The sequence below is a fragment of the Cheilinus undulatus genome, linkage group 12 (assembly GCF_018320785.1).
Source record: "Cheilinus undulatus linkage group 12, ASM1832078v1, whole genome shotgun sequence".
Classification (NCBI taxonomy): domain Eukaryota; kingdom Metazoa; phylum Chordata; class Actinopteri; order Labriformes; family Labridae; genus Cheilinus; species Cheilinus undulatus.
The window spans coordinates 50,559,991-50,678,573 of NC_054876.1; the positions used below are offsets into that span (position 1 = coordinate 50,559,991).

A 118,583-nucleotide genomic window follows, 5' to 3' on the forward strand; every position below is an offset into this window, starting at 1 on the left:
TGTCACAAAATTGTATTAAAAAAAAAAAAAAAAAGACTGAAAAGAGTGAAAAATGGGTTGAAAAGAGGAAAAGTGGGCATAAAATGGCTGCAAAGTCAAAAAATTGGCTGCTGAACTCACAGACTCTGAGGTGAAAGGGTCATAAAGTGTCAAAAATGGGGTTAAATGTGGCAAAAATGGTTTAAGAGGCTCAAATGGGCAAAAAGACACAAAATTGGCTGAAAAAGTAAGTGGTTAAAAAAAAGAGTCAAAGTTCAAAAACGGGACAAACAAAGCAAAAACAACAAAAAGAGTAAAAAAAACAGGTGGTCAGAGGTAAAATGAGCAAAGAGTGGCCGAAAAGTCACAAAGCCGGCTGGAAAAAGTGATAAAAAGGAGATCAAACATGTAGAAGGCCAAACTTTACCACAGTAAATCAAAGATGGGCTAAAATTTTCATTTAATGCTAAAATGTCCCAGTTTAACTCCTGAGATGTTGTTTATGTTCTATTGTGAATAAAATAAGGGTTTATGACATTTGACAATCTTTTTTTATTTACATTTTTCACAGAAACCAAACTTTTTGGGAACTGAGGTCGTACATTCAGTTAGAAAAAGTCGAACTGTCGCGACGCAACTAAAATGTTGGTAACAAAATCAGTCAGAGCCGGATCAGAGAAGAGCTAACCCCCGAACAGCTGGGCATTACTAGACCTGTTCTGAGCATGCTCAGCAGAGCGACATAAGTGGCTGCTTAGGGCCCCGTAGCAACCAGGGGCCCCAAGAGCGAGGAAGTGAATGTTCACAAGCAGACTACAGCGAGATCAGCTGGGCTGTGAAGAGGAATGAGGTTCTGAGAGTAAAGGTCAGGAACAAACAGAGCCCCACCTCAGATTCAATAGTTTAAGTCGATGTTTTACATCGGGGGATTCAATAAACCCTGTCTTAGGCTTTTCCTAAAGTCTTCATTAAAACGTAATGTTCTTGAACGCACCACACAACAGTCAAACAGCGTCTCTGCACCCTAGCAGGGCAGACATGCTAATGATACTCTTGATTTTCTGAAGTTTCTGTTACCAAATGACTCTGAGGACCACATCACAGACTCTGAGGACCACATCACAGACTCTGAGGACCACATCACAGACTCTGAGGACCACATCACTTACTCTGAGGACCACATCACAGACTCTGAGGACCACATCACAGACTCTGAGGACCACATCACAGACTCTGAGGACCACATCACAGACTCTGAGGACCACATCACAGACTCTGAGGACCACATCACAGACTCTGAGGACCACATCACTTACTCTGAGGACCACATCACTGACTCTGAGGACCACATCACTGACTCTGAGGACCACATCACTGACTCTGAGGACCACATCACTGACTCTGAGGACCACATCACTGACTCTGAGGACCACATCACTGACTCTGAGGACCACATCACAGACTCTGAGGTCCACATCACAGACTCTGAGGACCACATCACTGACTCTGAGGACCACATCACTGACTCTGAGGACCACATCACAGACTCTGAGGACCACATCACTGACTCTGAGGACCACATCACAGACTCTGAGGACCACATCACTGACTCTGAGGACCACATCACAGACTCTGAGGACCACATCACAGACTCTGAGGACCACATCACAGACTCTGAGGACCACATCACAGACTCTGAGGACCACATCACTGACTCTGAGGACCACATCACTGACTCTGAGGACCACATCACAGACTCTGAGGACCACATCACAGACTCTGAGGACCACATCACAGACTCTGAGGACCACATCACTGACTCTGAAGGCCACATTCTCAGTCTCAGAGCATTAACAGGAACAGGAACTAATTCTTAAAGCTATCACCTTAATAGGCGCCATGTTATCACTGAGGTCAGTCTGATATACTTTTATTGAGATCGGGACCCTGAATGGTAGTTTGGACTTGACTAAAGTTCGTTTGTCAGCAGCTGTTCTTTTCTGTTTCTGATTTTTTTATGATGCCTCGTACAAAACCAAAGCCTGACCTTCCTCTTTAAACACATCGTATATCTCTGAAGTTTCCTGTCATTTTTAGTTTATTTCTGATACCAAAGACCGGATTCACACAGGAACTGATTTGAAACAAACACTCCTGGAGCAGAGAGGGAGGAAGTGAGAGAGGGTGAAGTAGAGGAGTGGCTTTTATTTCTTTACTCACAGTGGACTCTGACCGCTGTTAGGAGCATGACAGCTGAGAGCTTTACAGACAGCTGAGAGCTTTACAGACAGCTGAGAGCTTTACAGACAGCTGAGAGCTTTACAGACAGCTGAGAGCTTTACAGACAGCTGAGAGCTTTACAGACAGCTGAGAGCTCCCTCCAGTCAACAGGACATTTTTCACCCTCTCTTTAATTACATCAGCTGTCTGATCATGGAGACTCACTGGAATAGGAGACGATATAAATATCATGCTGTCAAAGGTCGCCATCTGAAGCTGAATGAGCTGAAGGAAGCAGCCAGAGCCAGTGGAGTTGATAATAACTACCTCTACAAAGAAAACATCCCGGACTACCCCCGTCCTGAGTTTCATGTGTGTCGTCTGAGACATGACACTCATGGAGATGGATTAGAGGGAATCAGGAAGAAGAAGGGCTTCATGAATTTCTGGGGAAAGGACTTCTGACCGCTGTTAGGAGCATGACAGCTGAGAGCTTTACAGACAGCTGAGAGCTTTACAGACAGCTGAGAGCTTTACAGACAGCTGAGAGCTTTACAGACAGCTGAGAGCTCCCTCCAGTCAACAGGACATTTTTCACCCTCTCTTTAATTACATCAGCTGTCTGATCATGGAGACTCACTGGAATAGGAGACGATATAAATATCGTGCTGTCAAAGGTCGCCATCTGAAGCTGAATGAGCTGAAGGAAGCAGCCAGAGCCAGTGGAGTTGATAATAACTACCTCTACAAAGAAAACATCCCGGACTACCCCCGTCCTGAGTTTCATGTGTGTCGTCTGAGACATGACACTCATGGAGATGGATTAGAGGGAATCAGGAAGAAGAAGGGCTTCATGAATTTCTGGGGAAAGGACTTTTTGTGGTGGAGTCTGGACGTGGGTCCAGAGGAGATAGTCTCAGCTGAGAGGAGACTCCTGGAGACCACCTACCCAGACCAGACTGAGGAGCAGATCCAGAATCAGCAGAGCTTCCTGTCTGAGTTCGCCTCCTCCCCGGCCTTCCTGAGCAGCTCCAGACTGGGATCATACCGCTTCACCCTAACCCTGGAGGAGCTGATGAGAGCCTACAAGGAGCAGGTAACCCCCCTCTCAATTAAACCTACAAGGTTGATTCTAGAAAAGTTGGGACACTCAGTAAAATGTAAACAAAGCAATAATATTTATAAACTGCAGTAGAGCCCAGCAGACAAACACATCAGGTAGAAATTAAGTTGTGCTGTAAAGGTAATGATCAGGTGTGCTGTTACCCCGAGGTAGCTGAAGTAGCTGACTGATGTCCAGCAGTCTTTCCTCAGTGTAATAAATGTAGCTCGGCCCAGCTGCTACAGTTTAGTTGTCTTTTTATCTGTCATACAATTAACAGATTCTTGTGACTGTAGTTCTCCTAGGTGTTCTGTGGTAGGGGTCATCAGAGGAGACCCGGATGATGTCTTGAAGCCCCTTGTTGTCAGCGATGGTCTACAGTCACATTAGTTAGCTGAGATGTTGTTATTTTAGGGAGACATCAGGTCAACTGGACTGCACTGGTGTAGTATGGCATTATGGCTTTATCCATGCTAACATGTTGTTGTTAGTGTCTTTGCTAGCATTAGCAACATTAGCTATCATGGCTTGATCCTGTGTTGTTGTTAGCATCTTTGCTAACATTAGCAACATCAGTTATCATGGCCTGATCCTGTGTTGTTGTTAGCATCTTTGCTAACATTAGCAACATCAGTTATCATGGCTTGATCCTGTGTTGTTGTTAGCATCTTTGCTAACATTAGCAACATTAGCTATCATGGCTTGATCCTGTGTTGTTGTTAGCATCTTTGCTAACATTAGCAACATCAGTTATCATGGCTTGATCCTGTGTTGTTGTTAGCATCTTTGCTAACATAGCAACATTAGTTATCATGGCTTGATCCCATGTTGTTATTGTTGTTATATATATATATATATATATATATATATATATATATATATATATAGGTCTGGCTGTTTGGTCCGGACAATGGTTTAGGGGAGGTTTCACACCTATCATTTTGGGTTGTGGCTATGTGCACCCATGAAAAATGTACCAAATCTTCTCTGCCAATGCCAAACAGCTGATTCTGCTGTTGACTCTTGTTTGGTGTTTGGTGATTGGATTATTGAAGTTTGAATAAGCAAGACAGATTGAAAATTTAACAATTTATTCATTTAACAAACAGAAGCCTCAGTAGAAGAGCCAATCACAGCCACAACAGCCTGGCTCCTCCTCCTCATGCTGGTCACCAGCCTGGCTCCTCCCCCTCATGCTGGTCACCAGCCTGGCTCCTCCCCCTCATGCTGGTCACCAGCCTGGTCACACACTGCTGTGGGATGGCATCCCATTCTTCCACCAGCATTAGTCTCCAGTCAGCCAACGTGGTTGTGTTGGTCACTCTGGCACCAACAGCACGCCCAAGCTGATCCCACAAGAGTTCAATGGGGTTAAAGGTCAGGACTGCTGGCAGGCCATTCCATCCTCTCCACTCCCAGATTCTGGAGGTAGTCTCTGATAAACCCCGCTCTGTGGGGGCGAGTGTTGTCATCTTGGAGGATAGAGTTCTTGCTGACAGGGAGAGAAAACAGTATTCTTGGGGTGTGGTCTTCTTGGGACGCCCACTTGGCGGCCTGTCTCTGACATTCTCCGTTAGATGGGACATGGTCTTCAGTCTGGAGATGGTACTAGGGTTCACTCCAAACAATGCTGCAGCTTGGTTTAGAGCAACACCAGACTGAAGTTGCCCAACTGACGGGCCCTATCCAGATCAGTCAAGCGTGGCATGGCGATTCTTGAAGCAGACATCTACTGACCACTGAAGCCCCGCCCACGCTCACAGGTGCTGCCAATCAGACACCTGATTGGAGCACCTGGAGGTACCAGAAGCTCAAAACAAGAGTCAATAGCAACAGCAGAATCAGCTGTTTGGCATTGGCAGAGAAGATTTGGCACATTTTTCATGGGCGCAACCCACATACTCAGCTCTGCTGCTCATCCCACAAATGCATGATCCTTACAAATGTGTCATCATTTGTAAGGATCATTGAACTACATGCATGAACGTCAGCACATATATGTATCATGTCATATGTATCAGACAAATTAAAAACTAATATACTGTCTTTTTAAAGAATGTACAGGAAGTGAAATAATAAAGGGTAAAGTTTGAATTTTGGCTTTTTTAGGCCGATTTACAATCATCACATCTGGATGATCTCCTCTGAGGGATTTCATCTGATTGACTCCAGAAATGTTAAACTCATTTTAGATAACTGGGAGATTGTTAGCTATTCAAAGTTTGAGTTTTCACCATAGGGCGGAGCAACAACATGGCGCCGAAGATGGATGGCGAATGTTGGCACTGTGCCAAACACATAATTCATTATAACTCCACAGCGCTGATGCCAGTCATCACCAAACTTCACAGTCATGATCAGACTCCCAGCCGGGACGCATTCAGATCATTTATGTTTCATTCTGTCACAGCGCCCCCTGCTGACGGCAGGCAGGGATTTATTTGGTTGTGATTTTGCCTACATGGTTGGTAAAATCTTCCTCAAAAAATTGAATGGAACATCCCAAGATCTATGCCATATCATGATCTCCTGCCTCTAATCCTGTCACCATGGCAATGAAGTGAACGCCATAAAACAGGAAGTAGGGTTTTTAGGGCTTAATAGCTCAGTGGTGCCACCTTCAATATTTCAAAAATTCAGGCCTTGCAGCAGGTCTGACTTAGGATTTTAAAAAATCATAAGAATCTCTTCAGGCCCTCCAGACCCATGTTGTCAAACCAACAGGAAGCCTGACATTTTTCCCCCGCAACTTCATCTCAGGCACGTAGTAAGAACACATGCCATTGGTGGAAATGGCCAAGACTTTTTTGTTCCTCAAAGGCCAGGGCCATAACCTGACCTGATGGACGTAAAGCTCTCATAGACAGCGTATGGGACAGGGCAGAGGCTCTGAAAAAAACTCGGAGGGTGATTGGATGAATGTTCTGTCTGTCACGTCTTTACGGGCCAATCAGAGCAACAAAACACGTGACATACAGTGTTGATCCGCAGATTTTAGAGCTTGTGAATTCTGCACATATCGAGAGTGTCTTAACCCTCGGATCCTACTATGTCCGTTTTGAGGACATTCATCATTTTTATCATCATTTTTTTTGAGTTGATAGTCACATATTTATAGATTAAAGCATCAAATTTGGCCAGAGTTATTATTTTTCTTCATTTAAAAAAAAAAGACGTGTTGTCCATAGAACTCGATTGATGTGAAATAGCTCCATCCATCCTTGTTTGTCTGAAATCAGACAATAGACTTCCATTACAAACAGTTTTTTTGACTGTGTGTCTATGGCACAAAACCAACATATAAAAACTGTTTAATTGCAGTCGATCTCCAGGGATCTAAATTTCACCATTCAACAGTGATCCAGCAGATTGTGCAAGCCCATTATTTTAATCCCTTTGGTAGCACAGACATGGTTTACCTTCAAAGGACCCAGACTGTTTGAAGCGCTATTTCACCCACTAAACACCATCAGACTTAAATGAAACGATTGGTGCCACTAGATATGGATGTCTGAGAGTGGGCTACATGTGTAAGGAAAAGTGTGTGTGCTCCTACGTGTGTGCTCGGGTGTGAATCTGCGTCTATGTTTACAGATGGACAGGCCGTAAGTGGAGTGTTTACAGTCAAAAATGTTACCTCTGAGTTCTGCAGTCTGAGACTAAGAAAGGGGGACATTTGGACAATTTCAACTTTACCCTCACTTCATAGCAAGTGGATGGACATGCATGAGGATGCACAGGTCCTTTCCATCAATAGGAGAGAATATGTCATATCTCAAATATGCAGTACATTTATATCTGCAGGTGAGTGGCATATTTGTGGTCACATTTTGGTTAGAGGTGGAAATGCTCGTGTTGGTGATTCATATCCTACATATTTCCTCTGATTCTTTATGTCTGTACATAAAATAAACCTAACATGAACAAATGCATTCACTCTCATATGATTTGGTAGAGGAGGAGGCTGAGAAAAGGAGGGTAACACTGGCGTGTTTTTGGCTCTGATAGACTCATCTGTTTAGCATGGACGCTATCTCACTGAATCACAGTCAGAGGCATAGTGGACAATAACTGGCATAAAAAGGGTGTAACTTTGAATTTTTAATTTTTTTTATTTTTTAGTGGTCAGGGTTGAAGTTGTTGAAGAGATCTGAAGCAGTGAAAGTTTAAAAATAAGAAAAATTAGTATTTTATTAACATCTTTCTGCATGTCCGTTTTCTGGACAAACAAGGACAGATGGAGCTAAAATATGAAATTTGGCACTACAGAAAAAATTTTGATGCATCAAAATCAATTTTACTACTCATCATTGGCATGGCCCAGACTCTATTTATTGAAAAAAGATTTTTTTTTCTAGATCATTTTATATGGGAATAATGGTGTTTTTGTGTTTTTACTATAAAAAGTAGCGGTGACATGGTGGACAATAACTGGCATAAAAAGCGTGTAACATTAAATTTTTTAATTTCTTTTTTTAGTGATCAGGGTTGAAGCTGTTGAAGAGATCTGAAGCAGTGAAAGTAAAAAAAAAAATGTTGAAAAATGAGTACTTTATGAACACCTTTCTGCACGTCCGTTTTATGGAAAAACAAGGACAGATGGAGATAAAGACTACACGGGAGCGAGGGCTAACATTTCATCTCTGTGCCTGGTTTGATCACTTGAGCTGCAAGTGTAAGGTCAAGCTAAGGTCAAGCTAAACAGAATTGTGAAAACAGCTGGTAAAATTGTGGGAAAACCCCAGAAGCCTCTGGCCCACATTTACACTGACAGGACGAGGAGGAAAGCTGGGAGAATCCTGGCAGACAGCTCTGTTCCTCTGTCCTGTCGGTTTGAGCTTCTGAAGTCTGGGAGGCGCTACAGAGCTCCTCTGGCCAAAGGTCCTTTCAAAAACCCTTTGTACCAAATGCCATCGCCATCTTGAATTCGACAAAGTCACCAATCCACACGTATGACCTGAACTGCTCGACCTCTATGTTTGAGTTATTTTACTCGATCCCATTTTACCTCTACTTGTGTTCCTATTTTGACTACATCTTACCTCTGTTTTTACTGTGTCTATTATGTTATATTATTGTGTATATTGTATCTTTATGAATGACAGTGTTTGTATTTTAGTGCTGTCAGTCTCCTGTGCTGGTGAGCCAAGGACAATTTTCCGCCTCGATGGACAATAAAGAATTATTCTATTCTATTCTATTCTTTTCTATTCTAATTTCATCGACTAAAACTATGACGAAAACGATTCATCGACAACCTTTTTTTCAAAAGGTACTTTTCCTTTTTCAAAACTAACAAAAATAGATCTGTGATGACTAAAACTAGACTAAGACTAACAAAAATAGATCTGTGATGACTAAAACTAGACTGAGACTAACAATCATAGATCTGTGATGACTAAAACTAGACTGGGACTAACAAAAATAGATCTGTGATGACTGAAACTAGACTGAGACTAACAAAAATAGATCTGTGATGACTAAAACTAGACTAAGACTAACAAAAATAGATCTGTGATGACTAAAACTAGACTAAGACTAACAAAAATAGATCTGTGATGACTAAAACTAGACTGAGACTAACAAAAATAGATCTGTGATGACTAAAACTAGACTAAGACTAACAAAAATAGATCTGTGATGACTAAAACTAGACTGAGACTAACAATCATAGATCTGTGATGACTAAAACTAGACTGAGACTAACAATCATAGATCTGTGATGACTAAAACTAGACTGAGACTAACAAAAATAGATCTGTGATGACTAAAACTAGACTGAGACTAACAAAAATAGATCTGTGATGACTAAAACTAGACTGAGACTAACAAAAATAGATCTGTGATGACTAAAACTAGACTGGGACTAACAATCATAGATCTGTGATGACTAAAACTAGACTGAGACTAACAAAAATAGATCTGTGATGACTAAAACTAGACTGGGACTAACAATCATAGATCTGTGATGACTGAAACTAGACTGAGACTAACAAAAATAGATCTGTGATGACTAAAACTAGACTGAGACTAACAAAAATAGATCTGTGATGACTAAAACTAGACTGAGACTAACAAAAATAGATCTGTGATGACTAAAACTAGACTGAGACTAACAAAAATAGATCTGTGATGACTAAAACTAGACTGGGACTAACAATCATAGATCTGTGATGACTAAAACTAGACTGAGACTAACAAAAATAGATCTGTGATGACTAAAACTAGACTGGGACTAACAATCATAGATCTGTGATGACTAAAACTAGACTGAGACTAACAAAAATAGATCTGTGATGACTAAAACTAGACTGAGACTAACAAAAATAGATCTGTGATGACTAAAACTAGACTGAGACTAACAAAAATAGATCTGTGATGACTGAAACTAGACTGAGACTAACAAAAATAGATCTGTGATGACTAAAACTAGACTGAGACTAACAAAAATAGATCTGTGATGACTAAAACTAGACTGAGACTAACAAAAATAGATCTGTGACGACTAAAACCAGACTAAAATGTTTTGAGTTTTCGTCGACTAAATCTAGACTAAAACTAAAATGCATTTCATTTAAAGACTAAAACTAAGACTAAAAATAATAATAGCTGGCAAAATTAACACTGGTGACGTAGCCGCCACTGAGGAATAACAGTAACCATGGCGACTGTAGACATGTCAGTACACGACTTTTGTCGTTTCTGAAAACAACTCACTGCTGTTCTTTGTTCTTCTTTTAACCAAGAAATGTCGTCAAGTTCTGATAAACTGGCGCTTTAGCAGCATCCATGCTGATCTCTTCTGCCATAATTGCACCGGTCTCTTGTTGCTGCTTGCAAACTTCACGACTCCGCTGCGCCCTCGACCCTGATTGGTCCTGTCACTTTCTAACCGGGCCCAAACGGTTCAGACGGGAGCTTTGAAGATGGATTCGCCACTGCTTTGCAAGGTTAGCAGGGCCATAATCAGGGGCCAAAGTTGGCTGCTTCTTCTTCCTTGCTTATGTTCCCGTGCGTGTTTAGGTTGTTGGGTTTTTCTTGTGTCTGCTGGTGGACCTTCAGCTCAAACTAAAACCAAAACTTGAGTCCCTTTTCAGTGGATCTTTTGTATGTGGAGCGTTCTTATCTTCTGTGTGGCGGCTCCAGCAGGCCTCAGCCAGCACTCAGTGTGCTGTTATCTATGAGTTCACTGATATACGGCCTTGAACTAAACAAACCTGCTCTTTAACACAGACGTTGGACATATCTGAAGAGTTCCATGTCATTTATATTTCACATAAAGACATGTCCAGGATCAACACACTTTAATAAGAAAAAAGGATAAAAACAAAACCAACAGATGCAGAGAGAGAGACAAGAAGAGGAGTAAAACTTTATGACGTCACTGCCTTGGAATGAGGAAGTAGGAGGGTCTTATCTTTCTATCGCAGTTTGATCTCAGAGAGCGGAAAGTTCTCTTCCTCTTTTAATCTTCAACACTTTAAATCATCGGCTGTCTGATCATGGAGACTCACTGGAATAGGAGAGGATTCAAATATCATGCTGTCAAAGGTCGCCATCTGAAGCTGGACCAGCTGAGAGATGCAGCCAGAGCCAGTAGAGTTTATAGTTAATATCTCTACAGAAAAAACATCCCGAACTACCCTCGGCCTGAGTTTTATGTGTGTGGTCTGGGACATGACACAGACCAGGATGGGTTATGGGGCATTTGGAACGAGAGAGGCTTCATGAATCCCTGGGGTGATGGCTTCCTGTGGTGGAGTCTGGATGTGGGTCCAGAGGAGATAGCCTCAGCTGAGAGGAGGCTCTTGGAGACCACCTACCCTTACTGGACCTGGAAGCAGAGACGAAGGCAGTGGCGCTTCCTGCACAGGTTCGCCACCCCCCCGGCCTTCCACAGCAGCTCCAGACTGGGCTCGTACCGCTTCACCTTCCCCCTGGAGAAGGTGCTGAACGCCTACAAGAAACAGGTAAAACCTTCCCCTTTAACACACTTTGGTTAAGGCACATCAGCGTCTCCCTGCAGCCACAGTGATGGAACATCAGCCCAACTCTGCTCCTTAATGTGTCCTTTACCCTGGCCTAGTGGTTTATGGTGCACCCCATTAACGGTGACCCGTGATCCAATCTGGCCTGTGGCCCTTCCCAGTTCAGAGGACAGGCCAGAAGACATCTGAACCTTTTTACGGTTCACTTATGTCCTTTACAATCCATCACAAACTCATTTTTCTGTGGTTAAGTTCCTGTTAAACCTTTGAACCTTATTTTCTTTCAAAATAAAAGCAGGTGTGCATCCAAATAGGAAGTCAATGACCCGCAGATTAAGACAGGAAAAGATCCAAAATGAAACCAAAAATTATTTTGAAAGCAAGAAAGGGAAAATTTCAAACTGTGATAACAAAGGGAGATCATTTTCAATTCAATCTATAAATTCAGTGATTAATGGTCATTAACAGCACTGATGCTTTGACACTGACAGTCATGCACTTTTTTCTGTCTCCAGTTTTGCGGAGGAGCTGAGCCCGTCATGCGGGTGATGGAGACCGTCCTCTACAAACAGGAAGTGATGTACGTCGTGCTGGTCCACAGCCCAGCCAATCAGGAGTGGTCCAAACGGTACCCATTACTGACAGACCACCCAGGCGCAGTCTGCTGTTACAGAGACGGCTACTTCCTGTGGAGGCCTGAGGCGATGTGTAAGATGCACTGGTAAGAACCGCTCACAGGAAGTGAACCGCTCACAGGAAGTGAACGCTGGAATCTTTGAATGTCGCAGGTTCCGTTTTTGTGAATTTAATAGAAACAAAGAAATCATCAGAAACCATGAAAAGAACAAACAAGTAACAGAAAAAGTTTTTAAAATTGACATTTTCTCCTGTTTTTTCCTCAGTGGTCTTGCTGAGTTGTGGCGTCCCTCTGGGCTCTGCTATTGTCCCCCTTTTGTTTATTGCAAAGTGTGTTTTCATATCAGTCGAGTGTGGTGGAAATGTTCTCAACAGAGTCTGTGATGTGGTCCTCAGAGTCTGTGATGTGGCCCTCAGAGTCTGTGATGTGGTCCTCAGACCAGGAATGTGGTCCTCAGAGTCTGTGATGTGGTCCTCAGAGTCTGTGATGTGGTCCTCAGAGTCTGTGATGTGGTCCTCAGAGTCTGTGATGTGGTCCTCAGAGTCTGTGATGTGGCCCTCAGAGTCTGTGATGTGGTCCTCAGAGTCTGTGATGTGGTCCTCAGAGTCTGTGATGTGGTCCTCAGAGTCAGTGATGTGGTCCTCAGAGTTTGTGATGTGGTCCTCAGAGTTTGTGATGTGGTCCTCAGAGTCTGTGATGTGGCCCTCAGACCACATTATGTGGCCTTTGTGTTTTTCTTATCCACCATCGCTGAATTCAGCTTCTATAAATGAACCACAGTACCAGGGTTGATCTGCTTTATTTTTCTGTACTTTTCAGGAATGAATTGATCTACAGAAATGATCTACAGCAGATGAGAGCGAGAACCCTCCCTTGGACCCCAGAGTGGTATGTCTGGGACAATGTCGCCATCGCCTTCCATGTGGGGAATCAGGAACCTTCACTGCATGTTTTAAGCTCCAGTACTGTTCTTTTTTTTTCTTCTGCTAATCCTGAGGGTAATAAACAATATATAAGACACAAAAAAAATATTTATTCCTTTATGTGCTTCCTGAGCTTCTTAGAAAGGTCATAGTTCACCTCCCACACTCTGACAGGACTGGGTCCAGATTTAAGGTAGTCCAGCCACAAGAATCTTAGTGATGGGGCCATTTTTTTTATATGAATTCACTTTCCTCATCGACCAGAATATTACTGTATGAATGGGGTGTCTAAAGTTTGTGTTATTTAATCACAGATAAAGATAGCAATCAACATTAGCATGTAGCTTAGTAGCTAACACTCAACTACACAAATACAACTAGACAAAATATACATTCATTTACAACAATAACGTTTAACAACTAATATAGGCTAATTTTAACAGCTAATATAGGCCAATATCTACAGCTGATATAGACTGATATTTACAGCTGATATAGACTGATATTAACAGCTGATATAGACTGATATTAACAGCTGATATAGACTGATATTAACAGCTGATATAGACTGATATTTACAGCTGATATAGACTGATATTAACAGCTGATATAGACTGATATTAACAGCTGATATAGACTGATATTAACAGCTGATATAGACTGATATTTACAGCTGATATAGACTGATATTTACAGCTGATATAGACTGATATTAACAGCTGATATAGACTGATATTTACAGCTGATATAGACTGATATTTACAGCTGATATAGACTGATATTTACAGCTGATATAGACTGATATTAACAGCTGATATAGACTGATTTTGTCGCCGATATAGACTGATATTAACAGCTGATATAGACTGATATTAACAGCTGATATAGACTGATATTAACAGCTGATATAGACTGATATTTACAGCTGATATAGACTGATATTTACAGCTGATATAGACTGATATTTACAGCTGATATAGACTGATATTAACAGCTGATATAGACTGATATTAACAGCTGATATAGACTGATATTTACAGCTGATATAGACTGATATTTACAGCTGATATAGACTGATATTAACAGCTGATATAGACTGATATTAACAGCTGATATAGACTGATATTAATAGCTGATATAGACTGATATTAACAGCTGATATAGACTGATTTTGTCGCCGATATAGACTGATATTTACAGCTGATATAGACTGATATTAACAGCTGATATAGACTGATATTAACAGCTGATATAGACTGATATTTACAGCTGATATAGACTGATATTTACAGCCGATATAGACTGATATTAACAGCTGATATAGACTGATATTTACAGCTGATATAGACTGATATTAACAGCTGATATAGACTGATATTAACAGCTGATATAGACTGATATTAACAGCTGATATAGACTGATTCTGTCGCCGATATAGACTGATATTTACAGCTGATATAGACTGATATTAACAGCTGATATAGACTGATATTTACAGCTGATATAGACTAATATTTACAGCTGATATAGACTGATATTTACAGCTGATATAGACTGATATTTACAGCTGATATAGACTGATATTAACAGCTGATATAGACTGATTTTGTCGCCGATATAGACTGATATTTACAGCTGACATAGACTGATATTTACAGCTGATATAGACTGATATTAATAGCTGATATAGACTGATATTAACAGCTGATATAGACTGATTTTGTCGCCGATATAGACTGATATTAACAGCTGATATAGACTGATATTTACAGCTGATATAGACTGATATTAACAGCTGATATAGACTGATATTAACAGCTGATATAGACTGATAATTACAGCTGAAATAGACTGATATTAACAGCTAATATAGACTGATATTTACAGCTGATATAGACTGATATAAACAGCTGAAATAGACTGATATTAATAGCTGATATAGACTGATATAAACAGCTGATATAGACTGATATTTACAGCTGATATAGACTGATATTTACAGCTGACATAGACTGATATTAACAGCTGATATAGACTGATAATTACAGCTGACATAGACTGATATTAACAGCTGATATAGACTGATAATTACAGCTGATATAGACTGATATTAACAGCTGATATAGACTGATATTAACAGCTGATATAGACTGATAATTACAGCTGAAATAGACTGATATTAACAGCTAATATAGACTGATATTTACAGCTGATATAGACTGATATAAACAGCTGATATAGACTGATATTAATAGCTGATATAGACTGATATAAACAGCTGATATAGACTGATATTTACAGCTGATATAGACTGATATTTACAGCTGATATAGACTGATATTAACAACTGATATAGACTGATATTTACAGCTGACATAGACTGATATTAACAGCTGATATAGACTGATATTAATAGCTGATATAGACTGATATAAACAGCTGATATAGACTGATATTTACAGCTGATATAGACTGATATTTACAGCTGATATAGACTGATATTTACAGCTGATATAGACTGATATTTACAGCTGATATAGACTGATATTAACAGCTGATATAGACTGATATTAATAGCTGATATAGACTGATATTAACAGCTGATATAGACTGATTTTGTCGCCGATATAGACTGATATTAACAGCTGATATAGACTGATATTTACAGCTGATATAGACTGATATTAACAGCTGATATAGACTGATATTAACAGCTGATATAGACTGATATTTACAGCTGATATAGACTGATATTAACAGCTGATATAGACTGATATTTACAGCTGATATAGACTGATATTAACAGCTGATATAGACTGATATTAACAGCTGATATAGACTGATATTTACAGCTGATATAGACTGATATTTACAGCTGATATAGACTGATATTTACAGCTGACATAGACTGATATTAACAGCTGATATAGACTGATATTAATAGCTGATATAGACTGATATAAACAGCTGATATAGACTGATATTAACAGCTGATATAGACTGATATTAATAGCTGATATAGACTGATATAAACAGCTGATATAGACTGATATTAACAGCTGATATAGACTGATATTAATAGCTGATATAGACTGATATTAACAGCTGATATAGACTGATATTAATAGCTGATATAGACTGATATAAACAGCTGATATAGACTGATATTAACAGCTGATATAGACTGATATTAATAGCTGATATAGACTGATATAAACAGCTGATATAGACTGATATTAACAGCTGATATAGACTGATATTAATAGCTGATATAGACTGATATTAACAGCTGATATAGACTGATATTTACAGCTGATATAGACTGATATTTACAGCTGACATAGACTGATATTAACAGCTGATATAGACTGATATTAATAGCTGATATAGACTGATATAAACAGCTGATATAGACTGATATTAACAGCTGATATAGACTGATATTAATAGCTGATATAGACTGATATAAACAGCTGATATAGACTGATATTAACAGCTGATATAGACTGATATTAATAGCTGATATAGACTGATATTAACAGCTGATATAGACTGATATTAATAGCTGATATAGACTGATATAAACAGCTGATATAGACTGATATTAACAGCTGATATAGACTGATATTAATAGCTGATATAGACTGATATAAACAGCTGATATAGACTGATATTAACAGCTGATATAGACTGATATTAATAGCTGATATAGACTGATATTAACAGCTGATATAGACTGATATTTACAGCTGATATAGACTGATTTTATAGCTGATATAGACTGATATTTACAGCTGATATAGACTGATTTTATAGCTGATATAGACTGATATATACAGTTCATATACTGGTACATCTAAAAAAAAAAAATAGAAAATGATGAAAAAGTTCAATATTTTGTGTCACTCATTTTAGAAAGTGAGACTCAACTTAAACTTTACAGTATCTTTTTCCAGGTACATAAAGGTCATTTTTGATTACTTTAACAAACATCAGTTAATTTGCTTTCATTGATTACATAAAACCAAATAACTGACCGATGGCGTCTCTGATGTCTCCTCTGATCTGCTCTGCCTCTGCTTCTGCTACACACCTCTCTGCAGCTCCTACCTGCTGATATCTTTGAGCAGCATGCTGTCCACCTGTGCATGTTTCACCTGCCATCTGTCTGACCTCTACTCTGCCATCCTGTGCAGCAGCACAAACAATGAACTTGTAGACCTACATAAACTACTATATTTGAAACAGAATAAACTAATATATGCATAACTAAATAACACTTATGTCCATTCTTTTTCGGCTAGATTAGTAGTTAATAGTCAGGGGTGTGAGACTCTACTCATCATCCTCGTCTCTTTTCTGTTTCAGGTGCTGAGTTTTGGTAGACGGCGGCTGAGAGAAAATCTGACCTTCTGTAGCAAAGTCAGACCTGTCCTCACAGACCACTCCTCTTTTGATTGTTATGACGAGGCTGAAGAGTTCGTGGAGGAACCTTGGCCCCACTATCCTTATGAGCTAGAGACAGCTTAAGATCAGAAAGAACACGTAGATAGATATGAGTCTGAACTCAGACTGCTACAATAAAAGGTTTTTACACTTGGATGTCACTCACATAAATCAGTGGGATTATACTGGTCACTGTTACAATACCAGTGCAGCAAAGGTACCAACCCTGTTTCAGGGGACAGTGTGTACCACGAATCACAATGTCCCAGGTTTTCTGAAAGAGAACACGGTGATCTTCAAATCATTTTCAATCTAAATTTGACTGAAGAAATAAGACAAGATATTTCATGTTCAAACTGAATCTTTTTTGTTTTTCTTTTATATATACACATTCTCAATTGGATGCCCAAAAGCACATCCCATAAAGTTGGTACAGGGAAAAGAAAGACTGTGAAAGGGTCTGAATGCTCAAAAACACCTGGAAAGTTCATCAGGTAAGTAGGTTCATTGGTAACAGGTGATAGTTCACTGACTGGCTGTAAAAGAAGCAAACCTTAATGGCCATAGAGGCGTTAGAGGCCTCTCTGTCAAAATCTGAGAATGATTGTTTTAACTACAGCAATGAAGAAATGCACCATTTGTGTCACTTCCTGATGCCAGTAGGGGGTGCTGTGATGAGATGTTTACATGTGGGCGCATTCAGTGTGATACTGCTGTTTTGCAAGAAAGAGCAGAAGATCACAGAATATTGTATACTAAAATTTTAATAGGTTTAAGTCATTTGGCACCTTATAAAATGCATTATTTTAGTAGAATTTATCCAAAGATAGCCCTCTGAGCTCATATTGAAGAGAGTCATTTTGAAATAGAAATGAAGCGGGTCAACTTCCTGTTTGGATTTGGGCATGGGTCCAAGAGGCTTTTTTGTAGGTCTGATGATGACCCATATGCAGACCAAAAATTGTCAGCCTAGGCTGGATGGTGTGCAGGGGCTGAATAATTAAAGGGAAAATGTAAAAACTCTGGAGGAAGAAATCTTCCATTGTCAGAAGGGGGCGCTGTGACAACGTAATGATATTGATACATAAATGTTCTCAGGATTGTGTGATCATCTCTGAAGTTTGGTGATGATGGACAGAAGCACTAAAAATTTATGAGGTATTACTGAAATATTTTCACTGAAAAAAAGTACAAAAAAGTTCTGAAAGATTGGGCTCCAGTGATGGCCCCATCCTATGATAAAAACAAACAGTTCCCTCAGCTTTATATCACTAGGTTGTCTAGTATGAGCAAAAAAAATCTAGAGTCAATCGGACAAAATCCCTCAGAGTAGATTGTGAAAATATGAAACTTGATAATCATCCAAAAACGCCAACATGTGACCTTTAGCCATTTGTAGTGCACTTCCTGTACATTTTAGAGGATGGCCCCAGGAGACGTTTTTTTTTTTCATCTAATCATGATACTTATGTGTACCAATTTTCATGCACACCGCCAAGTCCACTATCTCACCTCTGGGGCCCCTGTAGGGCCCCTGCTTGATGGACCTCCAAGATTCCACCCAAATACAAATGATGCATACAGATACAACAGAGTCCACACTGACCCTAGGTCGGTGCCTGGACCCTAGGTTGGTGCTTGGACCCTAGGTCGGTGCCTGGACCCTAGGTCGGTGCCTGGACCCTAGGTCGGTGCCTGGACCCTAGGTCGGTGCCTGGACCCTAGGTCGGTGCCTGGACTCTAGGCCGGTGCCTGGACTCTAGGTCGGTGCCTGGACCCTAGGTCGGTGCCTGGACTCTAGGTCGGTGCCTGGACCCTAGGTCGGTGCCTGGACCCTAGGTCGGTGCCTGGACCCTAGGTCGGTGCCTGGACCCTAGGTCGGTGCCTGGGCCCTAGGTCGGTGCCTGGACCCTAGGTCGGTGCCTGGACTCTAGGTCGGTGCCTGGACCCTAGGTCGGTGCCTGGACCCTAGGTCGGTGCCTGGACCCTAGGTCGGTGCCTGGACCCTAGGTCGGTGCCTGGATCCTAGGTCGGTGCCTGGGCCCTAGGTCGGTGCCTGGACTCTAGGTCGGTGCCTGGACCCTAGGTCGGTGCTTGGACTCTAGGTCGGTGCCTGGACCCTAGGTCGGTGCCTGGACTCTAGGTCGGTGCCTGGACCCTAGGTCGGTGCTTGGACTCTAGGTCGGTGCCTGGACCCTAGGTCGGTGCTTGGACTCTAGGTCGGTGCCTGGACCCTAGGTCGGTGCTTGGACTCTAGGTCGGTGCCTGGACCCTAGGTCAGTGTTTGGACCCTGAATATGCGAATATTTCCAAAGAGCAAAGAAGATGATCAGTTTGACCATTAAATATCTTTGTGCTGAGTCCAGCCTAATAAATGGTTGAAGGATCTAGAAATCACCATCTTCTTCCACATTTTAGACAGCATCACAACCTTTTTTGGACTCAGGGTTTTTGCAGTCCTGGGTGCCCGATACTGGGAGCTCTTTTTTATAATGATCCTATATAGTGGTTTTTACTGATCCATGTTTTGGTACTGGGGGGTCTGTGGCTCCACCGTGTCTAAATTTGATCACTGCTGTTATTTTTTACATTTGAAAACTAAACTGAGCCAAAATCACAGCCTGTGTTTTGTTCTTCTTCATGTCTTTTTGTCTGGTTTTGAGCAGCCATCTTTGTCAGCATGCTAGCATCACTAGTAACAGTCATGGATCAGCGTTCTCATATCAGAACTCTCCTGGAGCTGAACTTTGACCTTAGCTGTGTTAGATTAAGTTAAATGTGTGGGGTTTTAGTATTTCAGAGGCAGAAATGAGCTCATGCATAAAGAGAGAATATTTTCAGGCTTCAGAGCAGGAGTGTCAGACTCAGTCACAGCAGGGGCCGGATTCTGGATTCAGGTCTAACCTGAGGGTCTAACAGGGTCACGTTTTTAACCATAAACTGTCAACCTTGTTTCACCGGTAATAAAATATGAAACAAAAACCTAGCATTGATGAAAGTACATTTATTACTTCTAAAAGATCAAATTGAAATGGAAAAAAACTGTTTTTATAAAGGCAGATATATTAGAAAGAACGTCAAAATCACAAGTTTAAAAGGTCAAAATATGAAATTGAATTTGTAATCATGAAATTAAAAGTCAACATATGATTCAGAATTTTTAATTGTGAGTCTAAAAGGTCAAACTATGGGATTGGAGTTAAAAATATGAGGTAAAATACAAAATAATTGTTTTGAAAGTTCAAAATATGACTTAAAATTTAGAATTATGAATCTTAAAGGTCTAAATCTGATATGAGAAGTCAAAATTATGAGCTGAAATGCTCAAAGTATGAAATTAAAAGTCAAAATCCTAAGTTTGAGTCCTAATTGTGAGATGCTAAATTGAAAATGTGAAATTAAAACACACATTAATTTCTTTTCCCACATTCCTGACTTCTTATCTAAATATTTTTACTCCTTACTTTTTCAGATTTTATGACTTAGAGAGGAAATCTTGAATCATCAGGATAAGTTCACATTTTTATACTGGAGTAACTCTGCAGACCTCAGACTGATGGGACAGAACAGAAATATCAGATCATCTTGTGGGCCGGATTTAACTGTTTCATGGGCCGGATTTGGCCCCCAGGCCTTGAGTTTGACACCTGTGACCTAGATGGAGGAATGCCAGTCACGTGTTTCCTACCAATAATGTTTCCACGTTTCCTGCTGTACTAAGAAATGTTATGCACAAATTTATGGGTTGATTAATGGATTCAGAAAATGAAGTAATAATAATATCACTTACTCAGCTCACAAGAGCGACACGAGGTTCTGCTCTGGTTACTGGGAACACTGGTACAGATGTCTCTTTGTGTTTTAAAGACTGATCATCTGTGAACTGTGATTTCATCCATTGTTGTTTTTGTATTGTATGTTTTGTGTGTAAACTGACATGGACCTGTGGGTCTGGAATAAAGTATAAACTAAAAGTAAGGTTTATTTTTTGTCCCCATGCTCCATTTAGATTCTGATTTAATCTGGATTTTTAAAATGTATTTTATTATTATCTTTGAAATTTTAAAATGGAAATCACACGGGACAATTTAAAAAACATGACATGCAGTCTTTTTAATCATGGGGGAAAAATATCTGAATTAGTCTGATTTATTTAAAGCCACAGTAGGACTGAATGAAGAGCGGTTTGGGTGCATAAAGAGCCGGCTCTACCTGCTGAACTGAAATGATCCAGATCTGTGAAAAGACCCAGACTTCCCATCCCTGCAGCACTCTTTGGGACCAGAATGATTTCTCTTTTTTTTTTCTTTTTCACTGAGCACCACAGACCAGGGCAGCGGCCCATTGATTGTTTTCTTTATGATGACAGTTCTCAGGTCCAATCACGTCTCCTGAAGGTCTGCTAACGCCCCTCCCCTGAGGGTTAACGGACTTAAGTTTCATTTAATCTGAAACGAAACTAGAGTGCAAAAATGGTTGATGGGATATGGAAATAATCATGGAGTCATAAAAACAACTTTCAATCAGGATGCTGTGACAGTTACAGCAGATGGTCTGAGGATGTTAACAGACCACAGAGAGGACTGGACCCAGATAGACCAGAGACTGGACCCTGATAGACCAGAGACTGGCCCCTGATAGACCAGAGACTGGACCCTGAGAGACCAGAGACTGGACCCTGATAAACCTAGAGACTGGCCCCTGATAGACCAGAGACTGGACCCTGAGAGACCAGAGACTGGACCCTGATAAACCCAGAGACTGGCCCCTGATAGACCAGAGACTGGACCCTGAGAGACCAGAGACTGGACCCTGATAAACCAGAGAATGGACCCTGATAAACCCAGAGACTGGACCCTGATAAACCAGAGAATGGACCCTGATAAACCCAGAGACTGGACCCTGATAAACCAGAGACTGGACCCTGATAAACCCAGAGACTGGACCCTGATAAACCAGAGAATGGACCCTGATAAACCCAGAGACTGGACCCTGATAAACCAGAGACTGGACCCTGATAAACCCAGAGACTGGACCCTGATAAACCAGAGAATGGACCCTGATAAACCCAGAGACTGGACCCTGATAAACCCAGAGACTGGACCCTGATAAACCAGAGAATGGACCCTGATAAACCCAGAGACTGGACCCTGATAAACCAGAGACTGGACCCTGATAAACCAGAGACTGGACCCTGATAAACCCAGAGACTGGACCCTGATAAACCAGAGAATGGACCCTGATAAACCAGAGACTGGACCCTGATAAACCCAGAGACTGGACCCTGATAAACCAGAGACTGGACCCTGATAAACCAGAGACTGGACCCTGATAAACCCAGAGACTGGACCCTGATAAACCAGAGAATGGACCCTGATAAACCCAGAGACTGGACCCTGATAAAACAGAGACTGGACCCTGATAAACCCAGAGACTGGACCCTGATAAAACAGAGACTGGACCCTGATAAACCCAGAGACTGGACCCTGATAAACCAGAGACTGGACCCTGATAAACCCAGAGACTGGACCCTGATAAACCAGAGACTGGACCCTGATAAACCCAGAGACTGGACCCTGATAAACCAGAGAATGGACCCTGATAAACCCAGAGACTGGACCCTGATAAACCCAGAGACTGGACCCTGATAAACCAGAGAATGGACCCTGATAAACCCAGAGACTGGACCCTGATAAACCAGAGACTGGACCCTGATAAACCCAGAGACTGGACCCTGATAAACCAGAGAATGGACCCTGATAAACCAGAGACTGGACCCTGATAAACCCAGAGACTGGACCCTGATAAACCAGAGACTGGACCCTGATAAACCAGAGACTGGACCCTGATAAACCCAGAGACTGGACCCTGATAAACCAGAGAATGGACCCTGATAAACCCAAAGACTGGCCCCTGATAGACCAGAGACTGGACCCTGAGAGCCCAGAGACTGGACCCTGATAAACCAGAGAATGGACCCTGATAAACCCAGAGACTGGACCCTGATAAACCAGAGACTGGACCCTGATAAACCCAGAGACTGGACCCTGAAAAACCAGAGAATGGACCCTGATAAACCCAGAGACTGGACCCTGATAAACCCAGAGACTGGACCCTGATAAACCCAAGGACTGGACCCTGATAAACCCAGAGACTGGACCCTGATAAACCAGAGACTGGACCCTGATAAACCAGAGACTGGACCCTGATAGACACAGAGAATGAACCCTGATAGACCCAGAGACTGGATCCTGATAAATCAAGAGACTGGACCCTGATAAACCAGAGACTGGACCCTGATAAACCAGACACTGGACCCTGATAAACCAGAGAATGGACCCTGATAAACCACAGAATGGACCCTGATAAACCAGAGACTGGACCCTGATAAACCAGAGACTGGACCCTGATAAACCAGAGACTGGACCCTGATGAACCCAGAGACTGGACCCTGATAAACCCAGAGACTGGACCCTGAAAAGACAGAGACTGGATCCTGATAAACCCAGAGACTGGACCCTGATAAACCAGAGACTGGATCCTGATAAACCCAGAGACTGGACCCTGATAAACCCAGAGACTGGACCCTGATAAACCCAGAGACCGGGCCCTGATAAACCCAGAGACTGGACCCTGATAAACCCAGAGACTGGCCCCTGATAAACCCAGAGACTGGGCCCTGATAAACCAGAGACTGGCCCCTGATAAACCAGAGACTGGGCCCTGATAAACCAGAGACTGGACCCTGATAAACCAGAGACTGGGCCCTGATAAACCCAGAGACTGGCCCCTGATAAAACCAGAGACTGGATCCTGATAAACCCAGAGACTGGACCCTGATAAACCCAGAGACTGGATCCTGATTAACCCAGAGACTGGACCCTGATAAACCCAGAGACTGGACCCTGATAAACCCAGAGACTGGACCCTGAAAAGACAGAGACTGGATCCTGATAAACCCAGAGACTGGACCCTGATAAACCAGAGACTGGATCCTGATAAACCCAGAGACTGGACCCTGAAAAACCAGAGAGTGGACCCTTAAAAACCCAGAGACTGGACCCTGATAAACCAGAGACTGGATCCTGATAAACCCAGAGACCGGACCCTGATAAACCAGAGACTGGACCCTGATAAACCCAGAGACTGGACCCTGATAAACCAGAGACTGGCCCCTGATAAACCAGAGACTGGACCCTGATAAACCAAGAGAAAGGACCCTGATAAACCAGAGACTGGCCCCTGATAAACCAGAGACTGGACCCTGATAAACCCAGAGACTGGGCCCTGATAAACCCAGAGACTGGACCCTAATAAACTAGAGACTGGGCCCTGATAAACCAGAGACTGGACCCTGATAAACCCAGAGACTGGGCCCTGATAAACCAGAGACTGGCCCCTGATAAACCAGAGACTGGGCCCTGATAAACCAGAGACTGGACCCTGATAAACCCAGAGACTGGGCCCTGATAAACCCAGAGACCGGGCCCTGATAAACCAGAGACTGGACCCTGATAAACCCAGAGACTGGCCCCTAATAAACCAGAGACTGGGCCCTGATAAACCAGAGACTGGCCCCTGATAAACCAGAGACTGGGCCCTGATAAACCAGAGACTGGACCCTGATTAACCAAGAGAAAGGACCCTGATAAACCAGAGACTGGACCCTGATAAACCAGAGACTGGACCCTGATAAACCCAGAGACTGGCCCCTGATAAACCCAGAGACTGGATCCTGATAAACCCAGAGACTGGACCCTGATAAACCCAGAGACTGGATCCTGATTAACCCAGAGACTTGACCCTGATAAACCCAGAGACTGGACCCTGATAAACCAGAGACTGGATCCTGATAAACCCAGAGACTGGATCCTGATAAACCCAGAGACTGGACCCTGATAAACCAGAGACTGGGCCCTGATAAACCAGAGACTGGCCCCTGATAAACCAGAGACTGGACCCTGATAAACCCAGAGACTGGGCCCTGATAAACCCAGAGACCGGGCCCTGATAAACCAGAGACTGGACCCTGATAAACCCAGAGACTGGCCCCTTATAAACCAGAGACTGGGCCCTGATAAACCAGAGACTGGCCCCTGATAAACCAGAGACTGGGCCCTGATAAACCAGAGACTGGACCCTGATAAACCAGAGACTGGGCCCTGATAAACCCAGAGACTGGGCCCTGATAAACCAGAGACTGGACCCTGATAAACCCAGAGACTGGGCCCTGATAAACCCAGAGACTGAACCCTGATAAACCCAGAGACTGGACCCTGATAAACCAGAGACTGGATCCTGATAAATCCAGAGACTGGATCCTGATAAACCCAGAGACTGGACCCTGATAAACCCAGAGACTGGACCCTGATAAACCCAGAGACTGGATCCTGATAAACCCAGAGACTGGGCCCTGATAAACCCAGAGACTGGATCCTGATAAACCCAGAGACTGGGCCCTGATAAACCAGAGACTGGACCCTGATAAACCAGAGACTGGATCCTGATAAACCCAGAGACTGGACCCTGATAAACCAGAGACTGGATCCTGATAAACCCAGAGACTGGACCCTGAAAAACCAGAGAGTGGACCCTGATAAACCCAGAGACTGGACCCTGATAAACCAGAGACTGGACCCTGATAAACCAGAGACTGGACCCTGATAAACCCAGAGACTGGACCCTGATAAACCAGAGAATGGACCCTGATAAACCAGAGACTGGACCCTGAGAGACCAGAGACTGGACCCTGATAAACCCAGAGACTGAACCCTGATAAACCCAGAGACTGGACCCTGATAAACCAGAAACTGGATCCTGATAAATCCAGAGACTGGATCCTGATAAACCCAGAGACTGGACCCTGATAAACCAGAGACTGGATCCTGATAAATCCAGAGACTGGATCCTGATAAACCCAGAGACTGGACCCTGATAAACCCAGAGACTGAACCCTGATAAACCCAGAGACTGGACCCTGATAAACCAGAGACTGGATCCTGATAAATCCAGAGACTGGACCCTGATAAACCCAGAGACTGAACCCTGATAAACCCAGAGACTGGACCCTGATAAACCAGAGACTGGATCCTTATAAATCCAGAGACTGGATCCTGATAAACCCAGAGACTGGACCCTGATAAACCCAGAGACTGGACCCTGATAAACCCAGAGACTGGCCCCTGATAAACCCAGAGACTGGGCCCTGGTAAACCCAGAAAACTATCCTATCATTTTTGCAGCTGTCTGCCCCTCTTTTCCACTTCTTTACTCCGCTTTTACCCAGTGATGCCACTTTAAACCAGTTTTCAACCTTTTTGCCACTTTTGCATGTGCATTAGTGTTCACATCATGACGTTACTCTGTAGTCTGACATTTCTTTCATAGTTCATAGTGTTCTCTAACAGAGGGACTCTGTGGATAAAATAGAGTTGAGTATTTATTTCCATCATCAGTAGTGATGATGTGTCGGCCATTCTCACATCCGACTATGAGGTAGTCAGTCAGAGCAGAGTGAGTAGAAAGCATGTCAAAGCAATACTGTTGCCAGGCAACCAGAGCAGTTTTTTTCTTGTTTTCTTTTCCACTGAGCACCATCACGCAGGGCAGCAGCCCACTGGTTGTTTTCTTTACGATCACAGTTCTCAGGTCCAACCACGTCTCCTGAAGGTCTGTAAACCTCCCCTCCCCTGAGGGTTGACAGACTTAAATTTCGTTTCAGATGAAATGAAACTTAGGGGGCTTTCACACCTACGCTGTTTGGTCTGGACTTTCAGACTTTTCTGTTTGGTCCGGACCACAATGATAGGTGTGAAACCTCCCCTAAACCATGGTCCAGACCAAACAGCCGGACCTTGGTCCAACCAAAAGAGGTGGTCTCGGTCTGGACCAAATGGAACCACCAATTTTGCTTTCCAGTCAAGAGTCTCAAACTTTCACTCCTCTTCAGGGCCTTTCCACTGTGACATCACTGCTCTGAAAGGCGGAAGTGGGAGGGGCTTATCTCCGTTTTGCAGTTTGCTGCTCAGAGAGAGGGAAGTTCTCTTCCTCTTTTGAATGTTTAACATTTCAAATCATAGCCGGTCTGATCATGGAGACTCGGAGGAATAGGAGAGGAATCCTGGAGCACTATGTAAGAGGTCGCCATCTGAACCTGGATAAGCTGAAAAAAGCAGCCAGAGGCAGTGATGTTGCTGACTACCTCTTCAAAGAAAACATCCCAAAATACCCCCACCCTGAGTTTCATGTGCGTGGTCTGAAACATGAAACAGACCAGGATGGATTAGAGGGAATCAGGTGGAGCGAGGGTTTCACGAGCCTTGATGATCGTGGCATCCTGTGGTGGAGTCTGGATGTGAGTCCAGGGGAGATGGTCTCAGCTGAGAGGAGACTCTTGGAGAACATCTACCCAAACCCAAACCGGACCAGGGAGCAGGAACAGATGCCGTCAAGGTTTCTGCGTAAGTTCGCCTCCTCCCCAGCCTTCCTGAGGGGCTCCAGACTGGGCTCGTATCGCTTCACCTTCCCCCTGAAGGACGTGCTGGGAGCCTACCAGGATCAGGTAGAACCTTCTAATCAGTTTGGTCTCTGTTATGAAATGTTTATTTATTTAGGGCTGTCAGAATTAATGTGTTAATCACAGCTAAGGTCCATATGAATGCAGGCTTTATTGTCCCCTTGAACACACTTTGGTTAAGGCCTTTTCAGCCTGTGACCCCCAAAATAAACCAGAGACCAGGACCCCGACTGTACCTGAAGGTGGTTGAACACAGTCATGCACAATCCAGAAGAGTCATGTGGAGACAAGGTGGCCCATAAGGGGGAAAAAGGCCAAACTGGGGGCCAGCAAAACCATAGTCTACTGTAAAGTTAAGCAGTGGTCTTTTATATTTAATCTGAATAATAACCACTGCTTATCAAAGAAGCAAATATCTTTTTAATTCATTTATGCAGTAAGTAGCCCTCTTAAAAATGGTAATCCTTCTGTTTAAACAGAATTATAATACATTAATAGCTAAAAATGGGTTAATAATGGCAAAAAATGATGGGAAAGGTGATGAAATTGGAGTTTTAAAGTAGCAGAAATGGGTTAGAAGTGGCAAAACTTAGACAAAAGTGGCAATAAAATAACCTAAAATGGGTTTAAGTGGCAAAACAGGCATATTAAGTGGTAAAAGGGGATTAAAAAAGTGGCTGGATTGGCATTTAAGTAACAAAATTAGGTGGAAATTTCATGAAATGGAATGAAAAATTGATATAAACCAGTCCAAAGGGGTTAGCTGAGGCAGAAATAGGCAGAAATGGGCTAAACTGGATAAGTGGGCATATTAAATAGTGATATGTGGCGTAAAAAGTGGTAAAAGGGGTTAACAGTGGTAATAATGGGACTCAGAGCCAACAATAGGCAGAGAGTGGCAAGATTTGATTTAGAAGTGGCAAAAACAGGCAGAAAAAAGTCATGGAAAGGGTTAAACTGACAGAAAATGGCTTTTAAGAGGCAAAGATTTGTTAAAGTCGGTAAAATTGGTGGTAAAAATGGATGACAACGGGTTAAAATCAGGCAAGATTGGTGTAAAGTATTTAAATATTCCTAGTTTCTTTAAGGCATCTGGAGACCCCCTCTCAGTGTCTCGTGACCCCAGTTGGGGTTTCGACCCCAACATTGAGAACCGCTGGGTTCAGGTACATCAGCGTCTCCCTGCAGCCACAGTGATGTACCGTCATCCCACCTCTGCTCCTTAACGTCTCCTTTACCTTCAGACTCAGACAGCTCAGGGGACAGGCCAGAAGACATCTGAACCTTTTTACTGTCCACTAATGTCCTTTACAATCATCACAACAGGGGTGTCAAACTCCAGGCCCGGGGGCCAAATCCAGCCCGTGGTACAGTTATCCCCGGCCCACAGATCATATCATACTTTCATTATAACTGGCCCACCAGTATGAAGTCTGCAGATTTCCTACAGTATAAAAATTTAAACTTAACCTTGATGATTTATATCATATTATATCATAGAAATTTATATTTATAGTTAAGTCATAAAAACATGAAAAACTAAAGAGTAACAAAAGAGAAATTTATCGGATTAAAACATCAGGAATGTAGGGGGAAAAAATAATTTGTGTTTTCATTTCATATTTTCAATATTGCATCTCAAAATTACGACTCACACCTATGATTTTGACTTTTTATTTCATATCTCAACCTTTTCAATTCATAATTTTAACTTTTACCACACATTTTGACCTTTTGGGTTCACAATTTTAAATTTTGTGTCATATTTTGACCTTTTTAACTAAATATCTTCAATTTCATTGCATGTTTTGACCTTCCAATTCCTAACTTTGGCTTTTAATCTCATATTTTTACCTGTTAGACTCAAAATTTATGATTTGAACTCAAATTTTGACCTTTTAAACTCAAGATTTCATATATTTACATATAAAAACACTATTTTGACTTTTAATAATGTGTTTTTATCTATTGGACCCATTCATTTAAATTTTCAGTCTCAGAGTTTGAGCTCTTAAATTGATCATTTTGACTTTTTTTTAATTTCCAAAGTTGTTGTTTTTTTTTTGCCCATAATTTATCACTGGTGAAAACGAGTTGGCAGTTTTCCGTTAGATCTTGACCCTGTTAGGCCCTCAGGTTAGACCTAAATCCAGAATCCAGCCCCTGCTGTGACTGAGTTTGACACCCCTGCATTATTAGCTCTGTTTTCTGCTGTTAAGTTTCTGTTAAACCTGTGATCCTCCACAAATTCCTAATTTTCTCTTAAAATAAAAGCATCCAAATAAGAAGTAAACGAAGACAGCAAAAAAATCCAAAATGAAATCAAAACTGATTTGAAAGTAAAAAGTGGAATTTCAAACTGTGATAAAGCCCCCAGAAGTTCCTCGATTAATGGTCATTAACAGCACTGATGCTTTGACACTGACAGTCATGCACTTTTTTCTGTCTCCAGTTTTGCGGAGGAGCTGAGCCCGTCATGCGGGTGATGGAGACCGTCCTCTACAAACAGGAAGTGATGTACGTCGTGTTGGTCCACAGCCCAGACAATCAGAGGCTGTTTAAACGGTACCCGTTACTGAGAGACAACCCAGACGCAGTCTGCTGTTACAGAGACGACTACTTCCTGTGGAGGCCTGAGGCGATGTGTAAGACGCACTGGTAAGAACTGCTCACAGGAAGTGAACCACCCACAGGAAGTGAACACTGGAATCTTTGAATGTCACAGGTTCAGTTTGTGAACTTGATAGAAAAAAAGACAGCAACAGAAACCATGAAAAGAAATAAAAAGTAACAGAAAATGTATTAAAATTTATTCCTTTATCCTTGTTGTGGTGTCCCTCAGGGCTCTGTCATTGTCCCCATTGTATTTTGTTTTTTCCTGCACCTTTTCAAAGATGGCGTGTTTTTTCTGACCTATTCCTGGACTTGGTTATTCCCCAGCTAGAGTGGTGCTTACTAACTTTACCTTAGATAACTAACTTTACCTTAGATAACTATCCTTACCTTAGATAACTATCCTTACCTTAGATAACTATCCTTACCTTAGCTAACTCTCCTTACCTAAGATAACTATCCTTACCTTAGATAACTATCCTTACCTTAGCTAACTCTCCTTACCTTAGCTAACTCTCCTTACCTTAGATAACTATCCTTACCTTAGCTAACTCTCCTTACCTTAGCTAACTCTCCTTACCTTAGATAACTATCCTTACCTTAGCTAACTATCCTTACCTTAGCTAACTCTCCTTACCTTAGATAACTATCCTTACCTTAGCTAACTCTCCTTACCTAAGATAACTCTCCTTACCTTAGATAACTATCCTTACCTTAGCTAACTATCCTTACCTTAGATAACTGTCCTTACCTTAGATAACTATCCTTACCTTAGATAACTATCCTTACCTTAGCTAACTATCCTTACCTTAGATAACTGTCCTTACCTTAGATAACTGTCCTTACCTTAGATAACTATCCTTACCTTAGCTAACTCTCCTTACCTTAGATAACTATCCTTACCTTAGCTAACTCTCCTTACCTAAGATAACTCTCCTTACCTTAGATAACTATCCTTACCTTAGCTAACTATCCTTACCTTAGATAACTGTCCTTACCTTAGATAACTGTCCTTACCTTAGATAACTATCCTTACCTTAGCTAACTATCCTTACCTTAGATAACTGTCCTTACCTTAGATAACTATCCTTACCTTAGCTAACTATCCTTACCTTAGATAACTGTCCTTACCTTAGATAACTGTCCTTACCTTAGATAACTGTCCTTACCTTAGATAACTGTCCTTACCTTAGATAACTGTCCTTACCTTAGATAACTATCCTTACCTTAGCTAACTATCCTTACCTTAGCTAACTGTCCTTACCTTAGCTAACTCTCCTTACCTAAGATAACTATCCTTACCTTAGCTAACTCTCCTTACCTTAGATAACTATCCTTACCTTAGCTAACTCTCCTTACCTTAGATAACTGTCCTTACCTTAGCTAACTATCCTTACCTAAGATAACTATCCTTACCTTAGCTAACTATCCTTACCTTAGCTAACTGTCCTTACCTTAGCTAACTCTCCTTACCTAAGATAACTATCCTTACCTTAGCTAACTCTCCTTACCTTAGATAACTATCCTTACCTTAGCTAACTCTCCTTACCTTAGATAACTGTCCTTACCTTAGCTAACTATCCTTACCTTAGCTAACTGTCCTTACCTTAGCTAACTGTCCTTACCTTAGCTAACTATCCTTACCTTAGATAACTATCCTTACCTTAGATAACTATCCTTACCTAAGATAACTATCCTTACCTTAGCTAACTGTCCTTACCTTAGCTAACTGTCCTTACCTTAGCTAACTGTCCTTACCTTAGCTAACTGTCCTTACCTTAGCTAACTATCCTTACCTTAGATAACTATCCTTACCTTAGATAACTATCCTTACCTAAGATAACTATCCTTACCTTAGCTAACTGTCCTTACCTTAGCTAACTATCCTTACCTTAGCTAACTGTCCTTACCTTAGCTAACTATCCTTACCTTAGATAACTATCCTTACCTAAGATAACTATCCTTACCTTAGCTAACTGTCCTTACCTTAGCTAACTATCCTTACCTTAGCTAACTATCCTTACCTTAGATAACTGTCCTTACCTTAGCTAACTCTCCTTACCTTAGCTAACTATCCTTACCTTAGATAACTATCCTTACCTTAGCTAACTATCCTTACCTTAGCTAACTATCCTTACCTTAGATAACTATCCTTACCTTAGCTAACTGTCCTTACCTTAGATAACTATCCTTACCTTAGATAACTATCCTTACCTTAGATAACTATCCTTACCTTAGCTAACTATCCTTACCTTAGCTAACTATCCTTACCTTAGATAACTATCCTTACCTTAGCTAACTATCCTTACCTTAGATAACTATCCTTACCTTAGCTAACTATCCTTACCTTAGATAACTATCCTTACCTTAGCTAACTATCCTTACCTTAGCTAACTGTCCTTACCTTAGATAACTATCCTTACCTTAGATAACTATCCTTACCTTAGATAACTGTCCTTACCTTAGATAACTGTCCTTACCTTAGCTAACTGTCCTTACCTTAGATAACTATCCTTACCTTAGATAACTATCCTTACCTTAGATAACTATCCTTACCTTAGCTAACTATCCTTACCTTAGCTAACTATCCTTACCTTAGATAACTATCCTTACCTTAGCTAACTATCCTTACCTTAGCTAACTGTCCTTACCTTAGATAACTATCCTTACCTTAGATAACTATCCTTACCTTAGCTAACTGTCCTTACCTTAGATAACTATCCTTACCTTAGCTAACTGTCCTTACCTTAGATAACTGTCCTTACCTTAGATAACTATCCTTACCTTAGATAACTATCCTTACCTTAGATAACTATCCTTACCTTAGCTAACTATCCTTACCTTAGCTAACTATCCTTACCTTAGATAACTATCCTTACCTTAGCTAACTGTCCTTACCTTAGATAACTATCCTTACCTTAGCTAACTGTCCTTACCTTAGATAACTGTCCTTACCTTAGATAACTATCCTTACCTTAGATAACTATCCTTACCTTAGCTAACTATCCTTACCTTAGCTAACTGTCCTTACCTTAGATAACTATCCTTACCTTAGCTAACTGTCCTTACCTTAGATAACTATCCTTACCTTAGATAACTATCCTTACCTTAGCTAACTATCCTTACCTTAGCTAACTATCCTTACCTTAGCTAACTATCCTTACCTTAGATAACTGTCCTTACCTTAGATAACTATCCTTACCTTAGATAACTATCCTTACCTTAGATAACTATCCTTACCTTAGCTAACTGTCCTTACCTTAGATAACTATCCTTACCTTAGATAACTATCCTTACCTTAGCTAACTGTCCTTACCTTAGATAACTATCCTTACCTTAGATAACTATCCTTACCTTAGCTAACTGTCCTTACCTTAGATAACTATCCTTACCTTAGATAACTATCCTTACCTTAGCTAACTATCCTTACCTTAGCTAACTATCCTTACCTTAGCTAACTATCCTTACCTTAGATAACTGTCCTTACCTTAGATAACTATCCTTACCTTAGCTAACTGTCCTTACCTTAGATAACTGTCCTTACCTTAGATAACTGTCCTTACCTTAGATAACTGTCCTTACCTTAGCTAACTCTCCTTACCTTAGCTAACTATCCTTACCTTAGCTAACTTTCCTTACCTTAGCTAACTATCCTTACCTTAGCTAACTGTCCTTACCTTAGCTAACTGTCCTTACCTTAGCTAACTGTCCTTACCTTAAATAACTATCCTTACCTTAGCTAACTGTCCTTACCTTAGATAACTGTCCTTACCTTAGATAACTGTCCTTACCTTAGATAACTGTCCTTACCTTAAATAACTCTCCTTACCTAAGATAACTGTCCTTACCTTAGCTAACTGTCCTTACCTTAGCTAAGTGTCCTTACTTTATCAAACTATCCTTCCCTCTCTTCATTTATCTTATCTTACTATCTGTTGCTCATGTTGCTTTCCTTTTCAAACATTTCCTGTTACAAAGTTGTGTGAAAGTCCCTGGAGTTTCCATGTAGTTTTGTTTCTCTATGATTAGATCAACAGAGTCCATGTTGTTGGTTCCTCAGAGTGTCGTCACTGAAGTAGAATAAATGATACTTAGACCCTTAATTGTATTTTTCAGGAATGAGTTGGTCTGCAGAGATGATCTACAGCAGGTGGACGCGAGACCCGTCACTCAGATGCCAGAGTGGTATGTCTGGGACCATGTTGCCATCGCCCTCCATGTTGGTAATCAGGTACTTTCACTGCATGTTTGAGCTCATCTTCACCTTTTTTTATGGTGGCTTTAAGGGTCAAAGGAAACATTTTGAGTCAGTTCATGTCATTTCATGTTCGTCCCTCTCTTTTCTGTTTCAGTTGCTGCACTTTGATGTGGATCAACTGAGAAAGAATCTGAAGTATTGTAAGAAAATCAGACCCCCTGTCTGTAGAGACATATGTTTTGATTACTACACCGTAGCAGAGGGGATAGTGGGGAAATTATGGCCCCACCATCCGTCTACTCTGAGGAGACCAGACTAAAAGATACCGTTACAAACTCCAGTTCTGACGCGGTTGTGTAAAATGAGAACAACACAGCAGACAATGAGTTACAAATCCTTTTCAACCTACACTCAGTTATGCAGCACAAAAAGGAGATCTTTAATGTTACACTTTGGAAATATATAAACATTCTGAATTTGTTGCATGCGATATGTTCCAAAAAAGTTCAGACAGGGGCAAGAAAAGACTGGGGAAGGTTATGGGACGCTCAAACGACACCTGGAACGTTCCACAGGTAAGTAGGCTAATTAGTAACAGGTGATAGAACCATGATTGGATATAAAAAGAGCCCTTCTGAAAGACTCAGTCTTTCTCAGTCAATGATGAGGCAGAGTAACCTTGCAAAGCAGAAGGATACGCCCATTTCCTTGTTTCTCACTGGTGAACCCATCTTCAAAGCTCCCATCTGAACCGTTTGGGTCCGGTTAGAAAGTGACAGGACCAATCAGAGATGAGGGGCAGTACTTTGAGGCGTGGTGGAGTCGTGATGTAAAGAAGCAGCAACAAGAGGCCGGTGCAAATATGGCGGAAGATCTTAGCGTGGACGCTGCTAAAGCGCCAGTTTTATCAGGACTTGATGACATTTCTTAGTTAAAAGAAGAACAAAAAACAGCAGTGAACTGTTTTCTTTTCAAAAACCACAAAAGTCAAGTACTGACATGTCTACTGTCGCCATGGTTACCGTTATTCCTCAGTAGCTGCGCACGCGCATCTCGATATCGGCTACATCACGTGTTTTGTTGCTCTGATTAGCCTGTAGAGATGTGACGGACAGAACGTTCAGCCAATCACACTCTGAGTTTTTTTCAACGCCTCTGCCTTTTCTCAAACGTTTCCTTTTGAAGCTTTCCAGATGGATGTGTGAAACAAATCCATCCGGTGTGTCAGGTTCAGTCAGGTCCTTAACTTTGGATAAAAGCGTCTGTTACATTGTACATCAGGAGAGCCACATCCATTTCAAGAGAGGGGCGTGTCAGGGGCGGAGTCAGACAGCTCATTAACATTTAAAGCCACAGACACAGAAACAACTAGTTCTGAGCACGGCTGAAACAGAGGGGTTTTTAGACATGCAGAAATCAATACTGGAGTGTTTTTACTGCAACAAACTTCACAGGCATGTTTTAGGGACCTCTGAGACCGAGATAAACTTGTCTTAAAAGGGTAAAATATGTGACCTTTAATACTGAGAGGCAGGTGTAGAAGCACCATATTCTTCCATCCAGACAGTGTCTCTGCTTTCCCAGCAAGACAACACCAAGAAACAGTCTGCATGAGTTACAACAGCATGGATTCACAATAAAAGAGGGCAGGAAAGGTATGGGGTATTATGAAGCCTAAACTACAACAATGGAAATTCAGTCCACAGAGAGTTATAGAGCGTGATAAACATGCTCCTGTCCCAGCTTTTATGAAACATGTTACAGGCTTCAAATTTATATTTTTGCAGATTCACAAAAAACAAATTGATTAATCAGTCTTAACAATGAAGATCTTATTTTTGTGCTGTCTTTAATTGATAACAGGTTGAAAAGGATTTGCAAATCAACATTTTGTTTAGTCACATTTTACATGTGTCCCAGCTTTTTTGGAATTCATGTTTCTAGCAGTTCAAGGGAACCGATTTTTTATATTGATAGAAATTGCTTTGTCTTAATGGTTCCTAAATGGTACTGAGGTGTATGTCAGTGGTGCTGTCAGACGAGTGTTTACATTTTTTACTGCTGTCGTTTTTTTAAATATGGAAATTAAACTGATCCAGCATCACATCCTGTGTTTGAGTTTTATTCTTGAGTTTCTGTCTTCCGCTGCGTCCACTCTCCATCGTCATTCAGAGATGAACACAGGTTCTTACATTACACTGATCATCAACTGGTGGTCCGAGGGCCATATCAGGCCCCCCAAAGCTTCTAGTCTGGCACCTAGAAGATCATCAAATTCAGAAAAGGAGGAATAGATGATGTTGTGGTTTTAAATGTCTGCAGCTTTAAATCCATCCCAAAAATAACTAGTATTTAAAATTTAGAATGACTTAACATTTGATCTGTTTTTAGTAAATATTTTTAAAAAGGTTAATACGGGCAAAAATATAGTATAATTAGCCTCATAAAATAGTGAAAATGGGTTAAAGAGTGGTAAAACAGCCGAAAAGTGGCAAAAATTGGTTTAAAAGTAGCAAACATGATCAAAATGGGTTAAGAGTCTCTGGGATTTTCAGGGGCCCAGCCAACTCTGTGGGTTAATATTAAAACAACGGTTAAGACTGGCAGAAATGTTGTAAAAATGGCCAGATAAAGTGATGAAAAGGAGTTAGAGAGTGGAAAAATGGGCGATTAGTGTCAAAATGGGTTGTGGAGTTGCACAAAGGGACAAAAATGGCAGGAAAAGTGGTTAAAATGTGGCAAAAAATGGTAAAAGGGGGAAAATGGGGCAAAAAGTATCAAAAAGGGGTTAAAAGTGGAAAAAATTGTGCAAAAAAGTCATGAAAATGTGTTGAAAGTGGCAAAATACATGAAAAGTTGAAAAAAATTGATAAAATTGTTGCACAAAAGGGATAAAACATGCAGGAAAGTGGTTCAAAAGGAGGAAAAGAATGGCAAAAAATCAGATTAGAGAGAAACAAGGGGCAAAAATGATGAAAAATGGGTTCAAAATGGCAAAAAATAGCCTGGCAAAGTTGTGAAAAGAAAAGCAAAAACGAGCAAATAGTGGCAAAAATGATCAAAAATGGATTTAGAGTGGCAAAAAAATGTTGCAGAAATTGCCAAATACAGTAAAGAAAAGAGGTTAAAAAGAGCCAAAAAAAGAGTTAATGCTGGTGGTAGATCACGACTGGGGAGGCCCCATTCTCGGGGGCCCAGCCATCTCTGTGGGCGGGGCTGTCTTTGTGTTACAGATACTATGGATAGATAATACTGGTCACACATAAAAATTTCCTGTGTTCTGGAAAGAATGCAATAATAGTGTTAATATATATAATATGTTCACCAGACCAAAATGTTGAACTAATTTTTGTTTATTTGAAAGTCCAGCCCCCAGAGTCTCTGTCAGGACTGAATCCGTCCCCTTGTGCAGACGTACTTGATGATCCCTGTTATATTAGAACATTTCTGGAGCTGAACTGTGACATTAGCTATGCAAAGTTTAATTTGTGTGTTCATAAGAGTTCTAGTAACAGAAATGAGCCATGCAGTAACTCCATGACCTGTAGCACTGTGCATAACTTTGGATGGAATCATTAATACAGCACTGAAATAATTCATCACATGACATGAAATTCTAAATTACTATTAGAATTGGAAAAAAAAGAGGTCCAGCTGTTGAAAGTGTAATATTCTAAACAGTTTAACAACAAAGTATCTGTACAATGACTTTAGCAAGAATAGATATTAGACAGAAGGAGCAACTCCAGACTATTTTGGAAACCAGCGGGGATATAACGCCAGCATATGGAAGTTAAAAAAAGTTTTTTATGAGTTTTTTTTTTATTTATGAGCTCAAAAGTCATACTTACGTAATAAAACATCATAATTATGAACATAGAAGTCAAAATTAAGTCAAATCTATGAGAGAAAAAGACAAATTAAAGCCATAACTATGAGAACAAAACGAATGATTATGAGATAAGTAAAAGTTATTAGGAAAAAAAGTTTCAATTATGAAGGTAGAGGTCAAATTTATGAGATAAGGGTAAAAAAAACATTAGTGAAAAAATCAAAATTACAGCTTGTTCTTGTAATTTGTTTGTCATAATTATGACAGCACATTTGGAGGTGGACTCTGCTCAGCAGCAGGACCAGCAGGGTGCGCTACGGCGTAGCCTGGCATGAACAAACTAGTGATGGAAAAGTAAACCAGAATGGCGTTGTTTCAATCACCGTGCCCAAAAGTGAGCCCCACATCTTCCCAGCCAGTATGACCATCAAGTCCTTCTGAAAGAGGCAACACTCACTGGTGTTGGCTAATGCCACTATTATTGCCAAGTAATGTGACCCAACTTTAAAAATACTGAAATGTCCCTTTAAATTACCACTTTAGTTGAGTATTTTAACATACCAGTGATTTTACACCTAGTTAAGAAAATTCTGATCAAAGTAAATGTACTTTTACAAGAGCAGAATATTCCTGCCAGTTATCAGCTGCTGCTACCCCTCTCCAAGATGGCGGCCACACAGACGGATCTCAGAAACCCGGATGCGGTATCTACGTGTATCCTGATACTTGTCCACCTTCCTGTATGCTAGATACCTGACATACCAACCGTTAAACTCAACATAAAGTATATCAGTGACACTAAACGGCATCGAGTGAGTTAAAAATCAAACGTAGAAACCGTGTTTTAGGTGTAAAATGATAATTAGCACTGTAGCGGCCTGAGGTTCGTAGCTAACGCTAGCTTACTGATATGCTGTGCTAACCTGAGCTAACAGGATTAGCTCCAGGACTGAACACACTCCGAGGGGGGTTGGATGGACGTGACGCCCAGTCCGAGGTCCATTAAGCCGGGAGAGGTGTAAAGGTGAGTGTTTGCGGTACTGTCAGGTAGATAAGAGGTTTTTAAAGCGAACTGTTTGGTCAGCCTGGACCGTAACGACGAGTGAGATCTCCACCAGTGAATGTAAATAAACCAAAGACTTAAAACTCAGTTTATTACTGAGGATGTCCTGAATTAACCCGCTCTGTTTAGGATGTAAATGTGTCCTTTGGATGATTCCAGAGTCTGTTTATATTCTCCACAGTTCAGCACAATGCTACACCAAAGGAGGTAGGTGATAGTAGATACTGTAGAGCTGGTAGGTGTTGGTAGTACTAGACTCCTTATATCCGGTAATATCTGTTTTAATGACCAAGGGAGCAAAGAGGACAACAATATGGCACTGTACAGTTACTGAGATTAACGTTTATTAAAGTTAAAATATAAAACTAGCCTGTAAATATACTAATGAAAAAGTAAAAAATAATTCTCTGAAGTTTACTCAATGTAGGACTGAGATTTTATCAGATTTATCAGATATATTTCTGTTTTAGAAAGAGATAGGGGGACTACTACTACATTAGATTGTCTCAAACAAATAAAAGCCAGGGACAGTAAGTTTCTTGTTTTGTTTTGTTTTGTTTTTTTTTTTGTTTTGTTTTGTTTTTATAACATACGGTTCTTATGAAAATTATTAACCCCCTCATATGTTTTACCCTTGTATTGATTTTATAAATCAGTCATGGTCAATATAATTTGGCTGTTTTGACTCAAAAAATTTTTATAAGTGGCTGCAGAAATATTCACCCCATTTAAAGTGACTGAGCTAATCCAACAGAGGTCCAGACAGTTGGTGCTAGTAGTCTCACAGTAAAAGAAATTGGGATCTCCTGAGTGCAGTGAATGTGTCTTAGTGATTGTAGTCAAACAACACCTGAGTCTGGAAGGTCCAGTCACTGGTTCATCAGTATTCCTGGCTACCATTACACCATGAACATAAAAGAACACTCAGAGAAAAGGTTATTGAAAAGTCTAAGTCGGGGTATGGAGACAGAATCATTTCAGACTCTCTGAACATCCCCCAGAGTTCAGTTAAATCCATCCTGAAGACATAAAGGAACATGTCACATGTGTAAATCTGCCTAGATCAGACCGTCCTCACAGACTGAGTGGGCGTGCAAGAAGGAGACTAGTGAGAGAGGACACCAAGACACCTATGACTACTCTGAAGGAGCTCCAAGCCTCAGCAGCTGAGATGGAGAGACTCTGCAGACAACAACTGTTGGCCGGGTTCTTCACCAGTCAGAGCTTTATGGGAGAGTGGCAAAGAGAAAGACACTGTTGAAGAATGGAGTAAAATTCCAGAGTCCAGATGTTTGACCCTGACTGAGACCTATCCACACAGACTCAGAGAGACTGAGACCTATCCACACAGACTCAGAGAGACTGAGATCCACACAGACTCAGAGAGACTGAGACCTATCCACACAGACTCAGAGAGACTGAGACCTATCCACACAGACTCAGAGAGACTGAGACCTATCCACACAGACTCAGAGAGACTGAGACCTATCCACACAGACTCAGAGAGACTGAGACCTATCCGCACAGACTCAGAGAGACTGAGACTGCAGACAGAGGAGACTCTACTAAAGACTGACTAGAAGGAGGAGTATTTATGCTGCTTATTTTATTTAGGTACTGTTTATTGCAGGCAAACTCCCAAACACAGGCTATTGATGTATTTGTGCAATTTAGACAGTGCTCCTTCCCTTTGTGTTAGAAAAATGACTGAAGTTGTTGTATTCTTTAATGCTTTCTGATACTACTGATCATTGAATTAACAGATTTAGGTTTACTGAGAGTATCAGAGTACGGATATTCTGACAGCTGGAGTTCTGTGTTGGAGATATCTGTCCTGTGATTCCCAAAGTAGTTTCCATGAATTAGGCTGATTCCTGGTGGTATCATGTAATCACGGCCCTGTGTAACTCTCCGCTCTGTGGGGTTCGTTCAGGATGCTCCAGGGCCCGTACAGCAGTCTGGACCGGGACCGGCCTCTGATCCGGGTGCCATTCCCCTACCTTGTCCTCTTGGCGCTGCTGCTCGCTTTGACCGGCTTCATCGCCTGCGTCTTCATCTCACTGGTGTATCACCCCGAGGAGTCGACGTTCACACACTGCAGAGTAAGTCAGCAGGGGAACGGGAAAACCTGAATCCAATAAGAATTGGTTTTGAATGAAATCAAAAAGGATTTTTACCACAAAAATACTTTTTTTTCATATGTTTTACATGTGTCTAAATACAGTCCAGAGCCATTTTACATAAACAAGAAAAATAAAAAATAAAGTAATAAATAAATGTAAATAATGATATGTATAACAATTGATGAAACAGGAAATACTTGACAACAAACACTAAAACATATACCTTATGGTAAAAACAGACAAAATGAGTGTAACACAGCATGTGGCCCAATAACAGTGTGACCAAGACTATCTCGTTTTTATTAGGGATGCACGATATTATCAGCCTGATATCGGTATCGGCAGATATCAAAATTTCTGCTGATATGTACATCTGGTATTTTGGCCGTGAATATCAGCACATATCGACTGTAAAATTTGTCCAAATATATACTCATAGATTAGTGGAGTTTAAGGCTGAACAAACAGACCTATGTAAGTTGATATCTTTGTTTTTATTCCTCCTCATTCTTTAAACTTGAAAGTGTGTTTTTTTCATACTCAAACCTTAAATTGCGTTCAAAGGACTGAAGTTTTAGTTATGTAAAACATATTTAAATATCGGTATAGAATATCGGTTAAATCCAATATCGTGCATCCCTAGTTTTTAAGATGAGAAGCATCCCCACAGGATGATGCTGCCACCACCGTGCTCCACAGTGGGGATGGTGTGTTTTAAGGCTGTTGGAATGAATTTCGTGGTTCAGATATAATTAGAATATTTAAGAACATTAATATTTGAAAGCTGAAGTTGCTATTCGAACGTATTTTTAAAAATATTTTTGCTGTTTGTAATCATTCTTCTGTCTCTCCTTGGCCTCTTCTTCACCCATATGTAGGTGTAAGAACCAAATGTTTCGTCACGTGACATGATGAACAATAATGTTTTCACACACAGAGGCGCCACAGTGGCCTCCATCGGGGATGTTTATTGCCAAGGATTTGCACATGCTGGCGGTGGTTTGGCGAGTGAGGCTTGCTGATGTATGAGAGTAAAACCGCGACGCCCACCGACAGTAAGTAACCCGCTGTCGTGGTGGAAAATGTTCTGGTCCAGTATCCCCTCCTGTCCCAGCTGGCCCGCCATTACCTCCGTTAGGGCACCTCTGTCAGGGCGGAGAGTTTTCTCCACGGCTGGGACGATAGTGAACAAAAACGCTCTGTTCTTGATTCAGAAGACGTGGATCACCTCGTGTTTTTCGGTAAAAACATGTAGGGACAAGATAGTACCAATATTTGTAAATGTTTTTTTCATTATAAATGTGATGTCATCACCGCTGTAAGCGGCTCAGTTTGGTTTATTTTTGTTTGACATTTAATTTCTAACCCGTTTGTTCGTTTTAAAGATGACCATCAGTACCAAAATACCCGTTAAAGGCCTCTAAATGGTGCAGGTGGCTGTGTTTGCACTAAAAAAGTACATAAAAGTTAACATTACTACTTTTGCTTTTAGCTCATTATTAGTGGGGATGCTGAGCATCCACACTATTGATATTCGCATCGGCCATTTTGTTTATTCTTCTTCTTCCGTGCCGGCTATCTCCTCCATTTTCGTATCGACACGTTTAAACTTTAAAAATTTCAGTTTCTTCATCATTCGACTGCTATAACTTTTCTCATTTCTAAATTTAATAATTTTTAAAATATAGCTTTTTTCAGTTATTACTATGCTTTTTCAGCCATTGAATGCAATTTTCAGCTACTTTTAGGCCAAAATCATCTATTATTAGGTTATTTTCAGCTTTTTGAAGGCTACTGACAGCCCTAGTGTGTTTGTGGTGATGTCAGTGTTTGGCGTCTTGTCTGATGGTCTCAAAGCTCCATTCTGGTCTCATCAGACCAAAGAACTTTCTTCCTCTTGACCATGGAGTCTCCCACAGTCCTTCTGGTGAACTCTAGTCCAGATTGAATCTGAGTTTTCTTCAACAGTGTCTTTCTCTTTGCCACTCTCCCATAAAGCTCTGACTGGTGAAGAACCCGGCCAACAGTTGTTGTCTGCAGAGTCTCTCCATCTCAGCTGCTGAAGCTTGGAGCTCCTTCAGAGTAGTCATAGGTGTCACAAAGTGGAGTTTTTAACTGTTAGATATCAGTTTCTCAGGGTGTTATCGTGCAGTCTTCCTCCTGTAAAATAGTTTGACATTTTCATCATATTTTCATCCCTATCAGACGACCGCCGATAGGATCAGACGTGAGGAAAGGAAAACCTAAGTGTTGATTTCTCTGTCCTTTTTCACCAGGTATCAAACTACCTCCCGTCCATCAGCGCCGCCATCAGCCAGGTGCCCGAGCGTTACATCTGGCGCTGCTGTATAGGCCTGCACTCGGCGCCACGCTACCTTATTACCTTCACCTACTTCAGCTTCTACCGCCGCCGCTTCGAGAAGCTGCCGGAGCGTCTGCTGACCGGTCTGACACTCCTCTGCAGCCTGGCAGAAAACTCCGGCCTGCTGCTGCTCACATCCGTGGCATCCACCGAGACTTATAGTGAGCATTTTTTTAGGGGTGCACCGATCGATCGGCCAAAATCGGAATCGGCGCCGATTTCCTTAATTTTGGGGGATCGGCCGATACTTAGATAAGATCGGTGGATAAGATCGGTTTCATATCTACCTCTATCTACTAAAATGTGAAAAAGAAAAGACTAAGGGAACTAATATAATTTAGTAGTTTGGACAGCAATGCTCTAAACTTTTCATTTATATTTGAGAGAGCTACCTCATATGCAGTTAAAACAACAAGTTTGCATTGTTTCATGGGTATTGTTCAGTGTTTTTCAATAAAATAAGACTGGAACATTGAAGGTGTATGCTGTCAGTTATAAAAAAAAAAAAATCGGTATTGGCCAAAACCGGAATCAGCAGTTCAGGCTTTTTAAAGATCCGTGATCGGCCAGAAAATTGCAATCGGTGCACCCCTAGTATTTTTTTATTTAAGATGAAATAATGATCTGTTTTTAACTTTCTATGGCCAATAATCAATACAGCAGATACAAGCATGCAGACCACAGACCTAATGTTTCCCTCAAGAAAGACTGGGCGTTAACCTCCTAAGACCCTTCATGCACATATGAGGACATTACATTCTGGCTTGCCAACAACAATATTTCCACTTTAGAATTTTGGAGAAGATTGTCTGGACTGTCCACTCAAGTATAAGACATTTTCTTGAAATACTGGGAGAATTTGCTATGGAAATATCAGGAATTTTCATAGATATTTTAGGAATATATCTTAAAAATTTTCAAGAATATTGATGAAAAATTTGGGATCTTTTTTTGCATTTTTTGAAAACTTCATTTGAAGTGAGTTTGCAGTGAAATTGAGTGAGTATTTGTATTAAAAAATAGATTTTTTTAATCTTTGGGGGATTGTACGGTGGTGTATTGCGTTCACTTTAAAATTGAAAAAAAAAAAAAACTCGTGTTTTCAGGACATAACCATCTCAGAAATGGGATTTTTTTAAATTTATTTTTGATTTCCTGTATTTATGAGATACTATCTTGTAAAAACAGGAAATTCATAAAAACAGGAAAATCAAAATAAATAAATTTCTGTTTTTATGAGGTAGTTATGTTGTAAAAACAGAAGAATTTTTTTATGTTCAAGTGAATGCAATATGCCACTGTAGGATTGTTTTTGAAAATATAAGTCATTTTTGTGTTGACTTGGGCAATGTTCATTTTTAGGTATACTCGTGGAAACTTGAGAAATTTATTTTTTAATTTGGGAAAATTGAGGATTGAGAAGCATGTTTAAAATTTCTAGAATATAATGGAATTTTCAGGGTATTTTAATTTTCCATCCTTTTTTATGGAATCATGGGGAATATATTTGTTCATTTTGGAAAATTTACGTTGACATTTTGGGGATATTTTTTTCTTGTTTTGAAATTTTTCAGTAATTCAAGTGAAATTTTCGAAGCATCATCATTAAAATTTAAGCTTTATGATAAAGTTTTATTGAACCATTTGAGGAATATCTGAAGAAAATTTAGGGTGTCTTTTATGGGAAACTTTAAAAATAAATAAATGAATTTTGAAGTCATTTTTAGGTAGTTTCTTTGAAATTGAAGGGAATTTGTATTGATATTGTGTTTTATTTTTGGTCAAAATTAATTCCTGTCAAATACAGTACAAGACTAAGCTTTTAAACTTATCACGTCCAAATTATCCCAATAAGTGGGAGAAGCTAAAAATGCATTCCAAGCTAAAGCTCAGGTCTCAGGAGGTTAAAGCTTCTGAAACCCAGCCGTCTTCAGTGGAGGAAATCACAGAAACAGGAGTGTTGAATAAAATCTTCTGCTGTGTCCCTGTTAAATTTTTATGTAGAACTCGCAGACATGAGAAGGAAACGATCTGATGGTTTACCTCCGAGTGAAGAAGAAGAGTTAGATAAATGTAGAACTGGTCCTTTAATTAGATTTTAGATCTTCTGAATTATTTTTGATATAAATTCTTTGTAACGAGTTAAATGTGTTTACTTCCTGATTGGTTAACGAGCTCTCTGTGTCCGCAGGTGTTCACAAAAACGCCTTTATCGTGTTCATCGCTAGCTCGCTGCTGCACATGCTCATTACCTGCAGACTGTGGCAGGTGATCAAGAGACACTACATCAACCCAGAGGTAAACAGATCACCGTCTCTGTGTCTGTTTGGAGGAGGCTTTGTCACAGTTTCACTTTTAAAATTTGATCATTCTAGTAAAAATCAAACTAATCTGGATGCCTGCACAGATTTATAACTGATATATTGGCTGATAATATCGACTGTATTATTATTTCACAATGGGATCTGTGTGTGACGGGCTCGTTGATGATGATGCACATCGCAAAAATCTTCATCAAATACAAGTGTAGGAGAAGATCAGCAGGAGGCGACTGAAGAAATGCGCTAAAACAAGGGCTTAGGAAGCTTCAGTTAGAACAGAAGACAGCACCGCTCAATGAATGGACTTAGTGAAGAGACGCACCGCCAGCAGACTTCCTCTGCGCTCTTTTTCTCACATTCCAAACACAAGTAATATAACTATATTATAATCAGCACAGAATATGTAAGTTAAACTAGGGGTGAACAATTTGGAAAAACACAGCAAATTTGATATGAATTGTTATGCTGGAGGAGTGATTATTTTTTATGTTTTTCTCATTCTGATGAAGAAAAACATGAACAGGAAAAGTAGGAGTTTTTCTAAACTATTTTAAGAAGACTCTTGAATGTTCCTATAATTAGTAGAGCCTAAGGAAATACTGCACTTTCTGTGGGCCGTATTGCGATTTGATCTCATTTGTGATTAATTGTCCAGCCCTAGCTTACAGAATTTAAGGTCCCTCCCCATGTACCTGACGTCCAGACCAGTGATACACAACCTGTGGCTCTGGAGCCTCATGTGGCTCTTTTGTGATGATTTGTGGCTCTTTTATGTCTTAATTTGGAATATTATTACCCCAGAAAACCTTAAAAAGGGGAAACTTTGACCTCAGAAGTTATTCACATTAATCAGTGTGTTTCCCAGACTCATACAGAAGGCTTTGATTGTCAAACACAATTGTCCCATTTTACATTCATCCCACTTTTGCCCTTTTTCACCATTTTGTGCCACTTCTCAACCAATTAAGTTACCTTTGCCAGTAAGTACCCCTTTTTTTGCAAATTTTTGACTCTTTTTTTGCCACTTTTTGTCCATTTTTACCCTTTCTATCTGTGTTTTTGCCCCTTTTCACCCATTTAAGCTAAATTTGCAATTAAAAACATGTTTTCCCCTACTGTTTCACACATTTTTACCACTTATTTTTGCCACCTTTTCCCATTTTTGCCCTTTTTCACCATGTTTTTGCCACTTTTCACCCATTTAGGCTACCCTTTGCCATTCAGTCCCCCTTTTTCCCATTTTTTTGCCCATTTTTGCCTCTTCTTTTTGCCCTTTTGTCCCATTTTTGCCCCTTTTCGTCATTTTTTTCACAACTTTTTGCCCATTTAAGCTATCTTTTGCCATTAAATAACACTTGTTTCCTCTTTTTTTTTTAGCCATTTTAGCCACAATTAGCCCATTTTTGCCCCTTTTCACCATTTTTTGCCAATTTAAGTTCCCTTTTGCCATTAAATACCACGTTTCCTTTTTTTTTGCCACTCTTGACTGCTTTTTGCCCATTTTAGTCACTTTTCTCTCATTTTTTACCACGTTTTTGCCACTTTTCACCACCTAGATTGTGGCTCTTGCAAAGGTATTTTTCAACAACATGAGCAGGGTTGAGTAACGCTGACCCAGACTCTACTCTCCTTTGCTGAAGGATGGTCAGTATCTCCTAGGCTAAAGGAGATAATAAAGGAAGTAATGAAGCACCTTTCCTCATCAGTTAGAGAATTAGAACAGTCTTTATCATGGCCGACACTAAAATACTCCTGAGTCGTTTCACTCAGTTAGGAACCTTCCTAAAGCCAAAAGGACTATTCAAACGGATCCACAGACTCTGTCTTCTCTCCTCCTCTGTTAAATAAAGGCTTAAAAAGACCAAAAATGATCTTTTAAAGAACCTTTGGAACTTTGATGGCCTTAGGATTTAAAATTCTGAACGTTTCTTTTCATAAATAAAATCTGTCAGAGACAAATAATGCATGAAGAATGTAAAAACCGTCATGACTCTTTGAGTTTCTCTGAATGAGCCCGGACTCACAGGCTTGTTTTGTGTTGTCTGTGGCTTCAGCGCCCCCTGCTGTTGAAAGGTCTGTACTGCACGTCAAAGAAGGAAATGTTACTGCGTCATATCATCATCATCATCACTGTTATCAAAAAGCTATAAAAAGAGCTGGAAAAGCATGAAGTTGGATCTTAATTATTTAAATTCATTCTAACTCATTCTAGCCAGTATGCAAATACAGAAAAGACCGGGTCAAAGTGACACCAAACACAAAAACATTTCAGTACTGCTTAAAGATAAAATATGTTTCCTTTATAGTCCTATAAAGTGAAATATTCTGAGTGTTTTATATTTTACCTTTTTTAATGTCTTTGCTTTTCATGAGAGATTTTAAAGTCATCATCAGAACATTTCTACATCCATCAGCTATGATCACTACTCTTTACAACAATGGGATTTTAACCACAGGGAGCTGTTCCAGATCACTACCAAGGGTACAACGTTACTGCCTCTGACCAACTTTACCATTCAGAGACCACTCCCATCCATTCAGAGACCACTCCCATCTATTCAGAGACCACTCCCATCCATTCAGAGACCACTCCCATCCCGTCAGAGACCACTCCCATCCATTCAGAGACCACTCCCATCTATTCAGAGACCACTCCCATCTATTCAGAGACCACTCCCATCCCGTCAGAGACCACTCCCATCCATTCAGAGACCACTCCCATCCCGTCAGAGACCACTCCCATCCATTCAGAGACCACTCCCATCCTTTCAGATACCACTTTCATCCTCTCTTCCACCTGCACTGCCTTGGCTCTGATAGATCTGGCTTTAGTAACGCCGGTGTTGGAGCAAACAGCCCAAACAGGTAGTGCTAGGCTGGGGTGGAGGAGGTGGAGCTTTAGTCTGTAAAGGAGGAGGCTGGGATAGAGGAGGTGAAGCTTTAGTCTATAAAGGAGGAGGCTGGGGTGGAGGAGGTGGAGCTTTAGTCTATAAAGCAGGAGGCTGGGGTGGAGGAGGTAAAGCTCTAGTCTATAAAGGAGGAGGCTGGGGTGGAGGAGGTGGAGCTTTAGTCTGTAAAGGAGGAGGCTGGGATGGAGGAGGTGAAGCTTTAGTCTATAAAGGAGGAGGCTGGGGTGGAGGAGGTGGAGCTTTAGTCTATAAAGCAGGAGGCTGGGGTGGAGGAGGTAAAGCTCTAGTCTATAAAGGAGGAGGCTGGGGTGGAGGAGGTGAAGCTTTAGTCTATAAAGGAGGAGGCTGGGGTGGAGGAGGTGGAGCTTTAGTCTATAAAGGAGGAGGCTGGGGTGGAGGAGGTGAAGCTTTAGTCTATAAAGGAGGAGGCTGGGGTGGAGGAGGTAAAGCTTTAGTCTATAAAGGAGGAGGCTGGGGTGGAGGAGGTGGAGCTTTAGTCTATAAAGGAGGAGGCTGGGGTGGAGGAGGTAAAGCTTTAGTCTGTAAAGGAGGAGGCTGGGGTGGAGTAGGTGAAGCTTTAGTCTATAAAGGAGGAGGCTGGGGTGGAGGAGGTAAAGCTTAGTCTATAAAGGAGGAGGCTGGGGTGGAGGAGGTAAAGCTTTAGTCTATAAAGGAGGAGGCTGGGGTGGAGGAGGTAAAGCTTTAGTCTGTAAAGCAGGAGGCTGGGGTGGAGGAGGTGAAGCTTTAGTCTATAAAGGAGGAGGCTGGGGTGGAGGAGGTGAAGCTTTAGTCTATAAAGGAGGAGGCCCGGGTGGAGGAGGTGAAGCTAACTTGCGCGCTCCTAGAATAGAATGAGCTAGTTATTTTTGTTCATATAGCAAATTTGATACCAGTTACTTTATTAAAGGGGATTATCATTTTTATGTCACTCATTTTGACTAAAACAAAACATACATACATGAAACACAAAGAGGAGGATTTTTGTAAACCATTATTTAAAAAAAGGACCCTTGCATGTTTTATAATGTGCATAAAATCTCTGCTGCTGCTGTAAAAATGAATGTATTGAACTGCTATTTTGACACATTTTAAGTTAAAGAAATATCGCCATTTCTGCGATTTGTAAATTGCAGCAGGCTATACTGCGATTTAATCTTATTTGTGGTTAATTGCCCAGCCCTAGCCTGAAGTGGGCGGAGTTAGCTTTGAGCTGGCGGTTTACTTGTAACTTTAAACTTTCTTTCTGTCACAGGAAGTGACATCATATCACTGGAAGCTGCGTATCTTCCTGTTCAACATCAGCTGTTGTGCTGTGGCAGCGTACTTCTTCAGACGCCACAACAAGTACTGCGAGGAGGGAGGTGAGTGCCGACGTCCTCTCCCCCCATACATACACGTAGAGGCTGCCTGAGCCTCATGGCGGTGTCGGGGCCATCGTGGGAAAAGGCTCAAAATGTCCCAGTATTAGGGTCAGAGGGTCAGCTGGTTTAGTGGTTGTCTACTTAGCTCTGTAGTGCACTGTGACCTCCTATAGGGGGCAGCATAACCTGATAGAGGATCACTACAGTCATCCTTGTTAGTAAGTCATGAAATCATTTATAACCAGTATGATTTTAGAGTCAAAATCAGCCATAGTGTCAGTAATTCCCTTGTAATATTAAAACATGTGGTAGTGTATTTAAAAAATATATATACTACCTCAATACTTCAATCCTTACAAAAACACTAAAAAGTTTCTGAAAGAAAAATGAAAAGGACTTCAGCTTACATAAGTCCCTCAGTCTGATGGACCGAGATCTTAGTGGATTTCTTTACTCAAACCCAATAAATTATTAGTAAATACAGCTCATGTTTACAGCTTATAGGCCAATCTTCACCACCAAGAGAAGTCAATATTCACAGTTCCTACACTGCGTTCCAAATTATTATGCAAATGGTATTTTCACGTCATCAACGGTTAGAGCATAATTCCGATTTTATCAAACAAACCTCCCAGTTAGGTCTGCATAGATGCTCATGCCACACCTGACAACAGAATCTACATGCTCATTTCTATGGTCCTGTGAGCGATGCCGTCCTGCTCTGACGGGCTCTAGGTCTTCATCCTCACTCCGTGTCTGTCCTCTCTGTCCCACAGTCTATACGCTGTTCGCCTTCTTTGAGTACATGGTGGTCCTCTCCAACATGGCCTTCCACCTGACCGCCTTCTGGGACTTTGGGAACAAAGAGATGATGGTGGCCACGCCCCCTGAAGACAAGAGATACTGATCTGTGGACGTTTTTAAAGAATGGTGAAACAATAAAGACGCTAGGAGACATGGGGACGTTTTTACTGAAGGCGTCATGGACTCTGTGAGAGAACTGATGCCTGCAGTCGTCACTGCAGCGGAGATTAAACTCGCCATCATTCCAAACGTGGCCCATTATCACCATGAACTAGTGTGTGATGGTGCTAGTTTCACCAGGGGCCTGACGGTGGGGATCTGCAGCCAGACTGTAGCCTCTAAACGTACATTTGTCACAGATCTGTTTCAACCAGGTCATCTTTATGTGCAGAAACAGCCATGGATGATGTTTAAAAATATTTTATTAACAGCGTTAACACTGGTCGTGATGTTTCAACTCTTCTAAAGCTGCGGTTCTCAACCTTTTCAGCCTGAGACCTCCAAAATAAAGGTGCCAGAGACCAGGGACCCCCACTGGACCTGAAGGTGGTTGAACAGCCAGGAACATTCAAGAATAATCAAGGCTGCCCATAAGGAGGGATAAAAGGGGAGATTTCTGGCACCCAACCAAACTGGGGGCCAATGGAGGTCAGCAAAACCACGGTCCATAGTAAAGTTAAGCTGTGATATTTCAAAATTAACCTGCTAATATAACCTCTCTTATCAAAGAAACAAAAATCTTTTTTCAATCATTTAAGTAGTAAATAGCCTTCTTAAAAATGTAAATCTCTTTTGTTACAAAAAATTAAAATGGTTTTAAAAAATGGTTCAGTGGGGTAATAATGGCAAAAAAAATGGTGGAAAAGGTGGTAGAAATGGGTTAGAAGTGGCAAAAAGGCAAAAATGGGTTAAAGTGACAAAAATGGGCATAAATAGTGGTAAAAAGGAATTAAAATATGGCTGAAATGGCTTTGAATTGGCAAAAGTGGGTGGAAATTTGGTGAAACATGATTAAAAATTTTATTTAAACCGGCAAGGGTTAATTGAGAAAGAAAAATTAGGCAGATATTGTCAAAAATTGGTTAAACTAGCAATAATGGGCATATCAAATGGTGAAATGTGGTTAAAATGGGAAAAAATGGGTGTAAAAGGTGGTAAAAAGGGTTTAATAGTAGCAGTAATGGTTCAACTGAGGCAACATTAAACTTAAGTGGCAAGAATTGGTTTAGAAGTGATCAAAACAGGCAGAAAAAAAGTGGTGAAAAGACTTTAAACTGACAAAAATAGGCGTTAAATGGTAAAAATGTTTAAATTGGTAGGAAAAAAATATGAAAGGGGTAAAAAAAAATGACAAAATTGGTGTTAAGTGGCAACAGTGTAATTGCTGTGAATAAAAAATTTTCTTAGTTTTTTTAGGGCATCTGGAGACCCCCTTTCAGTGTCTCGTGACCCCCAAGGGGGTCCCAACCCCTAGGTTGAGAACCACCGTTCTAAACAATGAGAGCCATCTCACATTTAAGTACCAGCTTCCTTTATTCCATGTTTGTTGCTGCTTTAAAAACATAAAAATGCCAAATAAAGAGTGTTTGGGAGAAGAAAGGCCAGCTCTGTCGGCTGAGATGGATCCAGATTTCTAAGAAGGGCTACGTTCCCATCACTACCACTGAGGCTGGATGGAGGTTATCCATGGAAACACAAGACAGCCAAACTCACCTTTAGTCTAACGCCATCTTGTGTCTCTGTGACGTCTGTGAACGCTGCAGCTCATTATCTGTCAGCGCCGTGTGACGGTTACTCACCAGCTCTAAACTGGATCCACATGTCAGCATTAGGACAGGAAACACTCACAGATTGGCTTTTGTTCAGGTCAATAAATGTGACAGCAGCTCCACGAGGCTGAGCTGTCTGTGAGGACGCCACATCTGCACAGTTTTCATCTTAAGAGGTGTTGGAAATGCTACTGAGCCAGGCTGCTGAGAGTCCATAATGTAAACTTTGATATTCAGAGCCTATACAAAGTTTTCACCCATGAATGTTTTACCCTTTCATTTATTTTATAAATCGATTATACTCAATAAAATTTGACTTTTTAGACTGATGAACCCTCTTTAATGTCAAAGTGGAAACAGATTTCTACAGAGGAATGTCAATGAAATAAAAATCTGTCATGTAAAATCAGTGACTGCAGAAATATTCACCTCGTTTAGAGTGACTGAGCTAATCAGCAGAGGTCCAGACAGTTGGTGCTAGTAGTCTCACTGTTAGTGAAATGGGGATCAGCTGAGTGCAGTGATAAAGACTCCTGAGTCTGGAAGGTCCAGTCACTGGTTCATCAGTATTAATGGCTACCATTACACCATGAAGACAAAAGAACACTCAGAGAAAAGGTTATTGAAAAGTCTAAGTCAGAGGATGGAGACAGAAACATCTCCAAGTCTCTGAACATCCCCCAGAGTTCAGTTAAATCCATCATGAAGAAATGAAGGAATATGTCACATGTGTAAATCTGCCTAGATCAGACCGTCCTCACACACTGAGTGGGCGTGCAAGAAGGAGACTAGTGAGAGAGGACACCAAGACACCTATGACTACTCTGAAGGAGCTCCAAGCTTCAGCAGGAAGCTGTTGCTGTAAAGATCACGCCGGAACGGCCTGAAGTGTCGCTGCCGTGGAGCTGAAGAAACAGAATTCCTGACATGTCATTGGAGGATTTGAACAGGAAGTGGACTTCTGGAACTAGAGCTGCTGGAACTGTGGGCCGTCAGCGCTGAGCTCTTTATCTAAATCTCTTTATCTCTCCTCACAGTTAAGTTCAGATGATGGTGTTGGAGGGACGCTCATATTTATTTCTATAATGCAAAGGATATCTTTTCTATGGTGGCCTTGAAGGACATTTGTGCCACTTTTTCCCAGCCTTTTACTGTTTTAACGTGTAAAAAAATCACAGATCCAGTGAATGAACAGAAATGTGTTTTTACATGTTTGATGCTGCTTCAACACGTGGAAATAAAAATTATTACCATTATTCTTACATGTTTGTTTTTTACTTGAGACGTTAAAAACAACATTAAATACATGATGCTGAGAGTTTATTCACTACATGGACAAAAGTATTTGGCCACACCTGTTAATGACTGAATCCAGGTGTTCCAGTCAGACCCACAGGTGTATAAAATCCTCACCTGTCCATGCAGCCTCAAACATCTGGGATCCTAAACCAGTGATACTCAACATGTGGCTTTTGTGACTATTTGTGGCTCTTTTTTAATATTTTTCCCCCAGAAAACCTTAGGAAGGGATTTTTTTTTGCCCTTTTCACATTGTTTTGCCACTTTTCACCATTTATGCTACCTTTTTGTCATTAAACACTCGTTTTTCTTACTTAATTCCCATTTTTGCTACTTCTTTTTACCACTTTTTTCCAATTTTTGCCCGTTTCACAATTTTTTGCCACTTTTCGCCACTGTAAGCTATCTTTTATCATTAACTACCACTTGTTTCCTATTTTTTGCCACTTTTCCAATTTTTTTCCACTTTTATCCCATTTATCCCCTTTTTGCCACTTTTCCCCCATTTAAGCTACCTTTTGCCATTAAATACCACTTTTATCCCAGTTTTTGCTACTTTTTTATGCCACTTTTTCCCCACTTTTTGCCACTTTTATCTAATTGTGTCCTTTTTCACCTTTGTTCACCACTTTTCGCCCATTTAAGCTACCTTTTGCCATTAAATAACACTTGTTTCCTATTTTTGCCCATTTTTTGCCACTTTAATCCAGTTTTTTTGCCCTTTTTTGTTGACTGCTTTTTGCCCATTTTTGCCACTTTCCACAACAGTTTTGCCATGTCTTTCCCCTTTTGGACCATTTTTTGCCTCCTATAACTTATCTTTTGGCACTTCTCACCCACTTCGCTACTTTCTGACCCTTTATTCATTTTTTTCTCCCATTTTCACCCATATTTGCTGCTTTTTGACCATTTTTATCACCATTAACTTATTTCTATGCTACTTCAAGCGGTTTTTGCCCCTTTTACCCACTTCGATTGTGGCCTTTGCAACAGTATTTTTCACCAGTTTGGCTCTTTGTTTGAGTAAGCCTGTCCTAAACGGTTGTTCTGAAGAGCTCAGAGACTTCCAGTGTGGTTCTGTGATGATGGCATCTTTGTTCCCATTTCAGTCAGCTGTCCGTGATATTATTAGAGAGTGGAAGAGTTTAGGAACAACAGCAACTCAGCTGTGAAGCAGAAGACCACATAAAATCACAGAGCGTGGTCAGCGACTGCTAAGGCTCATGGGAAGTCTCCAAGTCTGCTGCAATGCTAAGCTTCCAACAGTCTGGGGAAGGCCCTTTTCTGATCCAGCAGGACTGTGGCCCAGAGACCAGAGAAGGACTAGAAAGACTAGAGCCCTGATCTCAACCTCAGCCAGCACCTTTGGGATGAACTGGAACAGAGATTGTGGTCCAGGCCTTCTGGTCCAACATCAGAGCCTGACCAGAGTGAATGGACACACATTCTCTCCAGATTGTTGAGAAAGCTTCCAGGAAGAGTGGAGGCTGTTAGAGCTGGAAAAGAGGGAAACTTTATATTAAGGCATGTGGATCTGAATACAGTGTTATTACAGCTGGTGGAATGGATAGACGGTCAAATACTTTTGTCCATATGGTGTATCTGTGTCGTTACAGGATTAGAAAAAGAAGGAAATGTTTGAGAGGGAGATATTTAAATGAAGCAAACATTCAAAGTGAAGAAGAAGAAACCCTGCAGAGGTGTGTGTTAACGCGGACCCTGACTTTGGACAGGACTCCTCTTCTGGTGTTTTAACAGAGAGTCTGCAGGAGACGGGGACAGGAAGAGGACGTGACTCGTCGCCTCTGAGGAGGAAAAGTCGACATCCTGAAACCCTGCAGAGAGAGAAGTCACAGGAACGGCCTCCACTATCTTTAAAGTTCAGCCCACCAGCTCCAGTCCTGCTCGCTCTATATTTGAGATCCATGTTTGACATCATCAGCAGAAATAAAAACGGGTTAATGACTGTTTTACTCTGTTGTTGAACACGCTTGGCTGGGTCAGATGCACAGATGCAGGACTGAGTGGTTTGGTAGGCTCCACTCTTCTCCAGTTTATCTTATTATTTCATTCTTACTTTCCCTCATCTACCATTTGGACAAGTGTTACTGTCAGCTCAGCAAAAATCTAAAGACTGTTTCTAAACAATCGTCTGGAAATAAGCACGAAGACGGTCTATCGTTGCTGCTTCACCTGGTGAACACCTGTAGCCACAAGGAGGACCTGATCGCCTTCAAAACCCGATGTTACATCAGACGTCAGACGGATTCATTTCTGTGGACATGGCTACATGGTTATAGTCTCCTCCTTCCTCCAGGAAGCCACGTCGGGACCCGGGCCTTCGGCTACTCGACAGGGATGTTCACCTTAATCCTGGCCCCATACTACAGTTAAAGGCTCGCGGTTTGGATACTCAGTTTGGATGGTCGGCGTTCATCCTCACAGACAGAATGTCAGACACTCAGATTGTGGGCCCTGGCTCAGGCGTGTCAGTGATCTGATCAGATGTTTGACACCGTAAAGCTCCTGTCATTGCTAAATTAAAGCTGAAGTTTATTGAATATGAAGCCTTAGATTGATCCTCATCTGTAACTAGTTATTAATCTACTTCTTACGTTAGGTAACCTGTGAAAACATCGATGTGTTTGTAAAACTTCAGGCTGCAGACTATTTTACAACAAGATCAGCGCACCCCGGATTTCTGACTTAATCTAGCTTGATTTTAACACCAGCTGAACTTTTACTTTATTTTTTTAATGCGGTGAATTCTCACAGCACAGAAAGAAATGTTCTTGTGTTTCAAATACACGGGCCAGACGTGGCCATCAAACAGGCCGGGTAGATCTGGCACCGTGTAGTTCCTAGAGCACCTCCTCTTTTTACATTCTTCATACGGGATGGAAATAAAGTAACGTTGGTTCAGCACGTCGATCAAAGGTTCGTAGGTGTAAAGCAGAAAGCCTTCCACAATAAGGATGTGAGTCTCCTCCTTAGTGTCAGACTTTGGGACGATCTCAGTGTCCAGGGTGTTATTAACGCCATGAGATTTCTCAAACTTCACCGGGTTACAACCCGGCTGAAGATCCAGGTATTTGGGGATGCCTTGGAAGCTGCCATTGAATCTGTGAACGATGAGAGCGTGGAAGCTGAAGACCAGTGCACCTACCTCAGCTGAGTAATCCATCGATCTGCTGAGAGGCTGAGATCAACCACAGACTTGGACTAGAACACGGGGCGATGGATTCACTGAGAAAGACTGGTTTAGTCTACTCTAATGAGGTCTGGATGTTCACTGAGCCAACCAGGCTCCTTTGTGACTACTTCTCATCAGCACGTCTTCAGGTATCGTTGTTAGACCGTGTCTCCAATGATCAGGAGAGCGGGGGAATGTTCCAGGAACGGCAGCTGCACTGTACTGGGCCTGATCCAGATCATCGCGTACGCGGTGGGCTGGTCCAGACGTCGAGGAACGGGAGGGGTCTGTTGGGAGGATGCCTGGAGAGATGGGGCATGGTCCTGGAGGATGGCCCTCAGGAGGACTGAGCAGTCCAGGACCAAGGTCGATGTGGCGAACTGACACACGCTCCCACACCTACTGACCCCCAGACCTGACATGGTTAAAAAATATATATAGCTAAAACGTGCACATAAATACTAATTTATGATATTAATATCATTCCTGGACAGCTGGGTAAGCAAATGAAGCGCACCTTCTCTAAGGTCTAAGGTGGAGGCAGTAGAGGGGCTAAAGCTACACGATGGACAGATCGTCTCTACCTTAGAGAAGGTGCGCTCATTTTACTGACCCAGCTGTCCAGGAATGATATTAATATTATTAATTAGTATTTCATGTGCACGTCGTAGCCGCAAATCAGTATTTGGTGGCCACAAATTGGTATTTCGCGGCCACAAATTAGTATTTGGTGGCCAAAAAATGGTATTATCTGCGTACATTATACTTATTTCATGGCCACAAATTGTTATTACGCAGCCACAAATCAGTATTTTGTGGCCAAAAATTATTAAGTGACCACAAATTGCTATTTTGTGGCCACAAATTTCATGCACACATACTTATTTCATGGCCACAAATTGTTATTTTAAGACCACAAATTCGTATTTTGTGGCCAAAAATTGGTATTTCTTGGCCACAATAATTATGAAGTGGCCACTAATTAGTATTTCGTGGCCTTAAAATGGTATTTCATGCACTCATACTTATTTCATGGCCACAAATTGTTATTTCAACCACCACAAATTAGTATGTCGCGACCACAAATTAGTGTTTCGTGGCCAAAAATTGGTACTTCTTGGCCACAACTTGGTATTTCTTGGCCACAAATTAGTATTTCATGGCCACAAATTGGTATTTTGTGGCCACAAATCAGTATTTCGTTTGCACGTTATACTTATTTCGTGGCCACAAATAAGTTTCATGGCCACAAATTAGTATTTAGTGGCCACAAATTGGTATTTTGTGCGCACATTATACTTATTTCATGGCCACAAATCAGTATTCCGCGGCCACAAATTAGTATTTAGTGGCCAAAAAATGGTATTTCCTGCTAACATTATACTTATTTCATGGCCACAAATTGATATCCTGGCCACAAATTGTTATTTCGCAGCCACAAATTGGTATTTTGTGGCCAAAAATTATTATTAAGTGGCCACAAATTGGTATTTCGTGCACACATACTTATTTCATGGCCACAAATTAGTTTCATGGCCACAAATTGTTATTTTGTGACCACAAATTAGTATTTTGTGGCCAAATAATGGTATTTCTTGGCCACAATTATTGTGAAGTGGCCACAAATTGGTATTCCGTGGCCAAAAAATGGTATTTCATGCACTCATACTTATTTCATGGCCACAAATTAGTTTCATGGCCACAAATTGTTATATACCACCACAAATTAGTATTTCGCGACCACAAATTTGTGTTTTGTGGCCAAAAATTGGTATGTCCTGGCCACAAATTGGTATTTCGTGGCCACATATTGGTTTTTCGTGTGCATTTTATTGCTATATTGTGGCCACTTTTTTTACTGAAAAAAAGATTGATTAACCAATCAAACATTTATACAGTTAGTCAGATTACAGGTATTTTCAATTGTTTTATTAGGAAGGAGCCAGGAAACATACGATTTTATCTAATGTGGTAAGAATAACCGAAGAGGGCGGAGCTTCTCTAAAGGCCAGTTAGGAATATGGAATAAAAACACAAAGAATAACTGATTTACTTTTTATTTAATATTTAAATAAAATACAGTAAAATTCTACAAACAGTCATGAAAATTCATGGCATTGTTAAGTTTGAATTCAGTATTTTGTCTCATTCCATCATCTCTAACATTACCTTCATTATTAGCCATGTTAGCTCTGAGGCTAACGGTTCCTCTTTGTTTACATTCAGGAATTCTTAAAGGAACCTCGACCTGTTTTTAGATCAGAATATTCTTCAGAGTTTTCCCGTGGATCAGAATTAAACACTCACTGCTCCTTCACTTCTGATTGTCTCTATTAGCAAAACAGCGACTAATGATGTGCTTTTTTATCAGCCCAATTAAAAACTTTAAATAATTGGTGAATAAATTCTGTAACCACGTTAGCATCCGGTGAGATTCCATCTTCTCCATGTGGCCCCTTTTCTCCTGGAATAAAAACACTAACCCATCTGCAGTCATCACTCTTTGGTCGTCTTCTTCTCTGGTTTTGGTGGAGATTCATCGACCAACGCTAATGTCAAAACGTTTTTTTACTTTCTATTTCCACTAGTTGTAAAATAATGTGTCTGTTTTTTTATGGGTTGATCTTTCTTTACCCCTGCTACAAACTAAAGCAGACTGCAGGGCTGGAGTGATGCTTTGGTATCGTTTATCTTTGTTTAAGGCGGGTTTAATGAGACGGATGAATGTATGAAAGTCTTCAGACTGTGGCTGACTCACATAAGGCGCCATTGTTTTGTAGCGTGCCTGAGCGTGAGTGCCCCTCCTAACATTGTTCTGTTCCTGAGCGCTCTTTTTTATCTACACAGGCTGAGACAGTCGGTGGTTTGGTGGAAGATGGTTTAAAATCTGCCAAGATGAAGAAGGAAGAAGAAAACCACAGCAGTGATCCAGACGTGTTGAGTCCATCCTGCTACTGTGGTTGTTTTTGGCCTGTGAACACTACATGCTCATTCGTTAGTGTGTCTGTGGCGTTCTGCAATAATAAGCCAAAACGCCACTCAGCAGTCTGGTCTTTACGTCCTGCTTGGTTGAACAACAGGCCACTGAAAGCTAGTGTATTATGTGTGAGTTGATAAAATCTGATCACCTGTTGATTTTCCTGCAGAGAGGAAAAGCGAGGAGACGTCGGGGGTGATGCAGAGTACGGCTGCTGAATCAGCTGAGGCGTACGACCATCGAGAGACACATGGATGAGGAAACGCACGTCTGGTGTTGTTGATACTGGCGGGTAGATCTGACTAGCTGAGTGTCTGTAGACTCAGAGACTGGTAGTCACCCAGTGCTACCCAACGGACCAATCACAAGGCTTGCAGCCTGCATCGTCTCAATGCCTGGTTAGTATTTTGAGGACATCGGCTTCATGCACAGGCCTCGGCCGAGGAGGATCGATGGTGTAGGCTACGTCGTAAATCAGTCTCTAAAGGAGCCAACAACGACCCTCTTCCTGCTTCCACATCTACAGTGCAGCTCAGAGGAGGGAATGGACCTGTGTGAGGGTTTTTGAGGAGATTGGGGGCGTAACCCGCAATTTCCACATACGACAACTGCGCTGCGGGTTTGCTCCGACCGAAGGCAAGCGACCTCACCCACTGGAGGCGTGTCTGGAACGTTGATAGTATTGCTTCCATTGGGTTAGTACATCAGGAAGGTAAAGGTTAATGTTTGCTTAAAGAATCTGTGGTTATTGTAAAATTCTTTGGCTAAGTATCCTCAGAAGTCAGGAGTCTGTGCATTGTGTTGTTTTTTGAAAGAACCAGACATTCTACGCTTGTGACTTCCAGTTTGAAGCTTTCTGATCGATGGGCATTGATGCGGTTTGGCAGCGTCTCTGCGCTGAATATAAACCTGCCGTGTATCTCGAACGAAGCCGAGCGAAGTGGCAATTCAGTGACATGCCTGCCGGACAGGAGCGCAGGCAGTGGAACCGCTCAGATAGACTAGAGAGCGAGCAATTTGCTCCACAATCCGGTGGATTGTGGCATGGTCACTGTATGTGGAAATTGGAGGTTAGGAATGAACTTTAATTCTGTACACAATGATGAGCACACTGTACTCGAGCACGGTTGTGCTCACATCAGTTCCTGAGAGTATTTGCACGGATCAAATGGAACCGGTATTTGGGCTCAAGTGTACTCAGATCCCTGATGTGAAGGCTCCCTAGACTGCACAGATTTAGTGGTTTCTTTTCTTTGTGCAGGAGTTCAACTAGCAAGGACTACAGCCTTGACAGGATGCACTCAGACATTATTTATTAAAGATTCTCCTGATTATTTCCTGGTCATGTTTAAGGCCTTGTTTCTTCTCACGTACGCCACTTAAGAGGATGCAAAGAGCACTTCTTTACAGACGGTGAGACCTGATGGAGACTACCTGGAGTCATGGAGAGAGGACACTTTTATCCGCTTTTCTCCATTCAGTAGATTAGAGAGTGTGTTCTGAGGATTACTGGGACAAAAACAGGACTGAGATGGTTGAGAATTAAGGAATGAATGAACTTCCTGCAACATTTGTACGTAGAAATGAGGGATTATAGCGCTGCGGATAGAAATAAGCAGATGTCTTAAAGATGCTCCCTTCTTCTTCTTCTGGTATATTTGCAAATGTTTGGAATAAATAGGAGAAATAGAGGAAGTAGAGGGTGGAACAGAAGGCGATCGAGTTTATGAGCTGCAGGTCGAGGCGTTTTTGAGATGTGGTCCTGTTAGATGGATCCAGGATCTGGTCAGCTGGTTGGTTTTACTTAAACCTGCAAAATCTGCACATTGTGGCGCCATCGTGCCATGGGAAGATTAAAAATATTTTTTTTAAAACACGCCTTTAGAGATGCTGGAATATTCTCCCTGGTCTTATTTAAAATCTGTCTGTAAATCTTTATAACAACCACACATTAAAATCACATTTTAGCATTCATGTTAAACAGTTTCTCAGGAATGAAGGCGCCCAGTCTGTTCCAGTCAGATCCGGTCTGGTCCAGTTTGGTCTGGTCCGGTTTGGTCTTACAGCAGTATGCAGGGCCTCTTTGCGACGACGGGCTGCGGGTTGAGGTAGGCCCTCACGGCCTCGGCGAACACGTCCTTGATGCCGTCCTGGTTGAGGGCGGAGCACTCCAGGTAGCGGATGGCTTGGATCTGGCGTGCGAGGGCGGAGCCCTGATGGTGGGTAACCGGTGTCTGGTTCTGCTCCTTCAGCTTCCTCTGAATGTCGCCGTCGTTCCGGAGGTCGCTCTTCGTGCCGACAAGAAGTATGGGAACGCCAGGACAGTGGTGGTTCACCTGAGGAGGGGGAGGAGCCAGGTAAATGATAACGGACATGCAGTCATTTTGCAGTCATTGGTCATTTTATTCAAACTGAACCGATAAATAAAATACTTTTTATTTTCTCTATTATTTTTTAATTTTCAGACTTTATAGCCATAAAAATAAAACGTTATTTAAAAATCAAACTAGCAGGTAAACTCCAGCTTATTATCCATATTGCACAAAAATGTTGACAATGTTTGGACAGTCGCCAGTCTGAATGCTGGTTTCTGAGGTATTTGTGCAGATATCAGGTCTTCGTCAGCAGTTTTGTTGTCAATATTTATATTTTTAGAATTCACTTCAATCAAATCAGAAAGTCTGTTTGGATGATGACCCAGGTGTTCCTTTACTTTTGAACCTGCATGGTCTGCCACATGTGAAAACATGTCCAACGTATTTGTGCAATTATAGGCTCTAAAACCTGGAAAAAATCTAGTAAATCTTTTTAAAACTCCTGCTATTAAAAAATAATGAAGAATTGAGAAAATCCACAACTTAAGAAAAACAAAGAAGTCCTAGACATCCGACATTCTGTTGTTTATTAATTGGATCAACCATAAATGCAGCCAACATTTGGACAAGTGAAAATGCACCGCTGCCATTGACAATAAAAAATCCACCAATGAGGAGCTAGGATTTCTATTTTTGTTACTGTAGTTTCTTATGTGATTAAAAAAAAAAACACACACTAGATGTATGTTCTGTGTCTCCAGTGTTAACACTAAAAAAATTGCCTCAAACTATTGCAATTTTCAGCCACAGCAACTGCCATGGCAACTTTTTAAGCAGCTGCAGCATAAACCGGTTCTTCAGGCTGCAACGACCACCAATAATTCAGGAGGGACTGAGTACGGGTCCAAAGATTTGTGCTATAAACACAAATATTTCACAAATATTTGGGTTGGTAACATTTCCAGAATGTTTCTAGGGGATTTTTTCTGCAGTTATAACGAAGCCATTGTCCAACATTGAGAGTCTTTGGCTTTGGCCTATTTCTGCTCAGAGTGTTTGATTTTTATAATCCTAGTGTGAAAGTGTGCTACCATGCCCTAACGTTCCCACTGCTCTGAGTCAATATGAAGTCTTACATTTGCACCACTGAACGTTGCTGACATTTGTGTAATTTTCATCCATTTTGGTGAAAACTATGAAGGTTTGTAGTTTCCTTCAGCTTCTGAGCTTTCTAATGCTGTCGATCATTCAAACATCAGAATGTATATCCTCAGCACCTCATTTTAGGAACATTTCTTGTTTAAACTTCCCCCAAAAACATGCAGACACACCCCTGACTGATTTCTGAATTGCGCAAGTACGTTGGCAATGTTTAGACGACAGGTAGGGAATGGTTCGGAGCTCCTTGTGTGCTGCAGTTCTGGATGATCAAAGATAAGAATGACCCAGTATTAGACTTTGCGTGTTTCTTTTTGATGAAATCATGATCATAATAGTTGAACTACATTTTTCAAATGCTCCTGTGCCATTAAAAAAAACGGTTCAAGCCATTGCAACTTTTATGGCAACTTTTTAAAAAGCTGCAGCAAAAACAAGCTTTTGAGGCTGATGGAGGCTGGGACTGAGTACTGGTCCAAATCTGTGACATGTAATAACGACAGAAGTATTTCACAGATATGTAGTCATGTTTTTAACGTGTTTCTGACATGCATGTGCAGTAAAGACAGTGCAGGAGTTTGGCAGGAGTGCCGTCTGGCTTCTGCCGCTCCTATCAGCATGTTGTGGTTTCCCTTCAGATAAAGCAGCACTCAGAATAGCTGCAACTGTGTTTTCCCATGTTAATGGCAAGTGCTGTAGAATTCTGCAACTTTAACCACAGCAAAAAACGGCGTCTACATTAACCCTGCGTCTGTGACCGCATGCCTCAAACTCTGGAACTCTGGAACTCTTTGTTCCACCTCTGCAGCAGAAACGGGCATTTTAGTCCCCATCAGCAACAAAGAACTCCAACCAAACCCAGCAGGGACGAAGGCTCGTACAGATCTGTGTAAGATGATATCAGAAATATTTCACAGATACAGTCATGAAAAGAGTGGCACCCCTGGAATTTCTCCAGAAAATACATTTCTCCCAGAAATTGTTGAAATTACAAATGTTTTTGGTACACACATGTTTAGTTCATTTATGTGCATTGGAACAACACAAAAAATCCGAAGAAAAAAAAACAAAATTCACATCATTTTACACAAAACTCAAAAATGGGCCAGACAAAATGATTGTCCCCTTTTAAAACTGTGGGTAAATCATTTTATTTCCATCATGTGATGCTCATTTAAACTCACCTGTGGCAGTAACAGGTGCTGCAATCTAGAAATCACACCTGAAGCCAGTTAGAATGTCTAAAAGTTGACTCAGCCTTTGTGTTGTGTGTCTGTGTGTGTCACACCAAGCATGGAGAAGAGAAAGAAGAGCCAAAAACTGTCAGAGGACTTAAGAAGCAAAATTGTGAAAAAAAATATGAACAATCTCAAGGTTAAAGACCATCTCCAGAGATCCTGAGATTCCTTTGTCCACTGTGTGTAATATAATCAAGAAGTTTATAACCATGGAGCTGTGGCTAATCTCCCTGGACGTGGACAGAAGAGAAAAACTGACAAAAGAATGCAACGCAGGATAGTTGGAATGGTGGATAAACATCCTCAGTCAACTTCCACACAGATTCAGGCTGTCCTGCAGACTCAGGGTGCAAAAGTGTCAGCTGGGACCATACGTGGTCATCTGAATGAGATGAAGCGCTATGGCAGGAGACCCAGGAGAACCCCACTGCTGACAAAGAGACAGAAAAAAGCCAGACTGGAGTTTGCATCAATGTTCCTGAGTAAGCCTCAATCCTTCTGGGAGAACATTTAGTGGACAGATGAGACTAAGGTAGAGCTTTTTGGAAAAGCACGTCATTCTACTGTTTACAGAAAACAGAATGAGGCCTACAAAGAAAAGAACACAGTACCTACAGTCAAACATGGAGGAGCTTCAAGGATGTTTTGGGGTTATTTTGCTGCCTCTGGCACTGGGTGCCTTGACTGTGTGCAAGGAATCATGAAATCTGGAGACGATCAAAAAATTTCTGTGTCAGAAAGCTGGGTCTGGGTCAGAGGTCATGGGTGTTCCAGCAGGACAACGACCCCAAACATACCTCAGAAAGCACCAAGAAATGGTTGGAGACAAAGCTGGAGAGTTCTGAAGTGGCCAGCAATGAGTCCAGATCTAAATCCCATTGAACACCTATGGAGAGATCTCAGAACTGCTGTTGAAGAAACACCCTTCAAATCTGAGAGACCTGGAGCAGTTTGGAGAAGAAGAGTGGTCCAAAATTCCAGCTGAGAGGAGTAAGAAGCTTGTTGATGGTTAGAGGAAGACAGTGGTGTCACTTATTTTTTTCCAACGGTGTGAAACCAAATATTAAGTTGAGGGTGCCAACAATGTTTGAGTTTTGTGTAAAATTGTCAGTTTTGTGCTTTTTCTCCTGTTTTTTTTTTTTTTTTTTTTTTTTTTTTTTTTGTGTGTGTGTTGTTCAAATGCACATAAAGGAAATAAACGTGTGTATACCAAAAACATTTGTAAGTACAACAGTTTCTATGAGAAGCAGTGTATTTTCTGGAAAAATTCCAGGGGTGCCAATACTTTTGTCCATTACTGTCGGTCAGCAACACTCCTGTCATGTTTCTAAGGGTTTTTAGAGAATATGCCGAAGTTTCCCTGACATTTAAATCCAGAATCGAGCCAACATTGAGAATATTCGGCCTCTCTATTTGGATTTTTTTTGGTATTATTTTTTAGAAATGACCTGATAATAGGATCCTGGGATTGTCTGTTGCTGGGACATTATTTCTAAATCCAGCTTGGACACGTCCATGATTAGCCAAAATATTGACTTTGATGCATTTTTAGTTTTTGTGTAGCATCCGATTCAAAATTTACTACCCTTTAAAGCCATTAAGGACAAAAATGTCCACTTCCAAAAACGGCAATAAAAATAGTATACATTAATATTTTTCTGCTTTTTTTTGTTAAAATCTTTTGATCAACTTCAGTTCTAATCAAAACAATCAATTGATAAATAATTTTCAGGATTTTAACCCTTTAAATGCCAGTTTAAATACAGGATGGTCATATTTTTTCAAAAAAAACACACAAAACAGTAATTATTTTCCAGATAACTAATATTGGGGGGGGTGAGGGGTGTTTTTTTAATTGACCCTGGGTTTGTCCAACATTAGCTAAAATATTGACTATGATGCATTTTTAGTTTTTGTGTAGCGTCTGATTTAAAATTTACTACTCTTTCATCCCACTGGCTCCCATTCAAACCACATTTTTTGATCTTTGAGTAATCAAACTGGCTTTTAAAGGGTTAAAATCCTCAAAATGATTGAATGTTTGGTAGTTTTGAGCACAGCTGAAGTTGTTTAAGAGATTTATGCAAAAAAAGCATAAAAATATGAATCTGTGAAGTTTTTGTATCAGTTTTTTGGAAGTGTACATTTTTGTCCTTAACGGCTCTAAAGGGTGGTAAATGAAAGTGATGCCTGAGGGTGAATACATTCCATGGTTCACGGTAAAGAACGGAAAACTTAAGAAAGACTAGTTTTCTTTGGTATCAGAAAAGTAGTGATGAAATGTCCAAAGATAGATTACTGTCCAGAAACAGGATGAATGCTTTATATTTCATAGTGATGTAATAATCCACTGGTGGGTTTTTAAAGCTGAAGGTCATCATCTCGTTATTCTCTCCAAACATGAACAGATCATGACCTGATGTCACTAATCTCTGCTTCTCTAAAAAGTGTGAGCTGTGTTGCCGGGCAGACTCTGACCTCTGGATGCCACTTGTGCTTGACGTTCTCATAGGAGGCGGGGCTTGAAATGGAGAAGCAGATGATGAAGACGTTGGTCTGGGGGTAGGACAGCGTCCTCAGCCGGTCGTACTCCTCCTGACCCGCCGTGTCCCAGAGATTCAGACTGATGGTCCGGCCGTCCACCGTCACCTGAACGCACAGGTACGTACACAGGCACACAAGCATGGTCAGGCGTTGCCATGGTGACAGCAAAGTCAGTCTCAGGACACGTTTACACAGAACTGACCCACTGACAAAGAAACATTCTTGTGTTTAAAACCTTTCTTTCTAAATGATGTCAGCTTTAAATCAGGCTCAGGTTAGGTCCAAGCTCTGCTCTGATTGGCTGGTAATAGATGTGACAGGAAGTTGATGTGAAATATACCCCACACCATGGCTGTGGAACATCTACCCGGCATTTTAAAGAGAAACCAGACAGACCTGGCTGCTGTAGTTGTCAAACACCGTAGGGATGTACTCTTTGGGGAAAGCTCCGGTGGTGTAGGAGATGAGGAGGCAGGTTTTCCCCACAGCACCGTCACCGACAACCACACACTTTATGCTCTGCATGATGACCTTTGACCTCTGAGCACGCAGCGACCTACAACACAGAGAGACACTGGTTAAAGGTTAAACACAGGAACATTTCCTCTGCTCTGTGAGGCGGGCTCAAAGATCTGGACTCTGGAATTTTCCTCCATTCTTTGATAAACTGCTCAAGCTCTGATCAGGGATCAGGAGAGAACAGACCTATTCTGCCGTAGTTCTCTGTCAGACTGAAGAAGATTCTCCTCCAGGATTCATTTTCCCCTCAACCTTTACAAGCCCTCCAGAGCCGACTGCTGAGAAGCATCCCCCCAGCATGATGCTGCTGAGAAGCATCCCCCCAGCATGATGCTGCTGAGAAGCGTCCCCCCAGCACGATGCTGCTGAGAAGCATCCCCACAGCACGATGCTGCTGAGAAGCGTCCCCACAGCACGATGCTGCTGAGAAGCGTCCCCACAGCATGATGCTGCCACCACCATGCTCCACAGTGGGGATGGTGTGTTTGTGGTGATGTCAGTGTTTGGCGTCTTGTCTGATGGTCTCAAAGCTCCATTCTGGTCTCATCAGACCAAAGAGCTTTCTTCCTCTTGACCATGGAGTCTCCCACAGTCCTTCTGGTGAACTCTAGTCCAGATTGAATCTGAGTTTTCTTCAACAGTGTCTTTCTCTTTGCCACTCTCCCATAAAGCTCTGACTGGTGAAGAACCCGGCCAACAGTTGTTGTCTGCAGAGTCTCTCCATCTCAGCTGCTGAAGCTTGGAGCTCCTTCAGAGTAGTCATAGGTGTCTTGGTGTCCTCTCTCACTAGTCTCCTTCTTGCACGCCCACTCAGTGTGTGAGGACGGTCTGATCTAGGCAGATTTACACATGTGACATATTCCTTCATTTCTTCATGATGGATTTAACTGAACTCTGGGGGATGTTCAGAGACTTGGAGATGTTTCTGTCTCCATCCTCTGACTCAGACTTTTCACTAACCTTTTTTTCTGAGTGTCCTTTTGTCTCTGGGGTGTAATGGTAGCCGTGAATACTGATGAATCAGTGGCTGGACCTTCCAGACACTGGAGTCTTTATATCAATGATCCCCCTTTCTCTAATTGTGAGACTACTAGGCTCTGCTGGATTAGCTCAGTCACTTTAAAGCAGTGGTTCTCAGCATTGATGTTTAAGAAACAAAGAATATTTTTTGCACAATTTGAGTCTATTTTTGCTTCTTTTTCTGCCACTTAACACCAAATATGGCACATTTCATCCTGTTTTCATCACAGTTTCTTGCCAGATTTTGCCCCTTTAATACATTTTAGCCACATTACTCCCATTTCTGCCACTTCTTAATCATCTTTCTGTGCATTTTTTCCACTTTCCACAGACATTTTTGTAACTTTCAAACCCTTTCCACCACTTTTCCCACCTAATATCACCTCTGTTGTCCTGTTATAGTCAATCTTAACCCCTTTTCACCACATTTTATGCTAATTTTTGCCAATTCAACCACATTTCACTATTTGTCATGCCCATTTTTGCCAGTTTAAGCCAGTTTTTCCCACTTTTTAGTCCTGTTTAATCACCCTTTCCCCCCATTTCTGCCACTTTAAACCCTTTTTACCACTTTTTCTGCCCGTTTTTTCCACTCGAACTCATTTTTGCCTATTTTTAGACACTTTAGTTGATTTTTGCCACTTTTAACTGATTTCTGCTGCTTTTCCACCATTTTCTGTCTTTTTTCACCCATTTTATTCCTGATTTAAAAGCAAAAGGATTTACATTTTTTAAGATGACTTTATAGTACGGCACAAATGATATAAAACTCCTAAAATTTTAGCTTTAATAACAGTGACAGTGACACGGCTGGACCCCAGAGCGCTCCCCCCATTATCCCCCTTATGGACGTCCTTGTTTGCACATGACTGTTTTTGTGCATGGCTGTGTTCAACCACCTTCAGGTACAGTGGGGGCCCCGGTCTCTGGCACCTTTATTTTGGGGGTCGTGGGCTGAAAAGGTTGAGAGCCCCTGCTTTAAAGGGGGTGAATATTTATGCAGTCTCTTATTTTACATTCCTGCAGCGTGCAGCGCCACCTAGAGCTGCAAACACATTGTGTTGCTGTGTGGTAGTGTATCGTGTGAAATTGCATTGTTTCATATCCAACGACATTTTGAAATTTCCCATGATGCCGTTCTGAATCATGCTGTTCTGTGTCATATCCTGGCATCATGGTGTCACATTTATAGTTTCAGTTTCATATGAGCGGTCCGTGCATATTAGTGAGCATTTACCTTCAGGGGTTCTGATTGGTTCAGTCGTCCTCCACCGGCTGTCAGAGACGATTCAGATTCCTTCTGTTAACACGGTTTATTCAGAGACACGTGACGTCCCATCGTCTGTCTGCAGGGAGGAGGAGGAGGAGGAGGAGAAGAGGAAGAGTTGTTCTGTCAGTATTTGTGTTTATGGAAATGATGTCTGCAGGAGGAAACGGTCTCCAAACTAAACAGAGATGTTATCCTGAACTCTCAGATTTGAATGTCAGCTGTGTGAGGGTAGTAAAGACTCCGCCCACGCACTCCAAACTTTATTTACATGAACGACACAGACGAACAAAGTGGCTCTTTGTTTCTCCTGGAGGAGAGGAGACGGATGGATAATTCGATTCTCCTACATTTTCTTACTCAATTGAATGATTTTACTACGAGACACACGAACGCCTGGACTTTATAAAAGTTTCATCTGCAGACAGATCATGAGGATCAGAGTTGGCCTGATGTGTAAAAATCAAAGTATCAAGCTCATTCAGACTTTCAGGGGATGTTCAGATAGATTGATGACAGATTAACTCTAAGAAGAACCAACAGAATCAACATCGGCTTATGCTCCATTAAGACAATAGAGTCCATCCTGCTGCTGAGGATGTTTTTATTATCTTCGCTGCACCAACATTGACCGTCTTCCTGCCTCCACGTCTGCGGCTCAGAGGATGAAACGGGCCTGTGCTGCAGAGATTCGCCGCTTTGTGAAGAGACAGCTCTAGAGTCTCTGAGGAGAGTCTGTACTCGGGCACGGTTACATTCACAGCGCCTGCAGACCAAGCCTGAGTGCACACCAACACTTGCTTTCAGAGGGATCAAACTGAGTCCTAATGTGGAACCAGAGACCCTAATGTGGAACCAGAGTGCCTAATGTGGAACCAGAGACCCTAATGTGGAACCAGAGACCCTAATGTGGAACCAGAGACCCTAATGTGGAACCAGAGACCCTAATGTGGAACCAGAGTGCCTAATGTGGAACCAGAGACCCTAATGTGGAACCAGAGTGCCTAATGTGGAACCAGAGTGCCTAATGTGGAACCAGAGACCCTAATGTGGAACCAGAGACCCTAATGTGGAACCAGAGTGCCTAATGTGGAACCAGAGTGCCTAATGTGGAACCAGAGACCCTAATGTGGAACCAGAGACCCTAATGTGGAACCAGAGACCCTAATGTGGAACCAGAGACCCTAATGTGGAACCAGAGTGCCTAATGTGGAACCAGAGACCCTAATGTGGAACCAGAGTACCTAATGTGGAACCAGAGACCCTAATGTGGAACCAGAGTGCCTAATGTGGAACCAGAGTGCCTAATGTGGAACCAGAGACCCTAATGTGGAACCAGAGTGCCTAATGTGGAACCAGAGACCCTAATGTGGAACCAGAGTGCCTAATGTGCAACCAGAGTGCCTAATGTGGAACTAGAGACCCTAATGTGGAACCAGAGACCCTAATGTGGAACCAGAGTGCCTAATGTGGAACCAGAGACCCTAATGTGGAACCAGAGACCCTAATGTGGAACCAGAGACCCTAATGTGGAACCAGAGACCCTAATGTGGAACCAGAGACCCTAATGTGGAACCAGAGTGCCTAATGTGGAACCAGAGACCCTAATGTGGAACCAGAGACCCTAATGTGGAACCAGAGTGCCTAATGTGGAACCAGAGACCCTAATGTGGAACCAGAGTGCCTAATGTGGAACCAGAGACCCTAATGTGGAACCAGAGTGCCTAATGTGCAACCAGAGTGCCTAATGTGGAACTAGAGACCCTAATGTGGAACCAGAGACCCTAATGTGGAACCAGAGTGCCTAATGTGGAACCAGAGACCCTAATGTGGAACCAGAGTGCCTAATGTGGAACCAGAGACCTAATGTGGAACCAGAGACCCTAATGTGGAACCAGAGTGCCTAATGTGGAACCAGAGACCTAATGTGGAACCAGAGACCTAATGTGGAACCAGAGACCTAATGTGGAACCAGAGACCCGACTGTGGAACCAGAGACCCTAATGTGGAACCAGAGACCCTAATGTGGAACCAGAGTGCCTAATGTGGAACCAGAGTGCCTAATGTGGAACCAGAGACCCTAATGTGGAACCAGAGACCCTAATGTGGAACCAGAGTGCCGAAAGTGGAACAAGAGTGCCTAATCTGTAACCAGAGACCCTAATGTGGAACCAGAGTCCCTAATGTGGAACCAGAGACCTAATGTGGAACCAGAGACCTAATGTGGAACCAGAGACCCTAATGTGGAACCAGAGACCCTAATGTGGAACCAGAGTGCCTAATGTGGAACCAGAGACCCTAATGTGGAACCAGAGTGCCTAATGTGGAACCAGAGTGCCTAATGTGGAACCAGAGACCCTAATGTGGAACCAGAGTGCCTAATGTGGAACCAGAGACCCTAATGTGGAACCAGAGTGCCTAATGTGCAACCAGAGTGCCTAATGTGGAACTAGAGACCCTAATGTGGAACCAGAGACCCTAATGTGGAACCAGAGTGCCTAATGTGGAACCAGAGACCCTAATGTGGAACCAGAGACCTAATGTGGAACCAGAGACCTAATGTGGAACCAGAGACCTAATGTGGAACCAGAGACCTAATGTGGAACCAGAGTGCCTAATGTGGAACCAGAGACCTAATGTGGAACCAGAGACCTAATGTGGAACCAGAGTGCCTAATGTGGAACCAGAGACCCTAATGTGGAACCAGAGTGCCTAATGTGGAACCAGAGACCCTAATGTGGAACCAGAGTGCCTAATGTGCAACCAGAGTGCCTAATGTGGAACTAGAGACCCTAATGTGGAACCAGAGACCCTAATGTGGAACCAGAGTGCCTAATGTGGAACCAGAGACCCTAATGTGGAACCAGAGTGCCTAATGTGGAACCAGAGACCCTAATGTGGAACCAGAGACCCTAATGTGGAACCAGAGTGCCTAATGTGGAACCAGAGACCCTAATGTGGAACCAGAGACCCTAATGTGGAACCAGAGTGCCTAATGTGGAACCAGAGACCCTAATGTGGAACCAGAGACCCTAATGTGGAACCAGAGACCCTAATGTGGAACCAGAGTGCCTAATGTGGAACCAGAGACCCTAATGTGGAACCAGAGACCCTAATGTGGAACCAGAGTGCCTAATGTGGAACCAGAGTGCCTAATGTGGAACCAGAGTGCCTAATGTGGAACCAGAGACCCTAATGTGGAACCAGAGTGCCTAATGTGGAACCAGAGACCCTAATGTGGAACCAGAGTGCCTAATGTGCAACCAGAGTGCCTAATGTGGAACTAGAGACCATAATGTGGAACCAGAGACCCTAATGTGGAACCAGAGTGCCTAATGTGGAACCAGAGACCCTAATGTGGAACCAGAGACCCTAATGTGGAACCAGAGACCCTAATGTGGAACCAGAGACCCTAATGTGGAACCAGAGTGCCTAATGTGGAACCAGAGACCCTAATGTGGAACCAGAGACCCTAATGTGGAACCAGAGTGCCTAATGTGGAACCAGAGACCCTAATGTGGAACCAGAGACCCTAATGTGGAACCAGAGACCCTAATGTGGAACCAGAGTGCCTGATGTGGAACCAGAGACCCTAATGTGGAACCAGAGACCCTAATGTGGAACCAGAGACCCTAATGTGCAACCAGCAGTAGGGTATGTGGTTTTAGATGCAACCAGCACCCTGCATGAGAAGGCTTTCTCAGTCCTGCTGCCCGGTTTTAGACCATGACTACCCACTCCTGCGGTGTGTCATCCACTCTCTCCTACACAAATCTGGACCACTGGGACTAAAGTCCAGAATCACTAACACCATGTCTGGATAAAGCAGTGGTTCTCAACCTGGGGGTCAGGACCCCATTGGGGGTCACGAAACACTAAGAAGAGGTCGCCAGATGCCTTAAAAAAATGGAGAATAGTTTTGGAATTATTTATTTGTTACCCAGTTTTGTTGCTATTATTTGCCACTTTTCAGCAATTTTGCAGAGCTTGGACCCATTTTTGTCCCTTTTTACCAACAATTTTTGCCAATTTTAACACATTTTTGCCACTCCAAACCCACTTTTATCCATTTTAACACCCTTTATACCACTTTTTACTGCCTGTTTAGCCACCTCTAAACCAATTCTTGCCACCTTCCATATATTGTTGCCTCTGTTAAACTGTTATTGCCACTATCAACCCCTTTTTATCTCATTTTATGCCCATTTTTGCCCATTTCAACCACATTTCACTGTTCGCCAATATAAGTTATGGATATCTAGCTAACTTTACAATGGACCCTGATTTTCCTGACCTCCATGGGCCCCCAGTTTGGCAGGGTCCCAGAAAGCCCTCCCATTTATCCCCCTTATGTGGAGCCTTGTCTGCACATGACTGTTCTTGAATGTTCATGGCTGTGTTCAGCTACCTTCAGGTCCAGTGGAGGTCCCCAGTCTCTGGCACCTTTATTTTGGGGGTCATGAGCTGAAAAGGTTGAGAACCACTGGGATGAAGGACTGAGGATTTTATAAAGACCAGCAGAAGAGGAAGAAAGAGTTCAGAGAATGATAATCTGCTTGTTTAAAAGTGATCATGCGTGTTAAAGATGGGTTTGTTCATAAGTTTCAGTGCCACTTTGAGTTTTTATGAGTCGCTTTATTCTTAAATCAGAATTAGAGCAGCAAACAAAGAGAGATTTAACACTAGGAGTGAAAACAATCATCAGAACATGATGGGGAAGAACAAACTCCACTCCAGATGTCTGCACACAGAAAGCGTCTCGGCCCAGACCCTGGGGACGCCGACCCCCGGCCCCCTCCTCCCTGGGCGGAGGTCGGCTGATCTCACTCCTTCTGGAAGCTTTCACCTCTGATCTCACAGCTTCTCACTTTCCTCCACCTCACTCTGCTCTGTGCTATTCTGGAGAAGCGACAAAGAAAATGATGTGGATGGATCAACATTTAGTCCACAGCGGAGCGTTGAACATGTTGTAACGACGGCCTTTTGTAACCCAGATACAGTTGGAAATAGGAAGCTTTAGTAGAAAACTGTCACTGTGGTTTGGTGTTGAAATAAAACTGAAAACAGCCCCAGTCTCTCTGTTATTCTCTGAAGTTGTTTCTTTCTGTCAAAAGCTCCCAGAGGTGAAGTTACACATTTAAAGTGTTATTTAGTTCTTTTTTTTCAGATGGGGCAGATGGGTACAGCTGCTCCACGTGATCCAGTTTAACATAAAAATGCCCCAAAATCAATCAATCGTAGCTTTGAAAATTGTTAAAGCATTTCATTTTTCATCCAGGAAGATTCTCGTCTACTTCCACCTCAGCAGAGCAGCTGTTTGAGTCTGCAGGCTTCAGAAGAACCAAGAACAAGGAGTGACTTTACTAAAACAGCACTCAAAGGAGAGATTTTAACTGGAGCGGTGATGACGTGAAGTTCAGTGAAGCCTAGAGTTCATGCAGGACACAGTAGTCATAACCCCAGCCATGATCAGCTGATGGCAAGATGATCCCAATTATCACCGCCCAGCTTCCACAGCCATTCACAGCTCTTTCATCTCCAGCCTCCTATTTTAAAGACTAAAGCTCCACCTCCTCCACCCCAGCCTCCTCCTTTATAGACTAAAGCTCCACCTCCTCCACCCCAGCCTCCTCCTTTATAGACTAAAGCTCCACCTCCTCCACCCCAGCCTCCTCCTTTATAGACTAAAGCTCCACCTCCTCCACCCCAGCCTCCTCCTTTATAGACTAAAGCTCCACCTCCTCCACCCCAGCCTCCTCCTTTAAAGACTAAACCTTCACCTCCTCCACCCCAGCCTCCTCCTTTATAGACTAAAGCTTCACCTCCTCCACCCCAGCCTCCTCCTTTAAAGACTAAACCTTCACCTCCTCCACCCCAGCCTCCTACTTTAAAGACTAAACCTTCACCTCCTCCACCCCAGCCTCCTACTTTAAAGACTAAAGCTTCACCTCCTCCACCCCAGCCTCCTACTTTATAGACTAAAGCTTCAACTCCTCCACCCCAGCCTCCTCCTTTAAAGACTAAAGCTTCACCTCCTCCACCCCAGCCTCCTCCTTTATGGACTAAAGCTCCACCTCCTCCACCCCAGCCTCCTCCTTTATAGACTAAAGCTCCACCTCCTCCACCCCAGCCTCCTCCTTTATAGACTAAAGCTCCACCTCCTCCACCCCAGCCTCCTCCTTTATAGACTAAAGCTCCACCTCCTCCACCCCAGCCTCCTCCTTTAAAGACTAAACCTTCACCTCCTCCACCCCAGCCTCCTCCTTTATAGACTAAAGCTTCACCTCCTCCACCCCAGCCTCCTCCTTTAAAGACTAAACCTTCACCTCCTCCACCCCAGCCTCCTCCTTTATTGCATTAAACTTAAGCCAGCTAAATGACTTAATAAACATTAACATTAAAACACATTAATTTTGGCATGGCTTTACATGAAAGACTCCTGCACCAACCAAATGTTAAACACTGTGGAGTATTTTTAACTTTTATGGCTTAAACACAGAAATATAAGGAAAAAAATGACATTAACATCTAGGATTTTTAGACCAAACCTGGTCTAGAACACCAAGGAATATTAGGAGTATTGGTGAGGAGGAGTATTGGGCCAAACCAGGGTAAAACTACAAGTTAATAAAAGAAAAAACTATGACTTGGTGTCAAGAAATACAGGAGAAAAAAATTAAAAATAAGGATGAAACCCAAATGAATATTGCACCATAATTTGGATAGAATGAAGAGAAATTTTGGGCAAACTAATGGCCCAAATATCAGGAGATATTTGTCTTTACCTACACTAGAACATGAAGAAATATTCTGCCAAAGAAGGCCACAACATAAAGAAAGATTGGGCCAAACCATGGCTTGGTGTCAAGTAATATTGGAAAAGACAAGGGTTAAAAACCAATGAATATTGCACCATATTAATGATAAAATACAGAGAAATACTGGGCCAAATAATGGCTGAAACATCAGGACTTATTGTGCTAAACCTGTGCTTAAACACCAAGGATTATTTGTGCTAAAATACCAAGGAGAACTGAGCCAGCCATGGTTTAATATTAAGGAATTTCAGAACAAAACAGGTTGAAAAAAACTTGAAATACTGCCTTATATTAGAGTCAAAACATAAGGTTTTATTAGGACTAAACCTGGACAAGAACTCCAAGAATAATTAGCCCAAATCTTGGCCAGACCTCAAGGAGTATTTTTTTTAACCATGGCAAAAATACAGGGTAATATCGTTCAAGAAACAAGGATTCAATATCAAGGAACAATCCAAGGTAAAGCCTCATGAAATATTGCACCATGCAAGGACTAAAACACAGATTAGTACTGGGCCATTTCACTGGCAAAACACTAAGAGATTGGGGCTAAACTTATACTACAACAAGGAATATATATTACTCATATTTATTTATAAAGGCAAAACACTATGGGGTATTGAACCTCATGAGGGCCAAACAACTTAAGGATTTGTGGGACCAGACCTGGTCTAAAACAACAAAGAATATTTGGCCAAAAATGGCCAGACACCAAGAAGAACTGGTCCAAACCAGGGCAATAATAGACGTTAGTATTGTTCCAAACCAGGGCAATAATAGACGGTAATATTGGTCCGAACCGGGGCAATAATAGACGGTAGTACTGGTCCAAACCGGGGCAATAATAGACATTAGTATTGGTCCAAACCAGGGCAATAATAGACGGTAATATTGGTCCAAACCAGGGCAATAATAGACAGTAATATTGGTCCAAACCAGGGCAATAATAGACGGTAATATTGGTCCAAACCGGGGCAATAATAGACGGTAATATTGATCCAAACAGGGGCAATAATAGACGGTAATATTGGTCCAAACTGGGGCAGTAATAGACGGTAGTATTGGTCCAAACCAGGGCAATAATAGACATTAGTATTGGTCCCAACCGGGGCAGTAATAGACGGTAGTATTGGTCAAACCAGGGCAATAATAGACGGTAATGTTGGTCCAAACCAGGGCAATAATAGACGGTAATATTGGTCCAAACCGGGGCAATAATAGACGGTAATATTGGTCCAAACTGGGGCAGTAATAGACGGTAGTATTGGTCAAACCAGGGCAATAATAGACGGTAATATTGGTCCAAACCGGGGCAATAATAGACGGTAATATTGGTCCAAACCGGGGCAATAATAGACGTTATTATTGGTCCAAACCGGGGCAATAATAGACGGTAATATTGATCCAAACAGGGGCAGTAATAGACTGTAGTATTGGTCCAAACCAGGGCAATAATAGACGGTGATATTGGTCAAACCAGGGCAATAATAGATGGTAATATCGGTCCAACCGGGGCAATAATGGACAGTAATATTGGTCCAAACCGGGGCAATAATAGACAGTAATATTGGTCCAATCCGGGGCAATACCAGACAGTAATATTGGTCCAAACGGGACAATAATAGATGGTAATATTGGTCCAAACGGGACAATAATAGATGGTAATATTGGTCCAAACTGGGGCAAGAATGGATGGTAATATTGGGCCAACCTGGGGCAATAATAGACGGTAATATTGGTCCAAACCCGGGGCAATAATAGACAGTAATATTGGTCCAAACCGGGGCAATAATAGACGGTAGTATTGGTCCAAACCCGGGGCAATAATAGACAGTAACATTGGTCCAATCCGGGGCAATAACAGACAGTAATATTGGTCCAAACCAGGGCAATAATAGACAGTAATATTGGTCCAAACCGGGGCAATAATAGACGGTAATATTGGTCCAAACCGGGGCAATAATAGATGGTAATATTGGTCCAAACCAGGGCAATAATAGACAGTAATATTGGTCCAAACCAGGGCAATGATACACGGTAATATAGGTCCAAACCAGGGCAATAATAGACAGTAATATTGGTCCAAACCAGGGCAATGATACACGGTAATATTGGTCCAAACCAGGGCAATAATAGATGGTAATATTGGTCCAAACCGGGGCAATAATAGACGGTAATATTGGTCCAAACCGGGGCAATAATAGACAGTAATTTTGGTCCAAACCAGGGCAATGATACACGGTAATATAGGTCCAAACCAGGGCAATAATAGACAGTAATATTGGTCCAAACCAGGGCAATCATACACGGTAATATTGGTCCAAACCAGGGCAATGATACACGGTAATATTGGTCCAAACCAGGGCAATGATACACAGTAATATTGGTCCAAACCAGGGCAATAATAGATGGTAATATTGGTCCAAACCAGGGCAATAATAGACGGTAATATTGGTCCAAACCTTTGCTAAATATCGAGGAATATTGGAATGAATCAGGGTTCAAACACCAAGGAATATTGCTCCATATCAGAGCTAAAACACAGAGTATTTAGTGTCATGGAAAATCATACATCACCGCAAAACTGACAGAATCTGTGGGCTAAACATGGGCGTTTGAATTCAGCTACCTTTCAGCATCAAACTAAACCACAGCTAACCTGGAATCATGAAGAAGGTGTAATATTTTTTCCTACCAGATTCAGCCTGAGATGTGCGCGGAAACAGCTGATGTGAAAAGTGTTCGCACTCTGAATGAATGAGGAAGAAAGAGAAGAACAGGTTATTTAAAAAGAGGAAGAAGAAGAAGAATGGAGAGCCAAAGCAGAAACACAGATCCAGCGTGTGAAAGCAGCCTTCCTCTACGTGTCAAACAAGCTCTGTTTTATTTTGACTGCTGGTTAATCATTGGCATCAAAACGTATTTTTAAGTCAGACGTATGGAAATATGACCATGAGTCAGCACATGGAGGAAACAGGCGCAGTTATGAAATAATCAGATCAAGAATAACTTCAGAGTTCAGTATCATCAGTGAGACTCAGCTGATCCTGAAACCTAGTTTAGATGTGTAGCCCCGCCCCTTTTAAGGTGACTACAGAGGAAGCTAGTAATCAGAGAACAGGAACAGTACGCTGTTTTGCACATGGATGGGTGTGGTTTAGGCCCAAACAATCATCTCCAAGTCTACAACCTCAGAATCCCATTATAGGCCATGATTAGTGTGGATCTGGACTTCCCTGAGTCCACCTAAAGGTTCATTTATCTTTGTGGGTTTGTCAGTTCTTTTAAATCCCTGCTTTGATAATGTCCCCTTATGAACCTGAATGTAGTCTCTGCAGAGACCGCCTCTGAGGTCTCCTTTGTGGTTTTACCGCTCTGGTCTTTTTAAGGAACTTCCACATCTATGGTTTCGTCCTGTCAGCTGTGTTCTTTTCTGGTATTTTCATTTGTTTCTGCTGTTTTAGGAGGAATCTCCTGACCGACAGAGGAACTGAGCCATCGCAGCTGAAGATTTGGCAGGAAATAAAAAACTAAAAACGGAGGTCTGAGGTTGGCTGAACACGGTCTTTTTCTGCTTTTTTTCAGTAATGAGAATAAAACACGAGAGGGAAGACACCTGCTCGGAAATCTGAGATGTTTCACTTTCAAAGACAAAAGGAGTGACACAATTTTTACAGGACCAAAAATGGACAACGATAGGGTCAAACCAGAGAGAACACCCAGAAAACATGGTCCAAATCAGACACCAAACCATGTTCAAGCATGCCAAACCAGGGCTAGAAATATTGATCACAAACATGACCAAACATCCAGGAATTATTGGGCTAGACCTGGGCTATCATATCAAGGAGATCTGGCCAAAGCAGGGCTGGTCCCCATGGATTATTAAGACCCAGGCTAAGCAGTCAGGTCAGGGCTAAATGGGCTAAATGCCAAACCAGGATGAAGATTTCATGATGCATCACTCCAAGCCGCGGGTTGGTCCAAATAACATAAAGCACCACGGACTTCAGGGCCAAAACAGAACTAGTTGAACAAGTCCAGCCTAAACCCAACGAAATACTGGGCCAAGTCAAGGCTGACCATCAAGGAATGTAAAGGGAAATATGGCTGAGTCATTTTGGTGACAAACATGTCAGATTATAATATTGCACCAAACCAGAGCCAAACACCTTGGAATATTACCCTAACCAAGCCAGGACTGGAAATTCTGGCCCAATTTATGCCCAGAAAATCAACAATTATTGTGTTAAAATTTGGGGGGATTTTGGACCAAACCAGAGCTAGACTTCATGGAGTACTTGGCCAAACTGAGACCAAATCTCTGTGACTGATGGGACAAATTAAGATTCAAATGCAGAGAAATATTGCACCATATGAGGGCCAAAGTGATATCCATGAACAAGGCTGCTGGAACAAGGACAAAAAAACCTTCAGGCCAAATAAAATACTGGCCCAAACAGCTGCTTATGACCAAGGACTATGGAGGAAAGCCAAGGCTAAGCATTCATGGAAATCATGTTAAACTGGGGTGAAAATACCCGGGATTACTGGGAATAACCCTAGTGAAGATTACAAGCATAGCCCTCCAAACCAGGCTTTGAATGATAATACCGGGCCAAATTTATTCAATATAGGAATTTTGGACCAAATATGGCCCAAGAACACAGAAATATCAGACTAAGCCAGGGCTAAAGACCAAGGAATACTTGACCATACCAAGGCTAGGCATCAGGAATATCGGGCAGTACATAGGCTATGGTATTTTTGGGCCAACAATGGCAGAAGATTTATCTAACCAGACTGGGGCCAAACACCAAACCAAGTTTCAGCATCCAAGCCAAGCTGGAAATACCAAACCATACCCATACCCATCACTGATTAGTGGGCTTAACCGAGACTAAAACATCGAGGAATATTTGGCCGAACCAGAGCTAGATGTCCTGGTTTTTTAAGACTAAGGAATATCGGCTAAAGCCAAGGCCAAGCTTTAATGAATATCAGGTAAAACCAGGGCTGAAACATTAAAACAGATTTGATCAAACTAGGGCTAAAACACCAAGGAGTACTGGGAATAACTGTACTTAAGATTACAGGAAATGTCCCACCAAGCCAGGGTTTGAACTAAACTATTGGGCAAAACTTGAACGATACGACCAAGGAAGCACAGAAATATTGGACCAAGTCAGGGCTAAAGACAGAAGAGACAAGTCATGACACAATTTAAGATAAGATAATTTAAGATGTACTTTATATTTAATTTACAAAGAAAATACGTCCAAACCAGTGCCAGCACCAGAAAAGACTGCAACAAACCAAAGTTGAGCATGCTAAGCCAGGGCTGGAACCACAGGGCCAAATTATATCCCAAAATATCAACAAGAACTGGGCTAAACTTTAGCTAAAACATCAGGGAATTTCTGGCCAGGCCAGAGCTAGACAGCATGGAGCACTTGGCCTAACCATGGTACAAAAGCTATCGGAAAAAAAAACAAAAAAACAGCAAAAAAAGGAGTAATCCACCATATCAGGGCTGAATATAGGAGCTAATGAAACAGCCAAAAAGCAAAATCTAAGAAATATGAACCCAAATTACTGCTTAAGATGAAGAAATATTTAGTGGAGCCAAGGCCAAGGGTGAATGAATATCAGGCTAAACCAGGGCTTGAATATTTAGAAATACTCGATCAAACCTGGTCTTAAATGTCAAGGATTGTTAGAGCTAAGCTTAGCTAAGATTACAAGGCATATCCCACCAAAGCACAAAGCAACAACACTGAGGAATATCTGGCCAAGCACATGCTTGACATCAGGGAATATCAGATCAAACCAGAGCTAAAATATAAAGAAATGTTTAGTCAGACCAAAGCTAACACCTAAATCAGGGCCAGACCACAGGGAATATCACTCCACCAGGGCTGAGGAATATTGGGCCAAGCCAAGGAATACCGGATCAAACCAGAGCTGAATCAAATATTGGATGAACCCAGCCAAAACACCCAGGAACGTTCTGACACACGGGGCCAGACATCTGTTGATAGGTTCAAACCAGTGTTCATTTTGGCAGCTGTTTTTAATTTTAGTCTTAGTTTTAGTTTTAGTCTTTCAATGAAATGCATTTTAGTTTAAGTCTAGTTTTAGTCCTCATATTCTAGTCTGAACCTTTAGCCCAAGCATTTATTCTCCTGTCTAAATCTGGTACCAAATCATGGTAGTGTTCTCTGCCCAACCTGGGGTCCCTGCTTTCTACAGCTGAGAGGCAGAATAGATACAGATGGATTGTTTTTTGACAGATTTAAGGCTGGCTCAGACTACACTTTTTTTGGGGGGTCGTTCATGACAGAACCATGTCAGACTATGTGACCAAAATCTTGGCCACACTACAAGAGTGATCCTGACCGCTCACCGTGTGCTGACGACACCACTGTCTCCGTGACTGAGTGCAAGTTCGCAGGCTGTCAGGGGGGCGGGTCAAAGGGCATCAATCACTCTACGACAGGAGTGCTCTGTGTGATTGTAGCGGGCTTTAACTCAAAACAAGGAAAATAGGAAACAATTATGGATTGGATTATGGATCATAATTATGGATGTGTCGAGAGGAGGACAATATGGACTGGCTCTCCTTCAAATAGAACTTAAGGTATGTATGTGATAACATGAATAAAAAATAAAACTCACATAGACATTGCAGTCGGGCTTAAATCTGGCTAAATGCGTGTAGTCTGAGCCGGCCTTTACCCACAGTGCAGAAATATCACGGATTTTGAATGTCTGACGAAAACTACATTACATTTTAGTCTAGTTTTAGTCTTCCTGATGAAAACTAAACTTAGTTTTTGTCAGTTTTAGTCATCACAGATCTATTTTTGTTAGTCTCAGTCTAGTTTTGTCATGGAATAAAAGGCTGTCAACGAACATTTTTAGTCATAGTTTTAGTCGACTAAATTAACACTGGTTCAAACCTGCCTGAAATACTCAGTAACACTAGTCCAAACCATGGCTTCATATTTGGACCTAACCAGGGTAAAAAAAATCAGGAATTACACGGACAAATCTGAACAGTAACGCCAAGCAGTATTGGTCCAAACAGGGGCCAAACATCAAGCAGTATGGTCCAAACAGGGACCAAACATCAAGCAGTATTGGTCCACACGGGGGCCAAACATCAAGCAGTATTGGTCCAAACAGGGGCCAAACATCAAGCAGTATTGGTCCAAACAGGGGCCAAACATCAAGCAGTATTGGTCCAAACAGGGGCCAAACATCAAGCAGTATTGGTCCAAACAGGGGCCAAACATCAAGCAGTATTGGTCCAAACAGGGGCCAAACATCAAGCAGTATTGGTCCACACAGGGGCCAAACATCAAGCAGTATTGGTCCAAACGGGGGCCAAACATCAAGCAGTATTGGTCCAAACGGGGGCCAAACATCAAGCAGTATTGGTCCAAAAAGGGGCCAAACATCAAGCAGTATTGGTCCAAAAAGGGGCCAAACATCAAGCAGTATTGGTCCACACGGGGGCCAAACATCAAGCAGTATTGGTCCACACGGGGGCCAAACATCAAGCAGTATTGGTCCAAACGGGGGCCAAACATCAAGCAGTATTGGTCCACACGGGGGCCAAACATCAAGCAGTATTGGTCCAAACCACATGTTAATGTATAAACATACTTAACCAAACCAGGGTTAAAAATCCTGAATTACTGGGCCAAACCAGAGTAAAATAATGAAGAATCTTGGGCTAAACCATGCTAAACATTCAAAGATCAGGCCAGCCTAAGTCTAAGATATAAAAATGATTGGGTCATCTCAGCTTGAACACCATGGGATTTTTGGACAAAGGACGAGTAGACATAAGGTGTACATGTTCAAACGGGCAGAAAAATGTGACCAACCATTGATTTAAACTATGGCCTAATGTAAAACCAGGGTAGAAAATCAAACCAGAGCAGTAACTCTCAACAATATGGGCTCCAAACTCGAGCAAAATGTCAGAGAATACTTGGCCAAACAAGGAACAAGGGGCTAAACCTACAGAACACTGCTGCAAACCAGGGCTGGACAGATCTGAGCCATAACAGCCAGTACTGTTGGGAACAAGCAGGGACAGGTATTAAGGATAAAAGTGGGACAAAAGCAGACCAACAGTCCATGTCTTTAGTTAATGTCAGAGATGATGCTGAGTGTTGCATACCAAACATTACAACAGTGAAGAGTCATTGGGTCACACATAAGAGGGCGGGCGGATGTGTTGAAACAAGCTGTCAGTTTCACAGATGATTGGAAGCGGTTTAATTTAACGTCAGAGTGTGAAATGTCGGTAAATCCTCCTCATTTCACAGAAAAACTGACCACACATCTATAAAAACACCAGGTTTTAAAATAACAGCAGGAAGTGGGTCTGTAGAGGACGTTTATGATCAGGATTTCTGCAAACATCTTCATTTTTAAAACAGATCGTCCCTCTTTAGCGTGTTGAGAATCTGACAGAGAAAGTCTCTTTATAGTCTTCTCACAAAAGCAGCATTTCCTAACACCCCCCCGCCCACAACTACCCTCCAACAGTCAGCCGTGCCGGCCAAAGAGGAACTGGTCTGTGTTGAAACCGAAACAGGAAGGGTTTGTCCGTCACTCTGTTCATCCAGCAGCAGCCCGAGGAAAAGAAAGGTGACACGGCCTGAGCAGCAGTTTGAATCAGTTCAAGACAGAAAAAAAGCACCAAAATGGCCGTTTAAGCAGCCCAGATCAAAACACTCCAACTAGCAAGGCCAAACTGGCCTACTAAAGGGCATTTCTGTTATGTTCGTCCTCATGCAAGCATGGGTTCTCTCTGGGATCTCTAAATTGCCCGTAGATGTGTGTTACTCCACCCTTGCCCAGTGGGAGCTGGGATTGGCTCGGATTGATGGGTTTTCCTTGAAGTGGACATCCCTACTTCACACCAGAGCTAAAACACCGGGAACCAATGAGGACTAGAGAACATGAAAAATCATCCCTACCCCACTGAAGAAACCAGGACTAGTCTGGGACCACATTTAGTCTGAACCAGACAGACCGTCAGAGAATATGGGACACTAAATGAGTCAAATGTGAGTATTAATAGCATCTGAGTGATTCACATCAGCACTGTGTTGGCGATCTCTGACGTACCTCACCCTCCAACTTCCTGTTTCATTCTAGGAAATATGAAACCATCCCAGCTGACAGTGAAGTTTCTGAATGTCTTCTGAGAGCCGCTGGCACTCGCCGTGATGTCATCTCGCCCAGAGAGGGAAGGACACCATCAGCCAATCTTTATGCAGATAAAGCAAAACAACCTTAGAGGAAAAACAGCTGTGACCCTCTGTAGCCTTCTAACATTCACTGCTTGTTTTTATCTCTGTCAGGTTCATAATCGGAGCCTTCCCATTGGCTCTCTTTGGTTTGACTTAGCATGGCAGCGACAACCGAGCGACCTGTCTGAGGGCGCGCCTAGAGCTGATGACGCGGCGTTTTTAGTCGATGATGGTAAATAGCTGCGCTTCAGTAAGCATTGTTTCGGGCGTCCCTGAATAATGATGAACCACCGTGACATCACTGTGGCGCACTTGGAGGTGGGACGCTCGGTCCAGAGCAGGACCGTTCTGGGTACGGCTCGGCGTAGCCCGGCATGGTTTGGATCAGCGCAGCCTAAAGTCATAGAGAAAAAGCCCCAGTAGTCCAAATCAGAATTTGATAAACTAAATGAAATAAACTTCGTGCTGCTCCAAAGTCAGAGATTTAAGAGAATACGACTTATGATGGCGATCGAGCCGAAAAGGAAATCTGATTATCTGCCCTAAAGTGAGCCGTGTGTCTGAAGCATATCAGACAATAATATCTCCAGGACTGACTCAACTGTTCTGTTGACTTATCTCATTATTGCTCCACAGAAAGGACAAGAACATGCAGATTATTGGTCCAAACCAACGTTAAGGAACAAGGGCTAAAAGCTGCCCATATGGGACAAAATCTAAGCCATACCACTGGAGACTCTTGGTCCAAACCAGGGCTAAAAGCTAGAATAACTGGTCCAAACCAGGGCTAAAAGCTAGAATAACTGGTCCAAACCAGGGCTAAAAGCTAGAATAACTGGTCCAAACCAGGGCTAAAAGCTAGAATAACTGGTCCAAACCAGGGCTAAAAGCTAGAATAATTGGTCCAAACCAGGGCTAAAAGCTAGAATAATTGGTCCAAACCAGGGCTAAAAGCTAGAATAACTGGTCCAAACCAGGGCTAAAAGCTAGAATAATTGGTCCAAACCAGGGCTAAAAGCTAGAATAATTGGTCCAAACCAGGGCTAAAAGCTAGAATAATTGGTCCAAACCAGGGCTAAAAGCTAGAATAACTGGTCCAAACCAGGGCTAAAAGCTAGAATAACTGGTTCAAACCAGGGCTAAAAGCTACAATAATTGGTCCAAACCAGGGCTAAAAGCTAGAATAACTGGTCCAAACCAGGGCTAAAAGCTAGAATAATTGGTCCAAACCAGGGCTAAAAGCTAGAATAACTGGTCCAAACCAGGGCTAAAAGCTACAATAATTGGTCCAAACCAGGGCTAAAAGCTAGAATAACTGGTCCAAACCAGGGCTAAAAGCTAGAATAACTGATCCAAACCAGGGCTAAAAGCTAGAATAACTGGTCCAAACCAGGGCTAAAAGCTAGAATAACTGGTCCAAACCAGGGCTAAAAGCTAGAATAACTGGTCCAAACCAGGGCTAAAAGCTAGAATAATTGGTCCAAACCAGGGCTAAAAGCTAGAATAACTGGTCCAAACCAGGGCTAAAAGCTAGAATAATTGGTCCAAACCAGGGCTAAACCCAGAATAACTGGTCCAATCCAGGGCTAAAAGCTAGAATAACTGGTCCAAACCAGGGCTAAAAGCTAGAATAATTGGTCCAAACCAGGGCTAAAAGCTAGAATAACTGGTCCAAACCAGGGCTAAAAGCTAGAATAATTGGTCCAAACCAGGGCTAAAAGCTAGAATAACTGGTCCAAACCAGGGCTAAAAGCTACAATAATTGGTCCAAACCAGGGCTAAAAGCTAGAATAACTGGTCCAAACCAGGGCTAAAAGCTAGAATAATTGATCCAAACCAGGGCTAAAAGCTAGAATAATTGGTCCAAACCAGGGCTAAAAGCTAGAATAACTGGTCCAAACCAGGGCTAAAAGCTAGAATAACTGGTCCAAACCAGGGCTAAAAGCTAGAATAATTGGTCCAAACCAGGGCTAAAAGCTAGAATAACTGGTCCAAACCAGGGCTAAAAGCTAGAATAACTGGTCCAAACCAGGGCTAAAAGCTAGAATAATTGGTCCAAACCAGGGCTAAAAGCTAGAATAATTGGTCCAAACCAGGGCTAAAAGCTAGAATAACTGGTCCAAACCAGGGCTAAAAGCTAGAATAATTGGTCCAAACCAGGGCTAAAAGCTAGAATAATTGGTCCAAACCAGGGCTAAAAGCTAGAATAACTGGTCCAAACCAGGGCTAAAAGCTAGAATAACTGGTCCAAACCAGGGCTAAAAGCTACAATAATTGGTCCAAACCAGGGCTAAAAGCTAGAATAACTGGTCCAAACCAGGGCTAAAAGCTAGAATAATTGGTCCAAACCAGGGCTAAAAGCTAGAATAATTGGTCCAAACCAGGGCTAAAAGCTACAATAATTGGTCCAAACCAGGGCTAAAAGCTAGAATAACTGGTCCAAACCAGGGCTAAAAGCTAGAATAACTGGTCCAAACCAGGGCTAAAAGCTAGAATAACTGGTCCAAACCAGGGCTAAAAGCTAGAATAACTGGTCCAAACCAGGGCTAAAAGCTAGAATAACTGGTCCAAACCAGGGCTAAAAGCTAGAATAATTGGTCCAAACCAGGGCTAAAAGCTAGAATAATTGGTCCAAACCAGGGCTAAAAGCTAGAATAATTGGTCCAAACCAGGGCTAAAAGCTAGAATAACTGGTCCAAACCAGGGCTAAAAGCTAGAATAACTGGTCCAAACCAGGGCTAAAAGCTAGAATAATTGGTCCAAACCAGGGCTAAAAGCTAGAATAACTGGTCCAAACCAGGGCTAAAAGCTAGAATAATTGGTCCAAACCAGGGCTAAAAGCTAGAATAACTGGTCCAAACCAGGGCTAAAAGCTAGAATAATTGGTCCAAACCAGGGCTAAAAGCTAGAATAACTGGTCCAAACCAGGGCTAAAAGCTAGAATAATTGGTCCAAACCAGGGCTAAAAGCTAGAATAATTGGTCCAAACCAGGGCTAAAAGCTAGAATAACTGGTCCAAACCAGGGCTAAAAGCTAGAATAACTGGTCCAAACCAGGGCTAAAAGCTAGAATAATTGGTCCAAACCAGGGCTAAAAGCTAGAATAACTGGTCCAAACCAGGGCTAAAAGCTAGAATAACTGGTCCAAACCAGGGCTAAAAGCTAGAATAATTGGTCCAAACCAGGGCTAAAAGCTAGAATAATTGGTCCAAACCAGGGCTAAAAGCTAGAATAACTGGTCCAAACCAGGGCTAAAAGCTAGAATTATTGGTCCAAACCAGGGCTAAAAGCTAGAATAACTGGTCCAAACCAGGGCTAAAAGCTAGAATAATTGGTCCAAACCAGGGCTAAAAGCTAGAATAATTGGTCCAAACAAGGGCTAAAAGCTAGAATAACTGGTCCAAACCAGGGCTAAAAGCTAGAATAATTGGTCCAAACCAGGGCTAAAAGCTAGAATAACTGGTCCAAACCAGGGCTAAAAGCTAGAATAACTGGTCCAAACCAGGGCTAAAAGCTAGAATAACTGGTCCAAACCAGGGCTAAAAGCTAGAATAATTGGTCCAAACCAGGGCTAAAAGCTAGAATAATTGGTCCAAACCAGGGCTAAAAGCTAGAATAACTGGTCCAAACCAGGGCTAAAAGCTAGAATAACTGGTCCAAACCAGGGCTAAAAGCTAGAATAATTGGTCCAAACCAGGGCTAAAAGCTAGAATAATTGGTCCAAACCAGGGCTAAAAGCTAGAATAATTGGTCCAAACCAGGGCTAAAAGCTAGAATAACTGGTCCAAACCAGGGCTAAAAGCTAGAATAACTGGTCCAAACCAGGGCTAAAAGCTAGAATAACTGGTCCAAACCAGGGCTAAAAGCTAGAATAACTGGTCCAAACCAGGGCTAAAAGCTAGAATTATTGGTCCAAACCAGGGCTAAAAGCTAGAATAACTGGTCCAAACCAGGGCTAAAAGCTAGAATAATTGGTCCAAACCAGGGCTAAAAGCTAGAATAACTGGTCCAAACCAGGGCTAAAAGCTAGAATAATTGGTCCAAACCAGGGCTAAAAGCTAGAATAACTGGTCCAAACCAGGGCTAAAAGCTAGAATAACTGGTCCAAACCAGGGCTAAAAGCTAGAATAATTGGTCCAAACCAGGGCTAAAAGCTAGAATAACTGGTCCAAACCAGGGCTAAAAGCTAGAATAATTGGTCCAAACCAGGGCTAAAAGCTAGAATAATTGGTCCAAACCAGGGCTAAAAGCTAGAATAACTGGTCCAAACCAGGGCTAAAAGCTAGAATAATTGGTCCAAACCAGGGCTAAAAGCTAGAATAATTGGTCCAAACCAGGGCTAAAAGCTAGAATAATTGGTCCAAACCAGGGCTAAAAGCTAGAATAATTGGTCCAAACAAGGGCTAAAAGCTAGAATAACTGGTCCAAACCAGGGCTAAAAGCTAGAATAATTGGTCCAAACCAGGGCTAAAAGCTAGAATAACTGGTCCAAACCAGGGCTAAAAGCTAGAATAACTGGTCCAAACCAGGGCTAAAAGCTAGAATAATTGATCCAAACCAGGGCTAAAAGCTAGAATAATTGGTCCAAACCAGGGCTAAAAGCTAGAATAACTGGTCCAAACCAGGGCTAAAAGCTAGAATAATTGGTCCAAACCAGGGCTAAAAGGCTAGAATAATTGGTCCAAACCAGGGCTAAAAAGCTAAAATTATTGGTCCAAACCAGGGCTAAAAGCTAGAATAATTGATCCAAACCAGGGCTAAAAAGGGAATATATTGAATCGAACCAAAGTTGGAATTTGAGAGACATTTTGGACTAAACTAGGGCTAAAAGACAGGATGTCAGTGTATTAAACAAAAGCTAAAATCCTTTCAATTAATTTTCCAAATGTGGGTTAAAAAGCGGAAAAATTTTTTGGACCAAATAGAAATAAAAAATAACTGATTATCCAGGGCTAAAAGCTAGAATAACTGGTCCAAACCAGGGCTAAAAGCTAGAATAATTGGTCCAAACCAGGGCTAAAAGCTAGAATAACTGGTCCAAACCAGGGCTAAAAGCTAGAATAATGGTCCAAACCAGGGCTAAAAGCTAGAATTATTGGTCCAAACCAGGGCTAAAAGCTAGAATAACTGGTCCAAACCAGGCTAAAAGCTAGAATAACTGGTCCAAACCAGGGATAAAAGCTAGAATAATTGGTCCAAACAAGGGCTAAAAGCTAGAATAACAGGTCCAAACCAGGGCTAAAAGCTAGAATAATTGATCCAAACCAGGGCTAGCTAGAATAACTTGGTCCAAACCAGGGCTAAAAGCTAGAATAATTGGTCCAAACAAGGGCTAAAAGCTAGAATAACTGGTCCAAACCAGGGCTAAAAGCTAGAATAAATGGTCCAAACCAGGGCTAAAAGCTAGAATAAATGTTCCAAACCAGGGCTAAAAGCTAGAATAATTGGTCCAAACCAGGGCTAAAAGCTAGAATAATTGATCCAAACCAGGGCTAAAAGCTAGAATAATTGTTCCAAACCAGGGCTAAAAGCTAGAATAATTGGTCCAAACAGGGCTAAAAGCTAGAATAATTGGTCCAAACCAGCTAAAAGCTAGAACACATTGGTCCAAACCACTAAAAGCTAGAATAACTGGTCCAAACCACTAAAAGCTAGAATACATTGGTAAACCAGGGCTAAAAGCTAGAATAACTTGATCTGTGGATGGATGGATGGATCAGCTGACGAGAAATAAATCTAAGATCAATAAAGGGCTAAAGTTAGAATAGAGGGCTAGAATTTGGTCCAAACCAGGGCTAAAAGCTAGAATAACTGGTCCAAACCAGTGCTAGAATAATTGGTCCAAACCAGGGCTAAAAGCTAGTTTGGTCCAAACCAGGGCTAAAAGCTTAGAATAATTGGTCCAAACCAGGGCTAAAAGCTAGAATAATCTGGTCCAAATCAGGGCTTCATCTAGAATAACTGGTCCAAACCAGTGCTAGAATAATTGGTCCAAACCAGGGCTAAAAGATAGAATAATTGGTCCAAACCAGGGCTAAAAGCTAGAATAACTGGTCCAAACCAGGGCTAAAAGCTAGAATAATTGCTCCAAACCAGGGCTAAAAGCTAGAATTTGGGAAACCAGGGCTAAAAGCTAGAGTAATTGGTCCAAACCAGGGCTAAAAGGCTAGAATTATTGGTCCAAACCAGGGCTAAAAAGCTAGAGTAATTGGTCCAAACCAGGGCTAAAAAGCTAGAGTACTTGGTCCAAACCAGGGCTAAAAAGCTAGAGTAATTGGTCCAAACCAGGGCTAAAACGCTAGAGTAATTGGTCCAAACCAGGGCTAAAAAGCTAGAGTACTTGGTCCAAACCAGGGCTAAAAAACTAGAATAATTGATCCAAACCAGGGCTAAAAAGCTAGAGTAATTGGTCCAAACCAGGGCTAAAAAGCTAGGGTACTTGGTCCAAACCAGGGCTAAAAAGCTAGAGTACTTGGTCCAAACCAGGGCTAAAAAACTAGAATAATTGATCCAAACCAGGGCTAAAAAGCTAGAGTAATTGGTCCAAACCAGGGCTAAAAAGCTAGGGTACTTGGTCCAAACCAGGGCTACAGGACTAGAATTATTGGTCCAAACCAGGGCTAAAAAACTAGAATTATTGGTTCAAACCAGGGCTAAAAGGTTAGAATAATTGGTCCAAACCAGGGCTAAAAGACAAGAATAATTGGTCCAAACCAGGGCTAAAAAGCTAGAATTATTGGTCCAAACCAGGGCTACAGGACTAGAATTATTGGTCCAAACCAGGGCTAAAAGGCTAGAATTATTGGTCCAAACCAGGGCTAAAGGGCTAGAATTATTGGTCCAAACCAGGGCTAAAAAGCTAAAATTATTGGTCCAAACCAGGGCTACAGGACTAGAATTATTGGTCCAAACCGGGGCTAACAAGCTAGAATAATTGATCCAAACCAGGGCTAAAAGGCTAGAATTATTGGTCCAAACCAGGGCTAAAAGACAAGAATAATTGGTCCAAACCAGGGCTAAAAGGTTAGAATAACTGGTCCAAACCAGGGCTAAAAGGTTAGAATAACTGGTCCAAACCAGGGCTAAAAGGTTAGAATAATTGGTCCAAACCAGGGCTAAAAGGCTAGAATAATTGGTCCAAACCAGGGCTAAAAAGCTAAAATTATTGGTCCAAACCAGGGCTAAAAGACAAGAATAATTGGTCCAAACCAGGGCTAAAAAGCTAGAATTATTGGTCCAAACCAGGGCTAAAAAGTTAGAATAACTGGTCCAAACCAGGGCTAAAAGGCTTGAATAATTGGTCCAAACCAGGGCGACAAGACAAGAATAATTGGTCCAAACTGGGGCTAAAAAGCTAGAATTATTGGTCCAAACCAGGGCTAAAAGCTAAAATTATTGGTTTCTCTGATTTTCTGATGCCATGTGTGATGGATGAGAGTCAGACAGCTCAGTAACATTTAAAGCCACAGAAACAGCTGGTTCTGAGCAGGGCTGAAACAGAGGGGTTCAGACATGCTGACATCAATACTGGAGTGTTTTATCAGCAGCAAACTTCTCAGGCATGTTTTGGGGACCTCTGAGACTGATACAAACTTGTCTTAAAGGGTAAAATATGTGACCTTTAAAGAGCTGTAACGGTGTACTAAAACATCTCCTTTCTTCAATCACCGTCAAACCGAGGCCTCACCGGCCTGTTTCATCCTCTCAGCTGTGGGCAGATGTGGAAGTAGATCAGGTTAACTAGTCATTCCCTCCCATTAGGCAGCTAGTTACCCATTCATGTCCAGGTTAACAGTCACTAACTTGTCTACCTGGTAACTGTGCCAGTTTTTGTGGTTCCTCCTTGTTCCCTCCCATTTGAAATCTTTTATTGTTTGTCTGTTAAAACTTTATCGGTCGTCACGGTGACGTTAAAGTTTGGAGAAGGAGAGACAGACACACACACTGACTGGGAGTGGTCCTTCTCCATCTCCAGTTTCCTGCATCAACAAACACAAACACACACATTTAACCCCGCAAACACACACATTTAACCACACAAACACACACATTGGTCCAAACCACAAAACACACACATTGGTCCAAACCACACACACACTTGATCTGTGGATGGACATGGTCCAAAGCTAGAATTATTGGTCCAAACCAGGGCTAAAAGGCTAAAATTATTGCTCCAAACCAGGGCTACAGGACTAGAATTATTGGTCCAAACCAGGGCTAAAAAGCTAGAATTATTGGTCCAAACCAGTGTGTGCTAGAGGACTATTATTAATAGTCCAAACCAGAAAAAGGAATTGTCCAAACCAGGGCTACAGGACTAGAATTATTGGTCCAAACCAGGGCTAAAAGCTAGAATAATTGGTCCAAACCAGGGCTAAAAAGCTAGAATTATTGGTCCAAACCAGGGCTAAAAGGTTAGAATAATTGGTCCAAACCAGGGCTAAAAGGCTAGAATAATTGGTCCAAACCAGGGCTAAAAGACAAGAATAATTGGTCCAAACCAGGACTAAAAGGTTAGAATTATTGGTCCAAACCAGGGCTAAAAGACAAGAATAATTGGTCCAAACCAGGGCTAAAAGGTTAGAATAACTGGTCCGAACCAGGGCTAAAAGGCTAGAATAATTGGTCCAAACCAGGGCTAAAAAGCTAGAGTAATTGGTCCAAACCAGGGCTAAAAAGCTAGACTAATTGGTCCAAACCAGGGCTAAAAAGCTATAATTATTGGTCCAAACCAGGGCTAAAAGCTAGAATAATTGATCCAAACCAGGGCTAAAAGCTAGAATAATTGGTCCAAACCAGGGCTAAAAGCTAGAATAACTCGTCCAAACCAGGGCTAAAAGCTAGAATAATTGATCCAAACCAGGGCTAAAAGCTAGAATAATTGGTCCAAACCAGGGCTAAAAGCTAGAATAACTGGTCCAAACCAGGGCTAAAAGCTAGAATAATTGGTCCAAACCAGGGCTAAAAGGTTAGAATAATTGGTCCAAACCAGGGCTAAAAGGCTAGAATAATTGGTCCAAACCAGGGCTAAAAAGCTAAAATTATTGGTCCAAACCAGGGCTACAGGACTAGAATTATTGGTCCAAACCAGGGCTAAAAAGCTAGAATTATTGGTCCAAACCAGGGCTAAAAGGCTAGAATTATTGGTCCAAACCAGGGCGAAAAGGTTAGAATAACTGGTCCAAACCAGGGCTAAAAGGCTTGAATAATTGGTCCAAACCAGGGCGAAAAGACAAGAATAATTGGTCCAAACCAGTGCTAAAAAGCTAGAATTATTGGTCCAAACCAGGGCTAAAAAGCTAAAATTATTGGTCCAAACCAGGGCTACAGGACTAGAATTAATAGTCCAAACCAGGGCTAAAAGGCTAGAATTATTGGTCCAAACCAGGGCTAAAAAGCTAAAATTATTGGTCCAAACCAGGGCTACAGGACTAGAATTATTGGTCCAAACCAGGGCTAAAAAGCTAGAATTATTGGTCCAAACCAGGGCTAACAAGCTAGAATAATTGATCCAAACCAGGGCTAAAAGACAAGAATAATTGGTCCAAACCAGGGCTAAAAAGCTAGAATTATTGGTCCAAACCAGGGCTACAGGACTAGAATTATTGGTCCAAACCAGGGCTAAAAAGCTAGAATTATTGGTCCAAACCAGGGCTAAAAGGCTAGAATAATTGGTCCAAACCAGGGCTAAAAAGCTAAAATTATTGGTCCAAACCAGGGCTAAAAGACAAGAATAATTGGTCCAAACCAGGGCTAAAAAGCTAGAATTATTGGTCCAAACCAGGGCTAAAAAGTTAGAATAACTGGTCCAAACCAGGGCTAAAAGGCTTGAATAATTGGTCCAAACCAGGGCGAAAAGACAAGAATAATTGGTCCAAACTGGGGCTAAAAAGCTAGAATTATTGGTCCAAACCAGGGCTAAAAAGCTAAAATTATTGGTCCAAACCAGGGCTACAGGACTAGAATTATTGGTCCAAACCAGGGCTAAAAAGCTAGAATTATTGGTCCAAACCAGGGCTAAAAGGCTAAAATTATTGCTCCAAACCAGGGCTAGAGGACTATTATTAATAGTCCAAACCAGGGCTAAAAGGCTAGAATTATTGGTCCAAACCAGGGCTACAGGACTAGAATTATTGGTCCAAACCAGGGCTAAAAAGCTAGAATTATTGGTCCAAACTGGGGCTAAAAAGCTAGAATTATTGGTCCAAACCAGGGCTAAAAAGCTAAAATTATTGGTCCAAACCAGGGCTACAGGACTAGAATTATTGGTCCAAACCAGGGCTAAAAAGCTAGAATTATTGGTCCAAACCAGGGCTAAAAGGCTAAAATTATTGCTCCAAACCAGGGCTAGAGGACTATTATTAATAGTCCAAACCAGGGCTAAAAAGCTAGAATTATTGGTCCAAACCAGGGCTACAGGACTAGAATTATTGGTCCAAACCAGGGCTAAAGGGCTAGAATAATTGGTCCAAACCAGGGCTAAAAAGCTAGAATTATTGGTCCAAACCAGGGCTAAAAGGTTAGAATAATTGGTCCAAACCAGGGCTAAAAGGCTAGAATAATTGGTCCAAACCAGGGCTAAAAGACAAGAATAATTGGTCCAAACCAGGACTAAAAGGTTAGAATTATTGGTCCAAACCAGGGCTAAAAGACAAGAATAATTGGTCCAAACCAGGGCTAAAAGGTTAGAATAACTGGTCCGAACCAGGGCTAAAAGGCTAGAATAATTGGTCCAAACCAGGGCTAAAAAGCTAGAATAATTGGTCCAAACAAGGGCTAAAAGCTAGAATAACTGGTCCAAACCAGGGCTAAAAGCTAGAATAACTCGTCCAAACCAGGGCTAAAAGCTAGAATAATTGATCCAAACCAGGGCTAAAAGCTAGAATAATTGGTCCAAACCAGGGCTACAGGACTAGAATTATTGGTCCAAACCAGGGCTAAAAGCTAGAATAATTGCTCCAAACCAGGGCTAACATCTAGAATAATTGGTCCAAACCAGGTCTAAAAGCTAGAATAACTGGTCCAAACCAGGGCTAAAAGCTAGAATAATTGGTCCAAACCAGGGCTAAAAGCTACAATAATTGGTCCAAACCAGGGCTAAAAGCTAGAATAACTGGTCCAAACCAGGGCTAAAAGCTAGAATAATTGATCCAAACCAGGGCTAAAAGCTAGAATAATTGGTCCAAACCAGGGCTAAAAGCTAGAATAACTGGTCCAAACCAGGGCTAAAAGACAAGAATAATTGGTCCAAACCAGGGCTAAAAGGTTAGAATAACTGGTCCGAACCAGGGCTAAAAGGCTAGAATAATTGGTCCAAACCAGGGCTAAAAAGCTAGAATAATTGGTCCAAACAAGGGCTAAAAGCTAGAATAACTGGTCCAAACCAGGGCTAAAAGCTAGAATAATTGGTCCAAACAAGGGCTAAAAGCTAGAATAACTGGTCCAAACCAGGGCTAAAAGCTAGAATTATTGGTCCAAACCAGGGCTAAAAGCTACAATAATTGGTCCAAACCAGGGCTAAAAGCTAGAATAACTGGTCCAAACCAGGGCTAAAAGTCAAGAATAATTGGTCCAAACCAGGGCTAAAAGGCTAGAATTATTGGTCCAAACCAGGGCTAAAAGGCTAGAATTATTGGTCCAAACCAGGGCTAAAAGGCTAGAATTATTGGTCCAAACCAGGGCTACAGGACTAGAATTATTGGTCCAAACCAGGGCTAAAAAGCTAGAATTATTGGTCCAAACCAGGGCTAAAAGGCTAGAATAATTGGTCCAAACCAGGGCTAAAAGGCTAGAATAATTGGTCCAAACCAGGGCTAAAAGACAAGAATAATTGGTCCAAACCAGGACTGAAAGGTTAGAATAATTGGTCCAAACCAGGGCTAAAAGGCTAGAATAATTGGTCCAAACCAGGGCTAAAAGACAAGAATAATTGGTCCAAACCAGGACTAAAAGTTTAGAATAATTGGTCCAAACCAGGGCTAAAAGGTTAGAATAATTGGTCCAAACCAGGGCTTAAAGGCTAGAATAATTGGTCCAAACCAGGGCTACAGGACTAGAATAATTGGTCCAAACCAGGGCTAAAAGGCTAGAATTAATAGTCCAAACCAGGGCTAAAAGGCTAGAATTATTGGTCCAAACCAGGGCTAAAAAGCTAAAATTATTGGTCCAAACCAGGGCTAAAAAGCTAGAATTATTGGTCCAAACCAGGGCTACAGGACTAGAATTATTGGTCCAAACCAGGGCTAAAAGGTTAGAATAATTGGTCCAAACCAGGGCTTAAAGGCTAGAATAATTGGTCCAAACCAGGGCTACAGGACTAGAATTATTGGTCCAAACCAGGGCTACAGGACTAGAATTATTGGTCCAAACCAGGGCTAAAAGGTTAGAATAATTGGTCCAAACCAGGGCTAAAAGGCTAGAATAATTGGTCCAAACCAGGGCTAAAAGACAAGAATAATTGGTCCAAACCAGGACTAAAAGGTTAGAATAATTGGTCCAAACCAGGGCTAAAAGGCTAGAATAATTGGTCCAAACCAGGGCTAAAAGACAAGAATAATTGGTCCAAACCAGGACTAAAAGTTTAGAATAATTGGTCCAAACCAGGGCTAAAAGGTTAGAATAATTGGTCCAAACCAGGGCTTAAAGGCTAGAATAATTGGTCCAAACCAGGGCTACAGGACTAGAATTATTGGTCCAAACCAGGGCTAAAAGGTTAGAATAATTGGTCCAAACCAGGGCTAAAAGGCTAGAATAATTGGTCCAAACCAGGGCTAAAAGACAAGAATAATTGGTCCAAACCAGGACTAAAAGGTTAGAATAATTGGTCCAAACCAGGGCTAAAAGACAAGAATAATTGGTCCAAACCAGGGCTAAAAGGTTAGAATAACTGGTCCGAACCAGGGCTAAAAGACAAGAATAATTGGTCCAAACCAGGACTAAAAGGTTAGAATAATTGGTCCAAACCAGGGCTAAAAGACAAGAATAATTGGTCCAAACCAGGGCTAAAAGGTTAGAATAATTGGTCCAAACCAGGGCTAAAAGACAAGAATAATTGGTCCAAACCAGGACTAAAAGGTTAGAATAATTGGTCCAAACCAGGGCTAAAAGACAAGAATAATTGGTCCAAACCAGGGCTAAAAGGTTAGAATAATTGGTCCAAACCAGGGCTAAAAGACAAGAATAATTGGTCCAAACCAGGACTAAAAGGTTAGAATAATTGGTCCAAACCAGGACTAAAAGGTTAGAATAATTGGTCCATACCAGGGCTAAAAACCCTCCTCCACCCCAGCTCCTCCTTCCAGAACAGTCAAATGTGAAAAACAGTAATGAGTGCAAATTTACAACCGCTAATCAGGGAAAATTATTTATGGACACAAATCATGTGTGTTTCTTGACAAGTGTACACACACGGGCCTTACACAGCATTTGAGAACTGCTGATATGTGATTAAAAACCAGAAAGTGTTTAGATCAGCACTTTTAATACCGATTTTCTGATCTGTAGGTAGCTGCAGCGTATACCAGAGTGGCTTATACCACAGTTTAAAGGAGCAGGATATGCACTCTCATAGCCACACAGAGGAGGTCACATACTCTAAGACTAAGGGCCAATTAGCCCTTATCTTAGGGGTATCCCAGTTCTCTTTAAAGGTCACATATATAACCCCTCTAAGACAAGTTTATATCGGTCTCAGAGGTCCCTAAAACATGCCTGTGAAGTTTTCTGAAAAAGCACTCCAGTATTGATTTCTGCATGTCTAAAACCTCCTCTGTTTCAGCCCTGCTCAGGACCAGCTGTTTCTGTGTATGTGGCTTTAAATGTCACTGAGCTGTCTGACTCCGCCCCTGACTCCGCCCCTCTGTTTCAGCCCTGCTCAGGACCCGCTGTTTCTGTGTCTGTGGCTTTAAATGTCACTGAGCTGTCTGACTCCGCCCCTCTCAGGAAATGAATGTGGCAGCTGAGAGAGAGGCTGTGTCTGAAATCACTCCCTATTCACTATATAGTGAATACGCCATGTTGTAGTGGTGTCCGAATTCTGAGTGATCATTGTTATTCACTATGTAGTGCACTCATTCTATCCCACAATGCACTGTGAAAAGTAGTGAACAACCAATGGTCACTCGCTCAGCAATATTTACCATAATTGCCGCGGTCGCTGCTCTCAAGCATGACGGATGAACGAGAGGAACACAGGAACATATTTGAAAACTTTTAAAAATGCTTTTTTGTTCATTGGTTTTGCCAAATCTGTAAGATGATATTAAGGATTCAAAACGGAGTAACTTTTACCCTTATGATGATTACAAGACGTGAGACCATCAGCTGTATGCAAAAATAAGTGATAATACACACAAAAATGTGTATCATGTTGTCACTATAGAGACAACTTTTTTATCTATTAGTAAATCTATTTTTTGTGAAAACACGTTACGTTTTGTAGCAGTTTTTATTGAAATTCTACCGTTAATTTCGATCCTCAGCCGTTGTCAAGGAAATTTATGAGCCGTTGCTGCTAAGCGTTTAAATTGTGAGACGGTGATGACATCATCGCCCGCAGCCAGAGTAATGTCCGAAATCATTTTTGTGTTTTGCAGTTGAGTCCACTATATAGTCCACTATATAGTCCACTATATAGTCCACTATATTGTCCACTATATAGTCCACTATATAGTCCACTATATAGTCCACTATATAGTCCACTATATAGTCCACTATATAGTCCACTATATAGTCCACTATATAGTCCACTATATAGTCCACTATATAGTCCACTATATTGTCCACTATATAGTCCACTATATAGTCCACTATATAGTCCACTATATAGTCCACTATATAGTCCACTATATAGTCCACTATATTGTCCACTATATAGTCCACTATATAGTCCACTATATAGTCCACTATATAGTCCACTATATAGTCCACTATATAGTCCACTATATAGTCCACTATATAGTCCACTATATAGTCCACTATAGTCCACTATATAGTCCACTATAGTCCACTATATAGTCCACTATATAGTCCACTATATAGTCCACTATATAGTCCACTATATAGTCCACTATAGTCCACTATATAGTCCACTATATAGTCCACTATATAGTCCACTATATAGTCCACTATAGTCGAGTATATAGTCCACTATATAGTCCACTATATAGTCCACTATATAGTCCACTATATAGTCCACTATATGCTGCTCACTATAGAGTGGATAGAGAGGAGGGAATGAGTGAATGGTTTTGGACACAGCCAGAGAGATCAGGAGAGGAGGGTGGAACTTTCCTCCAAGCCGGGAGGGCCAACCGATCCTGGGGGCGGGGCTAACTCCCTACATGACATCATGAGGGGTAAATCTGAGAACGGTTTGTTTCAGCCCACATTTGCAGTCACTGTCCTTGGGCTCTAATGTTGAATAAAAACCACAGAAGTTTCCTTTAAATAACCATGATGAGTCGCCCTCTTAGAAGTCAGAAACTCATCACTTGTCTGTGGCTCTGACTGGCCAATAATGAACGATACAGACAGAATGTTCGTCCAATCACCTTCTGAGAACGTCTTTCTCTTCCTAAACCTTGGTGTGGAGGTTTCCTGGTAAACCAGTCTGGTGTTTCAGCTGAACTTCAGTCTGACCAGACCCTGCTCACTGAGTAGTAGTTAGTTAGTAGTAGTTAGGGTTCAGACTGATGTCTAGACCTGTTTTCTAAACCTTTCAGCCCACGACCCCCAAAATAAAGGTGCCAGAGACCGGGGACCCCCACTGTACCTGAAGGTGGCTGAACACAGCCAGGAACAGTCTAGAAGAGTCATGTGGAGACAAGGCCGTTCATAAAGGGGGATAAATGGAAGAGCTTTCTGGAGCCCAGCCAAACTGGGGGCCCATGGAGGTCAGCAAAACCCTGGTCCATAGTAAAGCTAAGCTGTGATATCCATATTTCATTTTTAACCTGATAAAATAACCTCTCTTATCAAAGAAACAAATCTCTTTTATATCATTTATGTAGAAAACAGCTTTCTTCTTAAATATGTAAATCCCCTTAGTTAAAAAAACAAAAAAAATTAAAATGGTTTTAAAATTGCTAAAATGGGTAAGTAAGAGCAAAAATTGGTAGAAAGGTGGTGAAATTGGATTTTAAAAGCATCAGAAATGGGTTAGAAGTGGCAACAACTAAACAAAGATGGCAAAAAATGTGTCAGAGTGGCAAAAATGAGCTTAATAGTGGTAAAAGGGAGTTAAAAAGTGGCTGGAATGGCTTTAGATTGGCAACAAGGGGTGGAAATTTGGTGAAGTGGGATGAAAAATTCATATAAACTGGCAAAAAAAAAAAAAAAGGTTAACTGAGAAAAAAAAAGTTGGCAGAAACTGGTTAAACTGGCAAAAAAGGACTTATCCGCTAGTGAAATGTGGTTAAAATGGGAAAAATTGGGCATAAAAAGTGGTAAAAAGAGGTTAATAGTAGTAATAATGGGTCAGAGGCAACATTTAGCTTAAGAGGCAAGAATTAGTTCAGGCAGAAAACAGTGGTGGAAAGAGTTTAAAACTGGCATAAATAGGTGTTAAATGGTAAAAATGGGTTAAAATTGGCAGGAAAAAACAGATGAAAAGGGGTTAAAATTTGACAAAATTGTTGTAAAGTAGCAACAGTGCAATAAAAAAAAACATTTTTAGTTTTTTAGGGCATCTGGAGACCCCCTCTCAGTGTCTCGCGACCCTCAAAGGGGTCCCGACCCCAAGGTTGAGAACCACAGTTCTAAGGGTTTTATCACCTAAATGATTAAAATCAGTGTTTATTTTTATTTTTTACAGACCTGTATCAGGTTTCTGGGTTTTTCTCTTTCATGTGATTTTATTGGACGTGATTTCCATCATTTCTAACTTTAGTTTGAGCTCAGAGAACAGTCAGGATGGTTTTTAGAGGCTGCGTCTCCTAACTCTGGCCACATGGTGGCAGCATCGCCCCAAGGAAAGACTTCAGCTCGTTTACATTGAAGAAGCTGGAATCAGAAAATCTGACAGTCACTTAAAGTGCAGGAACACGTCTGAATAACATTTTATTGATTTATTTATGAAACAACCTTTCTCCACCCGTCTCAGTATTCAGTTTCAGCCTGAATGAGTGAATTATTATAAACACGTCTGCTGTTATCCAGACACTTTAAATGTTGACTGAAGATCACAAAACTGCACTTTTGTGAATTTTATGGTGTATCTAAATTTTACTTTGCCACTACATTTTTGTAAAATAATCTATTGAAGTTTTTAGTCTTATGATATTTTTATTTTTCAGGGGGTTTTTTTTCTGTTTTGCTCCAAACTGAGTCAGATTCTCATGTGTGAAAATGAAGCTGTTAATAAAACCTGATTCTGACTCTGAAAATAGCGTCAGCATAAATGAGGCTGAATAAAATCTGAAATTTTAGTGAAAGGCAGAATAATATTCCCACAGTAGTGGTGGGAAAATAGCGCCACCGTGTGGAATAAAGTAAAGTGATCATTTTTGCTGTTTTCTGTGCTTTTATTCTGTCCTGGCATTCAATAATAAATAAAATAAACAGTTTTTTACATAGACAGTGACGTATTCTCACTGACAGTTAAATGTGTGGTTTTAAAGCTGACTGACAGATTTAAGCAGAAAAAGTGGAAAAATAATATTCTGTCATATTTTTGTTGCAGTTTTTGGAAATGTTCACTGATAATCTCTAGTAAATTAAGAGTGATAATAAAAATTTCTATAAATCATTAAAAATAAAAACTTTAATATAAAACAGAGACATCAGGCATTTCAGTGGTTAAGAACATTTTTAAACATTTAGCAGTTTGGAGCAGGACTGGAGAAAAAGATTTAACCCCAACAGAAAGAAAAAAATATTATTCTGAAATTTCAGTAAAGCTTTGGGAGAGTTCATTTTTACAGTCTTGCTGCAAATACGTGGAAGATCAGAATTTTAACCCTAGAATATTACTGGAGAACAAGACTTTTTACTTTTGTCATCAATAAAGATATGTATTATTTTATTATTATTATGGTTAAAATTAAGCCATATTAATTGACCATATTATTATTTTATTAGTATTATTATTATCATTATTATTATTAATAATAATAATGATAATAATAATAATAATATCCATGTGGTTACTTATCTGTCACCTCTAAAAACAGTCCATAAAGTGCAGATATTTTATTAATAATTGGAGTATAAACACATAAAAGTCCTACCTGTGTTCCCTTACAAATTAAAAGTTTATTTAAATAAAAATACTTCCGTGTTTGTGACTCTGACCTCTTCATGACCTGCTGCAGAACCACCAGTTTTATATCATAATTTAACATGAAACCTAAAAACATCAGAAATATTAAATTAATATTAAATGATAATGTTTTAATCATTATTCCTTAAAATGTCTGTGAACTGTCTCTGGGTGGCTCTTTGTTTTTTCAGACCTGGGCCAACGTCTAAGTCCACTACAGTTTTATTATCCTTTATTATTTTTATAACAAACTCTGAAGACGGGCTGCATGGTGGTGCAGTGGTTAGCGCTGTTGCCTCACAGTAAAAGGTCCCTGGTTTGTTTCCTGGTCAGGGTCTTTCTGAGAGGAGTTTCTCCTCGTGCACGCGTGGGTTCTCTCTGGTACTCCGGCTTCCTCCCACCAAAGACTCGCTCCTGGGGTTAATAAGTGACTCTAAATTGCCCGTAGGTGTGAGTGTGAGTGTGCCTGGTTGTTTGTCTCTATATGTCAGCCTGTGACCCCGCCTCTCACCCAGTGACAGCTGGGATAGGCTCCAGCCCCCCGCGACCCCCAACGGGATGGCGGTTTAGAAAATGGATGGACGGAGGGAACTCTGAGACTGAAGTTCTCTGTCAGAGTTTAGGACCTCGGTGTCTACTCTCTTTGTTTCCTGTTGATCTTCTTGATTGATCTCTACGTTTTCATCGATCTGATTTGATTGTTGTTTTGTTCTGCTTGTTCTGAGGGGATAATAATCTTGATCACACCTCTCCAGAATAAATAAAGGTTTGAAATTAAAGTAAAAACCCCGTTGCTATGGTTACTAGATGAACCGTCTGTAGGTTTTAGTAAGGACAACATTTTAAACCCCTAAATGTCCAAATATGGCGCCTCCGTTCTCCTACAGTTGCAGCCAGAAGCCGCAGACGTCCTCCTCTCTGTGGTCACCTTTAGGACCTGTGAGTTTCATCATGTGATCACGGGTCGTCCTGATGTTACGGCCGTTTGAAGATGTAAAACTGCGTTCAGCAAGTTCTGGAGGAAACAGGAAGTTTGAGACGCTCTCAGCCACTGCTGATTGGTTGGATGCTGTGATGCCCACTGATTGGCTGAGAGAAATCATTCTGGTTCTACTGTATCACGGAGAGTCGAGGAGGGCCAGGAAGGAAGTGGACGACCATATATGGTTAACGGCTTAAACATGTAGTAAACTTAAAATCAAACACAATATAAAAGCTCATAAAACATCAGGATCAGTTCAGCTGGTAACCTTTAACCCTTCCAGGCTTGAATTTAAAACCTGGATTTTATCCATGTACTAAATAATGTAACCAACATTAACATAATAAACATGTAATCAAACTGGAATTTAAAGGGTTAACATCCCCGATATACTTAAATATTTGGTACTGTTGTAAAAAGTTGTTGAAATGTTTTTACATCATTTTTATAAACGTCTCAGTGGCGAGGGTTTAAGGTGGAATATTAACTCCTTAAAGCCTTTTCTATCAGTTTTATGATACCTCTGTCTAATCAATAATCAATAAATTACTAAACAAAAACTCTGAATCCAATCTGATTAATGATAAAAACGCCCTCAAGTGGATTATCATTAACGTGAAACACCTGACGTATCAATGAGATTAAAAATGTATAAATATGTTGGATTTTTGTGAATTTCAGTAGAAAGTGAAATAAACATTTCAGTTCCAAAATTGAGAATTTTCTGGTTATTATTTGTGTTTTCAGGCTTTAAAGCAGTGAAACTCAACCTGTGGCTCTTTTATGTCTAAATTTAAAATTTTATTCTTTTGAACTTTGACCTCAGAAATTTATCAATGCAAGTTACATTAACCAGTTTGTTTCCCACATTTATACAGTAGGGTTTAAAGGTCAAAGTTCATTGTCAACCTTTATTTTTTCCTTTTTTCTAACTTTTTTTTGGCCACTTTTAATCTATTTCTGGTGCATTTATCCCATTTTTACCACTTCTTTCAGCCACTTTTTTGACCATTTCTGTCACTTTTATCCCATTTTGCCTTTTTCCATCACTTTTAGCCACATTTATCCTGCTTCTTTGCAATTTTTCGCCCATTCCAGCTGCTTTTTGCCATCTAATACCACTTTTATCCCCATTTTCCCACCTTTTTCCAGCTTTTGCCCATGTTAATCCACACAGTGAAGAGTGACTGTGGCTCTTGTGACGGCCTTTTTCAACAGTTTTGCTCTCTGGTTGAGTAACAGTGCTTTAAAGGGTTAATACACAGTGTAATCATTTCAGAGCCAATTTTTAAAAAATCTAACCTGGAGCTTCAACATTTATCAGGTAAAGACTTTCCTAGAATAAAATCATGCCAAACAGCCAAATCACTGCTTAAAGAAATCTTTATTTATTTTATTATTATGATTATTTTCATTAAATTAACCGGTTTTTTATTTCTAACGACAACAAAACACTGAAATAAACACTCTCCTCCGTGCAGCTCTACTGCTGTGTATGTAGCTGATAATTCCGAGCCGTCTTTCGGTCCCTGAACGCAGCTCAGGCGGGTCTCCGTGACTGTCGTCAGCGCGTGCCGTTTGTTGAGTTTGAGTTCGTGCAGATCAAACTTCTCCATCCTCACTGAGACTTTAACGATCAGCTCCTCGGTGATCGATCAGGGCCTGATCAGCTGTGATCAGATCGATGGATTAGAACATCCGGTGAGTTTTTCTTCTTCTTCCGCTTCGTGTTGGAACTTTGTCAGGATGTCGGTGTGAAAGTGAGCAGCTGTGAGCAGAGGAGGAAAAGAGAAATCATCTGAACAGAAACACTCAGACTGTTCTAGAAAACATCAGAGGATATCGATCTCTGATTGATCAGTGTGGGACCGGAAACAGAAGACCTGTGGACTAGACCAGGGTTTTAGTCATCAGTTAGTCCGGATTAACTCCAGCACTGGGAAACTCTCTCTCTCTCTCTCTCTCTCTCTCTCTCTCTCTCTCTCTCTCTCTGTTGTACGGTGGCCCTGAGGGTCAAATGCAAAAACATTTAATTGAAAACAAACTAACCCTTTAGTTAAAAAGGTTTTCTAATAGCTAAAGACCTTTCTAGTTAAAGAGCGCAGACCTGAAAGAGTCTCTGAACCCTCAGGAGGGTCCGGGTCCAGATCTGGCAGGGATGGGGATCAGGTGCAGGTTCCACCTGGTTCAATCTAGCGACATCATTTACATTTAATCTGGACCGTTCCTTTACCGATGCTTTCTTCATTGTGCTTTAAAAAACACTGAGTTTGAGAGGCAGAGAAGAGGAGGAAGTAAAGATGACGGAGGCTAAAGCGGAGAAAATGTGGCTTCATTTCTAAAAAAATGTCCAACAGCCATTTCATGCATCTGTTTGCACAAGAAGGGTTAATTCTGAACAAGAGTTCAGTCTGTTTTTAGTCTGAGATCCAGAGACTAGTTTATATTTATCTCAAAGGTTTATCTGTTAGAAAATGAGCAGTAGTATTTTATTCTGAGGAGGTTTAATACTCTGGGGTAAGGTAGACTGAGGGACACAGGTCAAACACCTGAGGTGATCGCAGACAGGTGGGACGGGCAGGAAGGAGCCGTCATAAAAGTCCGGAGACCCAAACATGACATGGTAAAAAAAAATTAAACTGTGGCCACAATATAACTATAACGTGTGCACAAAATACCAATTTGTGGCCACGGAGTAAGAATAAGATGTACTCAAAATAGTAATTAATAATATTAATATTTCCTGGACAGCTGGGTAAGTAAATGGAGCGCACCTCCTCTAAGGTGTAAGGTAGAGGGGCTGAAGCTACAGGACGACTGAATGTTACTTTAGGCTGGAATAGCCACAGAGACATCCTAAAGCCTGGCACTGAAGGAGCCGGGATTACCCAGAGGCATTTAAACCGAATACTGACAGCCAGGTAGCTTTAGTTGGATGCCGGGATAGGAAGGTGCGCTCAATTTGCTCACCCAGCTGTCCAGGAATGATATTAATATTATCAATTACTATTTCGTGAGCACATTATAGCTATATTGAGGCCACAATTTAATTATTTTTTTACCATGTCACGTCTGGGGCTCCGTATAAAAGAGACACGAGGTACACTTACAAAATAAAACAGCAGACACTAAATCTAAAACATACTTAGAGGAACCTGGAGTCATGGCACGGGTCATGGGTGGTTTGTATGCTGGTGAAGTTTGATGCTGTAAAAACACTCCAGTATTGATTTCTGCATGTCTAAAAACTCCTCTGTTTCAGCCCTGCTCAGAACCAGCTGTTTCTGTGGCTTTAAATGTTAATGAGCTGTCTGACTCCGCCCCTCTCAGGAAATGGATGTGGCTCTCCTGATCCTCTCAGCTGGCAGCGGAGAGTGGATCAGGAGAGGAGGGCGGAACTTTCTTCCAAGTGGGGAGGGCCAACTGAACCTGGGGCGGGGCTAACTCCCTATATGACATCATGAGGGGACAATCAGAGAAGGGCCCGTTTGAGCACACATTTTCTAAAAGGTGGAGAAGAGGAGGGTGGCTGGATTTTTCTGATCCTTGGGGGGATTGTGGACGGGCCAGGGGCACATAGTTTAGTTAGAAAAGCCCGAAAAGATGATTTTTGCACATTATGTCCCCTTTAAATACAGTATCTTGTCTTTGTGCTGTTTTCGATGAAACATGGACACAGATCGGCTCATCTCTGTGTGGACTCTTTCGTTAATCCCGCTCTAACCGGCTCTGAGGTAAATGACACTCAGCAGAAGTCCCAGAATGATGACTCTGCACAACATTTTAGGATTTTATAGAAAATTTCTACATAATTATGATTTTTAATGTCACCAGTTTCAAACCAGTACGCCCAAGAGTCCTCTGAGAGGGATCGGGGACAACTGCAGCAGCGGTGTGGCGTGCTAATCGACACAGACACGCTGCCGACTGTAGACGTAAGATTTTACATCCCAGCTTTTTTGGAAATTTGGGTTTGTACCTAGGATTCTGGGGTGAGGTGGGGGTGTGTCTCAGCCCCTACACTCTTCAGTACCTGTATGGACTGGATCACGGATCTGGTCTTTGCTGACGGCTGAATGCAGGTATGGGAGGATACCTGTCCTGGAGAGATGGGGCGTGGTCCTGGATCTGACCTGGAGGATGGCCGTCAGGAGGCCAGACCAGTCCAGGACCAAACTAAAACTAAACCAGACTTTTATTTTGAAAAGTTTATGACCATTCTTTCTCTCTTCCTCTCTTTCCTCAGAAATGGAGGGTGTGTGTGCGTGGCAGGTGTGTGTGTGCGTGCTGAGCATGTGCATGAAAGCCCACGCTTCATTGGACAGAAGTGACCACACCCACCTGGACCACCATCACCATCATCTGGTCTCCAATGGCGACGCAGCCTCAGGTACGACTCACAGGTGTTCCCATCTGCACAGATGGCCTATAGCAGGGGTGTCAAACCTAAGGTCTGGGGGCCAAATCCGGCCTGTGGTGCAGTTAGACCCGGCCCACCAGGTCATATCATATTTTTGTTAGAACTGGTTTGAAGTCTGCAGATTTCCTCCAGTTTAAAAATATATAACAATATATAACAAAAGTAAAAAGTTAAAATAATCAGTTAAAAAATCAGGAAGGTAGAAAAAAAAATTCTGTTTTCATTTCATGTTCTTGATTTTACGTCTCAAAGTTATGGTTTTGACTTTTAATTTCATATTTTGTTCTTTTTCCATTCACATTTTTGACTTTTTATCTTATTTTTTACCTTTAAGATCCTCAAAAATATCTAATATTTTGACCTTCTAAACTCAAGATTTTGGGGGTTTTTTTACATTTTGACCTTTTGAGCTCCTTACTTTGACTTTTACTTCATAATTTGGCTTTTTGTGTCCTCAATTTAAAATTTGTAGTAATATTTTGACCTGTAAAACTCAAAATTATTATTTTTTCTCAGCTTTTGACATTTATAACCAGGGATTTTGAAATTTATCTCATATTTTGACCTTTAAAACTCATGATTTCAAATTTTTATCTCATGTTTTGACCCTTTAAATCACAGTGTAAACCTTCTTTCTTATATATTTGCCTTTTTAAAAACATGATTTTGACTTTTTAATGCCTTTTGAGCAAAAAAAAATTAATTTTTAACTCAGATTTTAAGCCTTTAAACTCACCATTTTTACTTTTTTAAATCTCAGAGTCATTTATCATCAGTGCTAAGGTTTTTTCCTCCCATAATGCATTGCTGGTGAAAATGAGGTTGACAGTTTATGGTTAAATGTTGACCCTGATCGGCCCTCAGGTCGGACCCTAATTCAGAGTTGGGCCCCTGCTGTGACTGAGTTTGACTCCCTGGCCTATAAAGATGGACGGGGAGGGGGGCGGGGGCTGACTGGGAGTGAAGCCCACTTACATTTAGAGTAGAGACAGTTACAGTTGAAGCCAGGCTTCCAGGCTTTTTCAGGGTTTTATTTCATGTCTCTGATTTCTGTAAACGCTGAAATTCTCTGGAGTTTGTCTGAAAGCTCTCAGGCTGTTGGAGGATGTTTTCAAACCCAAATTTGGTGTTAGACGGGTGTTTTTAGCAGCTTTAGGTCCAGTTAGTCTGAAAACTGAGAATGGGAAAGAATCCTGAAAGAACCTGCTCTCTTCTGGGCGGCCGTGAACGACCGTTCAGACTCAGACTCCTGTTTGTGCAGCAGAGACAGTTCAGCAGCTAGCCGTTAGCGGCTAACCACAGCTTCCTGGATGTTACACCTTAATGATGTCACAGGAAGTGTGGTGACAGAAGAAGAATGCTGTTTGAACCCTCGGCTCTGAGAGCCAACAGGAGGGGAGGAAAGCCTCCTTCAGCTTGTTGCATCAGTTCTGTGGAATCAGAAACTGTCAGAGGAATTTTAGAGTGAAAGTCAGAAAGGTGAGGGGAAACAGCGCGTTACTGGGTGGGCATGAAACCAGGACGATAACCCTGATGACAAAGAGGCCTCTGCAGCCCAGTGTGAGGCTGGCTGTGAGCTGATCCTCCTCCTGGAGGTCTTCTTCATGAGTGGATGTCTGATTGGTGCAGGAGTGCTGTTAAAGAGGGGCTGATCCTCCTCCTGGAGGTCTTCTTCATGAGTGGATGTCTGATTGGTGCAGGAGTGCTGTTAAAGAGGGGCTGATCCTCCTCCTGGAGGTCTTCTTCATGAGTGGATGTCTGATTGGTGCAGGAGTGCTGTTAAAGAGGGGCTGATCCTCCTCCTGGAGGTCTTCTTCATGAGTGGATGTCTGATTGGTGCAGGAGTGCTGTTAAAGAGGGGCTGATCCTCCTCCTGGAGGTCTTCTTCATGAGTGGATGTCTGATTGGTGCAGGAGTGCTGTTAAAGAGGGGCTGATCCTCCTCATGGAGGTCTTCTTCATGAGTGGATGTCTGATTGGTGCAGGAGTGCTGTTAAAGAGGGGCTGATCCTCCTCATGGAGGTCTTCTTCATGAGTGGATGTCTGATTGGTGCAGGAGTGCTGTTAAAGAGGGGCTGATCCTCCTCATGGAGGTCTTCCAGGCATGTGGAGCTGAAAGGAGACAGGAGAAGGTGAGCTCAACTCAACCAAATGCAGAGTATCAGAGCCGACTCAAAAATACACAGATAACCAAAAAAAAAAACAAACCAATAGGTACTTGTCGTAGTTTTACACTTTTTTTAAGCCCAATCTTCTGGAAGGAGACCTCATGGTGGACTCTAACCTGGTGGAGGTCAGAATCCTCCAGCATGCATGGGCATAGGATCCTCCCCCCATGCCCATGCATATAGACACTGGCCTCTCCTACACACCTGACAGTAACATAAATGATTTTATTTTATAAATATTCAGTATTTTTAGATGGCAGCAGTCATGAAAATAACAGAGACTGAATCTTAAAAAGAATTTGAACATTTAGTCTCAAGGATGATTTATTTATGAGGGGAAAAACATTAAAAAGTTGGAAATTTATTCAAAAGAAGAAAAGTTCAAGTTGTCAAATTTAAAACCTTGAAGATTTTTTTAATATTCTTACTATCAGTTTGTTTTATGTCTTTGCTTTTGCTGTAGACCACACTTTCATAGAAAGCACTTTACAAATATTATTATTATTATTATTATTATTATTATTAATAGCATTAGCAATATTAGCATTAGCATTTATAATAATATTAATAAGTTTATTTATATAGCACTTTTCAAAACTTCAGTTTCAAAGTGCTTCATAAGAAGTCTGACAAAGGAAGTAAAAATACAGATATTCAACAAGGTATAGAAAAATAAAATAATATAAAACCAAAAAAATGAAAATCTAAAACATCAAAATCATCATTGTTACATTATTATTGCCATTAAGTAAAAAAAAAAACCTGAGGTAATTAGAAAAAGAGACCATAAAGATATGTTTTTTTAATAAAAAAGAAAATTTATGAGCAAACCAATGAGTAAATTTATCATTTTGAAAACTTCTAGAAAACCCCGAATATTTTCAAGATTAGAAAGTCATAAATTCATGACAGGAATAAAACCTTTCTAGGTTAATGATTTTAATCTTTGAGAGGAAATATTTTAAAAATGGAACTTAAAAAGAAACATTTTTATGAGAACAAACTTGAACATTTTGACTTTAAAAGGCAAATATTTATAAGATAAAAAATTAAACTATTTTTTAAAAAGGCATACATTTATGAGGGAAAAATGTAAATTTGAAAAAGTTGTAAATTTCTGTTAAAAAAAGGAAACATTTTATTTTTAAAAACTCAGAAAAATAAAAGAATTTGGTTGAAATAGATAAAAATCCATGAGAAAACTCCTTAAAATATCAGGCAGCCAAAGTCATAAATGAGAAAAAAATAACTAATGTACCAGTTTTGAAGTTTTCAACGACACTTTTTTTAAGTTGAATATGATTTGACCAAAACACCTGAAATAAAAAAAGAAAAGGGGCAAAACTTTAAATTTTATAACCTCTTTCTCCATCATTTTCTGGTCATTTTTGCCAATTTTCCAGAAAACTTGGGAAATTTCTTCATAATCATGGGAACGTAGCCTTTTATTGCAAGGAGATAAATTCGTTTTTTCTTAAGATTTATTTTGGGGCCTTTTCGTGCCGTTATCAGATAGAGGAGGACAGTGGATGGACTCAGAAGCAGGGAACAGAGGGGAGAGACATCCAGTGAAGGGCCGCAGCCCAGATTCAAACCCGGGCCGCCCACGTTCACGGTCCACTGGACCATCTGCACGCCCCAAATGAGCTGAAATATTGATTTAAATGTACCCGATTTCACAGTAAAACGGTAAAATAAAAGGTACTGATGCATGTCCAATAAGGACTTCAGGACTTTAGCCAACATTTTTTTCAGACACCTTGTCGCGACCCACTGAAAACCACCCTGCGACCCACTTTTGGGTCCAGACCTACCAGTTGAGAACCTCTTCTTGAGTCAGATTTTATGTCAAACAGTGAGAAATAAAGGTTATGTGTCTTTTTATACAGCAGATGTAAACTTCTGTTTTAATTGAGGAGAAATATCTGGTTTTTGTAGTTTTTAAAGTTGTATATTTTTATTCTACAGTTGGAGAACATGACAGCAGATGGAGGCGTATTTGTCATGTATTTCAGAGCCTGCTTTAATAATAGTTTTTATAAGGTAGTACTTTTTAACATCACATTATCATAAGCCTGCAGTCATTAAATCAGTGTTACTCAACCAGAGAGCCAAATTGTTGAAAAATTAGTTTGCCAGAGCCACAATCTAAGTGGTGAAAAGTGGCAAAAACAGCTTGAAGTAACAATAAAAATACGGCCCGGGTTCAAATCCAGCCTGAGGCCCTTTACCGCATGTCTCTCCCCAACTCTCATCCCTGTTTCCGACTCTATCCATTATCCTCCTCTGTCAAATAAAGGCACAAAAATGCCCAAAATAAACCTTAAAAAATGGTCCAAAAGTGGCAAAAACAAGGCAAAAAAATGAGCGAAAAGTGACTAAAATGTGTAAAAAGCAGTCAAGAGTGGACAAGAAGGGACAAACAAGTGGTATTTAATGGTAAAAGGTAGCTCAGTTGGGTGAAAAGTGGCAAAAGATGGTGAAAAAGGGCAAAAATGGGATAAAAGTAAGAAAAAATGGGAATACAGTGTCAGAAAGAAGTTTAAAAAATGGAGAAAAATTTGGACAAAAGGGGTATTTAATGACGAACGGTGGCTGAAATGAGTGAAAATTGGCAAAAAAAAGCAGAAAAAGGCAAAAATTGGAAAAAAGTGACCAAAAATGGGGGAAAAGTGGCATTTAATGACAAAAGTTTGCTTAAACGGGTGAAGTGGCAAAAATTGTATAAAGTAGCAATTACATTTCTCTTTTTTTAAGGTTTTCTGGGGGAATAATATTTCAAATTAAGGCATAAAAGAGCCACATGAGGCTCCAGAGCCCCGCGCTATCACTGCTATAACAGATATCACAGTAAACCGGCTCTCGGAGAAGAAAACTCGATATCTTCACATGAAAGAATCATTTTTATTTATTATTATCATGTAGAGCAGCTCTAATGCGCTGGCGTGCTCTCTGACTCTCCTGTCTTATAAAATAGAGTCAGAAAGTTCCCAAAACTTGTTTGATACCACCTCTATCTGTCGTTAAAATAGGAGTCATTCCTGCCTCAAACTCCTGGTCTTTAAAGGTTTTAGAGATCCTGACTCCCGCTCGGTCCTGATTCTGTGACTTTGTCTCGTCCTTCCTCTGGTTTAATTCTATTATCTCAGTATTTTTATCCTCCCAGCTGCTGACTCTAATCCTGGGACCCCTCACTCACCTCTTCCTCGCTCTCTTCTTCTTCTGTGGTGTCTGAGTGGACGTCAGACTCCATCAGATACCTGTGTTAAATGTTTTAATCTGGACTTCAGGGTCAGGTTTCAGCTCACAGGAACGTCCACCGACCAAACCGCAGACACCGTGGAGACAGCTGAGGCCCCTCTTTAACCCCCCAAACATTTAAAATAGTTTTTCCTCTGCAGCCCTTCATTCTGCTCTATAATGTTGTCATGGAAACAGAGAGGAGGCTGGGACCTCCTGACGTCTGTCTTTGTTTCCATGAAGTCAGAGGAAATCTAATCCATAATCCTGGTTTATAAACTAAACTCTGTTTAGTTCTCTGTTCTAAATATGCTTCTTTTCAATAAATCTTAGACCATTGTAAAATCTTTATTTCTTTTTAAATGGAGCCACGTGCATAAGGAGCATGCATGTGTGGGATGAGCAGCAGAGCTGAGGATGTGGGTTGGTCCAAGCAGCTGACTCTTGATTGAAGTCTGAAGAAACAAGACAGACTGGAAATTTATCACGTCGCCACAGACGTCACACTGCCTCCACCCAAAGACGTTAGTCCATCAGTGCAGCAGTCAGCACAGCGTTCTCCACGTCTTCTCCACACTTTGACTCTACGATCCAACTGCTGCAGACAGAGTCTGGACTCATCTCTGAACATAACACTCTTCCACAAGTTCAGGTTCCAGCACAAAGGCTTGATGGTGAAGGGCAGGCATGGCAGACCTCCTAGCAGACCCGTGAGACCAGAGACTGTCTGTTCAGCCTGATCTGGGCAGGGGGCTGTCGGCCATGTTGTCTGTAAACCCTGCCTGCAAATCTGTAGAAGACGTCCTACGGTTCCTGAGAGCTGACAGGGGGAGGAAACGGTATTCTTGGGACGCCCCAGTCACAGCCTGTCTCCAACATCCCCCTATCCTTCAGTTTGGACATGGTCCTAGGACTCACTCCAAAGAATGATGTGACTTGGTTTTGAGGAAGACCAGCTTGAAGGTTCCCTATCACATGGGTCCTATCCAGATCAGTCAAACGTGGCACACTGACTCTTAAGGGTTAAAAAGCCTGCTCTACAGCAGCTACAGGAACTGTGAAGGGACATTTGATAACAGATAACCAAACACCAGCATTAGTGAAATACTTGGTCTGTCTGATAAAACACATCAACATCAGAGTAAAGAAGGAAGACCAGAGGAGAGGATGAGAATCCTCCTCATCTGTAGGTCTGGGCAGAGAACAGCCAGGGCGATCATGCAGAGACTCTCTGGAGGCTGGAATGACCAAATGTAGGCATGAATCAACTTCTCACTCTGTGTTTAAATCTGCTGCGTTACCATGACGATGACAGCAGGCCTGATGGATGATGGAGGATGCTCGCTGCTAGTGGGGGCTGACAGGAAGTCTAAACATGGTTTAACATTTGACAAAAATGATTTTTTTAAGGATTTTTTTCCATAAATCCTTACAAAACTTAAAAACTTTATCAGTTTTCAAAAAAATGTTCTGTCCTCTAACAACAGAAGAAGTTTCCCTCCTCCATCTCTAACACCAGTAGAAGTTTCCCTCCTCCGTCCTCTAACACCAGTAGAAGTTTCCCTCCTCTATCCTCTAACAACAGAAGAAGTTTCCCTCCTCCATCTCTAACACCAGTAGAAGTTTCCCTCCTCCCTCCTCTAACACCAGTAGAAGTTTCCCTCCTCCCTCCTCTAACACCAGTAGAAGTTTCCCTCCTCCTTTCTCTCTAACACCAGTAGAAGTTTCCCTCCTCCATCTCTAACATCAGTAGAAGTTTCCCTCCTCCCTCCTCTAACACCAGTAGAAGTTTCCCTCCTCCTTTCTCTCTAACAACAGTAGAAGTTTCCCTCCTCCATCCTCTAACATCAGTAGAAGTTTCCCTCCTCCCTCCTCTAACACCAGTAGAAGTTTCCCTCCTCCTTTCTCTCTAACAACAGTAGAAGTTTCCCTCCTCCCTCCTCTAACACCAGTAGAAGTTTCCCTCCTCCATCCTCTAACACCAGTAGAAGTTTCCCTCCTCCCTCCTCTAACACCAGTAGAAGTTTCCCTCCTCCATCCTCTAACACCAGTAGAAGTTTCCCTCCTCCTTTCTCTCTAACAACAGTAGAAGTTTCCCTCCTCCCTCCTTTAACAACAGTAGAAGTTTCCCTCCTCCATCCTCTAACACCAGTAGAAGTTTCCCTCCTCCATCTCTAACATCAGTAGAAGTTTCCCTCCTCCCTCCTGTAACACCAGTAGAAGTTTCCCTCCTCCTTTCTCTCTAACAACAGTACAAGTTTCCCTCCTCCATCTCTAACACCAGTAGAAGTTTCCCTCCTCTATCCTCTAACAACAGTAGAAGTTTCCCTCCTCCATCTCTAACACCAGTAGAAGTTTCCCTCCTCCATCTCTAACACCAGTAGAAGTTTCCCTCCTCCATCTCTAACACCAGTAGAAGTTTCCCTCCTCCATCTCTAACAACAGTAGAAGTTTCCCTCCTCCATCTCTAACACCAGTAGAAGTTTCCCTCCTCCATCTCTAACACCAGTAGAAGTTTCCCTCCTCCATCCTCTAACACCAGTAGAAGTTTCCCTCCTCCATCCTCTAACATCAGTAGAAGTTTCCCTCCTCTATCCTCTAACACCAGTAGAAGTTTCCCTCCTCCTTTCTCTCTAACACCAGTAGAAGTTTCCCTCCTCTATCTCTAACACCAGTAGAAGTTTCCCTCCTCCTTTCTCTCTAACACCAGTAGAAGTTTCCCTCCTT

At 41.5% G+C, this 118,583-nt stretch overlaps 4 protein-coding genes across 8 annotated transcripts; 3 read left to right on the forward strand and 1 right to left on the reverse strand.

Annotated features, from left to right (window-relative positions):
- The first annotated feature begins 2,693 nt into the window (after positions 1 to 2,693).
- Positions 2,694 to 20,826, forward strand: LOC121518356. 3 transcript variants are annotated; one of them, XR_005992645.1, is made up of 5 exons: positions 2,694 to 3,295; positions 11,805 to 12,010; positions 12,746 to 12,814; positions 17,218 to 17,789; positions 20,768 to 20,826. XR_005992645.1 is itself a non-coding variant. In XM_041800607.1 (4 exons), exons 1-4 carry the CDS (start codon positions 2,828 to 2,830, stop codon positions 17,222 to 17,224), a joined length of 750 nt encoding a protein of 249 aa, XP_041656541.1. In that variant the 5' UTR covers positions 2,694 to 2,827; the 3' UTR covers positions 17,225 to 20,274. The 3 variants fall into 3 exon arrangements, 1 of the variants encoding a protein (XP_041656541.1); XR_005992646.1 differs by lacking the exon at positions 20,768 to 20,826 and having other exon boundaries at positions 17,218 to 17,584; positions 17,709 to 20,274; XM_041800607.1 differs by lacking the exon at positions 20,768 to 20,826 and having other exon boundaries at positions 17,218 to 20,274.
- Positions 20,827 to 27,335: 6,509 nt separating this feature from the next.
- On the forward strand, positions 27,336 to 35,627 carry LOC121519032. Its single transcript, XM_041801808.1, has 4 exons — positions 27,336 to 27,856; positions 30,264 to 30,469; positions 34,541 to 34,655; positions 34,777 to 35,627. The coding sequence occupies exons 1-4, from the start codon at positions 27,386 to 27,388 to the stop codon at positions 34,939 to 34,941; spliced, it is 957 nt and encodes a 318-aa protein (XP_041657742.1). The 5' UTR covers positions 27,336 to 27,385; the 3' UTR covers positions 34,942 to 35,627.
- Positions 35,628 to 39,181: 3,554 nt separating this feature from the next.
- Positions 39,182 to 54,394, forward strand: pgap2 (post-GPI attachment to proteins 2). 3 transcript variants are annotated; one of them, XR_005992696.1, is made up of 7 exons: positions 39,182 to 39,478; positions 41,451 to 41,619; positions 43,917 to 44,163; positions 46,194 to 46,300; positions 50,485 to 50,593; positions 51,370 to 52,045; positions 53,912 to 54,394. XR_005992696.1 is itself a non-coding variant. In XM_041802194.1 (6 exons), the coding sequence occupies exons 2-6, from the start codon at positions 41,452 to 41,454 to the stop codon at positions 51,498 to 51,500; spliced, it is 762 nt and encodes a 253-aa protein (XP_041658128.1). In that variant the 5' UTR covers positions 39,182 to 39,478; position 41,451; the 3' UTR covers positions 51,501 to 52,228. The 3 variants fall into 3 exon arrangements, 2 of the variants coding, with proteins under 2 accessions (XP_041658128.1, XP_041658129.1); XM_041802194.1 differs by lacking the exon at positions 53,912 to 54,394 and having other exon boundaries at positions 51,370 to 52,228; XM_041802195.1 differs by lacking the exons at positions 39,182 to 39,478; positions 41,451 to 41,619; positions 53,912 to 54,394 and adding an exon at positions 42,592 to 42,695 and having other exon boundaries at positions 51,370 to 52,228.
- Positions 54,395 to 59,703: 5,309 nt separating this feature from the next.
- LOC121518579 (rho-related GTP-binding protein RhoG-like) lies at positions 59,704 to 80,352 on the reverse strand. Its single transcript, XM_041800963.1, has 5 exons — positions 80,210 to 80,352; positions 70,667 to 70,775; positions 68,287 to 68,446; positions 67,825 to 67,995; positions 59,704 to 62,971 (listed from the first exon to the last, which is right to left on the reverse strand). The coding sequence occupies exons 3-5, from the start codon at positions 68,413 to 68,415 to the stop codon at positions 62,696 to 62,698; spliced, it is 576 nt and encodes a 191-aa protein (XP_041656897.1). The 5' UTR covers positions 68,416 to 68,446; positions 70,667 to 70,775; positions 80,210 to 80,352; the 3' UTR covers positions 59,704 to 62,695.
- Positions 80,353 to 118,583: the final 38,231 nt, after the last annotated feature.

Bases quoted from the DNA above. Each gene is read 5' to 3' on its own strand.
- LOC121518356 (XM_041800607.1), top strand. From the start codon at position 2,828: ATGGAGACTCACTGGAATAGGAGACGATATAAATATCGTGCTGTCAAA. The intron at 3,296-11,804 runs GTAACCCCCCTC...TTCTGTCTCCAG, and splicing joins TGAGAGCCTACAAGGAGCAG to TTTTGCGGAGGAGCTGAGCC. The intron at 12,011-12,745 runs GTAAGAACCGCT...TGTACTTTTCAG, and splicing joins GCGATGTGTAAGATGCACTG to GAATGAATTGATCTACAGAA.
- pgap2 (XM_041802194.1), top strand. From the start codon at position 41,452: ATGCTCCAGGGCCCGTACAGCAGTCTGGACCGGGACCGGCCTCTGATC. The intron at 41,620-43,916 runs GTAAGTCAGCAG...CTTTTTCACCAG, and splicing joins CGACGTTCACACACTGCAGA to GTATCAAACTACCTCCCGTC. The intron at 50,594-51,369 runs GTGAGTGCCGAC...TCTGTCCCACAG, and splicing joins CAAGTACTGCGAGGAGGGAG to TCTATACGCTGTTCGCCTTC.
- LOC121518579 (XM_041800963.1), bottom strand. From the start codon at position 68,415: ATGCAGAGCATAAAGTGTGTGGTTGTCGGTGACGGTGCTGTGGGGAAA. The intron at 67,996-68,286 runs GTCTGTCTGGTT...CTGTGCGTTCAG, and splicing joins TTGACAACTACAGCAGCCAG to GTGACGGTGGACGGCCGGAC. The intron at 62,972-67,824 runs GTCAGAGTCTGC...CCCCCTCCTCAG, and splicing joins AGCACAAGTGGCATCCAGAG to GTGAACCACCACTGTCCTGG.
- LOC121519032 (XM_041801808.1), top strand. From the start codon at position 27,386: ATGGAGACTCGGAGGAATAGGAGAGGAATCCTGGAGCACTATGTAAGA. The intron at 30,470-34,540 runs GTAAGAACTGCT...TGTATTTTTCAG, and splicing joins GCGATGTGTAAGACGCACTG to GAATGAGTTGGTCTGCAGAG. The intron at 34,656-34,776 runs GTACTTTCACTG...TTTCTGTTTCAG, and splicing joins CCCTCCATGTTGGTAATCAG to TTGCTGCACTTTGATGTGGA.